Source organism: Daucus carota, chromosome 3, assembly GCF_001625215.2.
Source record: "Daucus carota subsp. sativus chromosome 3, DH1 v3.0, whole genome shotgun sequence".
Lineage (NCBI taxonomy): Eukaryota > Viridiplantae > Streptophyta > Magnoliopsida > Apiales > Apiaceae > Daucus > Daucus carota.
In genome coordinates, this window is record NC_030383.2 from 58,893,062 (window position 1) to 59,002,694 (window position 109,633).

The 109,633-nt window shown below is 34.8% G+C and overlaps 16 protein-coding genes and 5 non-coding genes across 38 annotated transcripts; 6 read left to right on the forward strand and 15 right to left on the reverse strand.

Moving 5' to 3' along the window:
• Positions 1-789: 789 nt before the first annotated feature.
• On the forward strand, positions 790-2,181 carry LOC108211796 (uncharacterized). The gene has a single exon (XM_017383482.2). The coding sequence runs from the start codon at positions 1,124-1,126 to the stop codon at positions 2,024-2,026; it is 903 nt and encodes a 300-aa protein (XP_017238971.1). The 5' UTR covers positions 790-1,123; the 3' UTR covers positions 2,027-2,181.
• A 4,556-nt stretch (positions 2,182-6,737) lies between these two features.
• Positions 6,738-7,548, reverse strand: LOC108215411 (stress-response A/B barrel domain-containing protein At5g22580). The gene is made up of 2 exons (XM_017387914.2): positions 7,337-7,548; positions 6,738-7,156 (listed from the first exon to the last, which is right to left on the reverse strand). The coding sequence occupies exons 1-2, from the start codon at positions 7,453-7,455 to the stop codon at positions 6,961-6,963; spliced, it is 315 nt and encodes a 104-aa protein (XP_017243403.1). The 5' UTR covers positions 7,456-7,548; the 3' UTR covers positions 6,738-6,960.
• Positions 7,549-9,405: 1,857 nt separating this feature from the next.
• LOC108215410 (endo-1,3;1,4-beta-D-glucanase) lies at positions 9,406-13,431 on the reverse strand. Its single transcript, XM_017387913.2, has 7 exons — positions 13,136-13,431; positions 12,858-12,879; positions 11,087-11,213; positions 10,744-10,834; positions 10,532-10,621; positions 10,369-10,469; positions 9,406-9,736 (listed from the first exon to the last, which is right to left on the reverse strand). Exons 1-7 carry the CDS (start codon positions 13,284-13,286, stop codon positions 9,596-9,598), a joined length of 723 nt encoding a protein of 240 aa, XP_017243402.1. The 5' UTR covers positions 13,287-13,431; the 3' UTR covers positions 9,406-9,595.
• A 1,606-nt stretch (positions 13,432-15,037) lies between these two features.
• On the forward strand, positions 15,038-26,557 carry LOC108214947 (pentatricopeptide repeat-containing protein At1g63130, mitochondrial). Of its 16 annotated transcripts, none has more exons than XM_017387214.2 (18): positions 18,090-18,547; positions 18,636-18,710; positions 18,804-18,872; positions 18,987-19,055; positions 19,219-19,319; positions 19,411-19,476; positions 19,592-19,699; positions 19,793-19,909; positions 19,997-20,113; positions 20,197-20,292; positions 20,390-20,524; positions 20,607-20,669; positions 20,751-20,813; positions 20,897-21,844; positions 21,919-22,041; positions 25,174-25,322; positions 25,416-25,470; positions 26,224-26,557. In XM_017387214.2, the coding sequence occupies exons 5-14, from the start codon at positions 19,304-19,306 to the stop codon at positions 21,133-21,135; spliced, it is 1,020 nt and encodes a 339-aa protein (XP_017242703.1). In that variant the 5' UTR covers positions 18,090-18,547; positions 18,636-18,710; positions 18,804-18,872; positions 18,987-19,055; positions 19,219-19,303; the 3' UTR covers positions 21,136-21,844; positions 21,919-22,041; positions 25,174-25,322; positions 25,416-25,470; positions 26,224-26,557. The 16 variants fall into 16 exon arrangements, with proteins under 16 accessions (XP_063945783.1, XP_017242701.1, XP_063945784.1 ...); XM_017387216.2 differs by having other exon boundaries at positions 19,246-19,319; XM_064089715.1 differs by having other exon boundaries at positions 18,987-19,319.
• A 436-nt stretch (positions 26,558-26,993) lies between these two features.
• LOC108210747 (tRNA dimethylallyltransferase 2) lies at positions 26,994-30,603 on the reverse strand. Its single transcript, XM_017382139.1, has 11 exons — positions 30,331-30,603; positions 30,164-30,218; positions 29,994-30,073; positions 29,796-29,864; positions 29,617-29,689; positions 29,387-29,520; positions 28,434-28,508; positions 27,828-28,238; positions 27,664-27,739; positions 27,393-27,559; positions 26,994-27,302 (listed from the first exon to the last, which is right to left on the reverse strand). Exons 1-11 carry the CDS (start codon positions 30,493-30,495, stop codon positions 27,168-27,170), a joined length of 1,440 nt encoding a protein of 479 aa, XP_017237628.1. The 5' UTR covers positions 30,496-30,603; the 3' UTR covers positions 26,994-27,167.
• Positions 30,604-31,907: 1,304 nt separating this feature from the next.
• On the reverse strand, positions 31,908-34,117 carry LOC108210406 (protein transport protein SEC13 homolog A). Its single transcript, XM_017381672.2, has 2 exons — positions 33,970-34,117; positions 31,908-33,016 (listed from the first exon to the last, which is right to left on the reverse strand). The coding sequence occupies exon 2, from the start codon at positions 33,004-33,006 to the stop codon at positions 32,101-32,103; it is 906 nt and encodes a 301-aa protein (XP_017237161.1). The 5' UTR covers positions 33,007-33,016; positions 33,970-34,117; the 3' UTR covers positions 31,908-32,100.
• A 1,053-nt stretch (positions 34,118-35,170) lies between these two features.
• Positions 35,171-36,423, reverse strand: LOC108212802 (uncharacterized). Its single transcript, XM_017384514.2, has 4 exons — positions 36,148-36,423; positions 35,849-35,962; positions 35,646-35,756; positions 35,171-35,568 (listed from the first exon to the last, which is right to left on the reverse strand). The coding sequence occupies exons 1-4, from the start codon at positions 36,382-36,384 to the stop codon at positions 35,332-35,334; spliced, it is 699 nt and encodes a 232-aa protein (XP_017240003.1). The 5' UTR covers positions 36,385-36,423; the 3' UTR covers positions 35,171-35,331.
• Positions 36,424-36,949: 526 nt separating this feature from the next.
• On the forward strand, positions 36,950-42,363 carry LOC108211493 (uncharacterized). Its single transcript, XM_017383101.2, has 3 exons — positions 36,950-39,564; positions 40,594-40,901; positions 41,479-42,363. The coding sequence occupies exons 1-3, from the start codon at positions 37,508-37,510 to the stop codon at positions 41,823-41,825; spliced, it is 2,712 nt and encodes a 903-aa protein (XP_017238590.1). The 5' UTR covers positions 36,950-37,507; the 3' UTR covers positions 41,826-42,363.
• A 517-nt stretch (positions 42,364-42,880) lies between these two features.
• LOC108210977 (uncharacterized) lies at positions 42,881-45,784 on the forward strand. Its single transcript, XM_017382444.2, has 3 exons — positions 42,881-43,021; positions 45,200-45,359; positions 45,514-45,784. The coding sequence occupies exons 2-3, from the start codon at positions 45,201-45,203 to the stop codon at positions 45,559-45,561; spliced, it is 207 nt and encodes a 68-aa protein (XP_017237933.1). The 5' UTR covers positions 42,881-43,021; position 45,200; the 3' UTR covers positions 45,562-45,784.
• Positions 45,785-46,108: 324 nt separating this feature from the next.
• LOC108213595 (large ribosomal subunit protein P2) lies at positions 46,109-47,194 on the reverse strand. Its single transcript, XM_017385405.2, has 3 exons — positions 47,018-47,194; positions 46,432-46,664; positions 46,109-46,328 (listed from the first exon to the last, which is right to left on the reverse strand). Exons 1-3 carry the CDS (start codon positions 47,103-47,105, stop codon positions 46,296-46,298), a joined length of 354 nt encoding a protein of 117 aa, XP_017240894.1. The 5' UTR covers positions 47,106-47,194; the 3' UTR covers positions 46,109-46,295.
• Positions 47,195-50,940: 3,746 nt separating this feature from the next.
• LOC108210460 (large ribosomal subunit protein P2y) lies at positions 50,941-54,115 on the reverse strand. Its single transcript, XM_017381748.2, has 4 exons — positions 53,976-54,115; positions 53,790-53,885; positions 51,306-51,535; positions 50,941-51,194 (listed from the first exon to the last, which is right to left on the reverse strand). Exons 2-4 carry the CDS (start codon positions 53,875-53,877, stop codon positions 51,168-51,170), a joined length of 345 nt encoding a protein of 114 aa, XP_017237237.1. The 5' UTR covers positions 53,878-53,885; positions 53,976-54,115; the 3' UTR covers positions 50,941-51,167.
• LOC135151799 (small nucleolar RNA SNORD14) lies at positions 51,812-51,935 on the reverse strand. Its single transcript, XR_010290718.1, has one exon. It is a non-coding gene; the product is annotated as a small nucleolar RNA SNORD14 (small nucleolar RNA).
• LOC135151810 (small nucleolar RNA SNORD14) lies at positions 52,157-52,278 on the reverse strand. Its single transcript, XR_010290726.1, has one exon. It is a non-coding gene; the product is annotated as a small nucleolar RNA SNORD14 (small nucleolar RNA).
• Positions 52,495-52,618, reverse strand: LOC135151788 (small nucleolar RNA SNORD14). The gene has a single exon (XR_010290707.1). It is a non-coding gene; the product is annotated as a small nucleolar RNA SNORD14 (small nucleolar RNA).
• On the reverse strand, positions 52,956-53,079 carry LOC135151897 (small nucleolar RNA SNORD14). Its single transcript, XR_010290804.1, has one exon. It is a non-coding gene; the product is annotated as a small nucleolar RNA SNORD14 (small nucleolar RNA).
• On the reverse strand, positions 53,226-53,350 carry LOC135151886 (small nucleolar RNA SNORD14). Its single transcript, XR_010290793.1, has one exon. It is a non-coding gene; the product is annotated as a small nucleolar RNA SNORD14 (small nucleolar RNA).
• A 2,955-nt stretch (positions 54,116-57,070) lies between the features above and the next one.
• LOC108215229 (DNA polymerase epsilon catalytic subunit A) lies at positions 57,071-78,762 on the forward strand. Its single transcript, XM_017387634.2, has 49 exons — positions 57,071-57,393; positions 57,915-57,980; positions 58,080-58,139; positions 58,248-58,343; positions 58,586-58,746; positions 58,965-59,053; positions 59,143-59,360; positions 59,717-59,803; positions 59,889-60,023; positions 60,952-61,074; positions 61,151-61,234; positions 61,718-61,882; positions 61,983-62,159; positions 62,821-62,934; positions 63,522-63,626; positions 63,949-64,067; positions 64,168-64,309; positions 64,392-64,486; positions 64,623-64,728; positions 64,827-64,906; positions 65,267-65,443; positions 65,693-65,780; positions 65,894-65,974; positions 66,066-66,209; positions 67,107-67,202; positions 67,718-67,918; positions 69,309-69,363; positions 69,439-69,581; positions 69,661-70,130; positions 70,642-70,786; positions 70,875-71,072; positions 71,167-71,241; positions 71,710-71,900; positions 72,258-72,441; positions 72,532-72,596; positions 73,208-73,340; positions 73,425-73,526; positions 73,607-73,690; positions 74,050-74,124; positions 74,255-74,314; positions 74,423-74,685; positions 74,764-74,812; positions 75,079-75,239; positions 75,334-75,400; positions 75,686-75,832; positions 76,008-76,169; positions 76,241-76,435; positions 77,541-77,647; positions 78,032-78,762. Exons 1-49 carry the CDS (start codon positions 57,226-57,228, stop codon positions 78,381-78,383), a joined length of 6,660 nt encoding a protein of 2,219 aa, XP_017243123.2. The 5' UTR covers positions 57,071-57,225; the 3' UTR covers positions 78,384-78,762.
• Positions 78,763-80,320: 1,558 nt separating this feature from the next.
• Positions 80,321-88,141, reverse strand: LOC108214926 (protein HIRA). Of its 3 annotated transcripts, XM_017387178.2 has the most exons (11): positions 88,061-88,141; positions 87,630-87,815; positions 86,084-86,359; positions 85,608-85,859; positions 85,129-85,529; positions 84,018-85,017; positions 82,942-83,152; positions 82,550-82,790; positions 82,169-82,291; positions 81,627-81,744; positions 80,321-81,129 (listed from the first exon to the last, which is right to left on the reverse strand). In XM_017387178.2, the coding sequence occupies exons 2-11, from the start codon at positions 87,735-87,737 to the stop codon at positions 80,692-80,694; spliced, it is 3,168 nt and encodes a 1,055-aa protein (XP_017242667.1). In that variant the 5' UTR covers positions 87,738-87,815; positions 88,061-88,141; the 3' UTR covers positions 80,321-80,691. The 3 variants fall into 3 exon arrangements, with proteins under 3 accessions (XP_017242667.1, XP_063945790.1, XP_017242668.1); XM_064089720.1 differs by lacking the exon at positions 88,061-88,141 and having other exon boundaries at positions 87,630-87,882; XM_017387179.2 differs by lacking the exons at positions 87,630-87,815; positions 88,061-88,141 and having other exon boundaries at positions 85,608-85,862; positions 86,084-86,225.
• A 4,221-nt stretch (positions 88,142-92,362) lies between these two features.
• On the reverse strand, positions 92,363-96,661 carry LOC108214489 (protein SUPPRESSOR OF K(+) TRANSPORT GROWTH DEFECT 1). Its single transcript, XM_017386499.2, has 8 exons — positions 96,049-96,661; positions 94,864-94,969; positions 93,962-94,160; positions 93,708-93,776; positions 93,556-93,630; positions 93,368-93,466; positions 93,114-93,269; positions 92,363-92,838 (listed from the first exon to the last, which is right to left on the reverse strand). Exons 1-8 carry the CDS (start codon positions 96,539-96,541, stop codon positions 92,713-92,715), a joined length of 1,323 nt encoding a protein of 440 aa, XP_017241988.1. The 5' UTR covers positions 96,542-96,661; the 3' UTR covers positions 92,363-92,712.
• A 1,409-nt stretch (positions 96,662-98,070) lies between these two features.
• Positions 98,071-99,754, forward strand: LOC108214490 (beta-1,6-galactosyltransferase GALT29A). Its single transcript, XM_017386500.2, has one exon. The coding sequence runs from the start codon at positions 98,408-98,410 to the stop codon at positions 99,533-99,535; it is 1,128 nt and encodes a 375-aa protein (XP_017241989.2). The 5' UTR covers positions 98,071-98,407; the 3' UTR covers positions 99,536-99,754.
• Positions 99,755-101,439: 1,685 nt separating this feature from the next.
• Positions 101,440-105,747, reverse strand: LOC108212803 (protein ADP-ribosyltransferase PARP3). The gene is made up of 17 exons (XM_064089722.1): positions 105,453-105,747; positions 105,161-105,356; positions 104,933-105,049; positions 104,797-104,854; positions 104,645-104,714; positions 104,273-104,447; positions 104,055-104,188; positions 103,742-103,979; positions 103,478-103,605; positions 103,322-103,398; positions 103,072-103,232; positions 102,765-102,974; positions 102,577-102,679; positions 102,396-102,478; positions 102,157-102,300; positions 101,884-102,072; positions 101,440-101,806 (listed from the first exon to the last, which is right to left on the reverse strand). The coding sequence occupies exons 1-17, from the start codon at positions 105,701-105,703 to the stop codon at positions 101,732-101,734; spliced, it is 2,409 nt and encodes an 802-aa protein (XP_063945792.1). The 5' UTR covers positions 105,704-105,747; the 3' UTR covers positions 101,440-101,731.
• Positions 105,748-109,633: the final 3,886 nt, after the last annotated feature.

Consider the following 109,633-nt stretch of genomic DNA (forward strand, 5'->3'; position numbering starts at 1 on the left):
GCTGCAGATAGTGTATTTTTGTATACACTGTATAACATGTGTAAAGACATTATCAATAATCAGCTTCTCTTCATGAGATTTGCACAGTGCATTCCAAGATCCTAAGATACATTTCCATAACCATTTAAAAACTGCACTGAAAATATTAACTGGCTAGGTACAAGGTTTTATTAACTTTTTTTAAAATAGCGGAAAATATTTAAGTCCGAGTTTTTCTCTCTTCAGTGTCATTTCACTCGTCAAGAGTATAAGATGCTTTAAGTAACTGGCGTGGAAGGTCCAACATGATCTTATATCGCAGACAGGGTCGGAGAAACTCAAACGTGAACTGATACCATATCAACTAATTAGCTCATCTAAAATCTTAAAGTGTTAAATAAAAATCTTGAACGCTATGTTAGAATCGGACCATACATATATAATGTGTGAATAATTTTGAAAAATGGGGGACTGAAAATAAAGTATGTAGCTCACATTATTCCCCAGCTTTTAATCATAGTGTGTATTGGCAGTAGAAGTTGGTGGGTCAACAGTTTGGTTTTAATTTTATGGGGGCACTTCTGAGCCTCTCACTATCATTAATCATCCCCCATCCCCATTTTAATCTCTTCTGGTTCAATTGTACTTAAAGATTACCCCTTCTGAATTCACTAATCTGACCCTTCTCTAATGGCCTTTAAAACAACATTAATTTCATATTTGACTAATTAATTTAATGATTTCTTGCCATGTTCACCTTTGTAACCATGTTACACGCCAAACAATTGGAATAAATTATGAATCTGAGTTCTGTAGTTTACTTTTTTGGTCAAATAGTACCTAATATTTGTTACTCAGACACTCAGATAGCTTTGTCCAACTGCCATTATATACAATCTTACTTTATATTTTAGTATCTCAGATGAACTGTCATGAAGAGTAAACAAAGAATTCTTGAAGTTCTAACTATTCTTCCAATTTGCTTCTTTCATTAGATCCAAAATTGAGGTGACAGGCTTGATACTTATAGAATTCTTGCATGGTTGTTGTCAGAAACCTGCTGGAATTCTTCTGATCATTTTTCTTGATTTTTTTTAAGAATCCGAAAAATTGGGATTTCGGAAAATCATTAGAGTTCAGAGAAATGAGGGATTTTGCAGCATGTTTTAGTGAATATGCAACAGATATTGTGTCTGATGCATCTTGTTCTAGCTATTCTAACCATTCTTGTATTTCTCCGAGTTTGATCCCTTCTATACAAATCGCGGTCACTTGTCTGTATAAGACCATTCTTTCGAATCACCAGCCTCTTCTGATCACAGTCACTTGGTGCAAAAACAGCCTCTCCCAAGGCCTGAATATAAGTTTTGGAGATGATTCTGCCACAACATTCAAGCTCAACCCGAATTCGCGGTTATTCAGGAAGAAGAAAGGGACTAAAACTATAGAGTTGAGCAATTCCAAGTGTGAAATAATATGGGATCTGTCCACTGCTCAATATAAAACCGGTCCAGAGCCGGTCCAAGGATACTACATACTGATCATGGTGGATTCAGAACTTGGCCTAATTCTCGGAGACATGGCACAAGAAGCAGTCACCAAGAAAATCAAGAATGGCACACATTTGGCTAAATCCACATTAGTCTCTCGAAGAGAGCATTACTCTGGCAACACACATTACTCCACCAAGGCTCAATTCTGCGAGACAGGGATCTCCCATGACATTTTAATCCGGTGTAGTGGCGACAATGAAGGCCTAAAGTACCCTGTTTTATCAGTCTGCATAGACAAGAAAATGGTCATAAGGGTAAAAAGGTTACACTTGAATTTCAGAGGCAATCAGTCCATTTTCGTCGATGGCTTGATGGTTGATCTCTTCTGGGATGTCCATGACTGGTTCTTCAACCCGGGATCAGGCTACGCGGTGTTTATGTTCAGGACTAGAAGTGGACTGGATAGCAGGCTGTGGCTAGAGGAGAAACTGGTGCAGAAAGATGAAGAAAAACTCGAATTTTCTTTGCTGATCTATGCTTGTAACAGCAGGTGAACAAGTCTTTTATGAAATTTTTTCACCATAGCTCATGGCAAGAAATACATACTTGAATTCTTGTATCAATTGTGATATAGCTGCTGCACATCATGATCTTGTTTAGAATTGTAAACCATTTCATGCTCAAATTTCTTTGATTTTGTTTTTTTTTATCAACATGGCTTTTGCAAACACTATTCAATCATTGGATTCTTTTTACTCAAATAAATTTTACTAATTTCTCTTGTTAATCTAATATTTTACCACTAATCAGTAATCATCAATGTGACTGTTTCACATGCATAAACAACTTAAAGTTAAAAAGTGAAAGATCTCCAAATGGCCCATCTGGGGATTTTTGAGAGATTCCAGTGGAGATCTGCCACATTTATAAGTGACTTTGATGGATTTGAGGGAGATGCTGTAGGACAAATACTTTACAGAATGTCCTGATCAAATCAACCAGCAAAATTAGTTTTAGCATGTTGTCATGCATATAGTATACTAGTTCTCATGGTCTGCAAATGCATGAAATTTCGGAAACTCGTTTTATCGTAAGTTTAAACCAAACCAAACATATCCGGTTTATCTCGTTGGTGTGGAAAACATGAAAGTTAGCTTTTGTGTAGGCAGAGAAAAATTATTTCAAAAACAGAAAAGAAAAAATACATGGAATCACATGAAGAAGGTGATAGGGTAAAATGTAGTGTAACAGACCAGAAGAGATGGTAAGAAATAAATGAATGTGCAGGAGTTGCTTGGGCTTTTCCGAGATAACTAAATGACAATACGGCAAGACAGGATCTTATCATAGTGGGAGTTGTTTTGTCCACCCAATGTTTTAACGGGACCCACATGCATGCTGTCCTTGTTTTTGTTTTAATAATGAAAAAATAGATTTTTTTAACAAATCCAAACCTAAGTAAAAAGAAAATAAATTTAGTTGGACGGTAAATTTTTAGAAACATAATAAATTAGGCGACAAAAAAAATCTATTTTCTCTTCGGTAATAAACCTTTTTTCCATTAACATTCATAGTAAATACTCATTCTTTAATAATTACCACAAGCTCATTCTTCAAACGAACAAATTACATGTGATTCTATTCTTGCTCGTTCTAAATTTTGTTATTAAAAAAAATCATGAGTTGTACTTTTGTTCAAAAAGGGAAGAATTCCAATGAGTTAAATACTATACTCCAAACAAATTCTTAATTTCAAATTTGAAGAAAATGTTCAAATTAGTGTTTGATATGGGTTGAAATTTTCTTAAAAATTTAAGAGCGTCTCCAATATTGTCAGTTAAAAATAGTTGACTAAATTGAGTGTGTAAAAATATTATTAACGGTAAAACATTTGCTTCGATAATACAAGTTATATTTATTTGCTATATGTTAAAGTGTTATATTATTATTATTTTATATTTATTATAAATAGAATATATCATCTTAATATAGTAACAAATGATGTAAACTTTGTTAGGGTTGGAATATATCTTTCCTCTCTTTTAAAACTCTTTAACTTATTTTTGTGAACCGTCCGATGTTGTACAGTTTCTTCCAATACTATTTTAATACATTCCTTAAATATAAATAAAATATAAATAGAGAGTATGAACAATAGTGTTAAAATTATCGTGTTATTTAATATTTTAACTTATTTAAAATTATGAATTTTATTACTTTTAAAAAGAATAATATAGAAAATGGTGGACATTCTCTAACAAACTTATTAGAAGAAGTAAAAAAATTGATACAGGACAATGCAAATTATCTTGGGGAGGACAATTTTTCTTCAAAAGAACAAAGAATTTCATGGTATCTTTTTTTTTTTTTTGTGTAAGATCTCTTGAACACGTACAAAATTAATAACTATATTTTCAACTTTGAGATCATATAAAAAATATTTTAAATAGTAATTGAATTGTTTAGTATTTATATATCATTATTGAACAAATGTTAATTTAAAGTCGGACTGAATGTTACTAGACAATGGTAGTCCCTACCCCCTCACCGGTACATCAATGTTGTTTGCAGTAGTCACCAATAACCTTGTGCAAACTTTTATTAGATTTTCTTATAAATGAAATTAAATACACTTCTTTAAATGATTCTGCACCTGGTTATAGTATCCAATATAACATTACCAAATTATAATAATAATCGACTAATATACTGCCAATGATTTTGCAGTTTGGTGCAATATACATCTGATCAATATCAAATACTCTATGGATATTTATTTAAACCATATCGTCCCAAATCATGTATCCGTTTCGTACAAATTTATTAAGAAAAATAGTATCTTGTAATATTGTAAGATTCAGAAAAATGACGGTTTAGCTCGAGCTGAGCTAATCACTGAGCATTTGTTAAAAAATATTTTATTAGAACTTTTGATCTAATTAAATTCCGTTAGAACTCGTATAATCCTATCAAAACGTATGTTTGATTAATTTCCACATATTAATGATTTATGATTTATTAAAAATGTAATAATAGAAAAAAAATGTTTTATGAGTAATTTACAATTTATGGATAAACTGAAAAAAGTAACTACAGCTAATTTATGACGTTAAGTGAGTTATTAGCTTATTTTTAATTTTAAACTGACTTCTAACTTATTAGACAAATCAACATTTTTCACATTAAAATTAAAAATTGCCTAAATCCTGAATTTATAACCCACACAAACATGCTCCTACATAGAAGTTTTTATTGACAGCAATTCTTGCATATATACAAATATTATTATTAATAAAATTAGAATCGATAAAATCCGTCATTCAATTAAAAAATGATCGTTCGAAAATCCAATTTTATACTACCACTTGCAAGTTGCAACTAGAGTTCCGGCACTTAATTATGAATAAAATAATGTTGTGTTAAGTCCATATCTAACAGTTCCTGTAGGCTTCCGAGGCACCAAGACCTCAAGTTTTTGGCATGTTACTACTAGCCAGGGTTGTAGTCAATCACTGTATATAGATCCACATTTATGCATATAATTTAAATAATGTATATAAATATGTGTGTTCACTTTGAGCATTTATTTAATCACATGGTTCCACATGAGTACATGACACTGAATTGTGTACTGTGTGTGTCTGCATTTGTTATAAATAACTATGAAACTGCACAGTGGAATAAGATTTGACTCGAATTTTATATATTTTAGTTTTTTTTAGTTGAGGATTTTATACATCTGTGTTTGAGTTTTTCTTCCTCTCATTTTGTTTGAGGAGCGGCTTGCATCGTTGAACAGTGAGTGAGAATAAGAATAAAAGATCTGCGAGAATGAGTATTCAGGGATATAAGAAATGATTTATCCGGCAAACGAGAATGACAGTATCATGTTTTAGGGTAAAAAATCTAAAAAGAATGTTAATATGGGGTTGTTTGTTTGTAGAACCAGAAACTTTTTCTTCTTGATTCATTTGTATAAATAACTAAAAGCACTTACGAAATTGAGAATGCTACTTCTCTCTCACCGCTTCTATTTCTTTTCCAAACATTTTATTAACTTATTTATTTTTCATTTTTACTCAACTTCTTTGGTTCAAATAAAGGCTAGGCGCGTGTAACTGCCTTTTTTTTATGGGAAAAATGACTGCCTTGTTAATAACTTGTTCGATTGACTAACGGATATTCTCGTCTCTATCTCACATATTTTTACAGTTATTTCTTATTACTTGACGTGTATTTTAAGGTATAATATAATTTTACAACTGATTTTTAAAAAAAATTCTTTTATATAATTATTTACATATTAAATCTTTATTCATAAAAATAGAGTTAAAATAATTTATGAAATTATATTTTAAGAGATTTTAAAATACATATAAAGTAACGTATACAACCTCGTGTACACATGAAGTATAAATTAAAGGACTAAAATAAGCTAAACTGCTCAAATAGGAATAATAGGATTGTCTCTTTCAAAATTAATTTAATAAATTTTAGAATTATTATAGGTAAATATATTCTTACAGTGTATTAGTGAAAGAATATGAATTTTTTTCGAATTCCAAGTCTCCAGATAACCGTTGAACGCTCTTCGAATATATATAGATCTCTTCTGCACAAGGTTTCGGATGTTGTGTTTGTGTACATAGTCCATTTTGTTATGGACTAGCTTAGTAACATAATAGGCCCACTTTCATGGGCCAAATCCAGGACTATATCTCGGTCCAGCAATAGAGTATAGCCCAATATCTGTAGTTTAAAAGTACTGTATTAGCCCCAATGAGTTGGTGGAAATGTTTTTTAGCAATGTAAGTTACCTTTTGCTAAATAAATATACTTGATTATTCCTGACAAAAATAAGGGGTCAATTTGGATAAACTTAAAAAAAATGCTTATTGCTTTAAGTAAAAAAATGGACTAGGAGTGAGGAGTAAATTAAGACATTAAAATGTTTGGAAAGGAGTAGAATACCTCAAACAAAAGGTAAAATTCTCAACTTAATAAAATGCTTCGTGCTATTTACACAAGCAGGTCAGAAGTAGAAGTGAGCTTCTTATAAACAAAAGTCATAAGCGGCGTTACCCAAACACTCACTGAGTTTGGTTCTCGTTTGAATCCTGCTGCTTCTTTTTTTACTTGGAATATGTCAGGTGCAATTACAATACTTATTATAATACTGCGTTCAAATTTTATTTAAAGTAAATCTAGAAATTGACAGAGAATCAGCAATGTATACTCTCTGCAACAAGTTTGAAGAGATTGGTATGTCACTTAGTTCAAATTGGTCACTTAGAAACATACATTACAATGTCAATGCAACAAAACAAAACAAAAGTTACAAAACAAACAAACAAGATGAGAAACAAAACAAATTACTCACCCGAAAATCACATACAGCAGATCTCAGGCATTATTTTCGTAATAGGCTCCATTAATACACATATAACATCTAAATATATATGTTGGTGATGGATACAGCTCCGACATATCAGCGTGATTTGGCAAGAACAGCCGGGAAATCAAGTAGCACGACCTTCTCTATGGCTCCGGAGAAAGTAGCAGAGAATTGGAGATGGTCTGGATGGCTCATGAAAGCAGTGAAGTCTTCTTTGCTGCTGAATGTCATCAAGAAGGCATGTGTGAAGCCTTGTCTCAGCATGTCCATGCTTTCGACGTCCTGGCCCCTGTCAGATAATTGAGAACCAAATATTAATATTTTGCGGAAATAGGTTGCATAAACAAATCTATAACAAAAATCGCCATTCAAAGGACTTGACAATGTCAATTCCTGTCAGATAATTGAGAACCAAATATTAAAATTTCGCGGAAATAGGTTGCATAAACAGAACTATAACAAAAATCACCATTCGAAGGACTTGACAGTGTCAATTTCTGAAGCAAGTTTCTCCATGCCTTTGAGGATATCATCCACCACCGCGCCATCCTTGAACTTAGCCACTACCAAATGCTTAAATTCCGCCATTTTTGAACCCGGGCAAGTAAGGCAAGATGATCAGCTACTGTAATAACAGGCAGGACTATATATACTGATACAACATATGAATGTGAATAGCTGAATTATAGATAGTCAAAACCCTAAAGTGAAAATGCCCCACTGCAGTTGTCCTAATGTGGGCTTGCTCAATATGTTTTGACAAAGAATATAATGGAGGGTCAGTGGTGCCTGCCATTAGCTTATTGGGAAATGGGAGTTTTAGGATTGATAAATAATTTACAACAACACTATCATCAGAAAACTGACTCTACATTTGTTGCTGGATTTTACTATATGTCCTTACCATGTGCTTGGTCTGATCAGTCTCTGTTTACATTTGAATTAGTTGTTTTTTTTAAAAAATGTACTGTCTATTTGTTTATAAGATTAAATTAAATGTGAGTTAGCTCGAAGAATCTGAGATGCGGAAGTATTGTAGATTTCGACTGCATTTCTTGGCAGTTCAGGAGCTAAAACAGGAATCTGTTTTCTAAGACTCTTCTGGTACTCATTCGTTAAAAAAGACATTTAGGCGTCTCGGCATTAGGGGTGTGATTCGGGCTGAGCAAACCGAGTTTCGAGCTGGGCGTAATTCGAGTCGGCTAGCTGGCTCATTTAACTTAATCGAGCCAAAACCTCTGCCGAGCTCGACTCGTTTAATTTCACGAGTCGAGTCGGGCCGGCTCGTTTTATTTTACACTTAATGGAACTTAAACCTCTACACGAACTCGGCTCGTTTATAATTTCACAAATCGAGTCGAGCCGGCTCGTTTAGTTACAAGCATGAAATCTTGTTCGAGATCGGTTTGTATACGAGCTCGAGCCGGAACAGGTCTTATTAAACGAGTTCGAGCTCGAGCTGCTCGCGAGCATCCCGACTTTCTTATCCAAACATTGTGCAAGATGATTTTAAGCAAGGCGGAACTGAGGTCATTTTCAATATAGAGTTCATTTTCATAACTCATAGTAATATTTAGTTAAACATAGTAAATATTTGATTTTCAGTCCCAAACGACCTCTAAAATTTAGCCATCTACTATTTTCAGTCCCGATTATTTCGGAATCCTTGTTCCACAACTAATTTTAGGTGCATAAACAGTGAAACTGGCTCAAAGGACGAAAATTTCTCTTACATTCACTATTCAGCACGCACCGAGCAACATTCCATTCCACTTAAGTATTAGCTTCTGCAGCACCTCATACCTCAGATGATCACACAACAAAATGATAAAAACGCGACAATTATCGCAAAAGCTTTCGGCTTTGAATGAAGAATATCCATCCAGATCGTCCACTCCAAGTAGTTGCCGACAATCGTCCTTGTATTCCACGTGCAAATCTTGCAAATCTGACTCTGATTCTTAAACCTGGTCCATCTTTGTTTATGCAGCCAGTGTGACACCTCCACTGTGGGGGTCATCATATGGTAGCTCCATAATTGTAGTACTTTTTGTTGGATTTCTGCCCAGAAAATATGCAGGCCCTGCACAAATGTAACATGTAATGTACCCCAATAACTAATAAGTGATGCCTTTGAAAAGGTTGGAAGTTGTCACCTTTTAGTCTTATCAATGACATACAATCATGGTCCCAGAAATTGAGAAACTGAACAAAACGGTTGACCTACCGATTCAGGATTTATAGGGGGTTTATCAAAGATTTTTTCGATAAATCGAGAATTTTTAATCAAATCGGAGTCAAATTGATAAAAGAGGATTTTAGTCAAAATCAGGGTGAAAGCGATAAATGGTTAAATATTTCTGAAGGATTAATTGGGGATTTTAGAACACTGCATACAGTACTGAAAAATTTGAAGGAAATTATTTGAATAAATCAACCTCAGATATATTCATGAAGTTTAAGTAAAAACCTAAGTTATCAATTTATGATCATACAAGATGTTTTATATGGTGATTTTACTTCTGCAGAAGAATGCAATTGCCACTGTAAATACTAAAATTGCATGGAATACAAGTACTACAAATATTTAGACATATAATTAACACTCTGCACAAATTCAAATATAGTATCAAATGCTCCGAGTTTGCAAATTCAGAAATTTCTCATGTATTCTTAAGTATGGGATTCAGTTTCATGAGGGAAGCTCTGATTGATGCAGGTGCTTTTTTCACTTGACGTGTTTGTTGAACCATGTTAGCATGTCTTCATGAGCCTCTTCGGCACTTTTAACAGCATTTTCATCGTTATCGTCATATCTCACTGTCCATCCATGCACAGTCCCAGGAAACATCTTCACAAATTTACTGACCTGACAGGTTATCATGTAGGTTTGTATTAAAAATCTATACTTCGTAGCATATGATTGGTTAAACAAGGTACTAGACAATGGGTTGATAGGTTCTTAGATAAAAGACTCTCAGAATTCAGATCCTAAGTATTCGCCACATTCAATTGGTAAATAATTTGCATTACATTGGATATGAAGTGAATTTCAAGTATTTTCCTGTGTTAAAGCGACATAACTTTTAGCAATGTAATTGATTTCAAAAAACAGAAAAAGGCGGTGGTTGGCACGATGGTCATATCTTAATTTCAGAAGTCTTTTGATCTGGGGACCCCTGATAAAAACTATACATAGCAATCTAGCCGGGATGCATTGTTATGATATTGTACATATGAGTATCGACAATAATTTTGCACAGTGGTTGTTTGGTAACATTGGTAACAAAATCTCTGAGCAAACAACTTCTTAATGGAAACAGGATTCCCTAATTACTGCAAACTGCAGAAAATGATTGCTCGAAAACATATTTACATTTGCTATCTTACATAATTTAAAATCTGCCTATTAGTCTTTAAAACTTTTGGAGAAATAAAGATGGCAGTACTCTAGCTATCATGTTGTCAAAAGTATTCATTATGAGCTTTAAAGATATTTACCTCAGATTTAGCTGATAAAGCTTCATCAAATTGCTTCAAGACTTCCGGTGGACAGTACTGATCAACCTCAGCTCCCAGGATAGCAATAGGCACTTGAACCTCTGGGATAAAAATATATAAATATCGCAAATCCAACATCACAACTGTTTTTATTTCAGTGTACCTTTCATTTCATCCAGAGTAATAAATGAAGGATGCAACATAACTGCAGCATCAACGCAATCGGAACTTGCAAGTTGAACTACCACCTTGGCTGATAAAAAGTAGCAAATTGTAAGAGAAAAGGCAACTACAATGGCAATGATAATAATAAGCTTGCCATGAATTAATATAGACTAATAATGGATCTAAGATATTAATAGACAATAATCTCACCGCCCCAGCAAAAGCCTGCAGCTCCAAACTTAGATATGCCATTACTCTTCATAGCATTAATTACAGCTTTTGCATCTTCAAATTCTTTTTCCTACATAAATATATAATGAGTAAAAAAATTAATTATATTTTTTTAATATGTAACTAGAGAAGGATTATATGATTTTGGATTGTTATTTTCTTTTTAATAGGCACTATTATATGTATTTTTCTGTTGTTCTTTCAAAAGTGTGCTTTGAATTCATGGCGACAAGAATTATGCAGAAAAGCAATTAGTTATATTAGGCGTAACTGTCCAGAGACTAGGTATGGGTTCCTTTTAATAATAAGAAAGATCAACAACCCCTGTATGGAAAGTTCTCCAGACTGCCAGAGGCTTCTCAGGGTTATCCCAAGAAAAAGGATCACCACGGAAGAAGTCGGGAACCACTACATAGAATCCGGCTGCTGCAACCTTGTCTGCAAGCTTCCTTCAAAATGAAATTGAGAACGAAAAGTAAGTTAACAAGTTTAATTAAATAATGTAAAACAAGTATCTTGTATCGTGACAAGTGATCATCCCCCCTCCCTCCCTCCCTTCCAAAAATAAACAAGCAAGCAGAAAAATCTGAGCAAATAATAATAGAGAAGTGTTGCATTCAAGTGGGTTGTTCACATGATAAAGAAGATGATGTTGTTTTTTCTTAGACAGCTTGTCCCGTGGCCTATAAAGTAGTTTTTATATACTCTATTGTAAATTCGGTGCTTCTTGATATCACTTGGGAATTTAGATCATGTCATGCCATTTTGGCTAAAGTCTCTAATCAGATAAAACTCGTACTAGACTTAATGTATTTATAGATTTGAAACCACAGCAGAACACCAATTCCTTAAATCCTCTGAAGTATGGCTGTTGCTCTATGCATAACTGAGAAATTCCCAAGGAGCAACCAACTGAAATTCTCATAGATTTACTAGTGAGCAGGTTGATACAAGTTCACCTCATATAGTCCATAGGAGCAATGTTTTCTAACTCTGAACCCAGCTGAAATTTCAGCAACTAAAATAACCCGGTGTAGCCCCTAATAGTGCATTCACTCCTTTCACATCTCTTTCTTCAGAGTTGCCATGACAGACCTCTCAAATTAGCAAAACTGATAAAAACAGTGGACAAGGAGGCTATTTTTTCTCTTTACTGTGTAGAAAATAATTATAACCACAAAAAGTCCGTATTTTTTTCTTTGGATAAGCTAGCATGAATTACACACAGAGAACATGAAAAGTCAGTCAGGGGAATTATACCACCAGCAAATCTAGCTGAGTTGTACGATTGATGGTACTATTAATATCTCCCTGATTCCTTCCATCTTTTTACAGAAAAATGTTGATGATCTACTAGATAATAAGTATATCATCTCGTTGTTCATTGATATTCATTGTCATCAAGTATATAGCCTATAGAGTCCTGTAAACAATACCAGTTTGGCATTGACTTCAGCTCTTGTCTATTAGGACAAATTCATCTGCTGAAAATAGTCCAGATTAACGAGAATGAGCTGGAGGCAATTTCCCGGTACCGGCAGTGATCAACAACTCATTATCACCCGCCCCAATTTCTTAGACTTGGTGACACTTTATCATAAACTTCATTAATAATCGCAGCATTACATGTAAACACATTAGTCACCCAGGATCCACTACAATATTAAGGTTTTTTCTAAACGTGTGAAACATTATACTTCTCCGTAATGTTCTATAAGTTGACAGCGTAGGGTTAAAAGCCTCTTTAATTTTCCTTAACATGGAATTCAGTTGGTTCCAAATATCTCCACCATCTACCTGTGCTATGCTCAAAATTCCTTTCCCCTGTTTTTCTTGTATAATTATTGACATAAGAGTTTAATTCGGGGATAACCCTTGTCTCATGCGGTATTCTTCCAACTTTCTCCATTCACATGATACCTTGTTAACTTCAAATATCGAGTACATCATCCCTTGGTCATTTAACACATTCTCTAAGATTATTCTAACATACTTACAAGTTAAAACCTACCATAAAAATCTTAAGTGAGCACATTGTATCGTAGTACATTAATTGATTGGAAAAATGAGATAAATTTACATCTTTTACATACCTCAACTTTGGAGCTTCATACCCTACAATATCCATGAAAATGAACTCTCATCAACAAGTTTCCAAACCAAAAAAACCAACAACTAACTAAGCAATGATCAACTGAAGTTCACCAAACTAAGCACCAAGCAAAAAACCATTTAAATCAAAGTACTGGATCATAAGTTAAGCTCTTAGTTTTATTGCAAGACATCCATTAAACATCAGATCAAAGTGCAGAACTGGAACATAAAGTGAAAAAGTAATCAAGAAAATTTAAAGAAAAAAACAAGTGAGTACCAAAAACATCAGAAATGAGAAGAATCCCATGTTTGGATGAAGGAGAGGCAGCAGAAACATAGGCTTTAAGTCCAGCAATTTCCTGGACACTGCCATCACCACTGCTGGACATCAACACTGGAGGGTTAGTGCAACACTGTGAACCAGCCATCTTGAAAAAGTCACAAATGGAGATTAGATATTGACTGAAGAACTAGTCAGTAGACACACTCTTATGTATAAACAAGAGCAGTTAAAATGCGACAAAACAAGAAAAATATTGAATGAAGAGCCAGTCAATACACACTGATGTAAATAAACAAGCAAGACCAGTTCTGGGGAGTGATGAAAACTACTCCCTCCGTCCCTTTTTATCTGTCCATTTTGGAAAAAAAAACACATACCAAGGAATAATTGATTGTATAAACTTTTTCATTAAATACCTCTAATTAATATATTGAAAATGGTGGAATACCCCTACTTTATGTCATGAAAACATGAATTCAACCAAGTTTTAAATAAGTCAAGCCTTGAAAATTGAAATTATAGAGATATATTTGAAAAACTATCATTAAATTAGTTTTGAAAGTATAAATGGACAGATAAATAGGGACAAATTTTTACTTCCAAAGTGGACAGATAAATAGGGACGGAGGGAGTACATAGGAAAACAAAAATAAAATCATACTCCCTCCGTCCCAGCCAATTCTTTACGTTTGGTTTGGGCACGGAGGTTAAGAAATATGTATAAAGTAGTGAAAAAGATGAAGAAAGTGGGTGAAGTGGTGGGACCCGTCAATTTTTAATGAATAAAAGAGAGATAGTGGAGTAAAAGTAGTGTGAAAAGGGAGTAAAAGTAGTGTGAAAAGGGAGGAAAAGTTGGGAAGTGGTGGGACCCATTGACTATTTTTGGTAAGTTTTGGAATGTAAAGAATTGGATGGGACATCCCAAAAAGGAAACCGTAAAGAATCTGGTGGGACGGAGGGAGTAGTAACTTACTTAAAACTCTGACATGTTTTAAAAAAATTATAAATGAATATTTGCTTCTTTTTTTTACGGAAATTCATTAAGTATCTGTTCGAGACGAGAGAACACGTGATATTCAATTCAATAATTCAATAGTAAGCGTTAGATCTTTCAGAAAAATTGAAAATATATACTCCCTATGTCCCCGTTATTTTTTTACGTTACTTTTTGACACGTATTTTCACACTCATTTAAAAGTATAGTTTCATAATATATTTTTAAATTTTTTTTTCTTTGAATAAAAATTTGATGTTTAAACTTTTATTCAAAAAAGAAAAATATTAAAAAAAAGTTATGAAACTATACCTTATACGAATCTCAAAATGCAGTGCGCGTAAACTACTGCGGGGACAGAGGGAGTATTTATTTAGTTATGTGAGATAGCTTAATATAAAATATTTATTATAATGATATTTTTTAACTTTATCTTGCAAAATAATATTTATATCAATAAAAATACTAAAATATTCTAAATTTGACTTTTTGGCAAATTCAATAACTAGACAGCCTCCCTAAATTTAGAAGGCACGTGGCATTTTCCAAATCTTTTAGAGAGAAAATATCCAAAATATAACTTAATTTATATCAATCTTTTCTCTGAAGAAATTATTATTAATCTTGAAAAGTTAATTTTATAATTTTGTTTCACAGGTACTGAAATTAACACGTTTACAGGTCCAAATAAGTACTTTTCTGATAAACAAGTCCAAATAAGTACTTGATAAATTATCGTTTCTTTCTTAATAATTCTTTTGGAAAGTGGATGTGCAGGTAATGCTCACTTATCAAAAAAAAATAGCAGAAAGACTACAGGGGTATATTTGTAATCTACTCAATTCTTAAACCTCCTCTTTCAGGAAAGAAACAGTTCACCATTTGCACCTAGTGCTAAGGTTCATGTCACAGCGGCATGGGCATGCCATACTAGGCATGCCTAGGCATGCCTTTTGTCCATTTGGCATGCTTTTTTACTAATTTTTTATATAAATAATAAAATTTATATAAATATTATATCTTATAAATATTAAAAATTTTAAATATAATCCAACTCCATAGTTAAATATTAGATAAACTATTAATATAAGTTAGTACTGTACTAAGTTCTGTTCTTAATATTTACTAAATTTTGTTATATTTGTAAGTGCACTTTAGTATCAATCCTGTAATGATGCAGTAGTTTTTGCTATATTTAATGGAAAATGGCATGCCATTTGGGCATGCTTTTTTGTAAAATACATGCCTATAGGCATGCCAGTGAAAACTGCCGTCACATGTACCCTAACCAACACACACTACCCTTTCTGCAAAACCCTGATCGGCAAACTACTTACTTATGATCACACACATGATTGAAATTTTTTGGGGAAGAGTTTGAGGATTATATTATAATATTATATAGTTTATTTGTGCAAATCTCAAAAAGATTGCAACTTTTTCTTCATTGGTGTGTGCTTGTTGATCATATATTGCTTTTACAGCTTTTTCTCAAAAACCTACAAATGCTTTAAGAAAATATGATGTTTTTTCAATTTCGAAGATTTGGGTTTTTTAAGATTTTTAGTATAGACTTGAAAAATACTAAATTTGCTTCAAGGGTATGTGATTGTTTCCCAGAAATTGATGGTTTAGTTCAAGTTTCAAGCTTTTATCTGAACTGGGTGTTCCGATTTCCGGGGTTTTATGGTGAAGATTGTTGTGATAGAGTGAGTTTTGCTGCTGCTTCTTCGGCGGTGTTGGTTGATGATAATGTGTTTGACTGTATGCCTGTTAGAGGAAGCTTCGTAGGGAAAATATTGAGTGATGATAATGTGGTTGATTCTAGGCTTGGTGGCGGTGATGATGTGTTAGGAGAGATAGTTGTTCCGGGGAAACGGGTGATTAGGCCTGGAGGTTTGAAGTTATTTGTCATGGTTAGTAGAGTTATTAAAACTTTGAGTTGGCATGCAGCGAGACGTGTTATTTTTGAGAAGGCTGTTGAGAAATATGGTTTTACGAAATCAATTGATAGCTTTAGGATAATTGTACATGTTTATGCTGTCGCACATATGGAAAGCGAGGTTTCTGCATTGCTTAGAGATATTCTTGAGTACTACCAGAGCTCTAATCGTGATTTGTTCAGTTTGTACACCGATATAGTGGCTTCATGTAGCACAACTTCAAGCTCAGATATTTTGGTTGATACACTTATGAAGGTTGTTGCTTCAAATAAGATGCTTGATCATGCAATCAATGTCTTTGTGCAGAGTAAGATGCTGGGTGTTACACCAAGCATTAAATCTTGCAATTTCCTGTTGAAGTGTTTGGGAGAGGCAAACAAAGGAGAAAATCTGCTGAATATGTTTGACAAAATACAGAAGTTTGGACCTGCACCTAATGCCTATACCTATACCATTGTACTGAATTTTTACTGTAAAGGACAAGCAGTAGATATTGGGAAAGCCATTTGTATTTTTAAAGAAATGGAGAAGAAAGGAGTTGAACCGACTGTTGTGACATACAGCACATTAATATCGGGACTATGTGAAGCTGGACGTCTGGAAGATGCAATAGAATTTATCAACGATATGAGATGTACAAAACAGCCTCTCAATAGTTACTGCTATAATCATGTTATGCGTGGGTTTTGCCTGAAAGGTGAACCTCATGAAGCTTTGAGTATTTTGGAAGACATGAAGAGCTATGGAGTTGCACCAGATATGTATAGTTATGGCGTTTTAATAAATGGGTTCTGCAGAATCGGAAATCTTGAAAAAGGTCTTGATTTGATTGCGGAAATGGAATCTAATAACCTTAAGCCTTCGCTTGCCTGCTACGGTCCACTGCTGAAAGGTATTAGTGACGATGGACTGATTGACATTTCACTGGATGTGTATAACAACCTTAAAAATTTTGGTTACCAATGTGACCAGCATGTTTATAATATCATGATTCGTGGATGTTGTTTGCAGGCTGATTTTAAATCTGCCTGTCAAATTTTAGAGGAGATGATCAGCAATACTACAACTCCTGATGCTTTAAACTGTAGAAATCTCATTCCTTGTTTTAGTAAGATGGGTTTTGTGGATAAAGCCAGAGAGTATTACAATATTTTGTTAGAAAGGGATATTTTACCAGATTTGCGGTCGTGCAATTCTATAGTTCAAGCATACTGTTATCAAGGGCGTGTTGGAGAAGCTTTGCAGTTTATGGGAGAGATGTGTGAATGTGGCATTGCTCCGAATTGTTATACCTACAATGCAGTCATTAACAGGCTTTGCAAAGAAGGACATCCGAAAAGAGCGTTGGAGCTTTTCCCTGTGATGCTAAAGGTGAATGTTTATCCTAATGTTCAAATCTATAGTACCCTTTTGGATGGTTTCACTAAACAGAAAAATTTTAAAAAACCTTTTGCGCTATATGCAAAAATGTTAATAGCTGGCGTTACTCCTGACAGAATTACATATACAATTCTAATCAACGCATTCTGTCAGAGGCAGAAAATGCACAAAGCCTGTATTTTGATGAATGAAATGATGAGAAAAGGTTTCATTCCGGATCTTAAGTCTTACACATCAGTTATATCTGGGTTTTGCAAAACTGGAAACATGAAGAAGGCATGGGAAGTGTATAATAAAATGCTACAAAGAGGTATCTTGCCTTCTGTTGTTACTTATACATGTCTAATTCAAGGATATTGCAAGGTGAACCGTATGGATATTGTCGGCCTGTTGCTAGATGAAATGAGGGAAAAGAATATCTCCCTTGATACAATCACTTATCGTATTCTAATTTCTGCCCACCGTAGGTTGGGACATCTGGATAGAGCTTATGAGTTGTTCAGTGAAATGGGGAAGGAGGGTGTCCTCCCAGACTTTAGTATCTATAAGATGCTCGACTTAGATACATATAATGTGGTTAGCAAATGTGAGACGGATAATGAATTTGTTAACAATGACCAGGTATGCAAGTGAACCATTTTCCCTTTATATGCTGGGAATATGTGTTTTTCATTCCAAGTGATGTGTATGCTTTATACTTTCCTACTGACCAGATTGCATATAAATGCATCGTCTTCAACACGTATCAGTTCCTCTACACATCTATTAAAATTATAAAGCCTACTGCATAAATGGGTATGAAAAGGCTTTGTCCCTCTGTATTCTGTGTACATTCAGTACATTGCCACTCTATACAAGCGTATTATACCGTATAAACACGTGGCTATCTCTAAGACACACAATCTGTCATGTATGTACACAGCTCATGTACACACAGCAGTACCTCCTTCCAATATTCAAAATCACTGTGCCCTAACCTCTCCCGCCTCAGATCCAATTTTTGTCGCCCCCTTTTCACGAGATTAGATCCAATTATTTGGGAGCTGTTTTTCATTTTCTTCTTCTCCGACTATCTGTTCTATGGAAGAGGTTCGTTCTATGTCCTTTATTACAGCTCGATTCGATTTTTTGTTGTATTATTACATATCATTTTGACATTTGTTCATTTATTATGCAGTTTAATGATGTTCGGCTTCCAGACAAAGATCCTCTCTTAAATTCCTCCTCGCCTAACAACTGCTCCCCGTTTAATGTCTGTAACTTTTTCAAAGCTCCCCATCTTCGCATATCATCTCTAAGCTTTTGTAGTCCGAGAATCTGATTATGTGTATCGACCCTTTTTCAGTTGATTATGATACATGGTTGAGGAGGGAGCGGATTAGAAACCACGAATCAACTTTTGGAGATGCCCAGTGTACGTGTCTTTATCTTTGTTTCATTTTTTGCGAATTTGAAAGATAAAATGTGTTCATATTTTTATTGTGAATTTGTTAGATAAAATGTGTTCTTTTCATCGACCCTTTTTCAGTTGATTATGATACATGGTTGAGGAGGGAGCGGATTAGAAACCACGAATCAACTTTTGGAGATACCCAGTGTACATGTTTTTATCTTTGTTTCATTTTTTGTGAATTTGTTTCATAAAATGTGTTCTTCTTTTTATTGTGAATTTCTTAGATAAAATGTGTTCTTTTCATCAGTGTAAATGTGTTAGATAAAATGTTTTCCGAGGTTATGCTTCTAAACAATGTTGCCTTCAGTTTCACACATTGATCATCTTGGTCCAGCGGAACAAAGCAGCCCGAAAATGTGTTGGGTGACAAAGTACCCCCAAAAAAGGGTCCTATGCTCTTTGATGTTTGTATGTAAACTTGGTTTTACGAATTTGATATGCTTAAAAATTTTATCCTCATCTATCCTCATGTTCATATTTCCCCTTAAAATTTGTGTAGTTAACTACGATACCACAATGATGAGGGAACATCAACTGATGAGGGAACATCAACGGAGTTTCGCAAGTAATGTCATTTTCTTATTTTTTTTTTCTTTGTACTGTTTTGTGTGTTGAGATGTGATCCATTGTTTACATTTCCTTATCCCCTGGCCATTAATTTGTTATTTTTTTTCAATTAGTCACGGATGCAGATGGTATTGAGAATTGCTTCAGCCACACAACACAGGGGACATGTGGACTGTCTACTGAGTTTACAAAAAGGAAAAGAAAATGTGGAAATGGTGGTTGTAAGTAGTGTTTTTTTGTCAGTGACTATAATATGGAGTCAATCACTATGCCCTGCTTTACTGATTTCTCATTGAACTAATTATCTTATACAGCACATTCAAACAAAGAGAACATAGGATCCTCGCATTTAAACCGTTGGCAGTCCCCTCCCTTCAAGAAAGTCATGGAAGATTCATCCACACTGCATTCACCACTATCTCCGTTGAACGGTAGCCGTTTCGCTGTAGTTTGTAAGTTGTTTTTACGTATATAAGATTCGACTAATCTTACTAATTACATACTTGGTCATGGTACAGAGAATATCATTAACAATGCTACCCCTGGAACATTTGAACCTGCATCTGACCTTGCGAAAAAGAAGAGAAAGTCACCATATCGTCATATTTACGCCAATGCCGATAAGGATAACATAGGTTTGCAATTCTGCATAGCTGATTTTCTTTGTAGTTTCTTTCTAGGATTCTTCAGTTGTCAATTATTTGTATTCTCTTTCCAGGCCTGTCCAAAGAACAAAATTCCACAAGTCATAGGAGGCCTAATAGGAAACCTGTTTCCACAGATGACACTCCTGTTTCAACATTGTGTGATATATGTATGTTATTCATATTTTTCATTTGATCAAGCTTTGAAGATAAGTATTTCATTTCTTCTATTTTTCAAGAAATAATTGTTTCCCTGTTTTGAATTAGTTAATTCAAGTTGCAGAGAATCCACCAATGCTAAGACTTATCTGAAAGATATCTTAGAAGTTCCCTCCGCTGTTGCTTTGGACTTTGAGATGAAAGATTCCACGGATGAAAGTTTGCACAGCATGGAAGAAGCAGGTTTTTATACTCTCACAAAAGTTAGAATATTCCCAATATATGACAGTAATCTGTTTTATTTTGTTTTTGTTTAAATTTTTAGAGTTCTGCCGTGTTACGAATGTACTGGATGACCACGATGAATCTGATATATATGAGCATGATGGTAAGTGTCATGTTTTAGGATGTATGTTGCCAAGAAAACAGTCACCCTTTGTGATTAATTTGTCGTCAATGAACCATGCAGAGACCCCAGAGACAGAGGATTGCTTTTTATTTCAGAATTTGAGAGAAGCTTATTCTCGAAAAAGTAATTCTATCTATTCATTCCCTTTTTTGCACTTACTTACTGCTTACTTTAAGCTGTTCATGAGAGAACCATCAATTTTGCAGTACCTGTTGGTACGACACATTGGGACCTCCCAATGTCAAGTGTACGAAATGCCAAGCTTGGATGTGGAAGGAGGAGCGTACAAACAAGCACAACAAAAAAGGTGTACCCCTATTTACTTTGTGCTGTGTTGATGGTCACATTAGGCTCCCTAAGGAGAAACCGACTCCATCATATATGTGGCAGCTTCTTAATGACAAAGAAAAGGGACCTAAATTCAATCCATTCGTGTATACAATAGCCTCTTTGCTTTCACATCTACCGGTGGAAGAGTAGACCATTCTATCAATTGTGGTGGAGCACCATATATTTATTAGGTTAAACGGGATAAACCATCATTTATTTGGTTCTCTTATCCCTGATACAGGGAAAGACCCTAAATTCTGCCAGCTCTACATTTATGATACCCAGAATGAAGTACAAAATAGGATGAAATGGGTATGATACCCAGAATGAAGTACAAAATAGGATGAAATGGGTTAATGTCAAAGATGGTAGTACTGTACATGCTGAAATTGTTGAAGGTCTGATGAAAATGTTGGATGATACAAATGAGTTGGTACAAGAATTTAGAAGTCACCGTGATCGTTTTGAGCAAGATAAAGTAGCCGAGCTAGAAATCACATTGAAAATTTCCAGGGCGGAGAATGGTCGAGAAAATTTTGTTTCAAATGCAGATGCTGTTGCTGGTATTATGGCTGGTGACCTTGAGGACAATTGTCAATATCGTGACATAGTGATTCACTCCAAAAAAGAAGGTTTGGAAAGGATAACTGATATCCATCCTAAACTAATGGCTCTTCAGTATCCTTTGTTGTTTCCTCATGGTGATGATGGTTTCCACATACACCTGAGTTATGGTAGTGAAGATGGGAAAAAGTCGAGGAAGAGGGCTTTAGTTTCTCAAAAAGAATACTACTCATATAAGTTTCAAGTTCGACATAATGAAGGTATTCCTTGTAAATCCACACAATATTTTATTATTTTGTAGCAGTCTCCAATAATTAATTATTTTGATTCACAGTTGAACTTCTAAATTATTATTTGGACCACTCCATAGCTGTATTGGTACATGTGACAAGGCTTCACAACAATCTCAATACGTCCTGAAACTCTTGGATTGTGTGAGTTTTGACCTAAAAACCAGGTACGCATCATTACTCGAAAAATTACTTCATGAACGTATATCAATATAAAGGCTGACAAGTAAGAAGTCAAATGTAGAAAGTACTATACCAATAGATAATGGCGTTCCAGGGAATAGTACTTCAACAAAGTTATCGTCAAAAAAAGCTACAGAGCTCATACCATGTTCCTCATAAGTGAAGAGGACCATGTTAAACTGCCTGAAATTCTCAAGGCCTAAAATGGAGCAAAATTTGCTCTGACCTTTAAATTTACCGCTTTTATGATTATAAACCCCGTCAATCTTCTTCCCATTTCTAAAAACGAAATTCTGATACCCAGGCAAAACGCGAAATGCTCTTTTAAACGATGCAGGAGGCTCCTATACAAAAACAGTAGTGTCATGCACGTAAACAAAGCAAAACAAAAAATCTAAGCATGCAAAGTGCAAAAGCCAACTTACAAATTCATCATAAAGGGGCGACTCCTCTTTGACAAAATACACAAATTTCAAGCCCCCTCTTTCACAGAGACTATGATACAGAGTACCAACAAAGTCAAAGTATAAATTTAGGCCAATAATCAATATTTCAAGATATAACAAAAACATAACATACACATTTAAAAAACTACAATAATGGTAAATGAATTTGTAGGAGTCAATTAGAGGACAATTTTACCAACGCGAGGATGCCCACTCTGCGTATGGTGAAGAACCGGGGGGTACTGTCAGATAAGTGTCAATGACATAAACATTAAAATCACAAGAACCATCAAACTCAAACACTAACATCTGACCCACTTCAAAAAGGAAGTCATCATACATAGTTGAGAACCCACAGAATGTTCCTTTTTCATGGTTGAAGACAGTGGGTATTTCGTAACCATTACGAAATTTCAACAGAATATTTGTTCTAAGCCGATTAACGTATTTGTTAAAAAACTTCGACGGCAATCGCTGCAAATGTAAAAACATAGCAAACCCATTAAAGACATAATATACATAAAATTAGATACATATGCCATGCAATGAAAAAAAAACACTAACCATCTCATCTGAGTCCATATCAGCATTGGTCAGTATTTTAACCCACTTCTCTACAATGACGCCTGCAAACTCCATTGCTCTGCAAACTTTAGAATATCCCTTTAGACAGCATACGATGGATACAAAAAGGGACAAAAAGAACTGAAGTGGGAAAATGAAAGAGCTTACCTGGAGACAGATGAAATCAAAAGTAAATTCCCTCAACTGAAAAGTGTAAACAAGAAGAATAAGACAGTAGTATATTCTACAGCAAAAAGGGACATATGTAACGATTGGGGAGTAGAAAATAAATGGCAGTTAATGACTAATTAGGTAGGAGTTACATAAATTTACACAGACATGGTAAGAGTAACTCCCGGGTTGTTTACCAGATGGTTCAAATTTAAAGGGATCTCTGGCTTTATTTTTAATTTTCTTTATATATTGCATACTTTTTTCATAGCTTCAGTAACAATAGTAAAAAATTCGAAAAATTTTAAATTCATTGATATTTTACTACACATTTGAAAATAAAATTTTATTTCAACAATAAATAATGTTTTCTATACACGTTTTATTAATATTAGTTATATAGTTTTATAGTAATATGAATTAATAAATAATGCAACCAATAATATTAACTTCATTACAAGAATATTTCCAATTTATAATTAAGTTCAAACGAAAAAAAAACAAAAAAACAAAAACAATTTACATTCACTAATCAAATACACTTTTAAGCGAGCGTAATTTTTATAAAAACATTATTTTTTTATAGGCCCATGCGGAGCGGGCAAACATACTATATCAGTAAATCCAAGATTTTTTTTTTAATTTAAGCATGTTTTTCTTGTTACTAGGACATAGTGAGAAGGTACGGTTCAACCCATTTTTCTATCGAGCTATCAATTAGTTTGCAATTTGTTTGGTTTGACATTCATTGTATAGAAAACAAGTTGAAGAACAGTTTGAGGATGTATAATTGCCAACTGGCCATTATGCTTTTATCTACAATGATGTATAGATAAATAGGATATGGGTTAAATGGCTAATTCATAACTAAGCTGGTTAAAAATTTGCAGTTTGGTCATGTTGTTGAAAAAGCTCACAGTCAACTAATGAAGTATTTAAAAACTTGCATATCAGTAATTTCCGTGAACTCTGTTAAAAACATTAACGGAAATAAGCCATCTTTCAAAAAGATCATCGGAACAAGAACAAGAATGCAAAAACATCATCCCAAACATTGTGCCACTATTATGCATACATAGGTGTCCCTCATCTCCTCCACCTCTCTATCTCCTTCCAACCCCATCTCGTCATTATCATCTGTAACTGTGGAATCCGCCACGCTATCCCGACTAATCTGAGCTCCACCGCCATCAGTCGCCCCTTCGTTGTCAAACCCAACCCCCCACGCAACAACAACATATACATAAAATCAAACCTATCTTAACATATTCCTTTCCGCCGCGAAACTCAACTCCGTGCCCCCGCCGGAATTTTCAACACCGCTGACCTCCCCAACACAACTCCTTCACATCTCAATCAAACTCAAGCAAGTATATACACCGGTAATATACACAGAGATTATAGAGGGAGTGTCGAGCAACAAAATATCAAAGAGTTACCTTTGATTTCGTTTGATTTTCGATCGGCCGCCCTTTATAATCTTGAACCCTAATTTCCCTCCCATGTTTCCTCAAAACTGCTCGACCGACTACTCTGTAATAGATGTAATAAAATGTGGTTTTATGTTTTATTTTGAATTTAGATGTAATTAGGGTTTGGTCAGGTCGGGTAAACGGGTTTTTTAACATAGAACGTTAAAAGTCAATGACTTTTAACATTCGTGTAAGTTTCTGTTAGCACGATCGTTTAATTGAAAATTATATGAAGCAAAGTTATGTGTTTGAAAGTTTTTTCAACTAACATGACCAAACTGCAAGTATTTAACCAGCTTAGATATGTATTAGCTATTTAACCCAATAGGACATTCTAGTGCACTATAAAGTGAATGAAGGCCGATTATTGAGTTGATGTTTATTACATTCAATAAAAAGAAATACAGCTGCATGCTACTTCTACGATTCTGAAGGATTGCCCCTTTTTTTAACCTCTATACAGCTTCATTCCTCTAAGCTCATGACAGACATCTCAGGGAGCTAGTGGAAATTACGCACTGCTTTGAATCTGAAGTTTGTTCGGTAACTAAAACGCAGGTTGTAGATTGATGTGATATCAAAATGTAAGCCATTTACCTAGAGGTCTATGAGGTATTTTTTTTAATTCCTGTTTGCTGGTGATTCATTATAGAAACAATTCTTACCCTCCTTGTTCATTTGCTTACTGGTTTTTTGCGGTTGCAGCAGGCGACACTTATAGCATTTTGTTAATACGTAAGGACAAATGCAAAGGCCTGAGGTGTAAAGTTTATTCCTCTTTTTTACCTCTAAATTTTTTACATTCAATATCCAGAATCTATTAGCCCATGCAAAGTACAGAGTATATGGTACATTCTTTTCTGCAACTTCATGCATATAAGTTGAGGATTTCAATTTTCGTAACTATAAAACAATTTGAAATGTCACTGCCTCCGTCTGGTTTATTATGACCAGATTTCCTATTATCTGTCCCAAAATTATTGTGCCCATCCATTAAAATGGTAAATTACTTGTTAATTATGTTATTTTGTATGAAAAATAATACAAAGTTTGTTATATGTGATTAAATAAGAGATGGATACCTGACTGTAGAAAACATGAGAGGGACAGAGGGAGTATGACTTTTACCTGATTTGACCCAACTTGGCCCCTGTTAATTGTAATCAGTTCCCTAAATGATTATTACCTTAATCAAATTGTATTGTTCTAATAAATGGAATCACGTATCATAGTAAATTCATACACTTACTACTTACAACTTATACCACTTACTGTTATTCCAAATGACGGGGTCTAAAGTTATTGTTTTTATGTTTTGTAATTGACTATTTTATTTTGGAAACTCAGCTGATCAAATGGATAGCATCTCATGTACTCACTTCTTATTGATGAATATATATTTTTTGAATCGTGATTCAGTCGAATCTTGTATTTTATCTATCTTTCTATTGTTCTTCTATTAACTGAACAATGACATGGTATTCTTTTAACATTTAGTTTTTGGACAATGCAGATTCCACCAAAACTTTTACTTCCTGGCCTACTTTGGGATGCATTAACATTTAGCTTGGGGATGCACATGACTCGTGGTCAGGAAACCAATCCTCTTCAGGAAACCAAACCGACCATTTGCTCAGCCCTAGACCACGGCTCCGGTAATCGTAGATTCAGGATTGGATCAGCATACAACCATTTACAGTTTTCAGCTAGATGTGTAAATTATCAAATATTACATAATGTCCTGCGCCATGCTTTCATTCTTTGGGCCACAATGCCATATTTTTAATAGAAGTTCGAAACCATGATTTTAATTTGATTATATTTACCAAATAAATTTTTGTGGACCTTGTGATCATTTTCTTTTTGATCTGTTTTCCTTTTCTGGTCATCAAAAATTTAGCATGATTAAGAAGCTATTGAAGTAAATAACACTTTAGTATGCTAAAAAGACATTAAAATTTATTATCTTAATGTCCCCGGTCATGTCCTAAACTTTCTTAAATGAAAGGATTACCTCGGTCAAGATATTGTTAAACCATTTCTCCTGAGATTCATTCTTACTAAAAAAAAAATTATGTCAAGATTTTGCTGAACAATTTCTCTTGAGAACTCAGAAGAAAATAATATAATAGAGCAGAGATTCAGAAGATCCCTTCATGATGTAATTTACAGAAATTGTTGAATAAGGCCGAAAACGAATTTTCATTTATAAATTAAGAAAATGGACCTCAACTTTATGTTTTATGGTCATGGACTCGTGGAGAAACGAATAAAAACTCCAGATAGTTTCAAAAAAAAATATCATTGAATTCCTTTTCTTCCATCAATAAATCCAAAAATAGCAGATGCCACTCAAGATATGGCACTCTGACATTGCACTTTAGGTTTTACACCTGTATCAGCATGGCTGTATCTCATCAATGCCACTCAAACATTCACATTTTTTAGTATAAACCTCTATTCTGCCTCTTTCTTCTCTTCACTGCAAAGAATACCAGACTTCCGGAGACTATATATTCTTTTCCGGTGGCCACGGCCCTGCACGTGCTGTTCCCATTCATATTCCCCTCTCAGCACTCTATTTCCGCAAGGCTACAAGTAAAAGACAGGAGAAACAGCTTTCAAAATGAGAAATCAATCTCAACAGCATGAGAATAACAATCTTTAGGAGGCATTAAATACCTTGCATATATGTTGTGTCCACAAGTCTCTCTGGATCATTTTCGATCCTTTAATACCATTACTCGCTGCTGAGTCAGGAAGTAAGCTTTTGTCCTTATTAAGGTATGAGCTAATTATCAGTGCAGAAGGATCGACAACGTTCTTGAACCATGAAGCATCAGAAAAACCTAAGAAAATTTATTTATTCTAATTAGAACTATAATAACACATGAAGAGATAATTTCCTCTGGCAAACAAATGATATGCAGCAAATAATGTGAAAAGGACATACATAATAAGGAATCTGTTGCATCAACAAAATGTATGTCCCATCCGAACAATGCTTGCAGTCGGTTAAGCCTCCGTTTCTATGATGCAGAGAAACCATAAGCTGCGGAACTCAAACTAACACTGTTGATTATTTAAAACAGACGAAAAAGATGATACTATTCTTACTTGACGTCGCACAAGTCTTCGGGTGTTTGCTTTCACATTCTCAATGGAATCTGCTAACAGTGTTTTCAGTGGGTTGTCCATTTGAGAATTTAGAATTGCACCTATATCTTCTTTCCAGATGTTATTGGATTTCTTTCTTGACATTTTCTGCATAATTTCTGAAGCATTATCATTTTGATCTTCAAATAGGTAAACTCGTAAAAATTCCTCAAATTCGCGGACACCAATAGCCTGGCGCAAACCTCGTGTATAGTCCATATTCAAGCTGTATATATCATAAACTTCATTAAGCAAGCCAGCAGCAACCATGCAATCAACCCTTTGTCCCACATATTCATCTAAAACAGGAATTGATGCATCCACACATAAAAAACAGCAATTGTATCTGAAATTATCAACACGCCCCCAATTCTGCCCTGCCAAATGCAATATTAGAACATTATATAAGGCATCAGCAGCTTATTCCATGTTTTACATGCCAAAGGTAAAATTTACCACTTTAAATAGTAATCATGGTATTTAAAATAACTCTTCATCCAAAAGGTTCTTAAATTTCAAGGAGTATGTTAGAATAAGGAGTGATGACTATGACATAATAGGACTAACCTCCATTGCCTTTCCACGTAGAAGCTTGCTAGGAAGAACCCCAGATCGAGTGTACAAGCTTAAGTACTGATTTATCTGCATCATTTTCAATCCACTACAAAAAATCAACTTTAAGAGATTTAAGTATAAAAGTTGAACCATATTACCACAATAATGATGTGGTACAACTATAAATACTCACAGCACATAATTTTTCGATAATGTTTACATATCATATTTTCCCCCTCAACATGGAGACCAAGGGCCTGTATAAAACTCTATACCACCAACATTCATTATACCATCATAACCACAGATTATCGGTGAAAAAACATTACGACACTAGATGTAAATGGTTCTCCCATAATGTAATATTGAATTGAATACTGTATCTGGAATTAGCCATCCCACTTCGCCTCGTATGTACTAAAATTATTTAATATCAAGAGGATGAAAAAGATTACTATGACATTTAATAATAAATAAGATGAAAACGGTTTCAGATATTAGTTGGGAGGAGCAATCTCTGCACAACCCAGGATGATAGACAACCAACTGCAACCAAAGAGCAAACAAATTTTGTGAGCTTTGGGAATATGGGCTAGTAAAAACTGGCTATTCGCCAAACACATTTATGCAATCGCTGCTATATAGAACGTATTGGCTTAACGCGGAATGCTGGGATCCAAGGCTGGCATGTGTGTAATATAATTTTCATATATTTAGGCATTTTGCAAGCACCTTATTTATTTATCTATTATAAAAGTGAACAAGTAATACTATCTTCGCCGCCAGCAATAAGCTTTCAGCTGAACTTTTTGTGCAATCAGCAATGGTCAAAGAATAAGGACAAAGCAAATTTCTTGACATGGCTTGGTATCAAAACCATACAATTTTGAGCTGCAAGTAAATTGGTGGTTTTCAAGCTTTATATTGTATGAAGAATCATGTGATAATAAGATGGTGTGCCTTACTTTTCTATGGTCATTTGGATGAATTCTATTGGCTGCTGCTGGATCAAGTTCTTGAAGACGATCATATCTGTGACTTAAAGTGTGACTTAAAGTGTCTCTCTGAAACTCAAGTTCTAAATCATTCTGTTTATCTCCTGAAAGTAAAAGGATTACAGTAAGCATGAAATAAAAGAGACATGACACATACCAGAGAGTCATTAATGATAACAGAGAAAAATCAAAAAATTTACCAGAGAGTTCCCTGGAGACACTTTCATCCATATTTTCCGTTGATTCATCCAGAAGAAATGGGCTCACAAGTGACTATCAGCAATAACATAATATATTGAACAAACCAAGCCTAGCACGCTACCTTGATCTTAACTAATTTATTTACAACCAAACTTAAGTGAAATTTTCTTTGAAGTACCTGGATATAGTAATTTGTACCTCCAACAATGACTGGTAAGTGGTTACGGGACAAAATATCATCAATCAGCTGAAAAACAGGTCAATTAATTATCCAAAATCAAAACAAGTAGATACAACCAAAACTAACTAAATGAAACTCTAACAGAGCTAACTTCATGTCTAATGAGATAAAAGGGGCAAAAAGGGCTGCACGCACCGGAATAGCTTTATCTCGAAAATCTTTAACAGTAAATTCAGCATCAGGACTAACAGTACCCAAAAGATGGTGTGGCACTCCTAATCAGAAGCATACATAGTACACACAAACAATGAATATCATCTCAATCAAATAAATATGCCCATTAATTTGAAAAATTATATACAGACCTTTTTGTTCATGTAAAGGCACTTTATTAGTCAAAACATCCAATCCCTGATAAACCTATTCAAATCACAAAAAAGATTTCAACTTTTCATGACCCATAAAAGCTAAATACAACATAAGTGTGTGTAAACATATATACATACAAAAAATAAAAGAAAAAGATGCATACTTGCATAGAGTCAGCACTGATTATTTCAATGGGGAAATAAGTAGAAAGATCAATTGCAAGCCTTGATTTGCCTGACCCAGTTGCCCCCATTATCACTACTATGGTTGGCTTTGTTTGATTGACATTGCTTTTAATTTTCAAGATTTGGGGGTTTTCTTGATCCATTTTTGGAGCAATTAGGGTTTTGATAGTTAGGGGGAGCTTGAAGTTACTGCCCGGGATCCTACTGGGTCGGGTTTTAAATACTCCGTTCTTTAACTTTTCTTTTTTGGATGTCATGTTATGCTGCTCCCTTCTTTAAAACATGTCACCCACTGTTTTGATGCGCATTTATCAATCAGTATATTAATTAAATATTTAAAAATCTTAATATTATAAAAGTTAAATGATAAAAGTGTTATAAATCAGTATAGGTAAATGTGATTTACAAGGCTAAAAGTTGATAAAAATAAAGATAAATATGATTTGCCATGTCAGGATGTTAATCTATATTTTTATGAACAATCAAATATTTTATATACAAAATATTTAATCAATTGTGTTTATTAAAATCTTTTAAAAGTCATTTATGTTTTTTCGGTCAGGAAAAGTTATTTGTGTTGTTTGTATAAATTTTAGCAAATCATTTTAAGTATGTGCATCAAGAACTAAAAATAAGCTATAAAACAAGCTATTATAAGAAGCACTTATACATTTATTATATAAAGAATACAAATTGAAGTGACTTTGTAAAAATAAGTTTGGGAGTTAAAAGTTAACGAACATACAATTAGTTCATGCTTTATTAAGAGCATCTCCAACCCAAAAATTCTTATCTAAAATTATCTATATGGCATATAGGTGGCACATATAGATTATTTAAAAATTATAGCACTCCCATCCTTCATCTCCTTAGCAAAAAATATAACCAACCAAACAAAATTATAGCACTCTAACCCTCCATCTCCTTAGCAAAAAATATAGTCAGCCATGTTTGGTTGGCTATATTTGTCGAACCATATTAAAGCTTAGGTATAATTTTACGCAAGCACAATTATACATACTCCCATCGGAACATATACATGTCCCTTAAGCAAAAAATATACATAATCACTTTAGCCAATCAATATAGCCAACCATTATACATATTTCCCTTGAAGATGCTCATATTTCCCTGCTCTTAAGGTGTTAATTGTCATTGCCAAAAAAGAAAAAAAAAATGTTAATTGGTCTGAGTTGTTAATTGTGTTCGGTTCTGTTCTTAGAAAAAATAGATTGTGTTAACCAACTATACCAAGTCATTTGCTGCAGTATACTTGAAACTAAAGATTGGAGAAAATATATTGCAAGGACTTCCTGGGTTAGAGCAATGGAGAAGCCCTAGCTTCTGATTAACTGAATGTATAGTAGACAAATTCAATATTGAAGAAAGTAGGCAATTCTAATACACTATTTTCACACCACTCATAATTTCAAATCACAATATCGTAGCATAGAGTAATCTCAGAGAGAGAACAGATAAGCAAACCTATAACGTAAGTTTGCAACAAAATGTCACTCCATTTTTCCTTCAAAATCATAAAATTTGGAGTATATAATACAGGAACAAAAACCGGAAGTGTTATATGATTATAAAGGTATAAAAAATCTAACTTTTCACATTCCAGATAACACAAATGGATAATGAAATCAACCCAACTACAGTAATCTTTAGAGATTCAATTTAAGATGGACTAGTACTGAAGAATAAACTAGGCTTTCGCAACTTCAGCAGAGACATATGACAGTCTATTAATCCACAGTTGTCACCTGTTGCCATTCTCCATCAACAGCTTCCTTCCACAAGGTGACATTGTTGTCCCCGGCTGCCACAGCCAACAAGTTTCCGGTCAAAGACCACGAGACCCTCCAAACAGGCATCTTAAAGTCATGCAACACTATACCTTCCCAATTATCACCTTCCTTCGCCACAGTCCAAATGACAACTGTACCATCCTGCGATGCACTTGCAATTGTAGACTTTGGAAGCCCCAAGTTGGGGGCCCAAGCTACATCTCTCACCCAATCATTATGCTTCTGAAGGGCAGGGAAGCAGTCCATCTTCCAAGTCCCATTGGACAGCTTCCACACCTTCACAGTATTGTCACAGCCACCTGACGCCAGCTTCTGGACAGGATCAAGCAAGCCCGATCCAACCAGAGCGCCAGGAGCCATTGAAGGGGCCCATGAAACTGAAGTTACTCCAACAGGGTGTGCTTGATCAATTCTGGTTGTATCCCAACCACCATCGGGTCTGCCAGTGAAGACGGAGATATTCCCATCAGAAGATCCACAGGCTAGGGAAAGGCCGAGTTCATGAGGTGCCCAAGCAATAGAATTGACAGATGATTTGTGTTCACTGAATACATGAAACTGCACCCACTCATTTGGGTTACCTTCTTTCCAGAGTATGACTTTACCATCATATGAACAAGAAGCCAGGAGGGATCCAAACTTGGGATGAGCCCAAGCAGCCTGCCAAACTGGACCTTGATGACCGGTCAAAGTAGCCAGGTGCTGTGAAGTACCACTATTACTTACACCAGTTATCTTGATGGTGCTATCAGATGAAGCTGTTGCCACACGCTTCCCGTAGTAATCCATGACTACATCATGGATGGTGTCACTGTGACCTGTTTCAATCTTCTGTGCAGGCATCTTCTTGTTTCTGTCACAGTTGATATACACAAACAATAAAGCAAAATAATTTCATTCAGCAGACAGTCTGTAATAAGTAATAACAATGTGCTATGGAAGTGACAGATACTCTGCAATTTTTCATTAGAATTACAACTAAACGCAGTAAAACTACCACATCAGTCAGTGTCAACGTGTTATATATGAACTCGAATTCAGAATGTAGGGCACATTTTTATTCAAAAAAGCTATGTTAGCTATAGTCCCAGTTGCACGTTTAGAAACAGCCCATCGCCCTATAGTCATCATCTAAAAGCAACAGCAGCACGTTAACTCTACATATCAGGGCCAGCACTTGGATAGCATCAATTAACACACATTTAACACTTAGTTTCACATGCAATATCCTTGTGTACGGAGATGCCTAAAAATTTCTAAACAAATTACGGAAACATAAATGTCACAGATTAGTAATTGGGTTATTACTCACAACTTTAATCACAAATTTATAACAGATCTTGATAATTTCCTTATCATCACATACTGAACTTTGGTTTATGCAGCTGATACGTTCCAAACTTAGTGAAAGACTCCTTCAAATACTACTCTCTCCCTCCCTCCCTCCCTCTCTTCTCTCCCTCCTCCCTCCCTCTATTCTCTCTCTCTCCTCCCTCCCTATCTTCTCTCTGTCTCTCTCTCCCTCTCTTCTCTCTCTCTCCCTCTATATATGTGTATCATATATTTACGGATGAGATACCCACAAGTAATTCAAGCCAAACACACGAAAATCAAACAACTAACCCAAAATTAACTAATTCAGAACAATCAATCATCAGCCAACATCATTAGACTACAGATTTCACACACAAGGCACCTCAGATCTAAAGATAACACCCTCAGATCATAATTCTTACATATAATTATAAAAATCGGGGATATAAAAGCGCTGATATACACGGAGAGATGCAAATCAAAAGGGCGTACCTGTAAGAAGCTGATCGAGAGCAGAAAAGACAGAGACTTGAGAGAGAGAGTGCGAAGGAGAAAATAAGTCGAGGCGTGTGCGAACCAATTACAAACCCTTGTTTCGACACATCACTCAACTAGGGTCTGTTTGGTTAAGGCCTCGTTTGTATTCTGATTCGTAAAGAAGTCTGTATTTTTTTTTTTTTTGAGAAAACGTAAAGAAGTCTTTCTTTCTTTTTTTCGAATAAAAAACGTAAAGAAGTCTGTTAATTGATTAATTCACTCCCGAGTAAATCTCAGAAATTATTTTAATTATTTATCAATTACTGATCTGATATTAAAATTTTAATTTATAAAAAAAAATTCGATAAATACTGAATTAATACGCCTATCCTCTATTCTAAAGTCGGCGATTAATCATCAATTAATTCTCCTGTAACTAACTGAACAGAAATATCCAAGTATTCAATTAATTATTCGATTAATCCCTGATTAATCGTTGTTGCGAGAGTTCACCGATTAAGTCCAGTTCTCGCTTGTTACTTTAAAATTCTTCCATTATTTCCTACTAGAAATTCTTTTTATTATTTTTCTCTTATGAAAAAATTTATGAAAAAGAATGAGAAAACCGTCCATCTTACAAACTTATGGGTGATTTATTTATGAAGATTTAGACCATTTATACCAAATTTTTGGATGGATGAAATCATACATTATCTTTTTCAAATTGTCTCCAAATTTTTTTAGAACTCCATTATTGAGCCTTGCCTACATGTTATTGATTCAAAACACACTCCAATTTTTCATCAAAATCTTTACTCTAACTCAATTTATACGGAAGATTTATTTGTGAGGATTTGGACCATTTATACAAAAATTAGAAAAAAAAATTAGACGGTTGAAATTATATCCTATTCAAAACGTTCTTAAAAATTTTTAGAAGTCCATTATTGAGTCTTGCCTACATGTTATTGGTTCAAAAAGTGCTCTAATTTTTCATCAAAATCTTTTTCCAAAATAAATTTATCTGCTGTTGAAATTCTAACATTGATGAGCTGAAATGTTATTCTGCACCATTTTTGATTTGAAATGCCTGTTAACATTCCACTTTTGTTTTTGTAATTTGATTCTAAAGTCTTCTGCAAGACTTGTAAAATAATTTAAATTTTTATCTCCCTCAAATCTCCATATTTTGTGATTGAAAGGCTATTTCATAGAAAGGGCCCTTGCCATAATGAAATAAAATAGTACTAATATCCTCCCAAACATCAACATTTAATCCATATCACACATGACTATGATCCCATCAAAATCAAACACAGATAAAAGCCATTGTAACTTGCAGAATCATAGAAAATAGTTCACTCAAATAAACAGCCATTATAATTTTTTCTTGTTCTTTCCTTTGCCTTTCTTGATATGATTTGCTGAATGTTCAAATCGTTCTGGCTTCTGGATGGTCCTTCTGGTCTTCCTCAGCCCTTCCATTGTCGAAGATTCAGCATCTTTCTCCGTTTTAATGTCGACTTCTTTATCTGTAGAAATCAAGTCACTTCCCTGTTCGGTTTCAGATTTTGTTTCAGAATGACCATCAGACAATACAGCCTCGCTCACCTTCTGTGTGCAAATTTAAACCAGATTATTAATTTGAAATAAAAAAAAAATACATGACAGGCTAAAATGTGAGACATCACCTCCGGTATATTGGTTTCTGGTGCAGCCATTTCCTTAGTAGATTCATACTGAGCCTGGTTCAGTTTACAAAATATTTCAAGAGCTTCAAGGGCTTCTCTGTATTTCTTTTCCTAAGCATTTGCAAAAATTATTTGTGTTAAAAAACAATTAAAAAAAACATTGTTTCCAACAAAATTGTAGAAAATCTTGTGTTAATCATAACCTTCTTGATACAGCTCCATGCCAGAGACTTGTACTCACTGTTCACCCAGTCATCTTTGTCACCTACACATTCAATAACCCCCTTCCTCACTGGATCCTTAAGAGCTTCAAATTCCTGCGCGTAATCATAATCTTAATCCGAATCTTTTTGTATTTATAATATATTATGAAAAAAGTGTACTAAATCATTAAAATATCAGTTGCAGCTTGTCTTGGTCATACAGCAATATTCATTTCATGAAGCCTTCTCGTAAACACGAAAACTTAGCAAAGAAATAAACGTGACATAATTGAACTCACTTTACAAATCACAGCCAATCGCTTAGCATCTTCCTCTACGCGTCGCAGATGAGCTTCAACCTTCTCCCGAACCTCCATCTTCATCTTCATCAGCTCTTCTTCCCTCGAATAAACCGCAGACAAAGACAACATTTTTCCTGCCTCCTCCTCATTATTCATAGAAATGTTAGCCATGCCACTGACCAGTTGCTCAACCTGCTCCTTATGAACCTTCTTGAGCCCTTTCCGAGTCACCATTGTTCAGCTTTTCGAACGAAGATTTTTTATTTTCTCCACTTTCCTTTCAAATTCTGCTGTGTTTGTTGTATATAGCCTGTTGGAGATGATGGTTTATAACTTTATATAGGCAACTTAATGACTGACTTTTCAGTTCACCTGGGCATTATGTGATTACTATGTGCATGCACTTGGTAGGATAAAAACAAAAGATTTAAGTTCGTGACTTATCTTCGAAACAACACCATCTACCTACCTAGATAATTGTAAGGGTTATAAAGAAAATAATAATCATTTTAACATTTTATAATTGAGAAAGTGTATTGTTATATTATATTGTATATCAAAAATATAAAATATAAGAGTGAGAGTCTATTTTTGATTTTCACGGTTAAAAATTTAACCCTATAAACATTATTTTATATCATCTTAACATTTTATAACTGAGAAAGTGTATTGTTATATAATATTTTATATCAAAAATATAAAATATAAGGGCTATAGTAATAAACTTTATTTTTCAGAAAAAAAAACCTATAGAAATAAGGGCGAGAGTCTATTTTTATTTTTCAGGGTTAAAATTTAAACTCCTATTTGTAACTTCATCTTCTCTGTATCGACAAGGTTAAAACCAAAACCACGAATAAGTGAATTGGCTTTGTAGCAAAACCCCACTGGGGTCTTGACATTGATCATCTTATGTGCTATGTAAGTTTTGGTATCAACTGTCTTCACACCACTTCCTGCCGTTATTTCTCATAATTCCAAGCGGGAAAACTTTTTCTTTAAAAAAGCCCTTTTTTCTCTTTATTTTTACTTACATATTTCTCTATGTAATAGGGTTCTTGATTATGTAAAACTATAGATGGCCTCAAAATGTAAAAGGGTTCTTGATTACATAAGCTATAATCTCTTTATGGGTTTGTATCTGTTCTAATTCTCATTAGGGTTTCATATTTGTTCTCTGTTTTTTTTTTAATTTTTGTTTTTTATTTTTGTGTGTGATTTTGGTGGCGATTTGAACTTTATGTGTTTGTGTGTGATTTTATCTATGTGGGTATGTGGTTTATGTAATTCTTGATTAGAGAAACCCTAATGATGAGTGGCGAAAGATACAAGAGGCTATAGGCATTGTTTTCGGGATATGAGTATGGAGGATCAGGCTTTGAGGTTGTCGCGGTACAGTGAGAGTTTAGGGAATAGGAATTCGACTTCTATGAAGTTTGACTGGATGCAGCTTCTAGGTGATCCCGCGAAATCGGGTACTAATGATGGGGGGAGATTGGGTAGGAATGATGAGGGTGGGAGTTTAAGAGAATGTGATTTAGAAGATAATGCAATTAGACTGAATTTTGATGGAAAATGTTATGGGGATGGTGATTTCTCGGGTTTGGGTGGGTTTGAAGGGAAGTTAGTGGATGAGAATCCAGGACCTGGGCTTGCATTGTCATCACGGAGTTTAGGCGACCCTGTGAAATCGGTTGGTAATGACAAGATTTGTAGCTTAATGGAACTTGATATGAACGATTGTTGTAGTGCACAAGCTATTAGATTGGATTCTGAGAGAAAACGTTACACGGGAAGCGAGTATTCTGGTTTGGGTAGGTTTGAGAAGAAGTTGATAGATGAGAATCCCAAACCTGGGTTTACAGTGTCATCACGGGGTTCAGATGACTCAGTTGTTCATCAATCATTAGCAAGAGAGAACTACAGGGAGAAAAATTTTTCCTTTAGGTATTTACAAGATGATAATTATTCTATGGAACAGTCAAGGGCACGACGGCTATCTAGCTTTGGCACAGGATCTCTGGCATTACTGGAGAAGGAATATCCTGGTTCACTTAGAAGTCATTCTCGCATTTCTTCTGGTACAGATATGCTTAATGCCGAGATGATAGATTCAACTATTGTCCACAATGCACTTGATGATAATATGTGTCTCAAATCCAGTGTCCCCAGGACTTATTTACCTGCAGAGAATATTCCTGTTGGAGAAGAACATGAGAATGATACTTACAATGAAAGTTTGAGAATTAGAATAGGGAATGTGTTTCAAGAATCTGATTATTTTCATGTAAGTGCCAGTGTTCCTGAAGATTATAGCTATGACTATTTTGATTCTACTCTGGACAAGAACAATGAATGTTATTATGAAGATCTTTCTGGAGAGAGTAGGGTGTGGTGCGATGATTCTTTTCTTGAGGGACACAAGATTCTGGGCAACAATGATCTGAACTTGTCACGCACACAAAAATGGGATAAGGACATTGTGGATCGTAGAAATGCTTATAGAAGAGAACAATATGTCAACCAGAGAAGCCCTGTTTCAGGAGATGACATTTATGAGAGATCAGAACTGGCACCATGGAGTGAATATGGTCAATACAATGTAAATAATGGTCACGGAAGTCTTCTTTTGGAAGAAGGTCATGTTTATGAAAGATCAGGGACTATCCCGTTTGTGGAAAATGACGAAGAATTTGATGGTGATTACTGGGAGAGGTTGGCAGATAGTGAATCATGTTTGATTAACACAGCACTAGTGCTCAAAAGAAAACACTATATGGATGACATATCAACCAACATTTATAGTGGAAACATAATACCAAGTAATGACGAGAGAGGTGAAAAGAATTACTATCAAGGTGTTCCATCAGAACAATTGTCTGCTGATGATAGAGAGGGTTTTAATTTGTCTAAAAAGCTGAAATCTAGCAACTCACGATCTGAGAGGGTGCCCTATCGCGTAATAGAACACAATTCCTCTGGTAAGGACATAACGAAACGCCTTGGCCCTCGACGTCAAGATATTAATGCCTCTCCATCACACCTTGTGAGCACACCAGAATCTTCGGTTAAAAAGCGTTTGGGACCGGTGAAGACGTCTAAACCTTCAGTCAAGCAGCGGTTGGGACCTGCTCCTAAATATAATCAAACTGATTTCCGATTGAAAATCCAGAATTCTGGGAAGCTCTATCAAAGAGCTTATGATGATAATTATTTAGTTCAACTAGAAGAAGCCTCTATCGGTGGTATGATTTCTACCAATGTCGAGCCTCATAAAAATTCTGAGGAGTTCAAGCAGCTGGTGCATTATGCGTATTTCAGGTTTGTCAAGCAGTTGAATGAGAACTCTGCCCAAAGAAGAAGAATCTTGGAGCAAGGAAGAGCTGGTCGTTTGAAGTGCATCGTATGTGGAAGGTCAGTATTCGATAGCATTAAAGTTTCTAGAAATGCTGTGATGCATAAATGTTGTTATACTCAACGAGTTAATTTTTCATTTCCATTTATTTGTTTCTCATAAATGTACCTGAACTTTACTTTTCTATGTGACCATTTGCTCGCTATGTAATTGGTATTGCATCTGGTCTGTTGGGATGTTTTTGGGCGCCCATCCTAGTATAAAAAAACTGTAACACCAAAATAATTACTTTTATAGTCATTTAGGGATTGAGTGCTTTATGATAAGTTTTCTTTTATTTATTTTTTATTTTTTCTTGTCATTTGCAGTATGTTAATAGTTTTGAATAAATTCTTTAAGAATCCAGTTCCTTGCCCACACACGTCCTAGCCATATAAAGAGGCATGCACCATTGACATGTCCATTAGGATATCGTTCATGAATATTCATTAGTGTGTCGTGATAACGGGACATGTTGAACTTCACATTTCATATCATCAACTGCAATTTGTTCTGGAATGGACTTATTTAAGGTAATTGCTTTGTAAATGGACTTCTTGCGGCTTGGCTTGTTTGTTGAGGTTATGTTATATGGTGACTTTCAGTAAAAGTACAACACATCCTTTTTTTCTCCTTTCATGCATTTGCCCATCTGCCTGGGTATTGTGAGAACTAATAGCATGTTAGGGTCCAGTCATTCTTGTGCATTATTGTCATCCTAGCTGGTAATTTAACACTCCCGGTATTCTTTAATTTTTTGTTATTCTTTGCACTACCTTCAGGTACTAAATTCTGGATCAGATGTTGTCCCTGGCATATATATGTTTTATCTATTTTAAATTATACAAAACGCCAGTAGTATGCTAGAGTAACATGATTGATGATTATGCAGTTAAACTATGTGTACCCTTTTTTTATCAAGAAAGCTAACTTTTTAGGTTGTAATATAAACTTATGACTGCAACGAGCTCCCTTTCTTCTGATGATCTCTATTTTCTATTATTCTTGCCGTCTTTTGTTACTTCTGTTTGGTTGTTTTCTTGTTTCAGCAACTCCAAAGAGTTTCTAGATACGAAGAGTTTGGTGGAGCACACATTCTATTCTCAAAAGGTTGGAGACAGAGCGCTGCACTTGGGATTTCATCGAGCACTTTGCATGTTAATGGGATGGAAGAACAGAACTGCTGGTGGTCGCAAGTGGTTTTGTGAGTTGTTATCTGATAGTGAAGCATCGTCATTAAAGGAAGACCACATTATCTGGCCCCCAATTGTGATCATTCACAATATCTCTTTGAATAGCAATAATTTTGATGAGCGCGTTATTGTATCTATTGAAGAACTTGCCTCTATACTGAGAGGTAAGTTATTTCAATGTTTGACCGTTGACGATAAGGATTAATTTACATGAGCTGCTTAGGAAATTGAATGAACACAATTTATCTTTGAATCTGTGTCGCTTTATTACTTTTTACCCCTAATATCCATGGGCTTAAAGGGTTATATGCCTTGCTACCAGTAGTCATAACTTTGTTGGTGATGATAAATGGCCGTACAGGAACATGATACTTGACATAAATTTCTTGTTATGATCCTCTTTCACAATTGAGACCCTCTACGAATGAGAGAGCAATGTTAAAGTATCAGGTCATAAAGATATTACTACCCAAATAATGGACCAGAAAAGGGCCTCAGCTTCTATGATAAAATATGGAGTAGATTAGTGGGCCGCGTTCAGATATCATGTTGGTGAAAATCCACTTATGATTTTTTTTTCCTTTTTAGTTTTGCTTTTGGGCATGTTGATGATTGTGCTATGGTGTTGCATATTTTTGTTGCTTTTATTAATCCGTCACACCTGCCTTCATATTACAGTATATCTTTATATTAGTGAACCTTGGTTTTCCTTTTTTACTGTCACCTTATTTTAATTCACAGGAATGGGGTTTGAGGAGAGGGTTAAGGTATGCCGTGGGAGACCTGCGAATCACAGTATCATGGCAGTTATATTTAACAGCACGTTATCTGGGCTAAAAGCTGCAGAGAGGCTTCATAACTTCTACTCTGAGACCAGACACGGAAGATCTGATTTTGAGAATATCAGAATTTGTAGCAGCAGCAGGCGCACTGGAGAAACATCAAAGGCATCAGAAAAGAAGGCTGAGCATGTCCTCTATGGCTACCTGGGAATTGCTGAGGACTTGGATAAACTTGAATACGAGACCAAGAAGCGTTGTTTGGTGAAGAGCAAGAAGGAGATCGAGAACATTGCCATGCCGATGTAAAAAAATCGAATGCGAGTATATGCGCATAACGGTCATGTAGAAATTTTGCTGACACTCTTGCTCTCTTCAAGCTTATGCTACACACTGGAACAGATATCCAGAATTTGGAACCATGTCATGCGTTCATGGATCGTTAGGGGATGCGATCCTTTTTAGCACATTTGGAAAAAATTGGCTTGTTTTAGCACATACATATGCGTGCATTGCTATCGTCGCACAACCCCTGTAACACATCAAAATATGTGTTTCTTTCGATAGCAAAAAAAATGCATGAAAATCTGTTCACTTGTGATGCATTTTAAATGCATTATGGTGGTGCTAAAATGAGACAAGTTTTTCGTTTGTGCGATTTTTGAGACAAATTCTGGTTACGGATTCTTTTGATGAACCTCGTTGAGGATTCTTTAGATGTTTCTTTTGATGAACCTCGTTAAGGATTCTTTAGATATTTCTTTTGATGAACACGATGAATGTAAATCTTGATTTTGGTTACCTCGATGCTTCTTCTGGTTTCTATTTACCTGATCACTTGGCCTTATGGATAAACTTACTTGCAGTGTCTACTTTGTTGGAACTGATTATTCTTTTGCAGCTAACAGAAACATAGGTTATGTACTTGTTTTGGTGAAGTTGAAGCGTGTCTGGACTGAGTGGACTCTACAGAGCTCTTTAAGTATAATAAAAGGATACATTTCCTTGTGCAAAATGCAAAAGATATATTCCAATATTTTTTATATATAAACAATGTTTTATTAAAAATTATAGGTAGTTCTGTTTTCTTGGGAACCCCCTTTTTTCCAGCAGAGACCAATTATTTTCCAAAATATTCGTCACTCTTAAAAGCATCGATTATTTGGTACACATATAATATGATTTTTGAGTAAAAATTGTGTCAAATCTCGAAAATGGTAGTAAAAGTATTATTACATCATCGTCTAATTTCTGTAATTTCACAGTGCATAAATATAATTTTCAGATTAAAATTAATACTATAAATAGTGTTAGCTGTAAACTAATACAGTAGGGTAGCTTATTTTTTCCATAAAAGAAAGAAAGAAAAAGCGAAAAGAAAAGTAAGCGACATATATATTCCGATAATCCAGCATTGCAACTCTCTCATTTCCTCGTTTCTCTGAATCTAAGAGCTCTCAATTCTCTCCTGCCGCTAGGGTTTGCTTATTCATCTACACAATCAGGTCATCTCTCTCTCTCTCTCTCCCTCCTCCCCCCTCTCTCCCCCCCTCCCTCTCTCTGTCAATTTCTCTCCTAAATCGGTTGACTCTTGCTTAATAATCTGTTGGTTTGATGTTTTGTAAATATCATTTTTACAGTGTTTTTTATATCTGAATCTTGTTCTGTGTAGATACAGTTAATTGAAGCTATTGCAGATCTCTTAATTGAAATCCGATTACCGGTCGATTTATGTGCTTTGTTGATGCATATGTTCTGTAGTTACGGTTAATAGTTTCTGAACGAGCTTGGTTGTTTATGGATTTGAGTGTCGTATGCGATTAAATGAATTTTGGTGCTTGTTGAATTCTTTAAGGCTTTAGTTCATAAAAGGGGATTTAGCTTATTGGAGAATATAATAGGGGATTTAACTTGTTGGGAATAAGAATAGGGGATTTAAATTCAAGCTTATTGATTCACTGAATTTTGGTACTTACTGATTTCGTGGAGTCTTTAGTGATTAGGAGATTTCAGTGTCGTGGCTGTGGTTAAATGAGAGTGTTACTAGGTTTTCAATTGAAAATTTTGAAGTTTCTTGGGTCTTTCTGATGTGTAATCACGTTATAAAAATACTGAATTGGCTGCAGTGAAGCTAGCAATTTTGGGATGGTTTTAGCAATTTTATAGAAGTTCGTTTTGGTTTAACTATTTATGGAGAGAAACAAGAGATGAGTGATGAGCAAACCTGGTATTTGGAAGAGTACTTGATGTGTATAATTAAAATGTTGGTCATAAGAGTATGTTCCTCTATATTGTGATAATACTTTTAAACTAATGTAGCTATATGTGTTTACTAATTTGAAGTCTTTAAGACACTTTGCATATCAATCAATGTCTTGAGTTGGGAAATATTACAAAGAGAATGTTGTGCACAGAGTTTGAGATTGTATTAACCCTCGCATATGCTTTAAGGTCTAAGTTATCATCTTGTAGCGTTTAGGATTGTCCTCGTCTCAGTGTGGCAAGTATGGTTCCTGGAATTTGCTTTTTGAGTCTTGATAGAGGTATTTTTATCTGATGAGGTGTATATAATTTACCCAGGGAAGATAAACCTTTGGTTCTATATAAGTAATTAACTACGAGCCTTTTTGACTTTTCTGATCTCCCTTCGTCTCCCCTCTTCTTCTGCCCTCTTCGGTCTTCTGCCCCCGTTGTCCCTTGCCAAACTTCATCCTGCAGCCATATACATAATACAACTACCATTTACGACTTGAGAACTCTTTCCGACAACCTGCAGAAGATTTCCGGCGATGACAACGAAGGATCCGATTGCCCATAGACGAGTATGGAAGTAAAACAGGTTCTGACCGATTCATTTTAAGTTTGTTTTTTTTGAAAAAAAGTTGCTGTAAATTACGAATTGTGCCACTCCCGCACCCCCATCGTTGCCTCCACCGATACGCCACGTGGCGTATCCCGTACGCACTCCGCCGCACCCCGCGCACCCCCGCACTACGGAGTATCCGATACGCAGTTCTTCGTTAAACTGAAGTATCCCTGCTTTCTAGGTATAGATATACTAGTACTTGCCAATTGGTAGCACTTACATTTACACAAATTTTTAACTGGTCATTAGCTCATATTTTCCTCGTTTTCCTTTACGCTTGAAATTTGATGGCATAATCTTAATATTACATTTGAGTAATAAGATTTGGTGAATGAAAATTCACACTGCAATATACCCACTTAAAGAGCCTTCTAACCATTCTGCCTGCATGCAAGCAAGAAGCTAGAGTCTTTTTCTATTTGGAATATCATATAACCTCCACTACATTATTAGTTAGTGGCTTCAGTACAAACATTAAGATAGTAGACTGATTTAGCTAATGTTTTGAAGGGAAAATAATATGATTTTTTGCCATCCCTTCAGTATGTAGATTAAGTTTGAATAGCTTTCTTTGTCCTTAGAAAATGATTTACATTTATATTGAAATAATTTGTTTACAATGGCAAAGTTGCTGTATGAATTGAAAATTCCTTTTTTTTTTTAAATAGCTGATGTCTATGGTTTTGTGAAGGTGTTCAGACTTGTTCTTACATTATTGCTTGAAAAGTCTTAATCTTCACAAAAGTGAAAGGACTACGCATTATGTAAGGAGGGAAGCTTTGTTAGATGTAATAACTCATTAAAAGAATTGTTGCAGGATGTCTACGGAAGCCCCTTTCACACCAAGAGAAAAGCTCTTTGAGAAGCAAAAGTTCTATCAAAGTATTCATAAGCATACCTATCTGAAAGGCCCTATGGATAGAGTTACCTCTGTTGCCATTCCTGCTGCCTTGGCAGCTACTTCTCTCTTCATGATTGTGAGTGTTTGATGCTTATTTTTGTTACTATTATAATATTATTTCTTGTATCGGCTCCCATAAGACGGCCCTTAAATATATTGTAACATTTTGTCTATTACTTATAAAGGCTTAGTCTGGTAACCCTCTAACAAATATAATAACCTTTTGCCAGGCACGGGGTATCTATAACATGTCTCACGGGATCGGAAAGAAAGAATGATATTTGCATATGGTGTATTGAATTCGTTACAAGCCTTTAAAGTCTTCAAGTTCTTCAGCTGTACCAAGACTTTTCGTTATTTAATAATTGTCTAGTTGCACTCATGCTGGATGTGTATCAGTACATTGCTCTGCTACTTGATTGATTGTGTTGCAATACTTCTTACTGTTTTCCTTTTGGCTTAGCATCAAGGTGAAAAAAAATACAGTTTGCCTGTCGGAAATATTGTTTCTTCTGTTATTTATTTTGATTATTTTTGTGAATGGCATATACAATGGAACCGGAAAATTTGTATGGAATATGGATAAAATTTTCTTACTAATTGACATTGTTCTACAAATACCTAATTTTTTTGATTAATCTTTAAAAATTATTTAGCTGATTCACGGATTAAACTCTGATTTGACTAAAAATCTTTGTGTTGTCAAAATTTCTTGTTTAATCCTGAATGTTCCGAACTTCTCCAGTTTCTACGATCGTGAAAAAACTTTTTTCTCATAATATCTAAAGCTTTACTCAAACGAAGAGAATTCTACAACAATGATGATGAACAAGAATAGGGTATTGAAATTGATTTCACGGCAAATATTGAAATATCTCAGTCTTATTTCTTATTGGAAAACATAAAATCATTCTTCGATCAACCAAACAAAGACTACCACTCAACAATAAAATCAAACAGGAAACAAAGCATCATAACTGGAGAGAGAGAACTGCTGCGGCCATCCGAAGCTTTAATCGTCACCAAACAGATTCATAATAGGTTCCTGCAACAATCAAGATACAAGAGTTAAGACCATTCTTGCAGAGTTCAATACAAAAACAGTAGAGTAAATTATCAACACAGAAGAGTTTAACTAGAAGACTCACATCATCAGACTCCTCCTCTTCTTTCTGTTCAGCAACCTTCTCCTCTTTCTTCCCTTCTACCTTCTCCGCTATCTTCACCTCCACCGCACCACTGCCAACACCACCACCGCCACCACAGCCAGATAAGGCCGAAGCCATCTTCTCTCTTCCAGATGCAATCAGTTCATTGATGTCTTTTCCCTTCATATTAGAGAGCAGCAACTCAAGCATCTCATCATTAGCATCTGCTCCAACTGCATTAATAAACAAGATTTATAATATCTGTAACTTAAAATACTTTCAATTCACAATATTAACTCTCACAGTTTCTAATACGTTACACAAAGCACATTAACAATATTTATGTATATACATGGTTCATGACCAGAGTTGGATCAGGATTCAAGGTTAAAATCACGTAGGAGAATGATACAACCGTCAATATTTAGACACGGAATTTAAAAAAACGGAAGCCTGACGTTTTTTCACCATTATAAATTCTCAAAAAAATCATAACATTAGAGTCCGAACTAAAAGATTACGAAAAAAATTAATACTACTACACAAAGTCAGGATCACCGGAACAAATTAAAGAATAAATAGTTACCTGAACCAAGAATATCTTTCAAATCCTGCGCAGTTGGAGAGCTGTTGCCACCAAGAACAGCCAGCAAATATGCAGCAACTTCCTTCATTGTGCCTCCTGCAAAAAACTTACAACCCCTTGTTCTTTTATCTTGAAAGAAACGAGTTTCGAACGTGATTAGGGTTGTTACCTCATGCACAATGCGTGTCAAGGTATATATAGACCTCTGAATATATTTCTAATAGGGTTTGGAGTTATCAGGGCCGATTTTTCATACGAGGCCTAAAAAATCTTTGCTTAGGGCCCAAGTATTCGAGGGTATGTAAGATTGTAAATTATTATGGTTACTATAGATTTAACTAACTTATAACATGTGCCATCTATGATATATTTTTAAAATATATATTTATTTTAATAATTTATATACTGTATGAATATTTTTAAAATATATATTCATATTATATATATATATATATATATATATATTATAATATTATATTATTTATTTTATATTATGAATTATCTTACTAATATTTAAAGTGCCGATTTATACACAACTAGAGTCAAGAATATTTTCAAGTGAGTGAAAATAGAAGAATTTAGTAATGATTTAACAATTATATTTGAATTAGAATATAGAATAAAAATAGAAAAATAGTTATGACTCTTATAATAAGAATCATATACTACTTACAAAATCTTCTTCTATTTGAGTTTAAACACAAAAAAGAATAAGAATCATATTCTAATTACAAAACCTTTTTCTTATTATTTTTTTCAAAATCGTGTATTTGTATTTTGTTTATAAATTAAAAAGAGTAGGGGAAATAAGCTATTCACTGTACCTTCTTCAAATTGATTTAGAGTGTCGAAAGTATAATATAGTTTTTACATTTAAATATTATATATAAATATTTTTTATGAACATAATCATTTACTCCTATAAAACTTCTTTTCTTCGAGATTATGAAGGAACCTTCCCTATATTTGTAGGTTTGCAAAAATCATATCCGGCTTGCTTTTCTGAATGGAACACTCAAGAGTCAAGACTATCTTACATCTCCTATGTACTTTAAATTTGGAACAATAAATAATATGAAACAAAATCAGATTCTGAAACTTGCTTCTAATATATCTGAAACTAAAAAAGATAGTTCTGATTTTTGATATTTTTCATCCAAAATTTTCATAAAATTAGAAAAATAGAACGGAGCGATATGAGAGACGCCAACTACACACCCCTTGCTTCTCCTTTATATAAGTATATTGATGATTGATTGATGATTGATATATTGATTTAAATTTGGAACAATTTTGTCCCAAATCATTCCAACTGACTAATAAATTTTCCCAATTTTTAGATTGATGAATAGTACTGATCTAAATTTGTATCACTAATATTCACTAATCCAAATTTTTTTAATATTAAAATATTATTACTTTTATTATTAAAAATTTTGTTAATGTTATTAAAATAGATTGACTAAGATAGAATATAATTAAAACGATTATTAGTTATAAATTAAAATTTAAGATACATAATACAACATAGATAATTAAGTGATAAAATAACTTTAAATAAAAACTAAATTATCAATTTAGTCGTCGGCTAAATTAGTTCTTGTTTCTTCGAGATAATGAAAATAAGTCCCATAGTTATTTTGAGATCATTTAGTTTCTTATTCAGATGTTTTAGGAAGAATATATTAATTCTGAAAATTAGTATTTTAATGCTTTTAATTTATTTTAATGTATCGTTTTAATATTTCGAATTATTTTTTAACATTTTATCTTTATCTAATTTTTGATTTTATTAATATAATTAATAATAATATTAGTTATATTTTTATAAATATTTATAATCTATTTATATGAATATAATAATGATGAATGAATTTGGATCTATATTTGAATCACATGATTGGAATAGAAATTGAATTCCAAACTAAATTTGGACCATTTGGTTATCCAAATTTGAATTGTGTATAATTTTTATCAATTCAACCATTTTATTTTAAACTATTTGAATCAGAAATCTTACGAGAAAATGCCCACTGATATTCAAGAACCATGTGCCCAAAATATCAGATTTCGATATCAGTATCCTTTTTACCCAATCACCCACACATCCTTTAAATGCGTATTTGTGTTTGAATTGAGGCTCATGTGGCTGATGCTGGAGTCATTAGGCCTAACAGAAGAGAGGAAGACATTAGTTGGGTTAGCCTATGAGGAGCTGCCATACAGTTAAACTCCTACCCTGTTTGTCCCAATTCAGACCACGCTATGGGACTAGCAGCACACACTGGTTCCAGCCTTTTAACCATCCTCTATCAAAACAACACAAGAGGCTTGCAAATATTCAAGGAAGGAACTGGCTAGTTCACAGTCCAGCCACACACTGGGGTTTTGATAGTAAACATAGATGATCTAATGCACATTATTTTTGGTATCGTTATCAAGGACTACGCATATCCTGTATGCGTGTATCAAGGACTACGCATTTCATGTATGCGTGTGGCCTATTTTTTCAGGCTAATGATATAAAAAAGATGATGAAGTTGTAACTTGCGCATACAAGATATGCGTTTACAAGTCGATATATCAGGCACTATTTGCGCGTGTTGTCATTTTGGGTACTGTAAAATGAAATTGTGTTATAAAGGACATTCACCCTAATCTAACCCCCGTGTTTTGGAATGAATATTCATTCTATTTATTCATAACATAATATTTTCTTTCAATTTTCATAATAAAAAAATTGACCCACTTCATATCTAAGCCACTACTTTCTCCTCTTCCGTCCAACGGTCAAGACTCAACCTTAGTATTTCTTCGACCACTCCATAAACTTCTTTATATTAGTTCTTCCCCCATTCAATTAGCATTTTTTGATCACACACGTCAAACATATTTGTAGATATATTAAATTAAATATAATTGTCAAGAGTTAAGTTCTATGGAGTACATAAAAACATTGGAGTATTGGAGTATAAATCATAATTTTTTAGTTTGATCCTATATAATATCTTTGATTATCCAAATTTTGATATAATCTATCATTTATAAGTTGTCTTGCACATAATTGTCAATTAATCATTAATATCTTTCAACTTTAACAAGTATTAAGATTATTGTTCTACTTATTAGTTATATTGCAGAACATAGAGTCACATGATTTATAAAAGTAATTATTCTACCATTTGATCACGATGTTTATGTTGCAGAATATAATGTGCAGGTTGTCAAATATTTACCAATATTACTGGAAAAAAAAATTGAAATTTAGATGACTAGATTACATTTTATTAAACTTTGTACTTCAATACTCCAATTTTTTTTGTACTCCATAGAACTTAACTCTAATTGTCAATGCTAGTACTTATTTGTTCAACTAATATAAAAATAAATACTTTAATTTTAATCTTCGACAAATTTTAAAAATAAAAATAAATATTTCAATTCTAATTTCCTATTTTCCTTTCAAAATAATAGCACATTTTTGACTTATGCAAATCAATTTTTCAATTGGAAATTGTCAATTACCTTTCTATAAGTTTTAAAAACTAGAAAGAAACATTTTAGAAAAATTACATACATATAGAATTTTTTAAAATATTTTTATTTATACTAATATGTATAAAATTTAATCATTTAATCAACTTGCCCAGAAAATTTTGCATTTTAGAAGCCCTTATTTTACTCTAATCTGTAAACAAGAATTGTCTTGTATTATCAGGCAGGTCACAGAAACTCTGCTCTGTACTATAGAGAATTACGGTATTGTTCTTTTCTGTATTGGGGGTTGGCAAATGTTCCGGTATTGTTCTTTTCTGTATTGGGGGTTGGCAAATGTTCCAGTATGATCGCCATTAACTAGGGGATGTCAGCTATGCGACAACTCCACTGCTATATGAACAGTTGAACACATACAACTCCCAGGATATTTGAACAATATTCAACACCTCAAGGCTCAAGCAATACATGAATCATATGTTCGCTGCAGAACTTCGAAAGATAAATGTCGTTTACAACTTCACTTTACTGCAAAGAAAGTATCTAACCAAACCTCAGGCGTCAAACTACAAGTGATTACACCAGAGAATCAAAAATGCCTATTGCCCCAAATCAAAGAATTGTGATTTGAGCAAGGAGTCTGCTATTAAACACCCTAATCAAAGAGACTGAAGCCCATGTCCTGCAACAAATTATATAAAATCAAGTTAGAAACGTTATATTCTTAAAGCACAATATATATCCTATAGTTCTTTATCTTCTAAAAGTCTTTTAAAGAAAATGCAAGACTCACATCATCTGACTCTTCCTTCTCTTCAACTTTCTCCTCTTTCTTGGCTTCAGCAGCAGGTGCAGCGGCACCACCAGCCCCACCAGAAGCTGCGGCAGCAACAGCAACACCACCACCACCTGATGGTACAGACGCCAACTTTTCCCTTCCAGATGCAATCAATTCTGTGATGTCCTTTCCTTTAACTTCAGAAAGTAGAAGCTCAATCCTATCATCATCAGCATCAGCTCCAACTGCAAATCCAACAGGCTTACTTGGTTATAACAAGAGATAACAAGACCATTTCATCACATGTCACAACATAATACTTTGGATGAAGAGAAACAGATGACTAAATTGTAAAAACAAACAGGCAACTGTAATATTTCCATTCACTAAGAAAGAATATAAAGAATATTAAAGAACCTTTAAACAAATACTATATGTTTGAAATCATGCAACACAAATAGATGAAAGAGTTTTAAATAACATAAGAAGTGTCACTGGACAGAACAAACAGCAAAAGCTCAAGTCTCAGACATCCAAGGAAGGAACAGAGCAGCATAATCTCTCAAGCCTGGCGAAGGCGAAAGATCTTAGACGGCCACTGCGAATGTTTCTGAGAAACAAGCCTTAGAATTCTCATCATCGAGAGGAGAAACTTAATAAAGCAAACTCAAGACTAAAAAGTAAACAGGAAATGGCATGAATCAAGATGAAATAATCAATTCGATTAGAAAAAACAAGCAGCCAACAAAGTAAAAGATGACAAGATTGTAAATCAGGAGGGACCAAAAAATAAATTTACATGATATATTCAAGACACACACACAGGCAAGCATAGAGATAGTTACATAAAGAATATAAATATAGAAGGTCTCAGACATCCAAGGAAGAAAAAGAGCAGCATAATCTCTCAAGCCTGGCGAAGGCGAAGATCTTAGGCGGCCACTGCGAATGTTTTGAGAAACAAGCCTTAAAATTGTCATCATCGAAAGCTAGAACTTTTATACTATGCTCAAGAATATTAAACAATATCAAACTAAACCATACAAGAGAAAATAAATATATTATATTCTAAATGAATGCCGACAAGAAAAGGGAGCCATCAAACTTAATAGTATAAACACGTTATAATTGACATTTCGTTATTTGTTACACTTTAAACATAGAGGCATGTAAACACATAGACAGAAAGAGAGAATTCTGGGGGTGTCTCAGACATCCAAGGAAGGAACAAAGCAGCATTATCTCTCAAGCCTGGCGAAGGCGAAAGATCTTAGACGGCCACTGCGAATGTTTCTGAGAAACAAGCCTTAGGATTCTCATCAGTGACAGTAGTTCAAAATTTTGGTTCTCAAACAATATCAAAATTACAATCCGTTTGAGCTAACAATGAAATTTAATCTTTATATAATTTTTAATCAGCGACATCAACAGTAAAAAGTTAAAAAAAAGGCAAATATAAAATGAATTTCATGCCATGACCACTGCAGGGATTACAAGAATAGCAGTTTAATTGATAAAAAACTTCCAAAGACCACTAAATTCAATTAAAATAGGAAAAAACAAAATAAAATCTTCATTTTTGGTGGCAACGTTTATACTATGAACATACATATATCTATCTCCTACAACAGATAAACATGCACATAGTAAATGATATGGACTGGGAATCTCAGACATCCAAGGAAGGATAAAACAGCATTATCTCTCAAGCCTGGCGAAGGCGAAAGATCTTGGGCGGCCACTGCGAATGTCTCTGAGAAACAAGCCTTAACTAATATCATCACAGAACCCAGCCTTGACTTGAACCAACAAACAACTCTTCCAATTCACATGAGATCAAACAAAATGAATCCATTTGGACCATAACAAGACCAACTATGCAATTACACGTGCATACACATGGAAAAACACATATACGAAAATGAATACACTAGGGGTCTCAGACATCCAAGGAAGGATAAAACAGCATAATCTCTCAAGCCCGGCGAAAGGCGAAAGATCTTAGGCGGCCACTGCGAATGTCTCTGAGAAACAAGCCTTAACAAAAATCATCACCGACCCCACATCTTACTCCAACCATAATACAACTCACAAATCACCACCTAATAACAATCCGCAAATTCACTCATAAACAAAAAAAAAATCAATAACCACAATTCAACATAACAAAACCAAGTCATCAATCCACAATCACACATAATGACCCAATCTAATAATCATTTCAACAAGTTACCAATTGTCTCTCTCTCTCCCAATCTCTCCCTCCATCCCTCTCCCACTCTCTCCTACCTCCTCTCACAACACACATCATTTCAACCAAACTAATAATCATTTCTACCGTCACACAATCAAATTGATAATGAATTCATGTCACATTTTCTTGTAATTATCTGTAGTAGTGACAATTCAATTCAATCCAATTCACAACAACACCACAATCACACATATATACAGATATACATACACATATACATACACATAAACAGCTACAAAAAGTACCTGAGCCGAGAATGTTCTTCAAATCCTCAGCAGTAGGGCATGTATTCCCGCCAAGCACAGCCAACAAATAAGCAGCCACAACCTTCATCTTGCTCCCTGCAAATGTAAACACACACAAATCAGCCACATATACACACACCTATACATACAACTATACACACATTTCATGTATGTAGAGATTCTCACCTTGTGAGTGATGATGCTTGAGATTACAGATGCGATGCTTGAGGCGGCGAGTGCTTGTGCAATTCTAGGGTTTTTATATTTGTCTGCGCATGTTTCTAGGGTTTTCTCGATTTTCTGTTGTTTTACTATTTTGCCCTTCGTTGCCGCTCGGCCCATTCAGAGTCTATGTGGTGTTAATTCTTCACGCCCGCTATTCAGAGCATCAGCTATGTAAAGCCCATTCTAATTTATCTGGCCCATTAATATCCCAAGGTCATTTGATAAATCTGGTCAAAACTTATGAGTGGTATTTTTGAACGAGTCGGACCATTTATTTGAGTTTTTTTTTTTCTAAATATTTATTTGAGTTATTTAACTGTTCTTAATCATATTTTCTAGATAAATTATAATAAATATATCATATTTAAATTTTAAAAAATTAAACAAACTATGATTACTTATGCAATATGTTTAAACATTAATGTTAGCAATTAGCTATATAAACACTTCATATTATCTAAATGATTTTGTTTAACTTCTTTGTTGGTTATAAATTTTATAATTAATTTTAAATATGTAATAAAAATACTAATTATTATAAAAGATAATCATTTTATAGCGAGCATAGTAATTAGGCGGTTCAAATTTGATTTTTCAATTGATAATTAATTCTATATTAGTGATTAAATTAATTAATAATTTATAAAACATCTCAAACTATTTTAATAATGTTGTTGGCACCAACGATGTGATGAACTGTTTGCGGTCCATTCGTCCGAACAAATTTTGGTTCACCCATAATCTAAAATGATTAAGATAAAAAAGCTTGATGACTCTTTCTCTCTCGTATCCGAACAAATTTTAGTTCATTCGTAATTTAAAATGATAAAATGAAAGAGCTTGATGACACTCTCTCTCGTATCATCAGGATTGACTCATTCACTGGCATGAGATGACTCCCAAGTCCCAAGCCCCACATAAGAGATGGACATGGGTTGAAGGATATGCCAAACTCGTGTAAATCATTATTTATGTTATTCTTTTTTCAAATGAATACAATGATAGAAAATTGGGGAAAATAATAAATTATTTGAAGACAGTGCATTGGCCAGGCTTGAAGGTGATTCTAAACAATTTTTTTTAATCTATTCCAATATTGTACTTTCATGATCCTTTTCACATGTCCGATGCAATATGGTCTCGTCTTAAACATACTTTTACAGCCACCTAACGTGTGAAGCAGATTCATTGGATATGATTTAAGATTTAGTCTTTTGATTTGAAGTGAAGTAAATTCGATGGGAGATTAATTAAAAAAAAACTCATTTATCACATTTTTAAAGGATAATATTCCAAACATCACTTTGCCAAAAAATATCTGAAAATGTCATTTTTCAATCCAATGAGATATGTTATGTTGTACACACACTGTGTGATTATAAGATCATGCATGTATTAAATTAATTAAACAATTAATATCTAAACACCTCATCTTTATAAACTACTTTTTATGTTATTTTCAAATTTTTTTATGTGCATGTCAATCAGGAATGAGTTGGATTTAGTTACATTGATCTACATTTGCTATATACATGCTTGTTTGTGATAACATAACTATCTAAATTACGTATTATCTACAACTGTTATCAATCAATTAGTTGTAAGACCATTGTCTTGATCAAACGAGTTGTATTTACATAAGGGAGATAATAAAGAAGAAAGATGTTACTACGACAAAAAAAAGAAGAAGAGAGCAAGATGTTACCTGTTGAATAGAACTAATTTGATAAAGACCCCAGTCTTTATTTGAAGAACTAAATTGATAAAGACCCCAGTCTTTATTTGAAGAACTAAATTTGTACAATGATAAAGATTTATAATGTTAAAAATTAATTCTTTCAACATTTTGATTAGATTAAATTTATTATAAAATAATGTAGTTCAAAATTCACAGCGACAAGACATACTTAAATCGGTGAAGATGTAATATAGAGAAATCAAGTGAATAAATTTCAAGAAGAATATATTGAGTATGTTTGGGCAAAATTTTCTTTTCAAATTTTTAGAAATGAGAAATGCATAGAAGGAAATTATTTTTAACAAATTCTTAACCTCCTGTCATTTATTTAGTAGCTCCATATGTTAATAAGGAGTTCTTAACACATTAATCGAGATAATAGATAATAAACGTGTACAACTGATTTGAGATCCATTATTGGGGAATCTCAATGAAGGAATTCTGTATCAGGAAAATTCAAATTTGTTGGACATAATTGAAATTTACAATAATAGTTGGTTTATGCAAAATTCAAAATTCTTGGATGTAATTAAAATTTACAATTATAGCTCATTGCAAAAAAAGTTGTTAAGGTGTGATAATTTTGTGTTTGTCGAGTCTCAGATTAAATGGAATCAGAACTGTTTATGATATTCCAATTTTCGATTTTTAATCGCCTATATATGTGTGTGAATATATATGGATACATAGAATTTAATATCTAAGTCATTCTATGTCCTGAGCGACAAGAAATTTGGATTTCTTTGCGGTGATCAAAGCACTTATTAAAAAAGTTATAAATACAAGCACGCCGATTAATGAGATAACTCATCAGAATAGATGACATATTTTTTTATAATAAAAATTTAGAAATATGATCACTCATAAATCGACATAAAAAGAATATATAAAAATACATAATAAATGATCACAAATCATGATGAGATTATTTTTAAACCTAGCACTTTTAACAATTTACAAGGAATGAGATTTCTTCTCGAATAAATTAGTAGAGGATATTCAACAAAATATTTATAGTAAACTTTTATTTTCATTTCTGTTGCGTGTTTATATAACAATAATCCAGTTCTTATCAATGAAAATTATAACAAAACATATGTTTATTATATTTAAAATAATTATATGTCATTTACAAAGAGAGAGCGCTGAAAAAATGGTGGGGACTACTCAAATTAGCTAAATAAACCGAAGAAGTTAAAATGCAAGTTGATGTGAAGGTTGGTTAAGGGTGCAAACTGTTCGCTTTTAAAATATCGGCTCCAGACTGTCTTTAAAATAAAGCTGTGATCCCAAAGTGCAAATAGATCATATTTTCCCCTCTTCTAAAAAACAAACAAAAAGAGAGTGAAAGAAAAGGCGGGAAAATCTTCATAGTCGGTGAAAACCTCACACACACTCACACAGTCGCCGCTCCTTCTCAATTCATCTCAAATCATCATCTCCAGATCTCTCTCTCCCAGTCTCCTCTCAAAAATGAACGGCGGCGATTATCGCCGGCGAGGATTCGACCGGAAAGACAGCAAGATCTCGAAGAAGCAGAAACTTATTCTCTCCGCCGAGGAAAAACTCGAATCGAAGCTCGGTTACGATCTCTTCAGTGAAGGCGATAAGCGTCTCGGATGGCTCCTCACTTTCTCCTCTGTAAGTATACATTCTAGACACAGTGTTACATGTATATGGCTTCGATGTCAGCTCGAATTAAAACAATTGAATTTGACCTAATAAAAAGTTAATTGAATGTTTTTATGTTCTCAGTAGTAAGTGTATATGCGTGCTTTGTATGGACCGGTGTGTTTGGACTTGAATTTAGCTCTATTTGTGGTTCGATTTTAGTTTGGTGTGAAAAATTAGATTATAACCTAAAAAGAAACTGAAATGGAAAGTAATTATAGGAATAATGAATTTATCCGTATATATAGTTCGAGTTTGGATGAAGGTTCATATATGCTCATCGGTAAGTGTATATGTCTATCTATATGTATCGCTAGTTTGAGGTGAAACAGTTGATTTAACCTAAAAAGAAAATTAAATGGGAAGTTATTATTGGTATGACGGATTTATATCTGTTTATGTACTTTGAGTTTGCATTTGAATCGGAAAATATGAATTTGTCTTGAAAATGAATGAACTGAATGAGTTGTATTTGTTTCCATGTTTTATAGTCGTCCTGGGAAGACGAAGAGACAAGGAAAGTGTATAGCTGTGTAGATCTCTACTTTGTTTGCCAGGTATGATTGTTACCATTCTATTTTTCTAAAATAATAGGTTTTACTGTTTTTTTAAGCTTTGTTCGATGTGCTGATTGTAAATTATGTTTTTGGTAAAAGGATGGTTCGACTTTCAAATCAAAGTACAAGTTTCGGCCTTATTTTTATGTGGCGACGAAGGTACGCAGTAGTTAGTGTTAATACGGTACTTTATTTTGGTATGATGTTTGTGTAAGGATTATGTTTGGTGTAGTAGTTGTATTTGAGTTTATATTTTTGTTGATGTAGGATAAGACGGAAATGGACGTTGATGCGTATTTAAGGCGACGATATGAAGGTCAAATTGCCGATATTGAGATTGTAGATAAAGAAGACCTTAATCTTGTACGGTTGATATTGATTTCCTCTTAAGTTGTGTTATGTGTTTGTGCTATTCAGGGTAGTAACATATTTGAGGTTATAGTTCTGTTAGTATTTCAAGATTATGTTCTTCATATTTCTCTAGAATAGAGCACACTAAAAAATAAATGTTGCATCTTTGGTTAACTCACACTTAAGGTGGTTGTACGTCGCAATGTGTTTCTTACTACCTTTTTCCTTATCAGCTCTTCATCTTCTGAATGCAGAAAAATCATCTTTCAGGCATTCGGAAGACGTATTTAAAGATATCTTTCGACACAGTCCAACAATTGATGAACGTAAAGAGTGATCTAGTGCATGTTGTCAAGAGAAATCAGGCAGAATTTGATGCTGCACAAGCATATGAATCCATACTGGCAGGGAGAAGGTATGTGTTTCCTAGGTCATATCTGATATTAATTGAGTAGCTAGTGCCAAATTGCCAATTATATTTATGTATCAACTTTTGCCAACACCAAAAAACAAATCTAAAAGATATCCTAGACGCTACACTATTGTCTATTGGTACTCGTTATTATTTTAGTTAGTATATGTACTGTATAGTGCGGAAATCTAAGTTTGAGATGATTTGGTGTTGATCTACAGCAAACAACGAACCCAAGATTTTATAGATTACATCAGCGATCTGCGAGAGTACGATGTCCCTTACCATATTCGTTTTGCCATTGATAAAGGTCATAAATACGACTGACTCAGTTCCTATTTATTTAAAACTTATTTAGTTTGTATAGTTTGTTTCTCAAAGTTTTAACTTCAATTTCAGATGTAAGATCGGGGCAGTGGTATGATGTTAGCGTGTCTAGTACTGGAGTCACGCTGGAAAGGAGGACTGATCTTCTGCAACGTGCTGAAGTTCATGTTTGCGCTTTTGATATTGAGACCACAAAGTTGCCTTTAAAGTTTCCTGATGCCGAATATGACTCAGTAATGATGATCTCGTATATGATTGATGGACGTGGTTATCTAATCATTAACAGAGAGGTGCACATGATTTAGTGAATTTTGTCTGTTATATTTTACTTTTTAAGGGACTTTTGCCTGCGGCAGAAAATGTTTCATAAAAGGGTAGTGTTCTTAAAAATAAATTTAAATAATTAAATTATTTATGTAAATTTTAAAAATATAAATTATCAAGGAAAGGTAATATATAATGGTTGATACAACCATTTAGAGTGTTAGGAAGTTAACCAGGAAGTGAGGCTGCAACAAATTGGTACCGCAGTGCACTTTCTTTGCCAATGTTTCAATTAGCTTAACTATCTTGGTACTATCTACAACATTTTGTCCAGAAATGCATTCTCAAATGAACTTGCTACTTACCTTCCAATTTACTTCAGTGTGTTGGAGAAGATATCGAAGATCTGGAGTACACTCCAAAGCCTGAATTTGAAGGGTGCTTCAAAGTCACAAATGTTAAAAATGAGGTAAAATATATATTCTACTATTGTCCACACTGAGTTGTTTAATTACATTATTCATTTTCTTTTTCTAATTTTCTTACTCTTGCAGAAAGAACTTATCTGTCAGTGGTTTACCCACATGCAAGAGTTGAAGCCTGGTATTTATGTAACATACAATGGGGACTTTTTTGACTGGCCCTTTCTCGAAAGAAGAGCTGCGTATCATGGGATGCAAATGAATGATGTATGATCATATTCTTAATAATTTGTTAAATAATTTACTACAAGTTGCAGATTGTCAATTAAGCTACTTTATTGATGTTGATGTAGAGGCTGTCAATGTGTGTTTTCTCGGACATAATTTGTTTCTTATGAATATTTGTATATTTTATACATAGATTATATAAATATATAAGAGAAGTGCTAGGTAAAGTTTCTGCTGCGATAAAGAATTTAGAATATAATGGAAGTGCGAAAGAGAAAAATGTGCAAGATGATTAAAAGCATAATATGGTGAACGCTAGACCTCTTTTTTAGTAACTGATTTGCTATTAGCATTAACCAGCGCTCATCAATTGCATCATGTCAAAGCTTTTCTAGATTAAGATGTTGTAGGTTGGTTCCGAAAGCCGACGTACTTATAAGGTTAAGCACAAGAATTAAAGAATATAACTGTATTTTTTGTCTAAGATTTAAAGTGTAAGAAGCATGACTAAAGCATTTTTACTTTATTGCACTTGCATATATTGCATCCTTTATGTTAATAAAGTATATGTAAGAGCTCATGTATAAACAACCAAGTCAATGACAAAATGATTTTCTTGGATCTTACACCAGCATGACATGTGAGTATTCATATATCCTCACCTTTGTGTTTTTTTTACAAGGATTATTCAGGTTATAATGAACAGCCCAAGTATCAATGATCAAACTAAAACTGCATCTAATTTGTAATTACTGGTGACGTCTTCTATCAGTATACTACATGAACAAGTTCCAGAGTTAATTAGCCAGAAGAAAACACAATTTTAGAGTTATAACCTTTTGTTTTTAATGTACTTACAAATTTATAATTACAGTGTCCTAATGTTTGTGCAGAACAATATGGCCTACTATGATTTATAAGTTTATTGTTAATGATTACATTCAAATTCGTCTGCATCCTACTGCAGGAACTAGGATTTCAATGTGACATGAATCAAGGGGAATGTCGTGCGAAGTTTGCTTGCCATCTCGATTGTTTCGCTTGGGTCAAACGTGATAGCTATCTTCCTCAAGGGAGCCAGGGCCTCAAGGTGCATGTTTTTAACTGTTGAATGGCTTATTTCAGCAATAACATTTGTGTTTAATGACGTTTTTTCTTTGTTTAAGGCTGTTACTAAGGCAAAATTAGGGTATGACCCATTGGAGGTGAACCCCGAGGATATGGTTCGTTTTGCGATGGAAAATCCCCAGGTTGGATATCCTTGCATACATTCATTCAGTTGTGCATTTGTTGCTTCTTCCGAAAGTATCATTTTATAGTTTTGCAGGAAAAGAAGATTAATGTACATGATCTGCAAATTTTTTTGAAGAAAAATACTTTGAGTTTCTTATGAGTTGATCCAAATAATGGCATAGAGTACCTTGTACATGATCATGAATAAATTGTCAAAGTCGGCGGTTGTTTGCTAAACTATTATAATTTTTGTTTGACCTATATGTAACTTTTGTATAGTATCATGTATCATATTGGATGTGTAGTTGTTAGCCCAAAACACCTTGATGTAATAATCAATCATCATATCACACATACTATTCTCATTAATGGGAATGAGCACATGTATTTTTGTTTTAAATTATTTATGAGTGATTACATCCTATTTTTAGGGCATATCTGTTGGATTTTTCTTTTTTTGTCTTATGTGCATTGACTTGTGCTGGAAAATTATACTACAGATGATGGCGTCGTACTCTGTATCTGATGCTGTCTCCACTTACTACTTGTATATGACATATGTTCATCCTTTCATTTTCTCCCTTGCAACAATAATACCCATGCCACCTGACGAGGTTCTGCGAAAAGGAAGTGGAACCCTTTGTGAAATGCTACTCATGGTCCAGGTATGTATTATAAATTATAATACAATAATGTTTAATGTTCTCATCTCACGTCTCTGTCCTCAATATGGTTACACTAGTAATTTGGCTTTCATATTTGCAGGCATATAAAGCAAATATCATTTGTCCAAACAAGCACCAATCTGACCCAGAGAAGTTCTTCGGTAATCAGCTACTTGAGAGTGAGACATATATTGGTGGCCATGTGGAGTGCTTAGAAAGTGGTGTTTTCAGATCTGATCTCCCAACAAGTTTCAAGCTCGATCCATCTGCTTACATGGTATTGCAAATTTATATAGTCCTTTTCAAATTCCAAGTTTTGTTTACATATTCATTTTCCCATTCTTTAAATGTGGCTGCTATTGTCCATGATAATTTGATTCGTGAAGAAGGTATTGAAAGTGTCCTTGGTAGATGCCTGCTGGTGTTTCCCTGAACTTAAATGATCAAATCTAACAACAGCTACATGCTATTCTAAATCGTTGATCATATGGTCAGATCACAGTCAGAAACTTGGACTATAAAAATCTTCTGTACCTATATTCAACATTAGAAGTTCTTTGGATGTATTCCACAATCAATTCATACTCACTGTACCTTGTATCGTACTAAGTAGATGTTTTTAGCTGGAAATAGGGGTTCTTTGTACATCTGCGAATTCATTTACACTTTTGCAGACATAAGGGTAATAAAAATTTTCCTTTGGTTAGTTAATTTCTATTTATTTGCTGCCGGAAATTTTGTTGTGTAATATGTTTTTTTAAGTATTGTGGATCTTGTAATATCACTTAGGGATTGTTGCATATGGTGTTTAAACTTTAATTGTTGGTATCGTAATTTTCTGTTGGTGGCTTCTTTATCTGCCTTCACTGTGCAACTTTTTTTTGTAAATCAAATGCATAAACTTAATTTACTTTGGGCCACATTATCTTGTTCTGCAGCAACTTATCAACAACCTTGACCGTGATCTGCAATATGCTATAAGGGTAGAGGGGAAGATGGATGTTGAATTAGTCTCTAATTATGAAGAAGTGAAGAGTGCCATCATGGAAAAGGTGATGTTCCGTACAATTTCCGAGCTTTCTAGTTACAACTTCTTACTTAAGAATTCCTGTTTCCCAACTAATAACTTGAATTAAATAAACTCCATGATCATTGAAGTTAAAAGAAACGAAAAATCATGCAAGTATTAAAATATCAATTTAAAGAACATGAAAATGAAACAGAAGCATGGCACTATAAAAAATACAGTAGAACATATAGTCACTAAAGTTGGCTTTATGTTCACTCTATGGCTTCGTAAACTGTAACTGAGGAGCAGAGGGAACAAAAAACAAAAAATGAAAAATCACATTTGGAATTCTATTTCTATTCTCTTCTTCTTATTACCAACCTAACATATTTTTAAGTCCTCATACAAAGCAATGTAACTTCCATTCACTTACACTTACCCCTTCAAAGTCTATTGCATGTCATGCCATCATTTATACTCTGTCAGTTCCAGTTTTCCTATACGCTTTTCCTATTTATCTTGAATTTACTTATAGTTCTGGAACTTACTTGACTTGACTAGTTCAGTTGAGCTAAGGTTTGATCATGGTACCTGTATATATTTCTGTTGACTTGGCCTACAAACTTGCAGCTTCTGAGCTTGAGAGATGCACCTTTACGTGAAGAATGCCCTCTCATCTATCATTTAGATGTGGCTGCAATGTATCCAAATATTATATTGACAAACAGGCTTCAGGTATGATACTAAAGTTACTATCACCCCCACATTGTAGGTTAGATTTTGTCATTGTTCCCTTACTATGTCCTGCAGTCGACAGCTTATAGTATCTCAAAGTTCTGGGCTACTCCACTAGTTATTGTCCAGTTAGTTTTGCCACTGATGTTTCAAGGAAGTCTCTGTTGCATTTTCCCCATAGGCTCTTTGGATGTATTTTATTATGAAGTTCTAAATAATGTCTTGCGAAGTTCTCAATATACTTGTGTATATTGCCTCCCTTGCATATTGTTTGAAAGTGCGCAACTAACCATTGGCTTACATGAATTCTCTGCAATACCAGCCACCATCAATAGTTTCAGATGAAGTATGCACTGCATGTGATTTTAATCGACCTGGGAAAACTTGCCTCCGAAATCTTGAATGGGTTTGGCGTGGGGAGACATACATGGCAAAGAGAAGGTAGATATTAGCTGATTGTTTCTTGCCATATTCTATTATCTTCTTGTTCATTTTGTGCTAGATATTGGCTTTTATTTATACAGTAACTTGAACTATGCAGTGATTATTATCACATAAAGAGGCAACTTGAGTCTGAGCTCGTTGATGGTGTGGATGGGCATCCATCAAAACCTTTTTTGGACCTCCCTAAAGTGGACCAGCAATTAAAGCTGAAAGATCGTTTGAAAAAATATTGCCAAAAGGTTTATTTCTCACCACTCTAGTTAAACTAGCCACATTGGTAAAACCTCATGACCTCACATGGTCTGTCATTCTTTAAAACAGGCTTATAAACGTGTGCTTAACAAGCCGATTACAGAACTTCGAGAAGCAGGGATTTGCATGCGAGAAAACCCATTCTATGTTGACACTGTCCGCAGGTAGGTATTTTAGAGTTGTGCAAACGCATTTTGTTGGCCTGCAGGATCACTTATCTCGATCCTAATATGAAACCTTAAATGCTTAAATATTTGAATTTTGTTGTGGTTTATATTTTATCACGTTCTTTTGTTTAAGCTTTCGAGACAGAAGATATGAATACAAGGGGCTTAATAAAGTTTGGAAGGGGAAACTATCAGAAGCAAAGGCTAGTGGCAATCCTATTAAAATCCAAGAAGCGCAAGTATGAGTACATAAATGTTATGCATTAAGCAAGTCTTAGGAACTATGATTGTTAATTATTTATTAGTAATGCTGATTTTTGTGCGCTAATATATGCAGGATATGGTAGTGCTCTATGATTCATTACAGCTGGCTCACAAGTGTATTTTGAATTCCTTCTATGGATATGTCATGCGCAAGTATATATCTTAAACTCCTGATTGATTCTTCTATTTTCGGATATGTACTCATAGGGTCAAGTTCTGCTAAAAAGCTAAAAATAAATATGAGATTATGATAATTGAACACGAGATATTATAAAATTTTATTTTATCTATTATAACATTCACAAGCTTTTGCTAAAATTGTACATGAGATTCAGCGGGGTTTGTAGTTTGTATACTGATTTTGGTTTTTTATTGGAAGCTTCCTCTTTACATATTTTGTGTTGAAAAAAAATCGCCAGAGTCAAAACCGAGTGTGTTTGTGTATATATCTTGTGCTTTGGATGTTTGTTCTCCTTCCATGTTTCAGAGTTTACGTACCTCGTTTAATTTTAGGGGTGCAAGATGGTACTCCATGGAGATGGCAGGAGTTGTCACATATACTGGAGCGAAAATTATTCAGAATGCTCGCTTACTTGTTGAAAAAATTGGAAGACCGCTTGAATTAGACACAGACGGTATATGGTGTGCCCTACCGGGATCCTTTCCTGAGAATTTCACTTTTAAGACGAGGTATATGCTTAAGCAATGTCATGACCATCGCATCATTTTTATTTGGCTACACCATAACCGTAATCTTGGTGTAATATAACTTCCGAACTGTCTAATCTGTACCAAAGATAAATTATAAAAAGGGTCACATGAATGCGTGAAGTTCTGAATGACTTGTTATTGTTAATATTGTGGTTTGCAAACTTTGTTGCATATTGGAATTTCTTCTGTTAGAAATTTATGACCAATTATGGGGGCCTTGTATCTCAGGGACTTGAAAAAGAAGCTCACAATATCTTATCCCTGTGTGATGCTTAACGTTGATGTGGCAATGAACAATACAAATGATCAGTACCAGGTTAATGATCAGCATAACTCTTTTTCCTTATGTCGTCTTTATGAAAAGCTGTGTAATATGCTGCTTTTGCTTCCCTTTTTTTAACAAATCCTAAATTAACTTCTGCTTTGCAGACACTCAACGATTCTCTGAACAGAACGTATACAACTCACAGCGAGTGCTCAATTGAATTTGAAGTGGATGGGCCCTATAAGGTGATTTGGATATATTAGTAGCTTTTCCACCCATTATGAGCTTGATTTTGTTGTATCCCCATTTATTCACAATACTATCTTTGGCATGCAGGCTATGATTCTTCCTGCTTCAAAGGAAGAAGGAATTCTAATTAAAAAACGGTATGCTGTTTTCAATGATGACGGGACTCTGGCGGAGTTGAAAGGTTTTGAAATCAAGCGCAGAGGTGAGCTAAAGCTCATTAAAGTTTTCCAGGTAAACCCTTCTTTACATAGCCCTGCCAAATTTTATTTCCAACCAAATCGTTGGAACCTTGCCCACTTTTTTCCTCTTCGAATTATATAAGTTACAGTTAGTTTAGTAGTCTTATTACTTTAACTCTGCTATTACACTCTCTTTCAAACTTTTCCTGGTTTGCAGTTACCAATTTTTTCCTATAGGCCGAGTGTTAAAATCCCTGCACATTATAATTTGGTTTTTAGGTTTACTGCAAATGCTCTAAAAATGAAGATTTAGTAGCATAGTGAATGTCTCAAGAATGCATTGTGCTTCACACATGTTTGATGCAGTATTTTAAATGAAATTTAATATTGATATATCTGTGCGAATACAAACCGTCAAGATCTATGTTTACAGTACTCAAAAGGCAAAATAATGAGCTGTACTTGCAAAGGTAGAGTACAGAGGATTATAAAATTATACTTTTAGCTTGCTATCTCAAATTGGGAGAAATAGTCAATACATATAAATATATTTGGCCAATTCATTACAAGGACTTCTTGACCACTTGGAGACTTAGGTGAGCACTGAACAGTAAATCGACAATGTATAGATGTCAACTGAATGATGTTGTGGTTTCTAGATAATAAGTGATAGGTCAATTATGCGACACACATTAATATATAGTGTATTATTGTTTTGTTAGTTTCTCATTTATATACTTTTGAGTGGGTTTATTTATCACAACAAACTCTTCTATAAGGTGTTTAGTTTGCTTAAGGGCTGCTGACCCATCTATAATTTAATCAGAATATGGTGAAGATCCAATTGCTGTGCACTTGCATCACCATTTTTCAGATGTGTTTGTACTGGCAGATTTTTGTAATTATATTGTTTTGGTAATTTGTACTTATAGCAACCTCTTCTTTGCAGGCTGAGCTTTTCGACAAGTTCCTGCATGGGTCGACCTTAGAGGAATGTTATGCTGCAGTTGCCGCTGTTGCCAATAGATGGCTTGACCTTTTGGATGTACGTAAAGGAAACAATAAGTCTATGTACTTTTGCGTGGAATATATTATCACCGGACTCTTAGAAATTGCTCTCTTGCTATACTTAAACCTTCAGAATAATCCTGATTCCTTCAGACTATTTTCAACCGCATTCAATTTAATTAAGGGGACTAGTAATTCATGGAAATGAACTGAAATGGAAATCATTTTAGTCTTCATGATAATTTAGGACTGAATATGCTATATAATTAGAGCAAATAGGTCAGTAGTCCGGTAATTAAAAATTGCTTTAAAAAGTTCCACTTGTATAATATATCGACAAAGTATTATTATTAGTTGCTGTAAACAGTTGCACTTGCTTACTTTATCATTGAAGTATTGGATTTTGTTATTATGAAAGATTTTATAATGTCAACATAAACATATGATTTACTTTTATTTTGTTATAATTAATTCTTGTATTATCTTAAACACATTTAGACTTGGTTACCCAGTATGGGGGTATATGTAACTTAAATTATGTATCTTTTTCAGAATCAAGGCAAAGACATTGCAGATAGCGAGTTGCTCGATTATATATCAGAATCGAGCACAATGAGCAAATCCTTAGCAGAATATGGGACACAGAAGTCATGTGCTGTAACTACAGCAAAACGACTTGCTGACTTCCTTGGTGATACAATGGTCAAGGACAAAGGACTACGTTGTCAGTATGTTGTTGCTTGTGAACCAAGGGTATGCATATCTTCTAGCTAGCAAATGGCTCACTAATATTATTATTTTAAATTTGTCAAATGTGATTATACCAATTGAATAATAATTCAACTAGAAAAGACATAGAATGGTTTTACTTTTACTCATTTGCTGGCTTGCGTTACTAAAGATAAGCCTAATAGAAAAGTAAAAGGTAATGGCAACTAAGGTCGTACGTGCATTATGTTTTCTGAACCATGCTTGATGATTACACCTGCCAATCGTGTCGTGTTTTGTACTTTCATGTTTCGTGTATTTGACAGTAAAACCCTTATCCTATCCGAAATGGATTCTTTTACCTAAATGTGAATTCCATAATATGTCTCGTCTACTTTCCGTTTCGTGCTTTTGTGCATACTAAACAAAAGTCCTAATATAATCTAATCAAGAAATATAAAAAGTTATATTTAATGTATAATTATGAATTATAGACAAAATATTTTTATTTAGATGCAAATCTATAAAAACTTGTGTGTGTGTGTGTGTGTGTCTGATATAAACACATTTGCTTCATATACTTTTTTGTCGTCTTGTGTGCCCGAAAACCTATACCCAACACTAAATCGTGTACTTTTGTGTTTCATGTACCAAAAATTAAAATCCATATCCGCACTTCTCGTGTCATGTACTAAACTGCCGGGTCTATATTGATGATGGCCATTTTCTTTTATTATTCTTTTATAGATAAATTCTTTTGATGCTATGCGGTCTTTTGGACCCAGAGGCTTCTTGGACTCACTTATCTTTTTAAAAAGATCTAAGAGTCATCTTTCTCGGGAAGTACCTATGTTTGAGACATCTCTTTACTTGGATCATTTTGAGGATAGAACTAATGAATTGAACTTGAAATTTATTTTCAAAGAAATGAGCAAATAATGTGTTATTTAAAGATCTTTTTGCTATGATCTACTTATATGCGAGATAGTACAGAGGAAGAACTAGATCAGATCAATTCAAACATATTTGCATTCAACTAAATGGGATAGCCCAATAGACCCATAGCTGAAATTGTACTATGATGTTATTGGTATTGACCTAGGAATCATGGCATGATGTACATAGTCACTAGAACAGTGTACTTCCCCATCATTCATTTTCTCTTTTTTGTAACTTGTAGCTGGTAAGAAAAACAAAGCAGGCTGCTTACCAGAAACATTAAGTGTCTAAACTATATTATGTTCCTATCTTCTAAACTGCCAGTCAGATTCCATGCATTATAGTGAAAGAGTAGAACCAATGTCTTAGTAATAGTGCATGGGTGCTTCTTTACTCATGTTGTCAGCTTTTCTCTATCATGTCAATGGGGTGAAGTATGTTTCTTTGTTATTGCTTTTGCATTCCGTCCTTTAAGTTAAAATGTTCATGTGAACAGGGAACTCCAGTGAGTGAGCGTGCTGTTCCAGTTGCAATTTTTGAAACTGATGCTGGTAAGAATATTCATATAATATTAAACCTCGCTTTTTGCTTTTAAAGAAGTTCAGGTCCTTATGTTTTCATTGCAGAATTAATTAAGTTTTATGTAAAGAAGTGGTGCAAGATCTCATCAGATGTCGGCATCAGGTCCATTATTGATTGGTCCTACTACAAGCAGCGGCTTTGTTCAGCAATTCAGAAGATTGTTACTATTCCAGCTGCAATGCAGAAGGTGTTGATTTTTATCCATTTTTATTGATACAATTGTCTTCTCTCTATAATTTTATTGATGTGATACTCTACTTTTTAAGGTATCAAACCCTGTACCTAGAGTTATTCATCCTGATTGGCTGCATAAGAAGGTTCGGGAGAAAGAGGACAAGTTTCGCCAAAGAAAATTGGTTGATATATTTAGTTCGAGGAACAAAGATGATGCTAAAGGGCAGAGAGCTGTTTCTGATTCTGATAATAATGGAAGATGTGGACCAAACATAGAAGATATGGAAGACTTCAGGACCACTGAAAAAGTTTCTGCTAGAGGACCTCGTCCTATTGTTCGGTGTTATGAAGTCAATAATGGAAAGGATGCAATAAAAAGTTCCCAGGTGAACCATTCCAATCAACCCACTGATCATAGCCAGAGTGCACACGAAATGTTAAATCCACAGCAACAAAATGATATCTGCATGAAAGATATAGATAGAAATTCAGATTACCAAGGATGGCTTGATATAAAGAAGAGAAAATGGAAAGAGGCCCGCGAGAAAAGGAAGCGGCGAAGGTACTGATCCGACTTGCATCTAGAAAAGCCTCTTTTTGTTAACAAGAAAATTAGCCTTTTATTTAATTTCAAATTTATTGTGAAAGCTTTTACTTAATCAGTGGCCATTTAAAAGGTTTTACTGCAAATTACTTGCAGAGTATAGCAATATTCAGACTTATATCAATATATTCGTTGTTTTGGTGGTATAAATCGTATCTTGTCTAGAGCTTCTTTTAGTATTATAATGTAGGCTGTGAAAGTGTAAAATCATCTTCATAGGGATGCATTGTCCATATAAAATGGCCCAGAAATCATCCGTTATGAAATTTCACAATGGAGATCTGGCTGCACTTTCCCCGTGAAGTTCTTATAGCGAACCACTGTTAAGTTCAATTTCTTCCTGTTCAATTTGAACAGATACTTATAACTTAAAGATCTGATACCAGTAGTTTGTTTGCATGCTGTTACGAACTATGTATTGTGATACAAAGCGTTTGATAGTTCGTGTTGGATTGCCTCGGTTGTGCAGGTTGGACAATGCAAAGAATCTAAGCCAGAATTCTGATGTTGCTGGGACATCAGGTGGAGTCAATCAGAAGCAAATTCGGGGAAAACCTGGGGTTAGTTCATACTTTGAGAGACAGGAATTGGCCCTAACACGAAGCCACTGGCAGGTGATTTGGCCTAAAGCAATCCATCAGCTCTTGTCTAGGACCCTAGATGTAGCTGTTATTAATTTTTTTTTTTTTTGGGTGTATGCAGATTATTCAGATTGAACCTAGTTCACAGTATGGTCGTTTTTTTGCATGGGTTTCTGTACAAGGAGTTATGCGCAAGATCCCCATAAATGTGCCCCGAGTTTTCTACCTGAACTCTAAAGCTCCTGTAACAGAAGATTTTCCTGGTAGGCGTGTCAACAAAATTCTTCCTCATGGACACAATAATTATAACCTGATTGAGGTACATCATCTCTCCTTTTCACCTGAAAGGATCAAACTTACTTGCATAAACCCCTTTTCATGAATGTTGTGTTTACTTTTGAATGATTTACTAGGTTATAATTGATGAAGATCAATTTTGGGCAGAGAGCAGGAAACTAGCAGCTCACCTTTCTGATCCAGAAGTTGAGGTCAGATTATCTTATTGAAACTTTTAGACTCACAGAAGAATATAAATGTCTAGGTTCTTTAAACATTTGTATAAAATTAGTTAGGTAACTGTTTAACCTATTTGTTAATCACACGTATTAATTTGCTATGAACTATGTATTAATATATTCCAGCGATTCTTAGTTTTATTGAACAGTTCCCTTAGAATAAGTGGAGAACTGCCAGGAAACTATAGCTGCAAGTTTTATTACAAAGAGACGGGCCTGTAAATTTAATATGTTGACAGACTAATGTCTCATCCCCCTCACTCCACCCTCCAAATATACTGGTGAAACAACATATATATGTTACTTGAAATGACAATTTTTATTTGCTCATAAGCAATCCATGAGAATGATTCAGAACTATATTTCAATTTTCTCATGGTGTCTTTATTGTTATATTTGGATTTAAGATTTTGTTGTAATCAAATTTGTTTCTATTCTCAGGGCATATATGAAACCAAGGTGCCATCAGAATTTAATGCCATCTACCAGATCGGCTGCGTTTGCAAAGTGGATAAGTCAGCTGCGAAGCGTAGTGCTGAAGATGGATGGAGTCTGAGTGAGTTGCATATGAAGACCACTACTGAGTGCTCTTACTTAGAACAATCATTTTCTTTCTTCTACTTGTACCATAGGTATATTTCTGGAAACATAGTCAATGATAGTAGTCCTTAGTATATATGTTATACAGTTTTCCTGTGCAGATGAATGGACATCTTTAATTTATGAGTGAGCGAATGACATATTGACACGTAATAAACTGAAAAAAGAGTAGTACTGATAAAATTTAGAGGCACCTACTCCTTCAGCTGCATGTGTATTGATAATATAAGCAATTAAAGCTATGTATTAGATGTGTCTACTATCTGTATAAAACTAGAAATTGAAAAAAATTAAGAACGCTGAGTTACTAATTGTTGATTTCTTAATTACTTTATGTTTTCTTTAAACATATCACTTCCCTTGTTGATTTCTATATTGTTCTTCTCTAGCGGATCTGAGGGACGGGCAATGTATGCAGGGTATTTCCCTGCATCTGGAACAATATCAGTTGTCTTAGTTAATACCGTTCAGAATAAGGAAATAACACCATATATTCTGGAGAGACAATTTCGCGATGCTTGTCAAGCATTTTCTGTTGATTCTTCGGTTCTCAGAGATGGTACTGTTTTTAAGGTTAGTCAGGTGTTCTTACAGGTTAAATCTTTTTTGGTGACGGTACTTTATGTAATGTCTTGATTCTCTGTCATGCATATCACTATTTAGGTAGATTATGTTGGCTCCATCAAGGATGCAGAGAAACTTCTACAAAGGACCATAGTTGAATACAAGTAATCATCCTATCTTTGCAATTCTTTGTATATTCTTTTGTAGTTTTTGCTTCATTGAGTATCAGGTCATGTGATATCACATGCTATGCTGTATAGGGTGTTTACTATAGATACACTTTCAAATTTACTTGTACAAATTATGGCCAGTCATTTGGCACAAACTGGTCCCTTTTGTAATGTTCTTTTCTCTTAAGGATCTGCTCTTACATTTAGTTAATGGGTCAACAAAGATCAAATGGACTTGTTTATTATGTTTAATAGTTGAAAAGTAAAGTTTTTGAAGAAGGCATTTATATACAAGCACATGAAAAGAATATGTGATCAACTAAGAAACTGCCTAAATTATGTATGTGGCCATATTACTTGCTTTATTGTCTAGCTCGCACACGACTAGCATAATATGCCTTGAGTTGAACTGGGAGAGGAATGATTTGTATTGGCAGAGAGCACAGTAGAGGACACACCTAAATGAACTGTGCGATTAAATCAGAACATTAGCTAGGAAGCAGTGTTCCATTGTAGTAAGATAAAGCTGGTCTATATTGAGACCTGAAGTTCAGAATTGGGTTCTAAAGTTCTCATTTTATCTTCCTTTATGCTTTTGTTGACAGAAACCTACATCCTGGACCTGGAATTGCTGTCATTGAGTGTCCCTATGTTAATTCGATGAAGTCAGGGATAAGAGCTCTTAATGAATTTCCTTGTGTCAGTATGCCCTCCAATGCTAATGATAGTCAATATCAGGTAGTTCAATTCTTTCATTAGATGCGCCAAATGTTTTCTTTTATACTCTGGCATTTACATTGACTCTCTCCTGAATCTATCTAGGCTATTGGATGGCAAATTGTTGCTACAAAAAAAGGGATGCAACGGTGTGCTGCATCATCTCAGTGGTTGAATGAGAGGATTTCGCTTTCAAGATATGCACATGTAATATTGTTACCTCTGGACCTATGTACTAAAATTGATAATGTTCATTTGCTAACAAATCTGTTATGGTACTGGAACAGATTCCATTAGGCAATTTTGAACTTGATTGGCTTATACATACAGCAGACATCTTTTTTGCCAGAGCATTACGTGATCACCAACAGGTTGACTCTTTGCCATATGTAAATTTGTATTCTTTTTTTCTGGATTGATCTTATAATCCAATAGTTTGCTTGGCTAATGATGCTTACAGATTGCTACAAAAAATAGAAAATAAAAAGAGAATAATCACCTATTTTTTTGTTTGTGTTTCCAATCAATTCTTCTAAAGTAGCCACTAGCCAGTGTATATAAACCTACGCATGCAAGCTGAGACTCTTAAAACTTTGATATGAAATAAATCCTGGTGAAATAACTCTTAAAAAATTAACCTATTTGCATGTGCCTTATATAGCATGTGCATAGCTGCGTACCGTAGGTCACGAGATAATAATATGTTTACTAAACCCCAAGTTGTTCTCAGGTGCTTTGGATATCTGATAATGGCAATCCAGATCTTGGAGGAACTAACGAAGAAGATTCATGTTATACAGACGAGGTTATGTCAAAGTTTCCCATGTTAGATTGAAACTAGACCTTCAGTTGTGGAAATAATTTACAGCTACCTTGGACCATTAAATTATTTCACTTTTTATTTTTTAAGTACTGAACTGATGGTTTCCGAATAGGTTGATCAACCAGTCCTCACATATCCAGGAGCATATAGGAAAGTGTCGGTGGAGCTTAAGGTATAGAAGCTTCTGACATATCCCCCCCAAACTATTGCTACTGTTTTGTTATGAAGATGAATGTATGATTCCTTTTCTCTGTTCTCAAACTCTTGCTTATGTTTACAGATCCATCACCTGGCTGTCAATGCTCTTTTAAAAAGCAACCAAGTAAATGAGATGGAAGGAGGTGCTTTATTTGGATCAGAACATGACTCAAGCACTGGGCCCCACGATTCCCATGAACAATCTGGTTTCGATGAAGCTACTTCTTGTTCACCAGCATTTCGTGTCCTCAAACAATTGATTCAAAGATGCCTTGCAGATGCGGTAACTTCTGGAAATGTTTTTGCCGACGCAATATTGCAACATTTGTATCGATGGCTATGCAGGTTGTTTTGCTTACAGGTTGCATATTCATCTTATGTTGTTATACAAATATGTATATTAACATTTTCTCCGTTATCCAGTCCACACTCAAAGCTTCACGACCCAGCCCTTCACCGTATGCTTCACAAGGTAATCTTATTTCACATAAGATTTGTTCATTTTAAGCTAGATAAGTGTTTTCGAATAGGAGACTCTGCTGCGTCTTTCTATATTACTCTATCTTCTGTCTGAAAATATCGTATTACTTAAAGATGGCAAGCAAAGCTGTATCTCATTTTGTAAAGTGGTCTATGGTTAAGAAGGAAGCTACAACAGTTCTTGCCAATTTTCGGAGAACCTGATTCTCTTCATGTGTTTTAAAATTGTATGTTTTTCTGACTCATTTATGTTGACAGGTCATGCAAAAGGTCTTCGCACTGTTATTGGCTGAATTTCGCAAGCTGGGGGCTACTATCATATTTGCTAACTTCTCAAAGATCATAATAGACACCGGAAAATCTGATCTATCTGCAGGCAAAGCTTATTGCGATAGCTTACTCAGAGCACTGCAAACAAGGTAGGTCTTACATAATATTTGAAGAGATGTAGCTTAATAGGTTTCAATATCAGTACTCATCTTTTTTAACTCCGGTCTGTCCGTACTATAATAGGGACTTATTTGAGTGGATTGAGCTTGAACCTATGCAGTTTTGGTATTCTTTGCTTTTCATGGATCAGGTAACTCCTTCATGGGCCAGGTTCATCTCTTTAAAAACAATAAATAATGTGAAAAATTGGCCAGCTTCTCTTTATGTTGATTTCTAATTAAAAAGATCTCTTTAGAATCATGACATACAGATTTTTTTTGTTCACTTTTATGGCTATTCGGTCACACATAAAAGGCTTCTTATTTCTGGTGCCAAAGTTAAACGGATACGGAATGTTGTGTAGTAATATAAGTTGTAGGTGTGTATATCAAATTGCTGAGTCTCTGATATTGTTTTTTTTTCCTTTCAATTTTAGTACAACTATGGTGGTATTCAGGCTAAAGTTGATGGTAAATTATCTGAAGATACTGCAAAATCAGATAATGAGGACATGCTTGATGAATCTCAAGTAGATATTGTACCTAGCTGGAGTGTCATGGAAAACTTGCCCAAGGAAATGCAGGTAGCTTGCCTTTTTTAGTAATTTTATCTGTACAGTATTTGATTAGAAACTTGGCTATAATTAATCATGCCTATTCTTTTGGAAACATCATTTCTTTTGAGTTTCAACACTCATCAACAAAAATTTCTAGCTTCTATGTGTGACCAATTCTACAACCTTCTAAATTTTTGTGCAGGATCACTTCGTATTGGTTGTCTCTGAATTTATCTATCTTCCTTGGAAAGAACAAGTTCTCAAGAAAGAATCTATGAGGAACGGAAGTTTATGCACTCCATCAATAACTGCTGCAACTGCTGAAGCTTTTGAGTCACAAATGTCTGATTATATTAGGGGACAGGTATATGTTACAATACATGCATTTCATTTATGTCTTGCTAAGCTTAATAAAAACAACTCAATGTCCTCCAGGTTACTTCTTATTTTACCGGTAAACTTCTTGGTATTGTACGAGATGCCAATCTTCATATGAAGGGAATGGACAAATCACTGAATGGAAATCCACAAGTTGGTAATGATATATATACAGGGGATCATGCATTAGAGTTCATTAAGCATGTATGTGCTGTTATGGCGCTTGACCAAAACGTTCAGCATGATATTCTGGTAACCCACTATATTTTATTTTATTTTTTAATCTTGTCTGGTCAGGTTTAAACTGATTTATATAAAGTACTCCCTCCATCCCAATTTATCTGTCTTGGTTGACTTTTTGTGGTGAAATTGATCAAACTTTGACTGAAATTTATATATATAAAATAATTTTAAAAAATTATATTAACAAAATCTACATCTATTCTATTTTGAAATGTATTTTTTCGATTTTCAAGATGATGTAAAAATAATTATTAGTTACCAGTCAAAGTTTGGTCAATTTGACCACAAAAAGTCAAACAAGACAGATAAATTGGGACGGAGGGAATACTAGAAAACCAGAAATACCTCAACAGTCAACATGTACGGCCAGATTCTTATGCAAAAGAAAATGATTCGAAGGAAATCACTCATGCGATGTCATATAATTTATACAAACTCGTCCCATGAGATGTATTATAAAATATAAACTAACTAATTCGTGGGATGCCAATTTATCAAAGATATTAAGGTATACAAAATTAAGATGCACAGTGAAGAGAACTTTCCTATTGCTGTATCCTTGTTATTTTCTTAAAAGGTCATATCAATACAGAAGGCTCCCCCATAAAGAAAACCACCTACAGATTTCATTGTCAAATTAATGTAATGCGTGCACAGGTGATGGTGAAAATTATCTTGTATATGATTTGAACTTTGAAAATTCGAAAAGTGAATCTAGTTCCTTGTCATAAGAAGGGGAGATGGGACTACCTACTTGCAAAAAGAATACCAACCACTGATAATACCCTACACACACACCATCAAAATTTCCGACACGCTGATAAAATCTACAAATTCTATATATTGCGTACTACCAAACTAAATAATTCTGCTGACATAAGCATTTAGAAACTGCATGCATATCTAAGCTGAAGGACATGAGTCTAGCTTTCATGTTCCAAGTTTGAGTGTCATGTCTGTAATCACAGACTATTATGTTTTATGCTTCTAACACATTAAGGTAAATAACCTATTACTTGCCACATGTATGAAAGCGGAGAAAGAGTCTTAAGTAAACCAGGTTCAGTCTGGATAGTGAATCTATGTTTTATTTTTCCAATTTGTTGTTATACAGATAATGAGGAAGAATCTCCTAAAGTATGTGCGTGTAAGGGAGTTTGCACCAGAGGCAGAGTTTCAAAATCATTCTCTAGGCTTTTCTTTACCAAATGTCATTTGCAGGTAAAAGAATTGGCATGTCAAAGTTTAAAAATTATTACTATTTTGAATTTCATTGTAATATATTGCAGCTAATAGTAATGTTGTGTAGTATGTGTTTCATGTCGTTTTATGGATTAAAAGCTTGTCAACTGCGTATACAAGGACACTAAAGTTTCCTACACAGTAATATCGTATAAGTTCCAGTTTCCATTGTTTGGACATGTGCACTGTTCTCCTAGCTGTAATGCTGTCGATGCACACTGCAATTTTCTCAGAAATGAGAGTGATAATAGAGGGTCTAAGTTGTAATATTTGAGGGAAAAAGAAATTTGTCTCTTAGTTTTGCAAAATATTCCTTGTATTTACACTTTTTCACATGCTCACTTCTGCTTGTGTTGTTGTCAGCTACTGCAATGACTGCAGAGACCTAGACTTATGTCGAGACAGAGCTTTAATGGCTCAAGAATGGCGCTGTCAATGCGGGCAACCTTATGACCGTGAGGTGATGGAGAATGGCCTTCTCCAGATTGTACGACAAAGAGAACGCCTTTATCATCTACAGGACCTGGTGTGCCTCAAGTGCAACCAGGTGAAAGCTGCACACTTGGCTGAGCACTGTGCATGTGCAGGATCGTTCAGGTGCAAAGAAGTTTTTCCGGAGTTCCGTAGCAAAATGGAAGTCCTTTTCAAGATAGCCAAGCACCAGAAATTTCAACTACTTCAAGAATGCACCTCATGGATTTTAGAAGTTAAGTAGTTGATAAATTTTTGCCCTGCACACCAATTTAGATGAGTAGCAAGCTTGCACATAACTATAGGACACACCGAATTGACAAATGCAGATATAAAGTTGGCAAAAGACAAAACGAAACCTAAAGATGCTGGGGTACTGTCAGACTGTCAGTCATACAATAGGCACTGCACATCAGTGACATCACTGATCACTTGTATTGTATTCTCTGTGCGTACATAGTCAGGATCGGAGCATATCAGTAATTGGCTAATTGCTGCTTCATGCTCATTTTGTAAATAAAAATGTAGAACTAATGATCAATATATAATTTTAGCATAAGTTGTGCTCGTGGCATGGTTTAATACATCATATTACCCGGAGCTTTGCCAAATATTCCCATTCATTTATATTAAATCTAATATTAATGTCACCCCTCAGGTTATTGTTATCAACTAGCTGCTGAGTTAAACTTATAATTTCTATTATTTTGTCTTATATATTTTCATATTTAATTTATTATTAAAATAAAGTTAAATTAAAATAATATGCATTTTTTTTAATTAAAATAGATTACTAGATAATTAATTATTGTGTTTAGGTTAATATATTTTTATTGGGTATGTTAAATAATTTTTTACTTAACGTGTTGAAAAAAATTCTTAATAGTTAATCTGTTAAAAAATTAATTAAAAATTGACACATGTTTTAATTGTCATAGAAAAAACTCACTAGAGTATGTTATAAATTAAGGAGGCTTGTAGGTCTAAATGTGTCAAAAAAATTAATTATTAATTTATTTGAAGAGATGTTTCATTGAGAATATTTAGATATAGTTTATTTATTATAATATTTCAATATGTTCAATTACAAGAAAAAAATCATTTATATATATATATATATATATATATATATATATATATATATATATATATATATATATATTAAATAAAGGAGGTTGTAGACTTGTAGGCGAAATGCTGACCGACTAAATTCTTAGTTTTAACAATATAGAACTATAGATTGTCAGGGTGCGTGGAAAGAAATTAACAAAATGTGAGGTGTTTTGATGATATTAATTTGAAAATATTAAAATTTCAACAAAAACCAGGAAAGTTGATTCATTTTCATACCTAAATATTAAGTTGTGTTCATTGGAAGGAATGTGATGGAGTGAGAATGAAATAAATTTATACTCTAAAATGGTGTTGACAGAAGAAATGTCTATAATTTTCATTTCTTCCATTATTTCATTCCTATTCTAACATGTGTTGGGAGGAATGTTCGTTTCATGCATCATGTTTTCTTACCATTTTTATCACAAAATTTTTAAATATATTCATGTTCACATTTAATCACTATCATATCATATTATCTTCTTTCTCTATAAATCTTTTATATAGTTTTCATTCCATGCATTCAGTCCCATTCAGAACAGTCCGGCCGCTTCACAAATTTTTTTAAAAAAATTCCAATTTTTCATTCGATCCAGTCCTGATCAATTTTGTATGCTTTTTAGATTTTGGTGCCGCGGTGATAAACTTATTTACCGGAACGAATGATAGAGAAAAAATGAAAAATAAGCTGCATATGCAAAATGCCAAGAAGTTCCTGTACACTGCTTTTGCCTTGTTGGGCCAAAATCAATATTAAGCCCACTTTAAAATTCAGCGTCCAAGGACCAAACATACCATTTTTTAATTTAAGCTACGTGGAGTCTTTAGTACTCCCTCCGTCCCTTCCATTTCTTTACACTTTCAGTACTGAGTATATGTACAAACTTAAAGTATATAGAATATAAATTCAGATCACAAAACACAAAAGAACGAATGCAAATGCAAGTTCTCAAGGATACCAACCAAAATGGGGCCAGTCCCCAGAAACCAACATTCAAATTGTACTTGGCCTTTGACATCCCTTACCACATTTGCATAATTCTAACAATCACTAGTAATATATCTGGCTTAAAACTGAAATGATCAAATATTTGAAAGTTTAAACTTTACAGACTGAACTGATCAAATATTTGATAAGGGAAAATCTATGATTTACAGCATCCTCGTCGATGCAGTTTTACAACAGTACTTTACCCAACTTAGTCTAAGTAACAAACTTGCTATAAAACTAGGTATATTAAGCAAACAAAACATGAACTAGAAAATTTAGCAACTGAACTACTTGCCGCAAATACTAGGGTTAAAAAGCTCTATAAAAATGTGAAGATATAGATCAGCAAGCAGGCTAGAGTACGCTTCAACTCTAGCCATACTATGAGCTTGTGGGTGTTTAGATCTTAATCCTCCATGCCGGTTTCGAAAACTGAAGTCAACTCAATTCAGCTGTTCTGCTGGGGGACCAAATTTACGACAAATGTTTCTGGTTGACCCGAATTTGACCCATCTGTTACAGGTACAACAAGTGCTGCTTGATTTGTTTCATTTGAGATGTCCATTGGTTCTGCTCCTGGAGGTCCAGATTCATCTACAATTTTGGTGGGAAGAGAAGGGTTTGTTTGATCTTTTGTTGGCAAATTAGAGACCAGTTGATCTATAGCGGGAGGAGCACTGCTTGTCTGATCTGTTATCAGCTGATTGGATTGATCTTTAACTGTAACTGCTGTCGGACAAGTGGGATGTTTCTGTTCTAGGTTTATCTCAGTATTTCCATATTCAGAGAGAAGATCCATGAACTCATTTAGCAAACGTTGTACTTTTCTGTTCGACGCCATTGCAGGAAGAATATCTTCTCTTAGCAGTTTGTGCTTTTTCAGACCCTGTAAAAGCCAGATAAGTTATTTCTCGTAAGTAATTTCGACATTAATTCAAAAAAGCACAATCTGATACTGACAAATCACACAAGCATGAGACTAAATTGGGGGGGGGGGGGGGGGGGGGGGGGGGGGTTGGGGTTGTTTACTAATTAAATGTCCATCAAACAAGCAGTTATTTCATATTATGAGTGTTCACAGATTTACCTCAGTAAAAAGTGCCAATCACCCCTCCCCCCAAGAAAAAGTTGAATATAACAATTAAACGGAGACAAGATTTTAAGAGTACTTTTTCTTCCTTCTGTTCTGTATAGAACAGTCCATACAACAGCAACCAGAAATAATTCCAAGTTGAAAACATGCACACAAGTTACGAGGATAATCTTTTTTGTTCAGTGAGCAGTTATCTAAACACTTTAGCAACTGAATTAATAGGCCATCTAAAGCAATGGAATTATGTATAGAACTTCAAGAATAGTACAGCCAAGAAAGAGAAAACTCACAAGAACACAAGGATCCCACGCTGGATTCTCTGGGTTGGAAGCTGTAGATTCAACCATCCCTGTTGGCGGTCCAAGAAAACTCTCACAAATTTCTCGTAATCGGGATTCATCTGCCTCCCTGTTACTCAAGCATAAATATCCACTTTAGTACAACACAAGCTGCGCCATTTGTATATTGGAACTATAGCTTTCTACACCTAATTTGCAACACCTTAATATAATCAAATTAAAAAGATAAAAATGCATTAACTAAGAGCCTTTTTGCCTGGGCTTTAAGCCCGGGGCTTAAAACCATTTTCCACTTTAAGCTGCGCCATCTGAAGATGTGTTATTCATATCAAACACTTTAATATAACACCAAATCAACCTCAATTAGTTAATAATTTGGCTTTAATCTGTCACCACAACTAATTTCTATATCCTAAGTCTCATAATTTAATGGCGATGAGCCGATGACTAAACAATATTTAGCTAGAAAAAAGAAAAAATTACCGAGCAATTAAACCACAAATAATTGAAGGAAGAACATCAGAACAACAAACCTTGCTAAAAAGCGTATGTAAGACAGAAGACACTGGCGATATTCGATTGGAGATTGCAATGCCTGCGCTGATGCCAATTGCACTTCCAAGTGAGCACGAGTCTGCACACCATCATCAGTCACCCTGAACCAACAAGCACGCCGAAGAAATAAGCACTTTAGCCTAAAAAATTTAATTGAGCAACCAGTATGACAATTGGTTGTATTCAGGACATCTAGTTTTTTACTTATCCTATAGGGGAAGGACTCATAAAAGTCACTGAGTTTTAAATATATATTTGGCATAAGGCATAACCACTTTATTGCAAATAGAAAAATATTTAAGTTTATAACATATAAAGAGCAAGTCATACTCCTTACAATTATTTAAAATGTTACATACCTACTCCAACCAGGTTTTCTAGCAGAGAACTTTCTGACATCCACCTGCAAGCCTGCCAATTCACCACTGTGACCCAATCCTAAATTACACGAGCTCGCAAAATTTGACGAGGAATAGCTGTCATCTGCAACCCTTAACCAACACATGAGGCTCATATCAAAGACGAAGGCATGACGTGTGGCTAACACCACAATCGGGAAACCAGATTTTGATAGCTTTGCAGATTTCACTTTAATCATGCCTGGAAACAAGATGGAAAGTAAATAGACACATCAAATTCACCTGCACAATATGTTGCATGTTGCTAACATGCAGGATTTGAGCCTATTAAAGGGTTTTTAGAACATACGTAATAAGTATAACTTATTCAACTTTTAAGCATGTTACATTACCTGCATCTTGACCAGAAGAAATTAGACCTGAAGTCATTAGTGATATTAGAGAATCATGAAGGAGACATTTCCTGTTAAACAGATCCCAGATATATAATGACCCCTTTCTTGTGACAAGCAACAATTTCCACGACTCGTCACAATCTATGAATACAGATGCAGATCCCACCATCATGGCCGGCATTGCACGTCTCCCGCATTTTGTGTAAACCTGTCCCACATAAGTGCAAAACAATTCAGAATATGCTCATCTATAACTTACATGATCTAAATAGAAACGGGCCAGCATCCCCCAGTAAATTAAAATTCTCAACTACTTGTCAGGGTCAGGCTAGGGGTCTTTCTGAATTAAACACGCCCAAACAGGTTGATACTGGTTTGTTATAGACACCTGTTTAATACACAAGTGTTCTTATAGACACCTATGTAACACACAAGTGTACACTTACAATAGGCAGAAGATTGTTGTGTTGCATATGCATAAAAAACAAGCCACTCTCGAATGGATGAACCAATGTTATTAAACTCGTGAGGCTCACCATCACATGGAGCCTAGGAAATGAGGCGCAAGGCGAGGTGTGCCTCATCCAAGTGAAGTGAATTATTTAAAAGATGAATTTATATATATGATCAAATTATGCAAAAGAAAAAAGAAACACAAACAACTACATGAAACTCAAAGAAAGCATTATTTAAACTCTAAAGTGCAACATTTATCAAATCGATGAACAAGAAATGATAAATCAATAATGTGAGTGTATGTGTGTGCAGTATATACATGACATATAATTATATAGTATGAACGACACACAAATAGGCTGAAAATTAGAGAAGAGAAAAGGTAGAGAACAGATCTTAAACTCGGCCTGAAATCGGCCAAACTCAGCCTGAATCAATAAGATTAGCATTATTGAAGAAAAGGTGGAAGTTTCAATGATTTGCTTTGATATTTTCAACCATAAATATATACATGCTTAATATTTAATTTTACTTTAAAATAAAAAAGAAGTAATTTAGATGTCGGCAAGTCAAACTATCTATCAGCAAAAGGAAAAAATTAGATATTTAACATATACCTGCAGGCATCCATCCTCACAGCCAACAGCCCAAAAGTTAGCATTTCCAGCGAGTACAGTGACCTTACTAGAAATTCTATCAGACCAAAGAGTTTGAGTCCTTTTACAAGTGATTTGTGTTTCATTTATCATACATGTAGTTCCAACCACAACCATGTCATTTGATGCATGTTCTTTTGGACAAGCCTCCAAGAAAATTTCACCTTCCTTGTCACGTATCTTAATCGAAAGATTACCACTGCCAGTAGCGGAACTTGAATTTTTTAAGATTCCGACCTGTTCAACATTCATGCTTCCTCCAGTACCAGCAGATACCGGAACCTTCTCGATTACCAGACTGTCACTAATAGCTGCCCTAGCAGTGACACCTGTGCGCTCCTTATTATCAGAGCTCCCCCCAACTGATCTCCTCACAGTAACTCCTTGGACAGCACTATCAGCATGTACAAACCCATTATTGTTGTTATTAATATTGTGTTCCGATGAATTCAAATTAAATTCAGAGGATTGAGCAACACTGCCCAATATATTTTCCTGCTGGGAGGGCATTCCAACAGCTTCTGGGATTATCCTCTTTCTACCATCTGGACGCCGATATTCCCTCTGTTTTACTGGACTAACAACCCTTGCAGAAGGTTTCGCCTTATTTATTGAATCACCACCTGATCCTAAATTTTTCTTTCCATTAATAGTCTGAGGTTTAGAAGAATTTGTAGCAATCCCCACACCAGCAGAAGTTTTCAAAGGCCTGTTGTTCTGCAGAACATCTGTAGCTAGTCTTTTGCCTGGGGTAAGTTTTGCTGATGCTGCTTCAAGCAACAATTGTGCAGGACTTTCTGCTAAGTTTGCCTGTCGGCCCCTGACATCACCATAACGATTTCGCTTTAACTCATCTAACTCGGTATCGCTTAGCTTGTGTCCAAATTCTTTTACCTCAAAATGGAAAATAGACACAGTACCATCAAGTGAACAAGCAAACAAAGTATACCCATCAGGACTCCTGGTACATGAACGTTATTAGTTAATTCAGAGCTAATGGAATCAAGAAGACTTGAAAAATATAATTCTATTCATGTTTGTAAGATCTTTTACAGTTTAATAGTGTGTTTACCAGGATAAATCTACAACACTCTGTGAAAAGAAATGCTTGGCCACAAAGAGAGGGCGAGGGCTCGCCGTCGTCCATACTGTAATGGTTCGATCCTGACTCCCTATTGCAATAATATTATATGGTTGTAATTCTTTATCCCCTGTCTTAGAAGAAGACCCATTCGTCCAGCCTATAGATGCAGCTTTTGCTTCATGAGAAGCAGATATATTCCTTCTAAACATTGAATGGTTGAACTTTACCACAATGATAGGGGCATTGTGACCCAAGAAGTCAAAAGTGGCTGACCACTCTCCTCTCTCTAGTACTGGTGCGGAATGCCTCGGTTTCTGGAAACCATGAGTAGTGGTAATAAAATGGCCACATGGTGACCACCCAAGGCGCCTAAAGAATGTAGATCCAAGCTGAAAATTTTGAAAAATCTGATTAGAGTGGGGAAAAAGGTAATAATATTAACTTTCACTAATCAGTCATTGACATACAGATTTACTCCAGTGTCCATCAGTCCTGTGAGCAAGACTCCAATCACTTGTTCGCCAAATGATGACAGTTTTATCATCTGATTGACTAGCTATGAAAGAACCTATAGGATCCCAGGTAACTCCTTTAACTAAACTGGAGTGACCCCTAAGAACAGCAGTGCATATGCCATTGCTCATATTCCATACATGAATAGTATTATCCAAGCTCCCACTAACCAACGTCGAGTCATCAGGAGACCAATTAAGATCCACCTACTTTACGCATGGTAAATAAGATTTCTCTGGTTAGACAAGTACATAGTTGAACACAGCTATTTAAATTGAATCATAATTTATTTATTTTAAATTGTAATGTTTGATGCTTAAAACATTTATAAAAATATGAAGTAAAAAAATCTTAGACCACTTATATATATATATATATAGATAGATAGACAAGTACGCTCGCACACACATATCTAAATCAATCTCATTACCACATCCGCTGTGTGTCCCCTCAAAGTCATGGCCACCTTCCAATTCTCCACATCTGGAGGTTCCCCGCTGCCAAATTCAGTAGTTCCTGAACCAGGCTTCCTCTCGTGAATCATTATTACCTGATCGTCAGACCCAGATGCAATAAACCGGCCATGCTTCGCCCACCTAACACAGTTTACTGATCCAAAATGATCACGAAGAGTAGCAAGAAGTTGTGAAATTGATCCTTCATCAGGCAATTCTCTTGTAACAGCTTTTGCATTCCAAATACGGACCTGCACAAAAGCACGTGCACACACCCGCAAAATTTTAAAAGAAACATTTGAACTCGCAGGGTCAGACAGTTTTCCAAGTGGATCCCTGCCGATAGTTTTAGTGAACCACCAATAAATATTTTAACATATCCATACAAACTCTTAAATTAGTATAAAATTCCAAAATGTTATAACACAAAGCTCAGGTGGAGCTAGCAATCAACCTTGTAAAAAAGGACCCCGTAAAGCGATTAGCATTCAGCTTGGATCGACATATTCAAGGCAGTTCTATTTAAGGAATCACAAACATATGATAAACCTGCCTTGAATATACAGACATACACATATAAACTACTTCCTCTGTCCCATAATCAGTTGCTCCTTTCCCGCATTTAAGATGTATAAAGAAGATAATTCCACATCATGTTTTCACGATTTTCTTTCTTAGTACAAAAGTTAAAGATTCAAATTTTTATGAATAACAAAGAAAATTTTAGAATTATTATGTGCACACAGATGCTGGAATACGTCAAAAAGTGAAAGAGGCAATAATTATATGACGTAGGGAGTACTAATTTAGTAACCATTTTAAACTTGCTTCATCAAACTGCTGAGATGGAGGGACTACCTACACGGGTTACAAAATTTAAAGCCCGAAAAGCCAATCACTAAAAAGTAATCCCCATTACAAAATTTTGTCCATGCACAAGCAAAATTACAATATTTTGTCAAGTAGCATTTATTTTAGGAATCACAGTCGCTATATAATGACATCCTTTAATACTTCAACATACCCATCTATACTACGTACTACATTAGCACATATATTAAGGTTGCCTTGTCATAAAGAACAGTCTGAGAGACTGCCATCAAGATTACTGCAACAGGAACCCGAAATGCCAAATTAATTCAATTCAATAATAACAGTCATTGCTGGCACTAGTTTTTTCGGCATGCGCACACACATTACGATATTCTGCAAAGCAGCTTCTATTTTAGAAATCACAAAGAACGGGTATCGAAACTCCTTATCCTACTTTAACATACCCATGCACACTACTAACTAGTACAATTTTCAAGATTGCTTCATCATAAAGCTAAAGACCAGGGGACTAGCAACCTGAATTATAACAAAAGAAAACCGAAAAAGAATTGTAGTTCAATTCAATTATTAGTACCAACATTACAAGTTTTTGCCCATACATATAAAAACACACACAGGCAATACAATACACGCACATAAGACATATATACCCAATTCTTGTTTCGAAAAAAGAAGAGGCAGCTATACCTTATGATCACCACCACCAGTAGCAAATCTCAGCCCACCAGGCTCAACATCAATGGTGAAAATCTGCAAGCCCTCATGCCTAATCCAACTGGGTCTATCTGCAATCATCTTCAATTCTTGAATTCACCTAGAAGCCCAAAAACCCACAAAATAAAAACCCAAGAAAAGCCCTAATTAGGGTTAGTCCTGCAAAAAGAACCCAATTTAAGAAAAACCCAGATTAAAGATAGCAACTTTTTAGTGAAAGAGTGAAGTTTAAGAAGAAAACCAAGTAAAAAAGGGAGAAAAATGAAAAAAATAGAGAAAGTAACGGTCAAAATCTAAAGAAAGAGTTGAAAAGGGGGAAAAGAAGAGAAGGAGAGGAAACATGAGATGTTTTGTTAATGTTAAAACAAAAGTACGAGAAGAGGGTAAGAAAGAAAGATTGATACCTAGGGTAAACTTGCAAGATAGTGATTTTTTACACTACTTGGTTGTGTCTATTGTTGTAGTATTTATAGGACCTACACTACACATACACATTGTTAGAATGTATGGATCTTAAGCAAAAAAGAAAAGTTTATGGGCTTTATTTTAGTCCAACTAAAAATTATTTTGAAAAATAAAAATTCGAAGTTTTTTTGGTTAAATTTGAAAATTTGAAGATGATTTATGTTTCTAATATTTTTATCGTTATATTGTTGTGCTTTCTCATTTTTTCAGTTTAGAATTACTTAGAAATTTAGTTAAGGGTAAATATCAATGTATTATAGATAGGCCTAAACACAATTAATGTGTTCTAAATAGGCGGAAAAACAATTGAAATTGAGAAGTTTGGGCTAGTGTCCATTGGGCTTCTCGTTTTTTAATATGGCATGTTGAAAGCTTAATTTTACTCTCTTGAATATAAGAGAATTGTACAGAAGAAGCCTCCTACTAGCTACAAGGACAGAATAGAATTTTTTGAGTTAATCTCCATCCAACGATTCTTTATTATTTGTGGCTATCTTACTGATCTACTTTGTGAGTAGTTGGACTATTAAAACAAAGATGGCAAAATGGTAATGATGAATCAACTGTCAAGCATTGGTTTTACTATGAAATATATTAACTGCTTGATAGTCCGCTTTTGTTTTTGACAAGATTCGAATCTGTTACTTCTTTAAACAACAAGATTTCATATATCTATACTAGGATATTAATAACAAATCTATCATCTCCAGATGCTTATGCAGTAAAATTGTTCATGTCAATGACTTCCATTGCAGCACTTGTAAGGCTTACATTATGTTCTTGAAACCTTAAGCTGATAAGGTACATTGCACCAGTAGAATTTACACCAAATATGATCCAGATTTGAAAAATATACTGATGGGCCTTTCGAAGATAAACAACTTCACATAGACAGGAATGAACTTCATATTATCTTGGAGACGTGAATTGATGGATTGTTAGCCAGTAAGGTTCTTTGGACAACTAGAATTAGCAACATTGCGGCCAGAGAAAACAAATAGCGTTGTTGAAAATCAAGTGGCGTATTAGTCCAGGATCTCGTGCTGCAACAGCGTGCCCAAAGCTGTGGCATCTGAAGCATTTGAAAATTTTCTGATGAAATTGCGAGAATTAGCAACCGTTGCTGCTGCAGGAAAAAGCATTATATAGTAGAAGTAGGCAAGGAAGTAACAGATATAGTCATGTTTGAGTTCAAGAACATACCTGAAGTCATTATTGTAAATTTTTATTTCTGCTGGACTCTGGAAAGATTGACAAGATTCTATGATGACTGCGATTGCAGAGTAAAGAATTGCATCATTCTAGCTTGCTTGGATTATATCAGGAGCCAGGCTGTTGGGGCCTATTGAAGACTTTACTATCTTGGAGGATGGTTTTATATACAAGGACCATCCGTGTTTTGGAGATTCTAGAAATCAAATGCCTGTACTGGGTAGTGTTTAAACTCTAGAAACTTTGTTAGCTTCAACAATCCCCGTGACCATATATGCGTTCTTGCAGCTGATCAATGATGAATATCTCAACAGTTTTTTAGCCCTCCCATTCAGCAGCTTAGTCCATATTTCCAATGCACACACTGCAATCACCTTGAAAAAGGGGATAAACTCCAGAGTTTTGTTTAGGCAAAGCTGCTAGCCTGATACAAGCGGACTAAAAAATTTGCGGCTTTGAACATATAGACATGTTGTATCATGAGAAAGGCTTTTAAGGTACAAGATAAAAGAGTTTTTGAAGTTTTAGTTAACTTATTAATAAGAGATGATACCTTGCATTTTGTTGGAGAATTCCAGGGAATGCTGCAGCACTTTCCAGCTCTTCAACTACATGAACTCCATAAATTTGGAGGATGTACACCCGATATAGCAATGAATTTTTAGCAGTAATCATGAATATTTAATTCTATAATTGTGTATCACAAGCGGAAAAAGAAATGTATATGGAAATTTGGTTTGATTTTTTTTTTTAGTGAACTATTATGATTCACAAGGGAAACACATGATATATCTCCTAGTTTGATACTTTCAACTTGGTTACTATGCAAGGAACTATCAGGATTGGGATTCCCTTGGTGGTGTTATTTATATAATAGTTAGATTTGAATGTAATATTTCCGCTACTTTAAACCTGCAAATGTTTGGGAAGGTGTTAAATTCATATAAGTTTCATGTCTAGTTCGTGGAATAAACTTGTTGGCCAGTACAATTCTTCAGATGGCTAGAATCAGCGCTATTTCTGCCAGAGGAAATCAACAGCGTCGTTGACAGTAAAGTCAGATATTAGTACTCAGTTTAGTGCAGCAACTGCACTTATGTGCCTGAAGCTGTGCCTTCTGTAGCATTAAAATAAATTCCAATGAAACTGTGTGAGTTATCAAGTACTGCTGCTGCAAGAAGTATCTGAATTTCAAACATACCTGAGCCATTTTGTGAAGTTCACTATTGCTGAACTACGATAAGAACACAAGATTTAAGATGGATGCTATTGCAGAGATTTGTGGCACACAGTCAAAACGTGTAATACATCAGCCACTGACTGTCCATCAGCAGCATCAATTGCTAATGGAGACCATACATTCAAAATTTCGATTCCTGCTGCTGTTTATATAAGGCTAGTTTTCAAATTTAAAAGGCGTCTTTTGTATGTTGTTATACTAAGAAAGAAATATTAGTTCTTTAGTTTGAAAAAAAAATCTGAAACTAAAGAATTGCATTGTTTTAACTTACTTTGATTACCATATCCTTGGCTGGTTTTATCAAAAGATTTACCATCTTTTGGAAATTCTAGCAATCGGATTCCTGTTAGTTATAACTAAAGATTGGAACCACAGTTATATATTTCTTGACAGAGTTATAAGTTAGTAAGTTATAAGTTACAAAGTTGAAACGCGTTTTATAATTTACAGAGATAATTTTAGAACCGTGCAGCGTTTCAACTCTATAACTCATGTTACTAGAGTTGGTATAAACATAGCTTGTGAGTTCTATCAGATCTGTTCCAACAATCACCTTCAGCTTTGTGTCCATGAATGCATTTTTGCAGCGAATGCCAAACACCTTCACGTTCTCTTACAGGAAGATCTTTTGTTGTTCTCATATAGGTAGCTTATTCATAGAACGCATCAAGTCATCAGTTAATCACCTTGACAAAGTCATTAGTTAATCACCTTGAGAAAGGATCTAGAGTATTCTGTCGGCAGATATAACAGAAGCGGCCAATAAAATTCGGGTGTTGGTTCTCACAGTCACAATTTTCAATAAAATGATATCAAATATCGCTGTCGAAGAAGAAGGCCCCGACCTACCATTTTACAATTCAAAATGCTAGATCGTGCGGCGTTTATCATTGCTACACGATTTAACGTTTTAAACCATAACGATATTTCATGTAGCCTTGTATTTCTAAAACGCGAGATCGTGTCACATTTTGTAGTATTTTCAGACCAAAACGCAATTCTATATAGTTTTTCCTTTCAAAAATGAAAATATTTTTGAGCCATTTCGCCCAACTCCATTATTTCCGGCATTACTCGTGGATTTTGTGAGATCCGCGACCTTTTCACATAAAATTCACGACGGAACATATAAACATGTTGCGCCATGAGAAAGGGCTTATAAAAGTGAAAAGGAAGAAGAGATTTCATGTTTTTGGCTAAATTTAAAAAAGAATTAGTTAGAATTATGTTAAAATTTTATAAGTTATGTGCTTTTTCTGATACAAAGAATCACATAAGCATAAATTTATTTATTTTTATCTTTTCTTGCTTCAGCCTCGGGGTTCAAAGGCGCTTATTTTTTTCCAAGCAAACAAGCAGAAGCCCACTTATATTAGAAAGAAGACCGGGAACCGTCTATCCAAACTCCCACGATATTTACGAGTTAGATACCTTGTAGTGAGGGAGTATCTTTTTTTTAAAAAAAAAAAATTCGGGAAAAAAACTTGTAAAGCTATGTTTTCAATGCATTTTAAAATATATTCAGAAACTCAAAGTCACAAGTAATTTGGTATGGAGTAGAAAAAAAATTAGATTGATTTTCATTGAAGCTCTTATTCAAGGAACAATTTATATTTGAGTTTTTTTTGTTTTTTGACAGGATACATTTGAGGTTACTATTCAGAGTATATCAAACCTCTACAAGTGTTAGGAAAACTCTAAGCTTCGAAGATGTACATCAACAATTATATGAGACTATGAGAGCTGATTTGCAAATGATTGTTACTTGAAACAAAATAAAGGTAAAATATATCAACAATCAAATCGGCTTAAGATGATCAAGTGCTTGGTCAACTATAGAGATTAGCATAAATTCATCAGATTCAACAACACCAACTGCAACGCTTTTTTACAGTGATAAAACAAGCACATGGGGAAGAGTTAAATACAACTTGGAATCCCTCCCTCTAGGCAGAATCATAAAATGCAAAGTCGCAGATGCCTCATAGTATACCTCTGCTTGAGGAAAGCTTTTGGTAGATGTCCCAAAATCCAGTAAAATGGATGAAATTATAACTTACATAAGATATATCTTCTATTCCACCAACTTTTTGATTTCTTCAACCTCTGTGATTACATATGTTGGTGTGATTCAGCTGCTCAGCCTTCCTCCCCAAACTCTGTAGTGAATCTCTCATGTACATCAAGGTCAGATTTGCTCACCGTAGGCCTCTGCCTAGCAAGGACCTTATCAAAATCTGTTCTTGATATAGGAGGTGGAACAATCTGCAAATACATATATATCAGTAAGACATGATACATCAACAGCATAATCTAGAAAGATGGAAATTATGATTCAATACATCCCCCACTTTATTTGGTCACAGAGGGGTAATTTTTATTTCCATCAGTTCAGGACCAAATGAAAAATAATGTTCATCTGCCTTTTCAAACGACTTAACTGACACAAAACTTGATTCTATATAATATTCGATACACTCAGGCATATCAAAGTATAGGCAGGCACTAATGTATTCGCTACGCAGATAGAAAAATAATACCTTTGCAGCAAGTCCTCGGGCAGCAAGATCCTGCATTGTTGTTTGAACAGCGCCCCGCTGCTTTGGTCCACATGGTACCCAAGTACCATCATTTAATCCAACGAAAAACATGGCATCTTGGGTTTTCCGAACAGGTTCAAAGAGGACATCTTTGACCTTCTCACAAAAAGAGGATAAATATACAGAAATTTAAATAAAATGCGAGCAAAGGTCAACTATACAAAAGGATTAACTTTGTTAGGTTCCATGCTTACACAAACTGAGATATCAGAACCAGAAAACCCTTCTGTTTTATGACCCAAGATTTCGAAATCACTTTCTGTCAAATCATGGGGGGTATCTCCCAAATGCACCTGATTATGTACATAACGTCACAATCAACTAGATAGCAGAACGTAAAAACTTGCTTTTTGGAAAGAACTTTACAAAGAAGTCCCTTTACCTTGAACATGTGTTGTCGTGCTTTTCCTTCTGGAAGGGGAATGTATATACGTTTGTCAAATCTTCGCCTAATAGCCTGTAAACTGCTCAGTTACAAAAAGTACTATGATAAAGATATTCTAGAAAGCCAAACTTCGCAAAGAGCCACCATACCTGGTCCAAAGCATAGGGTGTATTTGTAGCTGCAAGAACAAGGACTTTCTCATCATTTGTCCCAACACCCTGAAAAACGTGTCCAGAGCAACTTAACTTTAAAAAAACAAAACATGCAAAATAGACTCATTCACAGAAATAATGAATTAGCAGTGGCAACCACTTCGGTAAATCTTATTAACAGGTCTTTTTAGAGAGTATTTGCAGTAAATTTCAACATAAGACGGTTAAACATTTAATTGTTACTTAAATACCTGCATTTGCACAAGAAGTTCAGTTTTAATGCGTCTGGAAGCTTCACTTTCATTGCCTTCTCCACGTTGCCCACACAAAGAATCTATTTCATCAATAAAGATGATAGAAGGAGCACTATCACGAGCCATTTGGAAAAGATTTGATACTAATTTCTCACTTTCACCCATCCACTTAGAAACCAGATCCGAAGAAGAAATACTGCACTAAGGAAGCAGTTGGCACTTGCCAACTTAATGGATTAAGTTGATGTACAACATAAAAGTTGTTTCTACAAGAGAGATAGATCTACATTGACAGTCATAACAAACCAAATTACTTGTCATAATGTTGCATCATTACAGAGAGATAAATAAAGTTACAGAAGGCTAAAGCAAGCAATCCTAGACAGATAATATAGATTTATTAGTATTTGTAGGTCTCCTATTATGCAGCACATCCCTTCACTACTAACAAGCCTACGAGGCTTTAAAAAAAATAGCATTATACACTTCCAATTTTTTTTAAGATGACCTTTATAACCCCTAGCTTTTTAAGCTTAATACCCATTCAAGTATTTGAACGACACTTAATAAATGCGGTATTCGTGTTGGTTGCTAATCACAAAATATACTAAACCATACATCATAACATGATTTAAGATATCGGATTTACCACAAGGGTTGCACAGTTGGCACTTTAATGGACAAACACTAGAATCATGGCTAGATAGTATTGTAATTGTTTAAGTACCTCTTTTTTTTTTTTCTATCTAAAAACTGTGATAGGTGACGTCCAGTTAGTTTCACAAAAACTTCCATTAAAAATAGTCCGCATGGATAATGCACATATTTATCATTTCTAAGAAACAGATAACAAACAAGTCACAATTCTTCATTTACCATAAGTAAGCTAAATTACATACCTGAAAAATGTAGAATCTGCTTCAGTTGCAACAGCCTTAGCTAAGTATGACTTCCCAGTTCCAGGAGGCCCGTATAAAAGAAAAGCTCTCCATGGCCTTCTTTTTCCTAAAAAAAGTATTTGAATCAAAAATGTAAATTTACATCCAGAATAGATCAATTGATCAAACACAAAATATCTCAAATCATTATTGTCGATCGTACATCAAATAAAGCTTAAAATCCTAGAACATTCTGATTTGTCCCTCTGGTAGAAGGGTCCTGGGCTACTAGATAAATAACTGATCTCACTACTTTTTGAAGTTGATACAGTACAAAGCATAAAGCTAGCTTGATATAACCAGTTGCATAGTTTATTGGACTAGATAAAGAGAATTATAACAGATATCTTAACCAAACAAAGACTTCCAAGACCGTAGTTAACAGTTACCATGTAGATTACGAATTCGTGAAATGTGCATCGCAGTATACATCTACATGGAAAACAACAAAGCACGGATGAAAAAGATAAGACGTCCTTACTTGACAAAGACAGAAACACCCTATATCTTCTCATTGAATCATGTAGGCTAATACAGTAGACAACAGAAAATAATTAAAGCATAAAATTCACCCGCGACCCCACCTCATATCAAATAAAGATTCGGTAATGGAAAACTGCTATCTTTCTAATAAATAAAATCAAGATTCGGTAATGGGAAGTTAAAGATTTAACGAGATATCACATTCCTACATGATCCAATGAGCAATGAGTAGCATTTCCATTCTGAAGAAGTAAAGATGAACATCAGTCCGACTTCGTTTTGTCAAGTAAAGTTCAACTTTTTCCCCTATGGTCATTATTATTTACTCGTTTTACCATTAAAAAAGGTTAGTGGCGGAGATTGTTGATTGCTTGCCTCCAATGTCCATCTAAGCACCTCTTACGTTTCCATAAGCAATATTGAGAATATTAGTACAGAAATCACATACAAAACAAATAATGACACCCTCAAACATCATCAAACACATAGAGCAACCTAAATTTCAAACTTCAACAATTTAACAATCCATCGAAAACCATATACCACTTAGGCAGCCATTATCTATAAGCACAATCAACTCAACTAACTCAAAACAAAGCAACACTAATAGTAACAAGAAAACATCCACATTCAATCCAACACCACTCAAACAACCAACATTACCCGTAAAAAACTGCGGGAACTTAACAGGCAAAATAACCGCCTCCTGCAACGCCTGCTTCGCACTTTCCAACCCCGCAACATCATTCCACTTAACATTCGGTTTCTCCCTAATAATCGCAGAATTCAACCCCGCTCTCAGCTTCACCTGCTCCGGATCCTCCCCCTCCCCATTCCCCCCTTCCCCACCTCCCCCTTTCGCTTTCGGCTTCGCCACCACTGACCCATTTCCCCCATCCCCACCCCCATTCTGACCCGACCCGTTTCCGCCATCATCAAGAACCGCCCGAATCTCCTCCGCCCGACGCAAATACTCGGTGAATTTCGCCGTAATAGCCTCCTTGATCTTGGGATTCTTCTCGTATTTGAGATGGGTCTTGAAGTATTCGAGAGCGTTCATGTATAAAGGGAAGGCCTTGGCGTAATTGCCGGCATTGTCTTCTTGCACGGCTTGTTTTACGTACTCGATTGCTTGCTCTTTGAAGTTGCTGTACATGATTTGTGAGTTACGATTTGGGGAAGATTTGAAATTAGGGTTTTGAGGGATGTGAATTGTAAATGATGGGGTTTGATTTCAATAGGAGTCAAAATGCGCATCTGAAACTACCGTTTTTTGTTTTACGTTCAGTTTGAAATTTTTTATTTCTTTACATAAAAAGGATTTTTATCTAAAGAATTTTTTATTTAATCAAAAAATATGTTACGAAAATTTAGATAGAAAATATTAACAATATATAAGAAAAATGAAATTCCTGAATCATCAATCGATATCAATCAAACAAACGATGGCGTTGAGATGAAGTCTCTCAGAAATCTCCATTATATTTTCTAAATTTTCTGAAATTTTTTCTATAAATCAGAAATTTTTCTATAAATTAAAAGTTTTAAATAAAATTGAAATATCATTGATAAAATATTTTTTAAAAAATCAATCAATTTCTTCAAATAAATTAGAGATTTTCAAAACACTCGTCTCCTTTATTCTATACAAAATTCCTTAACTTCATAAGTCTAGGTAGGAGTACTCTGATTTCTTGAATATCTTTTTAGATTCATTTTCATTTGTATCCGATTACATTACTAATTGTTTAATTATCTGTTCAATGCGACTGTTTAGATAGATGATGTGTATGGTTTTTTTATTATTGAATTATGTCATTTATCAAAAAAAAATGAAAAGAGAGAGTTTATACATGCATAAAAGAAGAAAAGTCTGAATCAAGTCAACTAACTAAGAGCAAGTCCAAGAGTATCCTAATTGATGCATTAAATATAATATAAAAAATTATGTGCTAATGATTTAGGACATATTTAACTAACTTCAACTCCAACAATATGCCTTATTCTCATTACATATTGAATATTTTATTATTAAAAATTTTCTTTCATCATTAAAAGACAATAAAAGGAAGAGAGAAAGAGAGAGTGGGTAATATTTTATTATAAAATCTAGAATATGACAAACAAAAATGTGTCTAAAAAATAAGACTTGAAGAGCAGAATTAAGATATCATACGAGGCATCTCTTGTACTTACTCCGGTCAGCTTTAAAAAAACTAACCATCCAGCTAACCACCAAAAGCATGCCTTGTAAATACAAACACCCACCCCTCCTCGGATTCCATTACTAATAGGGTACATGTCACGGCAGTTCACACTGGCATGTCTATAGGCATGTATTTTACAAAAAGACATGCCCAAATGGCATGTCATTTTCCATTAAATATAACAAAAACTGATGCATCATTACAGGATTGATACTAAAATGCACTTACAAATATAACAAAAGTTAGTAAATATTATGAACAGAACTTATTACAGTACTAACTTATATTAGTAGTTTATCTAATATTTAACTATGAAGTTGGACTATATTTAAAATTTTCAATATTTATAAGATATAATATTTATATAAATTTTATTATTTATATAAAAAATTAGTAAAAAAGCATGCCAAATGAACAAAAAGCATGCCTAGGGCATACCCAGCCTGGCATGCCCAATCTAGCATGCCCGGGCCGCTGTGACATGAACCCTAATTACTAATTACAATTATTAATTCTATTTCCCCAACTTGCCAAAGCCTAGGGTTCTTCACTCCCCAAATCTAATCTCCTCTACTCATTTCTCACCTAGATCTCTTCTCCCACAATATACACACAACCCCACATCTATACTTACATCACTCACCTCTATCAACTCTTCTATTACACACCCCATTGTTAAAAATCCCACCTTTTTTCACTCACTGTTCCATTACAAAATGGCCAAGAATCACTCAAATTTGTATGTATATTCACCAAGATTCAAGATTTAGCTCTAGGAGGTGTTTGATTTAAACCCCATTTGATTAAACTTGGAGATGAAATACCCCATGAGGCATCTCTTGAGTTTCTTGATTTTTGTTGTTTTGGTGGTGTCTTTGAGCTATCAGAATAGTCTTCGGCGAGGTTTTGAGGTTGATTCCAGCTCACATTTCGTCGAAAGACCGGTTTTTAATGCTACCCTTTTGAAGTTGGCTTCTGTTGATATGGGGGAGTCTAAGTTGAGTCAAGAAATTGAGAGCTTGCTGGAGGGGAATTTTAAAATGCAGGGTCGACACCGGACTTTTATGTCGACTGGGAAGCGTCGGATTGATGTTCGTGTGAGGTCGGCTAGGGGGGTCCCGGTAAACCTTCGTTCTCCTGAGTTTTATAGATTGTGGTTGGAGTTTAGGAAGAATTTACAGAAATGGTCGAGGAGGAGGCGGTTTCAGTCTAATATGATGACTAATTTGGTTGATTCGTTTAACGGTTTAGTTGATGTTGGCAAAAAACATAAGACCTGTGCTGTTGTTGGGAATAGTGGGATTTTGTTGAATCATGAGTATGGTAAATTGATCGATAGTCATGAGCTTGTTATTAGATTGAATAACGCGAGGATTAGTAATTTTGAAAGAAATGTTGGTTTGAAAACGAGCATTTCTTTTGTGAATAGTAATATACTTCATTTGTGTGCTCGTAGGGAAAGTTGTTATTGTCACCCTTATGGAGATAAGGTTCCAATTGTCATGTATATGTGCCAACCCGTTCATTTTTTTGATTACGTTTTGTGCAACTCGTCTCATAAGGCGCCATTGATTATCACTGATCCTGGCTTTGATGCGCTGTGTTCTCGGATTGTAAAGTACTATTCTCTGAAACGATTTATTCAAGTTGCTGCGAAAGATGTTGGTGAATGGGGGTCTGCTCATGACGGAGTTAATTTTCATTATTCTTCGGGTATGCAAGCCATTTTGCTTGCTGTGGGGGTTTGTGAAAAAGTCAGTATCTTTGGGTTTGGGAAGTCAGATAAAGCTAAGCATCATTACCATACTAATCAAAAGGCCGAGCTTCAGTTACATGATTACGAAGCAGAATATGAATTTTATCGTGATTTGGTGCACAAACCAAGGGTCATTCCGTTTATCTCAGATAAGTTCAAGTTTCCTGCTGTTGTTTTGTATCAATAACATTATGCACTTGTTTAAGGCCTATTGCTTGTGTATAATGGGTAATTGTCTTAAACATGTATGAGTATACCATGTGTTGTAACATAGTGTTTGGCAGAAACAGATTAGCAAAATTGCTGTATACAAAAACTAGCCTCGTCTGTCCAAAGATTGTATTTCAAATGTGAAAAGTTCAATTCTGAAATTGCCTTATTATATCTACATTTAATTTTTGTAGAATCACTCACTATCATGCTAAAAGTTTTATGGGTGCCGAGTCTTGTATTTAGGTTCAGTATTATTTGAAGTCGGGCTATCAAACCAGAGCTCAGTAGATAGATTTACAGACTTGTATGGTTGGTTGGGCTGTTATCTCGTAATGGTACCCAGTTGTTTGGTCTGCAGTATGAGAAATTGGTAAAACTGATGCATTGCATAACAGTTTCTTTGGATTATACCTATAGCTCAGCCAGAGCTGGTATGTTTTGACTTGTCAGCTAGAAACCCCGGTTAAACTTGGGGGATTTGTACAGGGAGAGAGATATAAAAACAGGGTTGTTGGTTCAAATTAGTTGAGGCTGTAAATGATGATGGGAGCAAGAGTTAGCTATGTACCAAGCAACTAAGCAAGGGCCCGAGAAACTTTCAGGTTATGAATCGGGTGCATATTCGTCCATAGGTCAAGTCGGATATTTTGAATGAAACGATTCAAAACGAGCGATCAAATTGATATTTTTTCCTTGACTTGATAATTATCTTCCCCAAACAAAGGGAGGTGTGCAAGCGGTTGCTTTACCCACAGGCTTTAATTGTGTAAATTACTTAGTTGTTGAACCAAATTTTCTGTTGATTACAAATCAATCTTTATACTGAATGTCTGACACCTACGATCTCTGTCAAGTTTATGTAATCTGCGGTGATACTGGCTTCGAATGCCATTAATATATAACACAGTGGTTTAGCATCTAATACCACAACTGAAGAACACGAAGGCTTTGTGCTGTGCGCTTTTTTAAAGCAAGTCAGTTGATGTTCCGTAACTGGCTGAACTGATTAAATGTTCATTTATTCAATTAATCATCTAATTAATCATCCGATTAATTTCGATCAATCTAATTAATCTTCGACTAACCATTTCGTGACTTATTTCGACTAACCATTTCGTGACTTATTAAGTCCGATTCCAATTTTTTAAAATACTGGCTGTGCGCATCCTTTTGATTATATACCGCGATTATATTACCAAGAATGCGATTCTTATGCAAAATAAAAAAAATTGCATTCTGAATCTTTATTGCATTCTGAAAAAAGTGTAGTCACCAAGAATGCGATTCTTATGCAAAATAAAGATATCGCATTCTGAAAAAAGTGTAGTCACAGAGTCCAGATTTCTTCAGCAGAACCTGAAAATTACAGCAAACCCGCAGCTCAATATATTGAGCCCGAAGCAACACTGATGTGAACCTTGTCAATTAACGACTGCCATTCTGCCAATATTTAGCCAACACCATTTGACAAGTCTCAACAAACCAGGACTTAAATATGACTCAGGTGCAGCACGATACCAAATCTTGTTAGTCAAGTGTTGCGAGCTCAAGCTGTAACATATCATGTTCACCTAGTACTAATTCAGTTTTAGTATTGTCAGACCCAGGAGCGGATTAGAATGGTGAAAAAACGTCAAAAAAGTTAAACTGGTGAAAAAACGTCAAAAAAGTTAAACATCCCCGTGTCATGCCACGCCGCCTTTAACTAACACGCTGCCTTGTACTAGATCCGCCCCTGTCTTCTACTAGATCCGCCCCAGTTCCAACCCAATGATATTTGAAAAGCCTGTGGTATGGAGTCAATTAACAGAATCAAGGTTTATGTGATTTTGATCAATAAAGAATCTACAGGAATCAGTTGTGAAACAGGGAAGAAGATATAAGCAAAACAGTAATAATACTAGTTGGCTGAAGATTACAAACAATCTTTCACATAGTTCACTATCTAGGATGCCCAGCAATGGCACACTACAAGCAGATGAGACCATACCATAAAAGAACCTTAATGTACAAAACATCAACTTACTAATCAGCATCCTCAAAAACCATACCAGACCACAAAATGGCGAGAATGCGGATAGACTAGACTAGACTACATCGACCACGGTCCTTTAAGCATTACCTCCATTTACAAAACTCCCATCTGCCACTGCTGCCAGAATCTTCAGCTTCATTCCGGTGAAGCCTCCTCGTACTCCACGTCTTGCTCCTCGAACTTCACCTTCACCAGGAACCTTATGCTAACCTGGTTGTGCAAAAATGTGATTTTATTAGACTTAACTAGTTCAGATCCATCGATGAATATCAACCAAAAATATGTACCTGTTGAGGATCATAAACAGCATATTCATTGTAATCAAGGACACTGTCTTTGTGTTCTGATGGAACCAATCGGCCGCAAGGCACCTTAATGTCATCCTTCCACATAATGTGTTCCGCTTCATCGGTTTTCTTCCTTCCTAGCCCTAACACTCCAAGCTTTTTGTCCTCGTAAGATTTGGTCTCCTTCTCCTGCATTTGTCGGAGAATGAATTGTCATGTTTTGTCCATCTACAAGAACATGAACACGAGTCAGAGTGGATATTCAGATATTACCTTCGGAGGACTGGTGACCTCGACAACCTTCTCGCCCAAAGAAGCGACAGCCAGAACCAGGAAACCCTCTGGCCTATCCACCGCAGTAAAACCATACCTTGCAGCTTCAGCTGCAGCATCAGAGCATACGATTGCTTTCCCAAACTACAACACAACATAACCATATTTTCTGATCAATGAGAACTGAAACACAAGGTGATATTTAAATAGAGAGCTGCTGTATCAGAAAGCTGCCTCACCATGTACCCGGGAACTGGGAGCTGGCAAACCGCTGGCAAGAATCCTTTGTTCAAGTGTCGCATCAGATTCGAGCTCCTTGTACCTTTAAGTACACAAAACAGATGGATGATTCAAGTATCTCGCCTCAAGCCATGAAAAAGTATAAGAGAATGGAATCATAGACAAGCAACTGCAGCTTACCACACCAAAGCAAGACTTTGTTTGGCAGCTTCTTGATCTCTTCAAAGGAAGGGCAAGCACTCAACTCAACCGCATATATATTTTCAACGGATGCAGAGTAACTCTGCGACGTACCAAAAAATTGTGGTTAGGATCCCGATAAGCGTACATTAATAGAATAAAGATAACAAGTACTAGATAATTCATACAATTTCTCCCACTTTGACAGGTTCATAAGTCTTTTCCAGATAGTTTATGATCATCTTATAGTCATCCGAATCATTCTCCACAGGAGATATCGCACAGCCCAACCTTTTATAACACTCAGTAAGTGGATCATCAAGGGTAGAACCTCTCATATTCCCTACAAGGTGTGATGCTGTAACGATGTCTCGAACAGTCTCAAAAGCGGACGCAGCCTACACAAAAATAACAAGTTGGATTAGGGTAGATTTCCCACCGTCAACTATATTGTGTGATAATATTGGTGAGCGAATAATTAAAAGTATATATTACATGGTCTGCCATATCATTGAAGCTCTTGAAAATGAATGGTCTAGTTGAATGCAGAAGAGTAAACCATCTCTGGCTAAAGTCGGACCACACAGCCATAGCCTTCTGCCCTTCCTCCTTCATACCTTTAATCTTTTCTACCAATTCAAGAAGGGTTTCTTCACCTGCCATGATAATTAAACAATTTTGTGTGACTATATATACACTAAAGATACGGAAAACTTATGTTATTATTATATGCAAGAGAGCTTACATATTTGCAGGTGAACCTCTGAAAGCATTCCTATAGGAAGGTCAGGAGAATCCATTCCCAACTCCATAAGAGCATACCTGTAACAAGTAATAATGTAAGAATTATTGCCAACGCTGCAACCTACACTCGAGACTGGCTGAAGTGGAAGGTACCTACCTGTATATCTCTTGACTGCATAATACTTTCATAAAGCTTGCCACCATTGGATCGAGTTTGCAGTGAGCAGCTGCTACTCCAAGCTGACGAAGCCCAAGCCCACCATATCGAACATCATAGCCGTCGGCCTAGCACCATCAAATCATCAAATATACACGTAGATGAGCACACTCAGTCTAAAGATACAAGCACTCAACATCCTATGTACAATCCAGCAAAGAACAACTAGTTACTGAAAGTAGTAGCAGAATTATAAAAGAGTACCATGTCAACTGGGAAGAACTTCCGAAGCTTTTTTTTGAACTTCTTTTCTCTCTCCCATGGCTCAAATTCGTTGCCAGTCAGTTCCTCAAACAATCTCTTAAAATCAGTAATAGCATCATCTACATTTTCCCATTCCACAAGTTGCTCCTCAGCCCTAGGGTCATTGCCAACATTTCCTTTCTTGTAATACAAATGCAAGTTCTTGTTGGGAACTTCAATTAATTGCATAACAGAGAACCTGCAAATTCAAATATACCTTCAGCACTGTATTACATAACCAGCAACAGATCACAAAATAAGATGGGTGCTGTACTCGTTTAGCTCTCTGCCTTTATCGGAAAGAGAAAAGAGACAGTTAAACAGTATTCCATCCTTCTCAAAGATCTTTCCCCCAATCTCTTCCAACTTGCTATCTTTGTACACTCCTCTCTTCCCATAGATCTTCAACTGTAAATTCAGCCAGCAATGTCAGTATATTACTGAAGGAAACCTGATCTGTCGATATAAACAAAACATGGAAGGGCTTCAAACCTCTGCAGCAATGGATTCAAGAGCTTCATTATCAGGATCTTGTTTACTCCAAGGGATCCCTTTCCCCTCTACCGCAAGATCACTAACAACGTCATAGGCATCCAAAGGAAGTGCTTCTTGTTTCTTAATGCAATCAAGTAACCAAGCTTCCGTAACGACAGGTATACCATTCTCCCTACACACAGGAGTACATAACATTACTAATTTCGAACCCAAGAACACTGCACACCACCAACTCCGATCCAGCAACCACAATTATTTAGTCGCAATAGTACTTCAAACCATAGTGGTTAACAACCTGGATTAGTTAATGTTTGGAAAGGGCTATGGTTCCGCAAGAGCAAGCATAAAATATAAACTTAAATTCCTTACACTGCTTCAGTAACTTTGGATGATCCTCCTCGTTCACGATCAGAAGGGGAAACAATAAGACAAGTGACCCCTGTAACATACACAGTAGTTGTCTCAGTACCTAATAAACCCCCTCAACCTTAGACTTGTCAAATTCAGTAACAGGCTATTACCAAGAACCGAGTTGGCCACCTTCCCTCCATGCTCTTCAATATCCCTCTTCCAACGTTGCTGAATAACTCATCATAATAGATAAAAATATACATGTAATAAAGATACTGTTGTGACGACACTGAAAACAACATATACCTGTGTTTGAGAAAGACGGCCAGATAATGATATGGTCATCCCTGTAAATGGTTTGTCGGGAGGACCAAATGCTACCATTTTGTTCCGGCTCTTTGGGTCTTGATGATCCTTGAGCAACTGCATGACAAACATAATTCAACAAATTTACCAACAAATACATATTCCAAGTAACTATACAGTATAAAATTCAACACAACAGATAACATTATGAAGTGCAAGAAGCTTTACATCATAAGCTGGGGTATCTTTAATAGAATCTGGTATCACTAATTCTTCTTCTTTTCTCGGAGGTTCTCTAGTATTAAATGTACATGTTGACCACTCGCTGTAAGCACCGGTACAGAAGTACTTCGTACGCCCCCACTCAAGACCACCACCACAAATCGGACACTGATCAAGTGGCCCATAATACACCATATCCATGCTAAAAATACAAAAAGAGAAGAAACTGTTAATAGTACACCAAACCCGAGGCCAAAATTTTGAAAAAATTCATGAGAAATTTTAGCATAAAACGAACCATATCGGGACAACAGCATCATCAGAACCACATCCTCGGCCATTAGCTTCTAAGATTTTGCGCATTTGTTCAACAGAGAGATGATTACTTATTTCTTTACAGAACTTCTCAAACTCTGCACTGATACTCTCGCGATCTACATCTCTCTCACTGCCATTTTCATTTCCATTATCAGATTTAACCTTTTTCGCGGCATGTTTATCACCAGTATCATGGGAGGTGTTATCTGTCTTATGCTTTCTTCTAGTCATTTTTTGGTCTTCACTACCTGCTGCGCTAGATCTCGTCTCATGTACCTTCACATAATCACACATGTGCAACAAATCAGCAACATCATACTGATTACTACTAGTCTCAATATTTTGCTACATATTTGTTAACTTTATTCGGGGAAAATGGAAGTTACATGCGACGCCAACTGACAAGACTCAAACCCTCGACCTCTTTCGGATTCTATTGACTAAACTCAAACCATTTTAATGTTTGTCAACATATTTCTGCACTATGCTAATAAAAACTACATGCTACGCAATGACAAGATTCGAACCCTCGACCTCTTCAGATTCTATTTACTAAACTCAAACCCTCCTTGAGGAAACACCATTTTAATGTTTTCTACATATTTCTGCACTATGCTAACAAAAACTACATGCTAGTGCTACACATGCATCACAAACACAATTGCCTAGACTCCGCCGAAACTTGAACACTCGACCTCTTCCGATCTGCTTGACCAAACTTAAACCCTCGTTAACCACACACAAATTTGAAACTTCTTACCCTCATTACCCAAAATAGGGTACATAGCCTTTAATCTCTTACATCATCCTTCTTTTTCATAGATCTTCTACATGCAAAACTTAATTGTTTTGAACAATTAACATCTAAACTCCATCATTACATATAGTTTGCTACACAACTAAAACTATATCTAATCTAACACAAATTAAGAAACAACATGCAAATACAACAAGATCCAAGAACACATACTCATATCATATATTATATTATATAATAATAATTATAAACAAGTTATAGTACAGTGGCATGAAAGAATCAAAAGCAATGACTAACCTTCATGATAATTTTTCAGTTTTTGAGCTCTTTTGTTGTTGCAGTAACAAAGTTTTGTATATCGGATAAGTTGAGAAGAGGGAATCTGAGCAAGCTTTTAAGTAAGGTTGGTGGTGAGTGACACGTATTGGCAAGAATTAAGCAGTGTCTAACATGTGTGTTGATAAGAGAGTGACACGCGTCCAGGTGTAAGGAAATTGCATACACCTCACTTCTCATATCTTCTACTCACTCAACTAGGTTCTTTACCTTCTGCACTAATTTGTCTTGCATTGTAAAATTTATATAAAATAATTTAATTTTTTTCTTTCTGAACAAAATTTTAATATTTATAAAAACAATTTTTTTTAGAATTTAATTATAGAATTTTCAGTACAAAGTTTGAGCATGGGATTGGCAGGGGAGCTTGATATATCGATATACATGCACCACTATCAAATATATTTGGTGATGTTTGCATTTTCGGGATCGTGCATGACACTATACCCCTTTTTAAGGGTTTCATGACACCACGAGGGACCGAACATATATATCTGGGCTCGGGCTTTGTCTATACAGGTATGCTGCCTCATTGTTAATTTGTTATGTTCGCATGCTTTTGTATACATAGTTGATGATATTGAGCATGTTGGGTAAGGTTTAAAATTTTATATTTAAAATTATTTTCGATTTTAAATTAATTTATTTTTGACTTTAAGTTAATTGAAAAAGTGTCTTTATGTAATAAATTTGAATTCGACTTAAATAAACGTAAAAAATTGATTTAGAATCAGAGGTTTGAAGGGTTTTTTTTCAAACAACTTATTTTTTTATAATTTTTCTAATAAAAATCAATCCATTACTCAAATAACTATTCTATCGAATTAGATCATTTATACTACACATTTGTCATAGTAATCATAATAAATGTTATAATAAGTTATTATTTTAAATTTATCCGAGGCGATTATTATACTACAATTGGTGCTACAAGAGAAAAGACACAAGTGATGCAACAAAACAACCACTTTGTAGATTCAATGGACCGCTGTGTTTCTTATTAAGTTATTATGAACATCCTTACGTATGAGATGACTAAATGGATCTCTTTTTTTTTTCTTTATAATATCTGGGAAGAGACTCTTCTTGAATTTGGATTGACGTTCGAGTCGTCAGAGATCAACTCTTCCAGCGGATGAGGGGTCAGGGTTGAGTATTTGATTAACCGAAATTAAGATAGTAAAAAGAAAAATTATCAGAAAGCATATTGAAAAATTGAGGTTGTGATCAAAATTAAAATTAGAAAATTTTGCAAATATAACCATATTTTCTAAATTTATTTTCAGAAGTGCGGTTAAAGTTATAACAAAAATGCACCTAAATTTTACATATATAATTAACTAATTAACCAAACCAGAATTTATATAATTAATCGGTCTGATTTTCGATTCAAAAAACCGAAAACTTAAGTCTGGCCCGATCGAAGAAACAGTCCGAGAACTACATATTCGAACTTGGACCTAACAAATCTGAAGATATATAAACTTAAGACGTCAATTTCATTTCAGGAACTTCGAAAAGTTTACCCACAAGAATTTGGATATGGTAATACAGGCTTTGCGACACCCGGTATTGTGGCCTGTAAGTCAATCGTGGGCTTGTTATTTTCTGCATTTCTTCTCATCATACTTACTAGTTGAATTAGGGTTGTCATGTGTTTGTTTTTATATCAACGGTGCTGTTTGGGGTTGCTGTTTAGACAGTAATAACAGCTTTTTGCTGAAAAACAGGTGAAAAACTGTTTGATCAATCTAAAAGCAGCTTTTCTGAACAGCAGATTTTAGCTGAAAAACTGCTGTTAGAAAAAGCAGGTCCTCCCATGCTTTTGGAAAAAGCTGCTTTTGCAGAATGTTGTTCAAGATTTCATTATAAAACCTCACAAAAACATTATTTTTATTTATATTATAACTCAAAATGAGTAAATATCAAAAATTACCAAACAGTTATCCGATTTCTACAACCGCACTTATTTATCAGCACTTTTTCTGACAGCACAGCAATTTTTAACAGCACTCCCAAACAGACCTGTAGACAACTGTCCGGATTCAGATTAATTACTCTTCCCATTTCAAAAAAGAGTAATATATTTTTAAAAATATTCAAACTTAAAAGAATCGACATTTGTAGAAAAACTATTTTATGCTAGAAGTAGAAGTACCTCTTGTGTTGTTTTGATTAAGCCAGTGATATGTGAAATATTATCAATTCTCAACATCTATTTAAAGAACAGTACTCATAGAAATTTCATTAAGATGTTATCATTGGAACTTACAAGAGGTGCCACTACAAGTTTGAATAAATTTACTTTCGAAAATGGACTATTTTAAAATGGGCATGGACCATATAATTAAGTCAAAACCAAGCATATAATTTAACTTAACCAATGAATTTAAGTTCATTTAAACATGACTTGAAATCTATCCATGTTATCAAACAGTTAAATATTGCACTTCCATCTTGTACTACATCTAAATCTACGCTCACCGCAACAATTCTGAGTATATACGACAGATATCTTATGACGGAAAAGATGGAGTACTAATTTACGATGGAAAATCAATATTCGTCATATGTTTTCATCAGTTCTTACGACATTTGCACCTTCCGTCGTATATACTCTGTTTATTCACTAGAATTCAGGCACAAACTAATAAAATAATATAATAAATATTTTCCCGTGGAAAAAACCGTCGTAAAGAATCGTCGTAAGTTAACATATTTAGCTAATTAAAGACAAAAGATAAATGAAGATAAAATGATTTTCGATTCTGTTTTAACTATCCCGTCATAAGTTCACATAATTATATAATTATAATTGTTTAAAAACGGAAAATAAATGAGAATGATATGTTTTATTTTTCCGTCGTAACTAAACCGTCGTAAGTTTACAAAGAACAAATGAAAATAAAATAGTTTCTGTTTCCGTCGTAAGTTCACATAATTACATAATTATAGTTGTTTAAAAATGGAAAATAAAGAAGAATGATATGTTTATTTTCTCGTCGTAACTACACCGTCATAAGTTAACATATTTAGCTAATTAAAAATAAAAAATAAATAAAAATAAA

Excerpts from the sequence above, each read along its gene's own strand:
- LOC108211796 (XM_017383482.2), top strand. The coding sequence starts at position 1,124 with ATGAGGGATTTTGCAGCATGTTTTAGTGAATATGCAACAGATATTGTG.
- LOC108215411 (XM_017387914.2), bottom strand. The coding sequence starts at position 7,455 with ATGGCGGAATTTAAGCATTTGGTAGTGGCTAAGTTCAAGGATGGCGCG. Across the intron at positions 7,157-7,336 it reads ACTGTCAAGTCCTTCGAATG|GGGCCAGGACGTCGAAAGCA; the intron begins GTGATTTTTGTT and ends ATTATCTGACAG.
- LOC108215410 (XM_017387913.2), bottom strand. The coding sequence starts at position 13,286 with ATGGCTGGTTCACAGTGTTGCACTAACCCTCCAGTGTTGATGTCCAGC. Across the intron at positions 12,880-13,135 it reads TCTCATTTCTGATGTTTTTG|GGTATGAAGCTCCAAAGTTG; the intron begins GTACTCACTTGT and ends TGGATATTGTAG. Across the intron at positions 10,622-10,743 it reads TGCAGGCTTTTGCTGGGGCG|CCAAGGTGGTAGTTCAACTT; the intron begins GTGAGATTATTG and ends ACTTTTTATCAG.
- LOC108214947 (XM_064089710.1), top strand. The coding sequence starts at position 15,656 with ATGATGTTTTTTCAATTTCGAAGATTTGGGTTTTTTAAGATTTTTAGT.
- LOC108210747 (XM_017382139.1), bottom strand. The coding sequence starts at position 30,495 with ATGGATCAAGAAAACCCCCAAATCTTGAAAATTAAAAGCAATGTCAAT. Across the intron at positions 30,219-30,330 it reads TCAGTGCTGACTCTATGCAA|GTTTATCAGGGATTGGATGT; the intron begins GTATGCATCTTT and ends TGATTTGAATAG. Across the intron at positions 28,509-29,386 it reads ATCCAAATGACCATAGAAAA|ATAAATCAGTACTTAAGCTT; the intron begins GTAAGGCACACC and ends AAAATGATGCAG.
- LOC108210406 (XM_017381672.2), bottom strand. The coding sequence starts at position 33,006 with ATGCCTGCACAGAAGATTGAAACAGGTCACAGTGACACCATCCATGAT.
- LOC108212802 (XM_017384514.2), bottom strand. The coding sequence starts at position 36,384 with ATGGTGACTCGGAAAGGGCTCAAGAAGGTTCATAAGGAGCAGGTTGAG. Across the intron at positions 35,963-36,147 it reads GATTGGCTGTGATTTGTAAA|GAATTTGAAGCTCTTAAGGA; the intron begins GTGAGTTCAATT and ends GATTACGCGCAG. Across the intron at positions 35,757-35,848 it reads CATGGAGCTGTATCAAGAAG|GAAAAGAAATACAGAGAAGC; the intron begins GTTATGATTAAC and ends GCAAATGCTTAG.
- LOC108211493 (XM_017383101.2), top strand. The coding sequence starts at position 37,508 with ATGAGTATGGAGGATCAGGCTTTGAGGTTGTCGCGGTACAGTGAGAGT. Across the intron at positions 39,565-40,593 it reads AAGTGCATCGTATGTGGAAG|CAACTCCAAAGAGTTTCTAG; the intron begins GTCAGTATTCGA and ends TTCTTGTTTCAG. Across the intron at positions 40,902-41,478 it reads ACTTGCCTCTATACTGAGAG|GAATGGGGTTTGAGGAGAGG; the intron begins GTAAGTTATTTC and ends TTTAATTCACAG.
- LOC108210977 (XM_017382444.2), top strand. The coding sequence starts at position 45,201 with ATGTCTACGGAAGCCCCTTTCACACCAAGAGAAAAGCTCTTTGAGAAG. Across the intron at positions 45,360-45,513 it reads CTACTTCTCTCTTCATGATT|GCACGGGGTATCTATAACAT; the intron begins GTGAGTGTTTGA and ends ACCTTTTGCCAG.
- LOC108213595 (XM_017385405.2), bottom strand. The coding sequence starts at position 47,105 with ATGAAGGAAGTTGCTGCATATTTGCTGGCTGTTCTTGGTGGCAACAGC. Across the intron at positions 46,665-47,017 it reads GAAAGATATTCTTGGTTCAG|TTGGAGCAGATGCTAATGAT; the intron begins GTAACTATTTAT and ends TTATTAATGCAG. Across the intron at positions 46,329-46,431 it reads AAGAGGAGGAGTCTGATGAT|GAACCTATTATGAATCTGTT; the intron begins GTGAGTCTTCTA and ends TGATTGTTGCAG.
- LOC108210460 (XM_017381748.2), bottom strand. The coding sequence starts at position 53,877 with ATGAAGGTTGTGGCTGCTTATTTGTTGGCTGTGCTTGGCGGGAATACA. Across the intron at positions 51,536-53,789 it reads GAAGAACATTCTCGGCTCAG|TTGGAGCTGATGCTGATGAT; the intron begins GTACTTTTTGTA and ends TTGGATTTGCAG. Across the intron at positions 51,195-51,305 it reads AGAAGGAAGAGTCAGATGAT|GACATGGGCTTCAGTCTCTT; the intron begins GTGAGTCTTGCA and ends AATTTGTTGCAG.
- LOC108215229 (XM_017387634.2), top strand. The coding sequence starts at position 57,226 with ATGAACGGCGGCGATTATCGCCGGCGAGGATTCGACCGGAAAGACAGC. Across the intron at positions 74,315-74,422 it reads AAGTGTCGGTGGAGCTTAAG|ATCCATCACCTGGCTGTCAA; the intron begins GTATAGAAGCTT and ends TTATGTTTACAG. Across the intron at positions 76,436-77,540 it reads ACGTTCAGCATGATATTCTG|ATAATGAGGAAGAATCTCCT; the intron begins GTAACCCACTAT and ends GTTGTTATACAG.
- LOC108214926 (XM_017387178.2), bottom strand. The coding sequence starts at position 87,737 with ATGATTGCAGATAGACCCAGTTGGATTAGGCATGAGGGCTTGCAGATT. Across the intron at positions 86,360-87,629 it reads CTGGTGGTGGTGATCATAAG|GTCCGTATTTGGAATGCAAA; the intron begins GTATAGCTGCCT and ends GCTTTTGTGCAG. Across the intron at positions 82,292-82,549 it reads AGAAAACCTGGTTGGAGTAG|GGTGACTGATGATGGTGTGC; the intron begins GTATGTAACATT and ends TTGTTGGTTCAG.
- LOC108214489 (XM_017386499.2), bottom strand. The coding sequence starts at position 96,541 with ATGTACAGCAACTTCAAAGAGCAAGCAATCGAGTACGTAAAACAAGCC. Across the intron at positions 94,970-96,048 it reads GTTCCCGCAGTTTTTTACGG|GAAAAAGAAGGCCATGGAGA; the intron begins GTAATGTTGGTT and ends TACTTTTTTTAG. Across the intron at positions 93,270-93,367 it reads GTTCTGATATCTCAGTTTGT|GTCAAAGATGTCCTCTTTGA; the intron begins GTAAGCATGGAA and ends TTTTGTGAGAAG.
- LOC108214490 (XM_017386500.2), top strand. The coding sequence starts at position 98,408 with ATGAAATACCCCATGAGGCATCTCTTGAGTTTCTTGATTTTTGTTGTT.
- LOC108212803 (XM_064089722.1), bottom strand. The coding sequence starts at position 105,703 with ATGACTAGAAGAAAGCATAAGACAGATAACACCTCCCATGATACTGGT. Across the intron at positions 102,479-102,576 it reads CAAAGTCTTGCTTTGGTGTG|GTACAAGGAGCTCGAATCTG; the intron begins GTAAGCTGCAGT and ends GTGTACTTAAAG. Across the intron at positions 101,807-101,883 it reads CTGTTTATGATCCTCAACAG|GTTAGCATAAGGTTCCTGGT; the intron begins GTACATATTTTT and ends TTGCACAACCAG.